This window comes from Heloderma suspectum, chromosome 2 (assembly GCF_057233095.1).
Source record: "Heloderma suspectum isolate Gila_16-S chromosome 2, 16-S_ref, whole genome shotgun sequence".
NCBI lineage: Eukaryota > Metazoa > Chordata > Lepidosauria > Squamata > Helodermatidae > Heloderma > Heloderma suspectum.
Genome location: NC_139459.1, coordinates 233,321,637 through 233,465,815, shown reverse-complemented (window position 1 = coordinate 233,465,815; position 144,179 = coordinate 233,321,637). Strand labels below are relative to the sequence as shown.

The following is a 144,179-nucleotide window of genomic DNA, read 5'->3' as shown; positions in this document are numbered from 1 at the left end:
AGAGCACAGGAGGGCAGGTTGTTGCCACACCAGTGTAGCAAGGAGAAAAGAATCTTCAGCCATGTGTAAAGAGGAGGCTGAATGGGACTCGGGCAGTGATCCTTAGTGGGAGAACAGGGATGTGACAAGAATTTTCACCTGTGAAATATTGGAGGGTATATATACTGTTAGTGAGCATAATTCGAGAGCTTTGGGGAGGGGCGTGAAGTATTAGTCCAGTTAACAGCAAACAGGGTACAATCAACCCATGAGTAGAGTGGCCATTTATGCATCACAAAAACGAAAAAGATAGAAGAGGCCATTCAGATTTGCATAAAAATCACATATGCTAATTTATATGAGTAGATGTTAATGTAGAAATTATTACCCTAATTTAAATAGAAATACAGTACATCTTACCGTAGTGAGGAAGACTGTGACCAGATGCCCTGTGTGCCTGCTCAGTTTGCTGTCCAGGTGCTAATTGGTGATGAACAACATCAAGCCCCCCCCCCCCATTTTAATGGTTCTTTACCTTAAACCAGACATGGACTGGACAGTTCTTTAAATAGAGGACACCTTCAAATAGCAGACTGTCCTCTGGCAGCCCTGAAAATAGAGGACTTGTCCATAAAGTAAAACAAATGGGGACACTGTATCATGGAGGTGGGGAATGGCAGTAGGCTTTACCTCTGACCTCCGTGTAAAGACCTGTGTGTACACAAGAAGCTGTTTTGTGCATAATGCTAAAGCATGGTTTAGCATAGTAGTGTTAGGAGGCTGAGCTGCAAACGAACTCGACAAACTGTGGTTAATCTTAACTTTGCGTGGTAGAAACAAGCCAACTTCAAACTAAGGTTTATGATGCTGGGATGTTTCCACTAACCATAGTTAAGATGAACCATGGTTTAGGGTATGGATGTAAGGCTAAACTTCAGTTAATCTAAAATGGAAGAGGAAGCTTCCAAGCTCCTCCTCATGGCTGCACTGGAGGAGGAGAGGAGAGTTTGTGAGCCTGAGGTTCACTTCAGCTTCTTCTGATATCACTAAACTGTGGTTTAGCATTACGTTCAAAGCAGTTCAAGGTACACAGACTCTGTCTACACAATCCAAAAAGGATAGGGTACAAACTGTACAAGATGTTTATATACAGCATAAAACAGCAACATCTAAAGCCATGGGGAGTAGACATTTTACATCATTTTCCCTCAGAGCCTTTATCAGGCTTCCTTGCTAGCTGGAAGAGCCGGGAATTGGAGACTGTCCAGCTGCCCTGGCAAGGAGATGCCCTACCTCCCCCTGGGTCTAAAACATCTGGTGCCACCTGGTCCTAGTTGCTAGGTAGCACACATTGCTGTAAGGGGAAGCATTCTCCTCTATGGTCACCATGGAACCTTCAAAGAGTGCATTTAAAACAGCCACTGCAGCAGCAACTTCTGTCTTAGGAGTGGGCATTTTATATTGCTGTCCCCCCAGAGTTTTCCTAATTTTAGGTTTATAAAGTATTGATTTTCACTTAGCTGCCTTGGGAGGCCTGTTGTCAGGAAGAGCAGTGGGGCATAAATATTTCAGATAATAAATATTTTTAGACCTCTTTTTAGAGGTGGCCCTATACAATGAAATATAAATACTTCCCCCTCCATGTGTTGATTATACCCAATCTGTAGTCATTTGCACAGGGCTATTGTGAAATTCAGTGGTATGAGATTATTTACCTGATGTTCTAATGACTAGAATCTGGGAGGTGTGTTTGTCAAACAACTGGAATGCCAGAAAAAATGTAGTTTAGGACACAATCCTATGGCCACTAGTCAGCAGCTAGACAGCCATAGGATAGGTCGGTTCCCAGAGAACCGACCCCCACCCTGTCCCGTGCCACCTTGCAGGCAGCGCGGATTGGCCTCATGCTCTGCGCTCGTAAGAGCAGCTCAGAGTGGTGAAAACGGGGCATTCCTGGGGGTGGGGAAATTGGAAATGCTGGTATGACACATCCTATGTGTCATCCAGCCGCTGCTTCCTGCGCTCCAAGGTCCTATAGCTAGACAGCCGAAATCGGCTTCCATTTTTACCTGTTTCTGTGTTGCTATCTTGCTGCTGTATGATGCCTTCATGTTGAGCATTTGATGGGCAACATCTCATAGAAAATAGAAGTCTAATGGAGACTACTGGACAGAGCCTAGACTTGGACCTGGAATGACTTAGGAGATAGTAACATGTTCAGAATATGCCTTAGCTATGAACTCAACTAGGTGGCAAGTTATCCTTAGCCATTCCAGTAAACTGGGAATATTAGTTGGCCCTGTCATATGGTTGTTGCAAGAATGAGGGTTTTTGCTGAATCAAAAAGTACTCTACACACTTGCTGTCAAACAGAAGAGATTACTAATACTGTGGTGGTTCCTCCTCCAGGGTGTTGGATTTAATGAATTTGGCTCCTTCCCAACTTGTTAGCAAAGGTGTTACAAACAGGAGATTTTCTTTAGCCTCAACTGGTTTCTCATCATGGTGCTATTTTTAGCTCCACAATGAGGCATACGTGGTATTACAAATACGATTTAAAAGTTGCCAAGTTAGGATCCTCAACCAAAGACCTGATAGTCCTGTGATGGTTTCCTCATGCTGACTCATTCTGATCCAGACTATTATTTCCTTATTATAGTATCATTCACACAAATGTATGATTTATTCCGACATTACTACACGCTTGTGTCTTCAAGCATAGCTCTCTGGAAAACGCCCACAAAGCAGGAGGTGGGGGCGATTTTGGAGTGGAAGAGCAGCAGGTGGGAGGGTAGTATTTGACCCCCTTCCTCTACCTGCCATTTCCCTCAGCCGCCCTTCCCTTAGATCTCTTCATCCAAGTGGAGTTGATTTCTGGCCATGGAGTCTTGCTGGGAGAAAAATGGCTGGGGGGTGGGGAGATGTGAGATGCAAAGCGGTGAGCACTGGAAGGTTCGGTGACACCCTCCCAATCTCCCTCCCCCACCTCCTGCTTGACAGGTGTTTGACAGTAAGATCTGTGGGGGTAAAGCAGAAAAAAATCCAGGGACCAGTTTCCCCCCCCAATTTTCCAAAAATCCCTGGAATAAACCACGTGAATTTGTTTTCTTTTGCCTTTTGTTCTATTCCCAACCACCCACCCATGCCTTCACATGTCTATTAAGCTCAGTCTTGGAAAATTGAACCACAAACACAATGCACCTGCAACAGTTGCAACTATTTAATATATTTGGGCATGGCCTTGAAGAGCAGAGTAAAAATACCTGAAATAAATAGATATGGGGGTATGTTGGCCTTCTAGAAGGCAGACATACAGAACATTGTTTCTTGGTTACCTATGTACAAGAAGGGAAATGAATTTACAGTAGAAAAGGTGCAAAGATAAGCAACTGTAGTGATTATAGGAATGGATCGTTTATCTTATATGAGGAGACTAAAAGAGCTTGCCCTGTTTGACTAAGAAAAAAGAAAGGCTGAGTTGATATATAATAGCAACTTTTCAGTAATTATTTGCAAGGCTGCACAGTGATTTTGTTGTTTCATTTGTGGCCCATTGCTGTTTCCTTCTCCCCGCATACAACCTTGGGGTTTCCTCTCTTCTTCTGAGCATTGTGCTTTTGCACTTAGGGCCAGTTTGTTGGGTGGTGTGACGTGCTCTCCACAGTTTTCAGGGTTTGGAAGCCTTTTGCTCAGGGACTGAGTGAATGTTATTCTTGGGGATGGGAAGAGATTTTCTCCTAGGCGAGAGTGGCCTGTGAGCTGGCCCTGGAGAAGTGGCTTCCCCTTGTGGCATGTGGCCTGGGCTCACTTGCTTGAGCCCTGTGGGCCTGTCTGTTTGCAAGCACCATTCTGCAGTGTTTCTGCTCTCTGCTTGTGATATACAATGGTCCAGTTTGTTTAGGTTGATTTGTGAGGGAGTGGTAACTGGATGGGTATGGCAAGGGGCTGGGCTAGGTGAGGCTTCTGGCTCCTTCTAAATATAGGAACACTGGAATCTGGAAACATAGGAAGCTGCCTTATTTCATGTCAGACTGTCCATCTAGTGCAGCCCTCCAGAAGTTGTGGACTATAACTCCCATCATCCCTGAGAATTGTAGCCCAAAACATTGGAGGGCACCACATTGGGGAAGGCTGATTGGCAGCAGCTCTGTAGGGTAGAGGCCTTTCTTTCCCAGCACCTGCTATCTGAGCCTTTTAACTGGAGATGGTGGGGGTTGAACCTGGGACTTTCTACACACAAAACATGTGCTCTACCACTGGGCCATGGTCCCTCCCCAGTGATTTTGTGGCCTATAATTTCATCCCACACAGAGATAATTTTGAATGATGCAGGCTCTAGGTTTGGCGAATCCTTTAGTAATTCGTATTTATACATTTTTGCCCCTTTCCTTTCAGTCTTAGAACACTTTGCCAAAGGCTTTTCTTTCCTGTCCATCACACCTGTCTTTTGGCTTCTGGGCAGAGATATCTTGTTGCAGGAGTCATCCCCCCCCCCCTTTCCAATAAACTGGATTTCAGAGAGGAATATATACATGTGGCTGTGGATTCTTTCTCTTAGCAGCCAGACACAGGAAGTACTTTTAATTCTTCACGTCTCTCAGGTCTTGGTGGACTTGGGCCTACTTGAACTTTGCAGCTTTGACAGGAATACAGTGCAGTGCTGGGGGCCTCTGACTAGATTTCAGACTCCCCTCAGAAGAAGGAATATGGTACACCAGCAGCCTAGACTTGTACTCAGAGAACAATAGGCCTTCAGATAGCATGACAATATAGAAAGTTTGGGGTTTGGGATGTAAGTAGGCCTGTAGTCAAGGCTGGGAAAACATGAGCAGAGGGGAGGTATGCAACTAGGATATTAGAAGGTGTTAAAGTAAGTACAATGTGTCTTGGATGACTCTGACGCCTCAGTAAATGTATCATGCTGCTGTTTCTTGCCTTGCCCTCACAAATGTGTGCAGTGTGTTTCTAGCAAAAAGGATACTATTCTCTCCCACCCACCCTTTCCTCCCTGCTGATGCTCCTTTCCCAAACACTGCCAGATCACTCAGTTCCAGCTTTCAGGGATCTGTAGGTCTTCCATGGATTTGCGATTCCATGCAAATGAGCTATGAGCAAAATGCCTTTTCTTGGCACAAGAACTAATCTGAGGTAGCACCATATCACAGGCAACAATGGTGCCACCAAGCTGACAAGGAAATTTGCATCTGTTGTATCCCAGCTCCATTTCATCCCATTAGTGAGAAACCCTCCTTCAGGCAGATTCCAGCAAATATAAAATCAGCCTTCGTGAGTACCACAGAAAATTGCGAGACGGCAGATCTATCATACACAGAGACATAGGCCTGGCTAAACCAGCCCTGGGCCTCTCATCTGTATCCTTTAATCCTGACCTACAGATTCTGCTCTCTTCCCGCTCGTACTACTAAACGACATTCATGAAGTGTCTCCAGTGAGCTAAGGATATAAACAGTCAGAGTTTGAGTTGAATCTTCGAGCAGAGGGTTTATAATCAACAGGAGGCAGGGCAAGATGTGAGAAAGGTAAGAGATTTGACAAACGTGGAGATGGGGTGTGGTAGAAGAGAGTCAGTGCAAGTAGGTTGATGGTGGTTCAACAAAAGGTATTGCTGGGTCTTGAGAAGCAACATGACGGAAGAGAGGAAAGGGGACTAATGAAGAGAAAGGGAGAATGCTCTTCCTGGTAAAGGAAGCAACATGGATAGGAAGTATCCCAGTGTAATTGAATGCACAGTGCTGCCACATTAGGGATAGTGTGTACAGTTCTGGTTACCCATCATAAAAAAGAACTAGAAAAGGTTTAGAAAAGGGCCATTGAGTTCATCAAGTTGTTGGAACACCCTTCTTCGACAAAAAAGGCTAAAGAATTAGAGGCTTTTTAGTTTTTAGGGTTTTTTAAAAAGAAGACTAAGGTATATGATAGGAATTTTTAAAATTATGAATGGTGTGGAGGGAGTAGTCTTCCCCTCCCTCTTGGGAAGAACTTCTTCACCCAATGAATAATTAATTTCATTTATTACATTTCTATACCATCCAGTAGCCAAAGATCTCTGGGCAGTTTACTAACCTTAAGAACCTGAAAAATACAATATTGTACATAATATAAAAACATTTATATACAAACATATAAACAGGCTACGCGCGCGCGCACACACACACACACACACACACACACACCTAAACACTTCTAGCAATCAAACATAAGAAATCCCAGGACCCAATTAATCAACTTACAACATTCACTACACAAGATGTGGTGATGGTCATTACCTTGATTTTTTAAAAAGATTAGGCAAATTTATGGAGGATAGATCTATCAAAAGCAACTAGCTATAATATTTAAATTGAATATCCAAAGCTAGGGAGAATAGCTTTGAGCACCATGTGCTGGGGATGAACAATACTACATTAAGGAGATATCCATCAGCTTTGTGGCTTGCTTAGGAACCATTGGAGGTATCTGACCGGCTGCTCTTGGGAGCAAAATGTTGAACTAGATGGACCTTGTTCTGATCCAGCACAGCAACTCATGTTCTTATAGAGATCATGAGAATGGGAGAAAGAGATAAAAAGGATGGGAACATTTGGATTTGTACAGAATGTACAAATGGGGCAGGAAGATACAGGAGACAAGATATAGAGAGGACAGTTACAGAACTTTAAGCTTAAGGTCTAGAAACTTGAGATTCCTGCAGAGAGTGACAGAGCCTATAAAAAAAAAGCTTAATGGAAAGGAGTGAAATAAGCTCACAGCAATGGGCTACACCCTCACTCTCAATCTTAACAAGCATCCTGTCCCAGCTGGCCCTGGGTTTCCCCAAGCTTTTCTGAAACCAGAACAAGATTCAATTTGATCTCCTACCTAGTAGCCACGTACTGCCTGTCCCCTAAATTCGTACCTGCAGTGCTTCTGCCATCTTAGCTCTCACCTCCCATACTGACACTCTTAAATCCTGACCTGCTAGAGCCATTTTAATTCTGAGGTTAATTGATTTGAGACCATCCTTCTCCTTTGTCCTTTATTTACTACCTAAAATCTCATTAAAAATAAACACAATGGAAGCGGAAAGGAAAAACTCAAGGGGCAAAGTAACAACACCAAGCATTATGAAGCAGTGGATTAAAAAGAACACAGAAAACAATTTTCTAATTCTTATGTAGCAGAGCTACAAAGCTTCTGCCTAGGAGGGGAGCCATCCCAGTGTGAGATGCTGTGGCAACGATACCCCAGCCTGTGTTAGCAAAGAGCCTGAAACAATGGCAACTCGAACCTTGCCCACAGACTGCAATTAAATCTCCAGATTTCCTTGCTGGATCTCAGTGTGCATGAATTTCCCAGTGCAAATGTCTGCTAGGAGGGCCCCTTCATGCATCTCCAAGGAACCATGAGTCACTCAGCTCACATGCATGGGGGGGGGGGCAGATTATTTCTGTCTCCTGGGCTTGCTTAGCGAAATCCCATTCTGCAGGCTGTAGGGAGGCAGGCTTTTATTTTAGGTATTTATTTTAAACAATTTCTATCCCACCTTTCTGCTTTAACAAATACACTTAAGGAAGCTAACAAAATTAAAAGTAAAATATCCATATAATCAAAAATCAAACCACTGACAGCAGCAGCAAGACCTTTAATACAAAAACAAACTGACAAAAACAAAAACCAGCAAGAAGGCAGGGGGAACCCCCCGCCCCCAAAACATGATACCCTAGTAGCCTCAGCTAAGAACCCCACCCCAAATGTTCACAAAGGGCTGGAAGATGAGAAGCAAGGGGATGAAATGAGCTTCCTGGGGAAATACTTCCAGACTGGGTACAGTGACTGAAATGTCTCTGTCCTGTCCCCTCATCCCTGGGCTCAGTGCATTGTGATGGTGGGCTTGAGAGAGCTAGAAATATCACTTGCCATACAAAGCTGAGGGTTAGGGCATCCCATGCAGTTTCAGCAACCCTTACCTTGCTGTATTGTGCACAGACATGGATCAAACCTGCTTTCATAGAATCATAGAATAGTAGGGTTGGAAGGGGCCTATAAGACCATCGAGTCCAACCCCCTGCTCAATGCAGGACTCCAAGTCAGAGCATCCCTGACAGATGGCTGTCCAGCTTCATCTTGAATGCCTCCAGTGTGGGAGAGCCCACCACCTCCCCAGGTAATTGGTTCCATTGTCGTATTGCTTTCTTGGGAAGCCTGCTCTTCTTCCAATTGAGAGTCATACAAAATGCCTCTTTATGTGCTTGCTGACTGCCGGCTATGCTCTGAGTTAGAATGTCCCCTGTTTTGTGTGTGCAAGCAAAGTTTCCTTTGTTCTAGGCCAGGGGTGGGCAGAAGGTAGATCTCCAGATGTTTTGAACCAACTCTCAGAAGCCCCTGCCAGCATGGCAAATAGTCAGGAATGTTGGGACTTGAAGTCCAAAACATCTGGAGGTCTACTTTTTGCCCACCCCTGCTGTAGGCCACCAAAAGACAAATCTAGGGAGCATTAAGTATTGCCTGACCATGATTCCCATGTTTTCTCCCACTGCTCCCTTGGATAATGTCACTAATGGAGTCAAGGCAGGTTATACATTGAAACAGAGGAGGCTGAGAGTCAGGATTCCTTCATTTTCTGCTGGGAAAAAATAAAGCTTGAAGGCTAGGGAAGTAGAGAGGCAGGGCTCCTAGCCTTTGGTTGAGCTGTGTGATTTATAAGTATGATCTTTCCGTCTTGGGATATGGGTTTTTATACTATCCCATGATGCTAACAAGGAATGTCACCAAGAGATGCTTTTTTCACCTGCACGGTCTTGCGAGGTGGCAGAATGCTGTTACCCTGCCTCAAAGGGCCTTTTAACATTGCTCTAAGGAGATTAGACATTCTTGAGGCAGAGAACTCAAGAATGATCTAGTTGAGTATTTTGAGCAGCATGCCTCTCATACTTGGATCCAATCCTTGGATGACTTTTAACACACCAGTAGCCTAATTGACATTTAAACTGTCACCTCAGTCAGAGTAGCTGCTACCACAGCCTTACCACATACTTAGTTTCAGGTAGCTGGTTAACACAAACAAGGTTTCTACAATGTACCCCTCTTCTTATTTAACACATGGTGGCTCTCCACTCTCAACATCCACCTTCCTAAAGTCTCTATTAAGTCTTTATTAAGACTCAAGTCATCCTAAATACTTTATTATTTAAGTAAAATATTACTTAAGTAATTTAACTCTTATGTACATTTAGGCCCAAGCTTGTGAATAACCGAAGACAAACTCAGGAATATTTTTAAAGAAGGAAAGTGTTTATTTAGGGAAGCAAGAACAGAACATAGAATCAGATAGATAAGAATGCAAAATAACAAGCTTGCTTAGCTAAAACTGTGACTTAGCTGGAGATGGAAGTTCTATTGCATCAAGGCAAGATACTTGCATGACAGTATCCAAACATTCCATTATTATGGAGTAGTAGTTTGTCTAGAGAGTAAGTCAAGCCTTTTTGTCTTGCAGCATCTGTTTCCCAAGCTGCTGCCACCAGCAAGAAAAACAACAACCCATAACCTGGATAGGAATTTGTTGTCTAGTGGGTTAATTCATTCTGTTTTATTATGGAGGAACTTTGACCCTGTGTACATCTGTGGAACAAATTTGGAGCCAGCTTTTGATGTGGTTAGGCATGATGCTCAGTTAGTTGCCAACTGGATCAACTTTGTTGATTGTCTTGTTGGCTTTTTAGCAGATAAAGTAGTGTTGTTGTTGTTCCCTGCCCACCAAGCCAGCAGATGCGGCTCCTCTTCATCTTAGTATATGGTGTAGTAAAGCAATGTATAATGCTCTACTATTCTCTCCTTTTTATCCATGCCCATTCTGGAACTCTGTTTTCCTACCTTGCAGGTGATAATTGCACATTATAGCTGAGTATGAAGCAAGGTCATAGTTAAGGCTGATGTCAGAGCATATAGTGTTCCTGAACCATAAAAAACTTGAGAAACCAAAACCTGCATTTGAATGGGAGCAATGTGGAAGGGAGTCTCGAAGTTAAGACAAATGCATAGATGAGAAAATCCTTCTAGAAGAAGGTAGTATGGCTGGAGAGCCTGTGTGCAGGATTGCAGCAGAGGCCTTGAGGAGAAAGTTGATTGGAAATACAGTTCTGATGTAGACCCATCAATTGTAAATAAATTTAGGATATTATTGTCTTCTTTGGTACTTTCCAAGTGAATGTTTGAAAGAACCATGGACATACCTAAATCGCTGGGTTAGTAGAGATGACCAACTCACAAGTGGTTAACATGGGGAAACCATACCATTTTATTTATTTATCACATTTCTATGCAGCCCAATAGCTGAAGCTCTTAATAATGGGCCCAGCCTTTCCAGCTAAGGCAGGAAAAAAAATCTTCTCATGTTTTCATCAGTATGGATTACCAAGCAAATCTGTGGTGGAAAACCTTACCACTTGACAAGTTGGTCATCTGTATGGGGTCATTATCTAATTCAGGCAATGCTGGTGTTCCCCGTGGTATTTAATCCTAGCATGTGCGTGTGTATACATACAGTCTTTTTGTGCACTGCTTGAATTTCAGTTGTTGCTGTAGTTGCTCATACTTTGCATCTTTCATTTTTTGTTATCAAATGAAATAGATATCTCATTAAATGCTCTTCCTTTATCACAATCAACTTATTTAGGCTGTATCTCATGAACAGCAAGAATTGGAGAAGCCAATATTTTCACTCTTGCTTTCTTCCTCTGGCCAGGCCTGGCTTGTAAGGATCTCCATAATATCACGTTGTGACTCACCCTTTCCAAAGTTCCCAATGTACAATGCTGCCATGTATTAAATGTGAAGTGTAAATGCTGCATTTTACACTTATTTCTGACCAGATTAATACAACCACTTATGAGTTGGCAAACCTTCTCTGAAGCTTGGCTAGATATCTGGTTTTCAGGGATTATGCATTTTGCATTCCTCTATCTTTTTATTTTTATGTACCTAGTACACATAGACTCTTCCTGGGCTATTGTAATGAAGCTGTTATTTGTTCTAGAATTAGAAATAGAGCATTTTTATAGCTATTGTTGCACAATATATGCCAAACCTGTGTTGAAGGTTTGGCATATATTGTGCAAGACAGCCATCCAGATGAGATGAGAACAAGTCCAAATAGCACAGTTGCATAGCAGTTCTTAGTTGATGCCCTCAATTGGGAATACCAGCAAGATGCTGATTTCATATCAAGGCCACCAGTCCAGTTTGTTCCTCTGGTGTCCAAGTAGTTTTTTAATCTGTACAGTTAACATCTGTTTAACAACTGTACACAATCCTCCTCCTTTCCATTTTATCCTAAGAACAATCCTTTGAGGTAGGTTAGGCTGAGAGTCAGTGGCTGGTCCAAAGTTACCCAGCAAGCTTTATGGTTAAGAACACAAGAAGAGCCATGCTGGATCAGGCCAAGGGTCCATCTAGTCCAGCATTCTGTTCACACATTGGCCAACCAGTTGTTGATCAGGAAGCCACAAGCAGGACACATAGTTGAGTGGGGACTGCAACCCAGGTCTTCCCAGTCCAACACTCTAACCACTACACCATACTGGCTCTCACCCTGTCTTACTCTTGTCACTGTCTTACTCTTGTACTGTTCATATTGAGAGATTTAAGGAGAGGAAGGAGCAGTAGCATGGGCTCTCCTTTAAAGAGGAGTAATGTACAAGCTGGGTTTAGAAAAGGCAGAGGAACTAGAGACCAAATTGCCAATATCCGCTGGATAATGGAGAAAGCCAGGGAGGTTCAGAAAAACATCTATTTCTGTTTTATTGACTATTCTAAAGCCTTTGACTGTGTGGATCATAACAAACTGTGGCAAGTTCTTGGTGGTATGGGGATACTAAGTCATCTTGTCTGCCTCCTGAGGAATCTGTATAACGACCAAGTAGCACGGTGAGAACAGACCACGGAACAATGGACTGGTTTAAGATTGGGAAAGGAGTACGTCAGGGTTGTATACTCTCACCCTACCTATTCAACCTGTACGCAGAACACATCATGCGACGTGCTGGGCTTGATGAAGCCAAGGCTGGAGTTAAAATCGCTGGAAGAAACATTAACAATCTCAGATATGCAGATGATACCACTTTGATGGCTGAAAGCGAGGAAGAGCTGGGGAACCTCATGACGAAGGTGAAAGAAGAAAGTGCAAAAGCTGGGTTGCAGTTAAACCTCAAAAAAACCAAGATTATGGCAACCAGCTTGATTGATAACTGGCAAACAGAGAGAGAAAACGTGGAGGCAGTGACAGACTTTGTATTTCTAGGCGTAAAGATTACTGCAGACGCTGACTGCAACCAGGAGATCAGAAGATGTGTACTTCTTGGGAGGAGAGCAATGACAAATCTTGATAACATAGTGAAGAGCAGAGACATCACACTGAGAACAAAGGTCCGCATAGTCAAAGCAATGGTATTCCCCGTAGTAACCTATGGCTGTGAGAGCTGGATGATAAGGAAGGCTGAGCGAAGGAAGATAGATGCTTTTGAACTGTGGTGTTGGAGGAAAATTCAGAGAGTGCCTTGGACTGCAAGAAGATCAAACCAGTCCATACTCCAGGAAATAAAGCCAGACTGCTCACTTGAGGGAATGATGTTAAAGGCAAAACTGAAGTACTTTGGCCACATAATGAGAAGACAGGATACCCTGGTGAAGATGCTGATGCTAGGGAAAGTGGAAGGCAAAAGGAAGAGGGGCCGACCAAGGGCAAGATGGATGGATGATATTCTGGAGGTGATGGACTCGACCTTGGGGGGTTGCGGGTGGTGACGGCCTGAACGAATAAACAACAACAATGCCCTAACTCAGGGGTGGCAACCTGGTGCCCTCTAATTGCTTTGGACTACAACTCCCATAAGCCCCAGCCAGCATGGCCAATGGTCAGGGGTTATGGGAGCTGTAGACCATCTGGAGGGCACCAGGTTGCCTACCCCTGCTCTAATTACTGCCCTCTTAGTTCATTTGAACATTTATCACAGGATTAGGGCCCGTTCTTCTCCGTCATAGGGCGCTTCTGGCCCTCCGCTCAGAGATATGACTAATTCCTCCATAGGAAGCAGAGCCAAGGAGAACTCTGGGATATAGTTACATTAGTTCCTTGAATGCCATCCTCCCTAGGAGAACACCCCAGTACTATGTACTTCTGTTGTTTAAAATGTATGAGCAGTACAGAAGTCAGGCATTTGTTCCCTTTTAAATAACCCCTACGTAAGTACCTGCTGTTTGCATATATTCTTGTGAGTGCATCCACAGGAGAAAAAGGCTACTACTCTATGTTTTGTCTTAAGGGAAACAAGAAATTTCAAGAGCACCTTTGGCTACTCAAAGCACAAGTCAGTGTGCACAAAGCAGCCTGATTCTGGAGCTTTTGCTTTGCTTGATCACATTCTAGCATGTCTTTCCCCAGCACCAAGAATTGTGCAAGAAGCAATCACAAATGACTGTATGGTAGTCTTCCCCAACCTTGTGCCCTCCAGAGTTTTTGGACTACCAGTCACCAGCTTGGGGGAAGGCTGCTAGTTTCTACTTTGTTCAAATGTATACAGCCAGACAGGCCCTATGAATTGTAAAACACACCAACTAAGCACATTGGCAAAAATCTGTGTATAGTTTTGGCAGATAATAGCTCTAGAAATGTTGGGATTTGGACAAATTCCCATATCATAGTTAGGTATGTAGCAAGCCCATAGTTAAGGATGGTGTCAGAGTTGATAGGGTTTCTGAAGGATAAGCAAGGTTCTACTCCCAACATATCAAGACAGATCAGTTTGAGACTATTAATATAGAAAGGCTCCAGGACAATGTCCATATCTAAACTGGTTGGATGTTACACTGGCAGCATTTTGCTTCACAGTTGTTCTGTCATCTTAGGCAAGATCCTGACCGACTGACAGGAATCTTGAGTCAGGAGCCAAATCCAGGCGCAATCTACCTAGTACTTTTTAGGAATTCCTTCTGTGTTGCTGGCATAAGCCATCATTCTGTTGGCTCTACTGTAAAATCTGTGAGCTAATAAAACACCTCTACAAGATTTTCCCACCTGTTCTAAACAAAAGATGGAATAGCAGCCACACTGGGCACAACAGGGATCCATCCTTGATGTGGCTGCCCTATCCATCTGTGCTGGCATCAACACACATGCACGCGCGCACGCGCGCGCACACACACACTCTTTTTGGTATCGGCATGTATAAAACTGGAATTACAGCAGGACGTGCCTGCTTATCAAAAAGCCCTTGAGGAGTTATATGGGTAGATTGAATGTGCCTCATACCATGTTGCAGGGGCGGGCAGACCTCAGGCTTATGGGATCTAATTGTGGTTTTTGTTTTTTACTAACCCCAAGATCCAACAAGCAGAGCCTGGTGCAAAAATTAAAGAATTTTGAGCCAGGAATTTGTTTTGAGTTCCAGAACTGACCGAAGTTTACAGTCTCTCCATGCAAAAATCCACTCCTGGCTCCCCCAAGCTTTCTTCATTTTGTATAATTTACAAAATGTATAATTTAGGGCAGCTAGGAGTAATTTTGTTGCTATTATTAAACAATTGGAAGTCAGAAATCCCTGCCAGTCTTCTGCTAATCAGCCAAAGATCTACCGATAGCCACCCCTGCCATACTGCATGCAGGGGCTAACTGTCACAACATATAGCATCATTTTTGTAGCTAAGTATTATTTATGTACTAAAGGGGATTGTTGCAGTTGCAAGGAATAGGAGGAAGAGTGATTTGAGCTTACCTCCAATGCAGCCCTTGGATGAAGAAGGGACTGTCTGGCCCCAAAGAGGAGCAGTCTGAGCCCAAGAGGAAAAGGATCTCTAACCAGAACATCACACAACCAAAGGATAGGCTCTCATGTCGCAATAACTCAGGGATTTTTTAAACCCTGCATTGTTGTGAACATAGCAGTGTGCTGGTGATTGCTGCCTGATAGCTCCTGCTACAAAAGGGAGTGGCTAAACAACCCAGGGACAGGGGTTCCAACTCTGGCTTTTTGGCAGAGAGGCAGGCCACCGGCCAGAATTCTTGTTTCTCACATCACAGCTAAGAACCCAGGGAAGGAGTGTCCCTGGATTGTTTAGCTGCTCCTGTTTGCAGCAGGAGTAATCAGGCAATGTTCAGCAGCACGCTACTGCATTCACAACAACCTAGTGTTTAAAAAAATCCTGGGTTGCTGTGATGTGCAAACTGGGCTATAGTCTGCTCTAAAAAGGAGTCTGTGTGTGAATTCCTCAATGATCTTGGGATCCACCAAAGACCAGAAAAGAAAGTATTACATGATGCACATATTGGCAAAAGATCTCATCAGGTGACCATGTCGATGACCTTCATGCCATTTAATTTCCGGAAGGAGCCTACTCCCATAGGATGTGTCCTGATTCTGGGAGGAATCGGCAGTGTGCATGTGAGCAAAAGAAGAATTCTCCAGGGATTTATGCTAACAAAACCCAGGCACAGTAATAAATCATTATGCTTCAGGGCTCGGGTGGTAATTGACGGTCAAAGGCCCTCCACCCCATGCAAAAACTCATGCTCAAACCAATTGGGGTCACTTCACACATGCCTCTCCTTTTCTTTTTTTAACACAGAGATAGCCTTACTGTGCATGTGAATGGGGTAGGGGTGAGGGGAGTAGAATCATAGAATAGTAGGGTTGGAAGGGGCCTATAAGGCCATCGGGTCCAACCCCCTGCTCAATGCAGGAATCAAAGTCAGAGCATCCCTGACAGATGGCTGTCCAGCCTTGTCTTGAATGCCTCCAGTGTGGGAGAGCCCACCGCCTCCCTAGGTAATTGGTTCCATGGTGGTATTGCTCTAACAGTCAGGAAGTTTTTCCTGACGTTCAGCCGGAATCTGGCTTCCTGTAACTTGAGCCCATTACTCCGTGTCCTGCACTCTGGCATGATGGAGAAGAAAGAGATCCTGGCCTCCCTCTCTGTGACAACCTTTCAAGTACTTGAAGAGTGCTATCATATCTCCTCTCAGTCTTCTCAAGGCTCAACATGCCCAGTTCTTTCAGTCTCTCTTCATAGGGCTTTGTTTCCAGTCCCCTGATCATCTTTGTTGCCCTCCTCTGAACCCTCTCCAGTTTGTCTGCATCCTTCTTAAAGTGTGGTGCCCAGAACTGGACACAGTACTCCAGATGAGGCCTAACCAGTGCTGAGTAGAGGGGAACTAGTACTTCCCGGGATTTGGAAGCTATGCTTCTATTAATGCAGCCCAAAATGGCATTGGCCTTTTTTGCTGCCACCTCACATTGTTGGCTCATATTCAGCTTGTGATTGACAACAATTCCAAGATCCTTCTCGCTTCTAGTGTTGTTGAGCCACGTATCCCCCGTCTTGTAACTGTGCATTTGGTTTCTTTTTCCCAGGTGCAGAACTTGGCATGTATCCCTATTAAATGTCATTCTGCTGTTTTCTGCCCAGCGCTCTAGTCTATCAAGATCACTTTGAATTTTGTTTCTGTCTTCCAAAGTATTAGCTATCCCTCCCAATTTTGTGTCATCTGCAAATTTGATCAGCATTCCCTGCACTTCCTCCTCCAAGTCATTAATCAAAATGTTGAAGAGCACTGGGCCCAGGACGGAGCCCTGCGGTACCCCACTCGTTACCTCTCCCCAATTTGAGAAGATCCCATTGATAAGCACCTTTGAGTCTGATTCTGTAGCCAACTGTGGATCCACCGGATCGTTGTTTCATCTAGCCCACTTTGAGCTAGTTTGCTCATCAGGATATCATGGGGCACTTTGTCGAAAGCCTTGCGGAAGTCGAGGTATATTATGTCTACAGCATTCCCACTGTCCACAAGGGAGGTTACCTGATCAAAAATGAGATCAGATTTGTCTGGCAGGATTTGTTCCTGACAAATCCATGTTGGCTTCATGTAATCACTGCATTGTTTTCAAGGTGCTTACAGATGGATTGCTTTATCATCTGCTCCAGAATTTTCCCAGGGATTTATGTCAGACTGACTGGTCTGTAGTTCTCAGGTTCCTCTTTTTTACCCTTTTTGAAGATAGGGACCACATTAGCGCTCCTCCAGTCATCTGGCACTTCCCCCGTCCTCCATGATTTCTCAAAGAGAATAGACAGCGGTTCTGAGAGTTCCTCTGCCAGTTCCTTTATTTCTCTAGGATGCAGTTCATCTGGCCCTGGAGATTTGAACTCATTCAAAGTAATGAGGTGTTCCTTGACCATATGCCTATCGATCTCAAGCTGCAATCCTGCCCCTTCAGCCTGCACTTCGCCTTTGCCAGGGGGGTCATAGACCCTCTTTTGGGAGAAGACTGAGCTGAAGTAGGAATTGAGCACCTTTGCCTTTTCTTTGTCATCTGTTATCATTTTGCCATCCTTATTTAATAGCTGAACCACCATTTCTTTCCTCTGCCTTTTACTATGCACATAGCTGAAGAAAGCCTTTTTGTTGCTTTTAGCATCCCTTGCTAACCTCAGCTCGTTCTCAGCTTTAGCCTTCCTGACGCCATCCCTGCAATTCTGTGCTACCTGCCTGTACTCTTCCGTTGTTACTTGGTCTTCTTTCCATTTCCTATATGTGTCCTTTTTTGTTTTCAGGTCATCTCTAAGCTTTTTGTGAAGCCACATTGGCTTCTTCTGTTGTCTTCCACCTTTTCTTCTTGTTGGAATTGTTTGTGATTGTGCCTTGAGAATTTCCTTTTTTAAAAGCTCCCACCCATCTTGGACTCCTTTTCTCGTTAGCGTCGCTTGCCATGGGACCTTACTGATCATTGTTCTGAGTTTATTAAAATCAGCTTTCCTAAAATCCAGGGTACGCGTTTGGCTACACTCTGCTTTTGCTTCCCTTCGAACCAAGAACTCAAGTACAACATGGTCGCTTTCCCCCAGAGTTCCTGTAACTGCTACTTTATCCACTAAAGTCTACCTGTGCACACCAGTCTCACAACTGTCTATTTTCTCTGATTATGTATTTTTGGAAATCACACCGGCTTCCAAATATACATAATTATAGCAAAATAGACAGGTGTCTGATTTGAAATGACTGCATACATGTTGTTCCCACCCCACCCCACCCCACCAACACATACACAAACACAAAAGTTATATCTGTGTAGGAAGAAAAGGTAATGTGCGCACTGGGTCTTAGCCTTTAAGGGTCTACAAGAATATTTGTTTTCTTTTTGCCTTGGACTAAGAGAGCAAAATTTCCCAAACCCTTTTGTTTGTATATTGAGTTCTGTGCTGGGATAATTAAAACTGGGATAGGGTCTGTCCCACCCCCACTAATCTTTCTTTCCCTGATACAAGCCAGTATCCTCAGCCCCAGAGAGAGTATGTCCTACAGCACTGGGGAAGATGTCCAAGGAAAGTCCCTTGGTGAAATAGAATCAGGTTGTGACAAGTATCTAGTTCAATGGTAGATCACATGCTTTTCATGCAAACGTTTTCAGGCGCTATCTCTGTGTTTCCAGTTGAAAGAGCTGATATAACTGAGTTGAGAAAGGCCTGCTTGAGATTTTGGAGGACAGCTGCCAGTCAGAATAGACACTAGCCACTTGGCTAGATTAGAGGTGCGAAGGCCTAGAAAAGAACCAGAAAAAATTAGGGAGGGAGGACAAACATTTTTCCCCTGAGCACTTCTCCCATCCCACCCTTGATTTTTCCAATAGAAAAAATAGAAACTGTGAGGAACGTTGAAAAAATATTTCCTATTTTGGAATGTGTGAAATGCTTTTAAAGACAAGCTTTCACTTAAAATATGTAGCATTAAGATAAGACAATCTTGCAGCATTAGAAAAAGATAATTCCTTTATAGTCTGTATACATATACAACACTCAAAATGTTTTCAGTGTTGTTATAACATTTTAGTCGATATTCAAATATGCTACTAATCCTTACTGTTGTGACAGAATGAGACAGTTTCTGTCCAAATACTACTTTCTTTTGTTTACTACAAACTTCGTGGTTTCCTTTTTCGACTTTTATTTTTTCCTGTTCTCAGATGGCAAAAACTGAGATACATGTGCTTATCAATTTGTATCTCTTTCTCCCTCTCTCTTCCCCCTATTGGATATAGTCACAATTTTTCTTGAACAAACGAAGGCATTGATACTTTGAGGCTAGGTATGTGCTTACCTAGGAGAGAGCTCCACTAAACAGAGTGAGTTGGATCCAGACTCAGTTATGCTTAGAGTAGCACCTTTGAAATCAATGGGGCAGTGGGGCTTCATCACTAATGTAAATCTCATTGATAACAATGGGTTTATTCTAAGCATGACAGGATCCAACCCAGTGGGTCTTATGAGTACACACACATGTGTAGTATTGCAGTGTAAATTTCATAAACATGCCAAATAGTTCAATTCTGTATTCTAAGTTATAAACGATGCATTTTATGTTGTTAAAGCAGTAAAATAAGTTTAAGGTTGATAAGAAAATATGTATAACATATATTTGAATTTCCCCCCAAATTTATTTTTTCTTCCCTTACTGAACCCCCCCCCGAAAAATAAACAATTTTTTCCCCAAGGATTCAAAATTTCCAGAAATTTTACAATTTTAGGCTAGATGGATCTGGTCTGACTCAGTATAAGGCAAACTTCCTATGTACATATAATATCACGGAAGTGAACCAAGATAAAAAGTTGATTCTTTTTCTCAGATTCAGACAAAAAGCAAAAATGCTTGGTGATATAGTTCCAATAAGGAATCTGCTTACCAAAAGGATGTTCTGGGGAAGAGGGTTGTCCTGGTCCTTCATTGGTAGTCTTAGTCTATCTCACAGTAGTCTTTTCATCGTGATATGCTGGTCAAGGTCTACATTCAGGATTAGGAATCTTAAATGGTAAGCTAGGAGCTAAAGTATGTGTCTGTTTATACAGCCTCTTTGCTTTCGTTTTGCTCCAACATATTCCGTCTCTCCTTTTGTAAACTTCATGCTTATTTTGCAGTAAATTGGACTCTTAAAGGCTGTGTGTGAAGTGAGCAAGCTATTCCTAAGGGCCTTGAATCCCTAGAATGGATGAATCCTAAATACTTTGGGTAGAACTCAATGAGCTCAACATTCAAGATGCATTCCTAGCTTGATCTGGTAGGAGCAAGTCTAGCCATGGCAAAAGGCCTATTGTTCAGAGTGACTGGATCAAAGTCCTGGCACCCATGTTTAATCACACTCATTTCAAAAAGCAACAGGGAACCACTTTGGATTTTCATTGCTCGCAGAAAGAGCACAAGCTAATACTGCCCGCTGATTGCTAGAAGGAACCCTCCAAAATTGTTCTTTGGGTTCATATGAGAGAAGGTGATCCTTCAGACACTCTGATCCTAAGCTGTATAGGTCAAGGTCAGGGACAGAAAAAAGGTAATTTGGGATCTACTGGAAGATCTCAGGGTTATTTGCAATACATTGGCAAGGGTTTCTGCCTCCCAGTAGTTTAACAACAGCAAGTAAAACTGAAAGCTAAAAAAAAAATCTCTGCTGCTGTCAGCCTTGTGATAGTTGTGAGAGAAGTTCTTGGTTCCGGGGTAAAGGGAAAAGGGGAGGAAAGGGGAGGAGTCAAGTCAGGGCAGAGTAGAGCAGGGCTGGGGGAAGTCGCATTGTACAGGCAGTTAATAAACAGCTATTACCTTGCCAGGTTGTGGGAGTTATTGGTTAAAGACACCCAAAGGTTTGGGTAACAACACACTAGTCACTTATCTCTTGGCCTCAGTGTTCCTCACCTGTAAAGTGGAAGCATTAATTGGTTGCCTTTGATTAGGTCTTTGTGCAGTTCTGCTGACTGCAATCCCTGATCTACAGAAAGGTTTGTATTTGTAGACATTATATATTGCTCATGAGTGCAGTAGATAATTGACTCATCCACCCTCCTACCCCATATTAATTTGCAGCTGGCTCTGATGAGTGGACTTCAGGTTTCTAGTAAAAAACAAAGTAGATCTCACAAGCCTGAAGTCTGCCTCACTCCTCCTGGTCTAGAAAAGCACCAGGATTTTGAATTTAGTTTGGAAATGGACTGTCTGCCATTGAAGCAGTTTCTTGATTTGTGAGATACGTTCCCTTCAGCTGGTCCTGGTTAGTAACCTCGCTGCTGTATTCTGGACTAATCGCAGTTTCTGAGCAGTCTTCAAAGGCAGCCCCACTTATAACACATTGCTGTAGTCTAATCAGGATGTTACCAGAGCATATATAACTATGGCCAGGCTATCTCTGTCCATCCATGTATTTACATATCCATCTGTGAAGGAACAGAACTGTCCTCCACTTTTGTATTTAGTTTGGATTTTGGATATTATGGGATTAAATCCTGTGTGCATGTGCGCACACACATGCTGGTTTAGTTGGAATATAGAAGCCAGGAAGTTTACTTAGGAAACCAGGAGATTATGAAGTTTGCAGAAGGTTCAACAGAAGGTCTGAGGAAGAACTTAGGAAATAAAATGTTAGGTTGCAGAAATGAACAAGAAACTACCCTCTCACTGGTTCGAGTTGGGAAGAAAAAACTAATTTTTAGATATAAAAGCCTAACAGAGAGGGGAAAGGAACAGGCAGAGGGGGAGAGAAAGAGAGGGAAGAAGGGAGAGTGAGAAAGTGTGGAAGGAAGACAGGCAGGCCAGCCAGCCAGGGTGTGATCCTATGGCCGCTAGACACTGTCTAGACAGCCATAGGATTTTTCGGTTTCTGGGAACTGAGCTGGGAGCCAGGGCTCCGCGTTCGGTTCCCAGAAACCTCACTCCCTGCCCCCTCCCCCACTGTTTTGTAGGAAGTGTGGTTCGTCCCCCACTCCACGCTCATAAGAGCATCGTGGAGTGGGCAAAAAAAGGGCATTCCTGAGGGCGGGGAGGGGAGGAGACGGCGGACGCATTGTTACGACACTTCCTATGGGCCATCTGGCCTCCCTGCCCCCCCCCCGCTCCAACATGCCCCAGCTAGACAGCTGAAATTGGCTGTCTAGCCGCAAATGCAGAGCAGCCATAGCACGGAGGAGAGGATCCCCTCTGTGCTCCGCCCACCCCGCATTGGATAACCAGCTGCCTCTGAATTCGGAGGCGGCCAGCTATTCCCATAGGATTGCACCCTCCGAATCCTAGAGGAAGGAGTCAGAGCTGCTGGAACTGGAGAACTGGTTGAGTGAGCTGGACCAATGACACTTAGCTATTGCTTGGATAAAGGACCTGGATAAAATAGGGACACATGTCTAGTTAGGTTAGCTAGGTGCATTTATCTTCCGTTATTGTATTACACTGTTGCTTATATTTGGGGTGTGTGTGTGTGTGTGTCCATTCACATTTTAAAACATTTCTGTTAACATTTTTCTTCATGCTGGCTGGGGATGTTGGGAGTAAGGACGTTGGAGGAATCCGGTTTGGCAGTGGAGCTCGGTGAGTTTCCACCAGCTTGGCCCCCTGGACGCCAGCTTGCGGTTCCCTAAGTGAGCTACCGTTTTGTGCAAAATTGCGGGTAGGCTATTTACAGAAATGGCTATTTTGTGCAAAATGGTGGCTGTAAATAGAGGGATTTGTGTAAAATTGCAGGTGTAAATGGTCTAACTCAATGGGGCCCAGCTGAGCACTGCAATGCAACTGAAAATGTGCATCCAGATGTGGATCTGCATCAGCTGTATGGGTTAATGCCTGCCTTCCCCCTTGTATTACCTAATGAAATCCAACCAGGATGGAAAACGCAGCTTGCGGTATTCCAGTATTCTGTGGGTAGCGACTCTTGGTGGTTGGTTCTGTGATTTGTCTTTATTTTGAAGTCTTATCTCCTTGGTAAAGGCTTGATGATCTGCATCCAATTTGAGACCTACACATCAGGTAGATAAAGGGTTACACCTTAGCTGTGGCTCTAAGCAGTGTGAGGATAATTTATCAGCCAGCAAGTGCATTGGCTTATATTGATCCATGCACAGCCCCGTGCAAATAGAGTCAGAGGGAGCGAGAATTAGTCCCAGCATGATGGTGACATTACTGTTTCTATTACAGAGCAGCCCTGCTTGTGCTTAAGGCCCTGCTGTGCTGGGCTGTGAGCAAATGTGGAACAAAAGATAGCGTCTGCCCCAACGTTCTCCCAGCCCAGGTAGTCAAGGACAGGAACACTTGCTTGGGGTCACTATGGAGAACCAGAGACTGGAGAGATGTTACGGGTTTTCCAGCAACGCAGATTCCTCTCCAAATGGGAGCACATTCTATATTTGGAAAGACAGTCCAACCTGTTCCTGATGCAGGCTGCCTGAAGTACCATTCTGCACTTGTCTGTCCCCCTGGCTTCTTTTATATAAAAGACCTCATGATCTTTTATGTGAAATTAGATGCAAACTTTTCAAATTTACCTCCTCCCACCCCCCACTCTTCTGGTTGTCAGAGGTCTCTGGATTCTTTCCTGTGCTTTGTGTTTCTTTAGTTATCACTCGTAGCTTGCAAGTTAGAGGTAGGCAACCTGCAGCTCCTGGGCTGCGTGCTGCACTCGGCTTTACGTTATGCAGCCCCTGGTGTCTCCCATCGCTTCCTGTTCCAGCTGTCACCACTGCTGCAAGAAGAACAACAGGAAGATTGGGAAGCAGGCAGGTGCATGTGCGAGCTTGGAGGCCCAGCCATCAAGTGCTGTGGCTGTTAGAGCAATGTAGCATTCTTTGGAAAGGCGCTGTAGCTTCCACACTCCATGGTCAGGCCTCCGAGCTCATGTATGCCCCTGCCTGCTTTCCAGTCTCTCTCTTGTTCTTCTTGTGGTAGCGGCAGCTGGATTGCTGTGGGCTGGAGGTAGCCGTTAAGGTGTCAAGGCTTTGGCAACAGGAGTGGAGAGGGGAGGGATGCAAAAGTGGGGTTGGAGAGAGAGGGGGAGAAGGGAGGGGGAGAAAATGGAATAGATGTATGTGTGTGAATAAGTATGTATTTTGGCAGAGGGGAAGAAAATGAGGTTGTAGTGGTGATGATGATAATCATCACCCCACACTGTTTCTCTCACTCTCTTAAGATCATCACTACCCACACTCTTCTTCTCTCTTGAGATTCTTAGGAAAGAAAAAAGACAGAGTAGTAGTGTGGGGTGGTGATTTTGAGAGAGAGCGGTGTGGGTGGTGGCTCTGAACTCACTCACTGATGGCAGCTGGCCCCTGAGAGATTACCTCTGAAGGAATACAAACCTTGATGAAAAAAGGTTGTCCCCCGCTGTTGTAAATATTGAATCTGGTGGGAGCCTGTCTCACTTTCGCTTATCTTACTGTTCTGAGGCATCAGTACACTGCAAGGATCAGGAGCAAGCCCATATTACTACTGGATCTGATTTAGTTGTATCTGCTATCATCCCCAAACCTGTTTGGGTTGTCCTTTTAGCACTGGTTTATAAGGTAGGATCTGCTTTCAGGGAATGAGTGAAGGATAAAAGTAATGGCTCCGTTGAAATTTTAAAAAGGGAGCTCTCTCAAGAAAAGAAAGGTGCCTACACCCTTCCATCAAGTGAAAAGCAGACATCCATTCAGTTGGACCCTTGGGACAACCCTGCTTCCCAATCTGGGGAGACAAAACTGTTATCAAATGAGAGGAATCCTAGAGAAGTTGCAACAAAATGATTAAAGGGTTTTAGAGGATTAAATAAGTGAGATTAAAAGAGCTCAGCATGTCTAGAGCAGCAAGACAGGAAGCACACAGAGGCAGCTGGGGATTGCTACAAACGTCACAAATGTGAACATGAGCAGGGATCCTGCTTTTTTTTAATGCATGGCTCCAGAAGTTGGAAGTTTGGTCAGCCCTGGAATACATGAGTTGGAGGTGCGATGTGGGGAAAATAAAATATTGGGACCTGCCATGAAGGCATTGCTGTAGGAATAGGAATGCCACTCCTCTTACTGGGGCCGGGGGTGGGGGGCGGGGGAGAACACCTGCAGCCTTGGTTTATTTGCACAGGTTTAAGCTATTTAAATCTAGGCAAACATATATTCTCTCCAGTCATCCATAAAAGCAGTCGCCAAGGATGTCGTGGTGACTGCCTCTCCCTGTTCTGCACGGTGCCCCTTCTCACCTCTCTCACCCAAGTGAATGAGCTCAGACAGGCATTAATAAGGCTCGGGCAGGCATTAAAGTTTGTTTGCTATTTTGTCCAAACTGGCAAACTATGGTTTGCTCTTGCCCTGCAAACCAGGATCAAGCCCTGATTTCCAGTCCTGCTTGCAGGGCAAGTGCAAATTACAATTTGCTGGTTTGGACAAAACGGCAAACTACAGTTTGCCTTAAATCAAAAACTGGGAGTTGCCGCACATGAGGGGAGCATCTGAGCCTGAGGCTCCTTGCAGGCTTGTTGTACCGCTAACTATGGCTTGGCATTATATACCAAGCCACAGAATTACCTGGAATATTTCCGTTCTACTCACTGTGTCCCAGCATTTTCTCTGTCCCCTGCCAGGTAAGGGGAGGGACAGGAAAATTTGTCTCTACCTGATCCTTTGAGCTAAGTTGCCTTGTTCATATGAATTATGTTCAAATTAAAAGTGATGGTTTCCTGTGACATGTGCCATATTTAATCATAGTCATAAGTTTAAAAAGAAGGAAAAAAGAATGCTTAGATCTCTGCCAAAAATGGTTTTAGTGCTGTAAATACACAATAGTTCTTTAGGGTCTTTTTAAAAATAGAATCAAGGTTGCCAGCTGTTGTTGTATTAAGAATGCTAGCACCTTGGGCTGAGTGCTTCTGTGCACGAGCAAAGTTCTTTTTGTGTGTTTATATGTAAATGTTATGGTGGGCATGTAAAAATAGCATTTGCTTTGTAAATGGAATGCTTGCCTGGCTGGCTAAAGACTGTTTGGGCTTACTGTTGAATCTGGTGCCTGCCTGCCTAGGGTAGCAGCAGCCTGTGAAAGCTGCACTGGCTGTGAGGCAGCCCAGGACAATGCAGCAAGCAAACCCTAAAGTTTAGGGTAACTGGCTCATCTGTGTTGTGGTGGTTGGGAGACTAGCAATCTCAGATTCAATCAGTCCATCTATCTCTATACTAGTGATAAATCTGTCAATTTCAGTTTTACCCAGTTTCTCATTTTTCCAGCCATAACTTCACTTCCTTCCATTTCCTCATCAGCTTGCAATTTTTTAAAAAAGTCCACATAATAATTTGTATGCATTTTGTACATTATTTTGTCTAAGATATGCATTTTTGCAAGCAATTTCTCCCAATATAATGATTTTTGTACATTGTTTTCAGCCATATATGCATTTTGTGTGCACCTTTCCCCAGTATACACATTTTTAAATTGAAGAACGGTATTGCAACTTTTGGAAAAGTTGCAATGGAATATTTGTTTTGGTTCACTTCCTAAATGGCATACCAAACAATGGGAGTTGGTCGCATAGAACTCCCATCATCCACAGCCAGTGCTGGCTGGGGATGACAGGAGTTGTACTCCATACATCTGGAGGCTGCCAGGATGCTGGAGTAGATATATTGTGAGGATATGTTTTCTTAGCAAGGAAAATAGTAGTATTTTGTTGCCATGAAAATTCAGTATCAGCATTATCCTGTCCTTCCTTTAAGGAGTCAAGATTGTGTACACGCCTTCCTTACAATTTTATCTTCTCAACATCCCTGTGAGGTAGGCTTCAACAACTCTGTGGACTTTCCCTAACTGCCCATATGGCCATGGGAGCATTTATGTTACTCCTGAAAAACAAGCAACAAGTTGGAAACATAATTTTTTATTAATTAATAAATAAAATAATAATTAATTGAGTTCTTGGCCGATTGTCACTCTCTTCCAGTCCAGTGCAGATGTGTGCATTTTGCAGAAAACTTAATCCATCTCCCTCCCCTACAACTATCTCACCACTCACCTTTTCCTGGACTCGATATCACAACTGCTGTTGCTACAAGAGTAGCACCTGGCAGTGGCAGCAGCCAATGAACCAGTGCATTGGAAGGTAAGAGTCAGGTAGAGGCTGCTGCTGGGAGAGACCCAATGCCCTTACTGGCAGGAGATGATGCAAGGTGGCAGCAGAGGCGGGGGGAGCTTGGAGCCAGCACTGCATAGCTGTGTGGATGCTGACTGGCTAAGGTGGTCATGGGCCTTGACAGCAGCCTGTGCTGGGCGCCGCTAACCTGTCAGCAGCTGCACATCTGTGCAGTGCTGCCTCCTTGGCTGCCTTGCATATTCCACGTGACGTTGGCAGTAGCCTCTTCCTGCCTATTTATCTCCAAGCACACTGCCTAGGGTAGTCACTTAGGCATTGCCAAAAAGCAGGACATGTGTCACCCAAAAAGCAGACAAAGCAGGACACATTTGCATAACATTTGCATGTGCTAATTTGTATGTAGAAATGTAAATTTAGAAATGATTGCAATAATTAAATAGAAATACAATGCATCTGAGCAGTGGGGAAGACTGTGACCAGGTGACCAGTGTGCCTGCGCAGTTAGTTTTTGTTGAGATGCTCACTGTTGATGAGCAACTTCAAGGTCGTTGCTGTTCCTTCATACGGTTCTTTATCTTTAAACCAGACTTGGCCCGAATGGCCCTTCAAACAGAGGATGCTTTCAAAATAGAGGACTGTTGTCTGACAGCCCTTCAAAAAGAGGACTGTCATCTGTAAAGTAGGACACATGGCCACCCCAACACTGCCTCACCAGCACTACATATACCATGTGGAGTGTTTTCCCCCCAATCATCTTGAAAGGCCAGTGGTGTCAGTTCAGAAAGCAGTCTCAGGTGCTGAATGGTGAATTCCTCTGCAAGCTGAGGAAATAGCAAAGTACAGTACCAAGAATACCTAGCGCCTTGCCTTCTACTTGATCCATAAGTCCTGCTCCTCTTCTACAGCTCAAAACAGAATGCAGAAATCCTAAGTCCCTTGCCAGCTGTCTGTCCATGAGGCCGGTGTATTTCCTCCTAATAAAAACTGTGATTCTGCTTATGCAAAGCACTTCATACAATGTGGGTGAAGGAGCTCTAGGCCAGAAGTTGCCAGGACACCTTTGTATTTAGAAATGGAATCCAGACTTCTAAATGCCAAGAAATTCACTGGTGCTGCTGTCTTTCCAAGGGCCTGTCTTTTTTACAGCTCTTCTCTTGGCTTATTGTGAGTGGCTGTTACTCAACCCATCACAGTCTATAAGGGCAGGAGGGGGGCTTGACAGAATGGAGGGGGGCGGGAGAATAGTTTTCCTCCACCAAATGACTTTAACAGGGCTTAATAAGAAATTTATCTTTGATTTTACGTGGTTGTGTCATCCCTCCCCCTCTCTGTGCAGTCGTTTCAGGGATTGAGTATGACAGTTGGTTTAACTTGATGCCTCTAACCATGGCCCTAAAACAATTAATGCTAGCCACATCACTGTAATATTATTTATCAATGGTATTATGGTAGCAGATTGATATCTTAACCATCAAGATCCCATATGGCCAGATGTTGCTTTACAAGAACAGGCATTCCACATACAAAAGAGTTTCCAGCTTGAATAAAACAGGCCCAAGGTAAAGGCCTTTCAAGACGATCAGTTTATTGCACAACAAATGTGTAGCAGTAGCAGCAACAGCAGTAGTTCGTTTGTTGTGCAGGATACAGGCATTTTCCTGCTGGGAAGCACTTTTCTTTCAACAATATTGCACTTTTTTGCAACTCAAACTGCGATATATTATTGCTGGGAAAATACAGTTCTTTACCCAGCTAGTGGGACCATTGGCTTGAATCCAACATTGTGTGAGTGGTCTTCACACCTTGCTCTCCTTCCTCCGGCAGCCCCCTCCCCCCAATCTCCTCTGGAGGGTCCCCCAACCCCCGGAACAGATTTGTGGGGTGCACAGGGAAGAGGGGAAAAGCATTCCACCAGCGGGTTCAGTTGGTGGATGGCCAGGGTTGGATACAAACCATTATGGCTTGGAGTGCTGAATGTGATTGCACAACTGTCAAAGGTACCCATTGGGAAGTGTATATGAAGCTTACTACATTTATGTCTGGTGGTGTACCAGGTAGTCCCTCATCCAAGCACTGACCAGACCCAGGCCCATGTAGCCACATCAAGAAACCCAACTCCTTCACCATGACTCAACCATGGTGTGGTCCAAGCATGGCCTGCGAAGGAGGACTTGAAGAAAGCTAAAGATGATTTGTTTCAAGGCAAAGTGTGGGGAAGCCACTTGACAGTTGCATACCACCATCCTGTCTTTAGGCTTTACTTTCCAATATTCACTGAACTGTTACAAAGGTAGTACTTTGTTTTCACTTTCACTAATCACTTTCAGCTCCCATGCAAACCTCCCTTTTACAGGTTGCGCACTTCCTTTCTGATAAACTGAGGCACACACCATCCATCGATAAAGCTAGTACACCCCCCTCATCCAGAATACTCTTTCTTTGTTGCAAGGCTATGGCCACCCTCAGTCCATTTTGTGTGGGCTTGATATTGTGCTACGTAGTGCGGTTGTCTGGGTAGTCGACCTACCAGGCGAATTGTGGTCAGCTGAACTATAGGAGGCTCACATGATCCTGTTGGCTGTGCTGTGCCACATAGATAGGATGCAGGGTTGGATAAGGGGAGCCAATCCTGTGCGGAAATGGTCTTGGGCTAGAGAGGAGTTCCAAGCCTGGCCCGTGGGCTTACGCTGCTGGTCAGGCTAGGAGGGAGAGGCCAGTGCTGTAACTGAATTCCCATTCTGAGACCCCTTTGCTACAGAGCTGCCTAAGAAGGAAGTGAAACTTGAAATCAGATCTTTGGGACAAGCTTCACATGCTATTGTGTTCAAATCATGATTTAGGAACATAGGAATCTGTCTTATTCCAGGTCACACTATTTGCCCATCTAGCCCAGTACTGTCTATTTTGAATGGCAGTGGCTCTGCAGGGTCTCGGGCAAAGGTTTTCTCCATTACCTGGTACCTACTCCCTTGCCACTTGTCTTTTTTTCACTGCAGGGACCAGGGATCAAACCTGGAACCTTCTGCATGCAAAGCAAGTGCTCTCCTACTGAGCAATGGTCCCTTCCTAAGAATTATCTTACAAGGACTAAAACATGGAAGTGGTATGGTTTGAATTTATTGTCTGGATAAGCTGTAAGACATGGAGAGGGAAGACTGGCCTAAGATTATGCAGCAATAAACAGGCATAGCACCCCACTCTTCTCCCAGAGCTGAGGATCAAAGCCATATTTTCTTTGCTCCGACTCCAGTGTTCAGTCACTGGATCACTCTGTACCAGCTAGGCACACTACAGCTGCCCTTCCACTTCCCCTGTGTAATCATCTCTTCCAGGCCTACATCTGGCTGCTGTCTCACCCTGGTGTACATTACAGAGATCTGTACATCGCTGCCCTCTTGGGGGTAATGCAATAATTTGGCAGTTTTAGATGTAATTAGGCAGTTTCTTAAGAAGTGGCGTCTTTTCCCAAGAGAGAGCAAGCAAGAGAGCAGCCTTGTGGAGAGATGATAAATCCATAATTAGGGAGGGTTTTTGAAAGTGCCTTTAATGCACACAGCCCTGCCTGGGGGAAGCGTACTCTCGGCCCTGCTTCACAAAGCCCAGAGCAAACAAGGCAATGTGCTGCTGGACAAAGACTTGGGACCCTGCTGAGGCAGGAGTTGGACAGCATTCTCTCAGCACTGGGAAGGGGCAGGCGTGAGGGCAGCATTCAGTCTGCTTGTTAAACCTCTAGCTTAAGCTGGGATGGTTTGGGTCAGTTTGCATGGGGGACGCGGGAAATTAACATGAAAGGCTCTGCAGGGGATAATCTCCCATCAGTTAGTGCTGACACAATTACTCCTGGAGCACTGTGTTACAAAGACAGAGGGAATGATGTGATGTAGGGAAGGGGGCTGACTAGAGGCATGAATCTGGATGCTGTGGGGTGGTGGCGTATTTTCCTCATTGATAGTATATTCAAACAACAACAACAAAGTTTGTAAAGTGCTGTATAAATTTTGATCATCATCATGATCGATAATATTTGCTTGTTGTTGTTGTAGTTCAGTCGTTCAGTCGTGTCCGACTCTTCGTGACCCCATGGACCATAGCACGCCAGGCCTTCCTGTCCTGCGCTCTCTCCCGGAGCGTGCTCAAGTTCATATTCATTGCATCCGTGATGCTATCTAGCCATCTCATCCTCTGCCGTCCCCTTCTCCTTTTGCCTTCAGTCTTTCCCAGCATCAGGGTCTTTTCCAGGGAGTTTTCTCTTCGCATTAGGTGGCCAAAATATTGGAGCTTCAGCTTCATTATCTGTCCTTCCAAAGAGCAGTCAGGGTTGATTTCCTTTAGGATGGACTGATTTGACCTCCTTGCAGTCCAGGGGACTCGTAAGAGTCTTCTCCAGCACCACAGTTCGAAAGCATCAATTCTTCGGCGCTCAGCCTTCCTTATAGTCCAGCTCTCACAGCCATACATTACTACTGGGAAAACCATAGCTTTGATTAGACGGACCTTTGTCGGCAAGGTGATGTCTCTGCTTCTTACTATGCTGTCTAGGTTTGCCATAGCTTTCCTCCCAAGGAGCAAGCGTCTTTTAATTTCATGGCTACAGTCACCATCTGCGGTGATCTTGGAGCCCAAGAAAGTAAAATCTGTCACTGCTTCCATTTCTTCCCCTTCTATATGCCAGGAAGTGATAGGGCCAGATGCCATGATCTTCGTTTTTTTAATGTTGAGTTTCAAACCAGCTTTTGCACTCTCCTCTTTCACCCTCAACAAGAGGCTCTTGAGATCCTCTTCGCTTTCTGCCATTAGGGTGGTATCGTCTGCATATCGGAGGTTGTTGATAATTCTCCCGGCAATCTTAATTCCGATCTCTGATTCATCCAACCCGGCATTTCTCATGATGTACTCTGCATATAAGTTAAATAAGCAGGGTGACAATATGCAGCCTTGTCGTACTCCTTTCCCAATTTTGAACCACTCGGTTGTTCCATGTCTGGTTCTTACTGTTGCTTCTTGACCCTCGTACAGGTTTCTCAGGAGACAGGTAAGGTGGTCTGGTACTCCCATCACTTTAAGAATTTGCCACAGTTTGTTGTGATCCACACAATCAAAGGCTTTAGCGTAGTCAATGAAGCAGAAATAGACGTTTTTCTGGAATTCTCTTGCTTTCTCCATGATGCAGCGAATGTTGGCGATTTGATCTCTAGTTCCTCTGCCTCTTCTAAACCCAGCTTGTACTTCCGGTAGTTCTCGGTTCGCATACTGCTGAAGCCTAGCTTGTAGGATTTTGAGCATCACCTTGCTGGCATGTGAAATGAGCGCAATTGTGCGGTAGTTTGAACACTCTTTGGCATTGCCCTTCTTTGGAATTGGAATGTAAACTGACCTTTTCCAGTCTTGTGGCCACTGTTGAGTGTTCCAGATTTGTTGGCATATTGAATGCAGCACTTTAACAGCATCATCTTTTAGGATTTTAAATAGCTCAGCTGGAATACTGTCATCTCCGCTAGCTTTGTTGTTACTAATGCTTCCTAAGGCCCACTTGACTTCACTCTCGAGGATGTCCGGCTCAAGTTCAGTGACCGCACTATCATGGCTATCAGGGACATTCAAATCTTTCCTGTATAGTTCTTCTGTGTATTCTTGCCACCTCTTCTTAATCTCATCTGCTTCTGTTAGGTCCCTGCCTTCTTTGTCCTTTATCATGCCCGTCTTTGCACAAAACGTTCCCTTGAGATCTCCAATTTTCTTGAAGAGATCTCTAGTCTTTCCCATTCTGTTGTTTTCCTCGATTTCTTTGCATTGTTCATTTAAGAAGGCCTTCTTGTCTCTCCTTGCTATTCTCTGGAACTCTGCATTCAGTTGGGTATATCTTCCCCTTTCTCCCTTGCTTTTCGCTTCCCTTCTTTCGTGAGCTACTTGTAAAGCCTCATCAGACAGCCACTTGGCTTTCTTGCATTTCTTTTTCTTTGGGACGGATTTCGTTGCTGCCTCCTGAACAATGTTACGGACCTCCGTCCATAGTTCCTCAGGCACTCTGTCTATCAGGTCTAATCCCTGAAATCTATTCCTCACCTCCACTGTATATTCATAAGGGATATGATTTAGGTCATACCTGAAAGGTTTAGTGGCTTTCCCTACGTTCTTCAATTTCAGCCGAAATTTTGCAAGAAGCAGCTCATGATCTGAGCCACAGTCAGCTCCAGGTCTTGTTTTTACTGACTGTATGGAGCTTCTCCATCTTTGGCTGCAAAGGACATAATCAATCTGATTTCGATATTGACCATCTGGTGACGTCCATGTGTAGAGTCGCCTCTTGTGCTGTTGGAAAAGAGTGTTTGCTATGATCAGCATGTTCTCTTGGCAAAACTCTATTAGCTTGTGTCCTGCTTCATTTTGTACACCAAGGCCATGCCTGCCTGTTATCCCGGTGATTTCTTGACTTCCTACTTTAGCATTCCAATCCCCTATGATGAAGAGGACATCTTTTTTTGGTGTTAGTTCTAGAAGGTGTTGTAGATCTTCATAGAACCGATCAACCTCAGCTTCTTCGGCCTCAGTGGTTGGGGCATAGACTTGAATTACTGTGATGTTGAATGGTTTGCCTTGGATTCGTACTGAGATCATTCTATCATTTTTAAGATTGTACCCCAGTACTGCTTTTCCCACCCTTTTGTTGACTATGAGTGCTCCTCCATTTCTTCTAAGGGATTCTTGCCCACAATAGAGAGCAGTAAATTGGGTGAATGCTAATTCCACCTGGTGCATGATCATAAGTATGCCAATAGTTATTAAATACTATGTGCAGAGCACTTGGTTGTGGACACTCTCGCGTAGCAGAGTCAATACCAGAAACCATGGCAAGTGGTTGTGTTTTTGGCGCTATTCTGTCAGCACTGATAGTAGGTGAATGTCTTTGGTCACAGGAACTACTGTCCACACCATATTGTGACGTTTAGCTTTGTATACGCTCCTGAAGCCACAACAGTCTATTACCAGTCTTATTATCAGAGTCCAAAATGGTTGTGCATGAGGCTTCAGGGAAGAGAGTGCTGTGCTTTAGGAAGCAGGGACACAGATGGGCACTGTCCTTCAGTGTATGGGCTCAACAGGATGTGGTGTCCTGTGAGTGTGCAGAAGAGATTTAGTAGAATGCACCATGCTGCAAAAGTTGAGCTGGAGCATCTGTAGGCTATACTGCACAGGATCAGTGTTTGTTTCTGTATGGCACAGCCTTGTTGAATCTCCATTGTGCCTCTTCATACTCATTGCAGGTGTTTTGGGGCTGTGGGGAAGACCCATTTGCAGTTTCCTAGTCCAGAATCTGAATCATTGCTGTGTTGGCATATGGAAGGTGCCACTAGGATGGGGGTTATTTCTGCACCAGCCTTGCATCCCATATTAGATTTGGGCAGAGAAGGGAATGTGAAAGGGATGGCTCCTGCTCAGAACACAGTGTTCTCTGGCTCTGATATATATGGTCCTATTTCACCCCATCTCCTGTCCTACTCTAAGCTGAGCCATACTCCTTTATTCTATGAGAAAATTTACAGCTGCTTGCTCATGTTGTGTCCTTGGCTTCCGTGGGAATCACTGTCTCAATGCCAGGGAACCAGGCACTGGAGCCAAGAGTGGGACGACCCTATCTCCCTTTCCTCTGTGCAGTAGCTATGAACATCCCCCTCCCAATTTGGGGAATCTGTGGAAGTCACAGTGCTTACTAACAAACACTTTCTCTGCAGGGACTGCTGTACCCTTCTGCAGCACCAGGGAGAACCCAATAGCAGGCGGTATGGGATGTGAGAACAAATGCAATCAGCACCTTTGTTTTTGCTGGTCCCTTGCATTGCACAGAAAATACTGAGTACGTCTGTTATGCCTTCCTCTCAAAAAGGGGATTCCTTTCTTTATATCACATATGTGGAACTCGATCATAGAGCATATATTTAAAACATTTTAATGTCAGCACTCCTGAGTTCTATCAACAGGACCCCAACAACTCCTATTCCTCTATCCCCCGTTCCCTGTTAATATTTCCCTAAAATCTGGTTCTGAAGTCTTTCCCTGACACTCTGTCTAGACCAGTCTTCCTAAACCTAGTGCTCTTCAGATGTTTTGGATGTCAGCTCCCATCAGCCCCAGCCATCATGGCCAATGGTCAGAAACCCTGGGAGCTATAGTCCAAAACATCTGGAAGACATCTGGTTGGGGAAGACTGCCCTAGACATAATTCCTCTTCCAGGTCCAGCAATGCAAATTGATTCCTGTACAAGGCCCTGGAGATCTTTCTTAGCTTGGCAATGCAGTGCACTCTCCCATTAGTGAGTGGACATTTCCTTGTTTGTAGCCTACACATGGGATTGGTATTCTGGGTCATAGCACAGGGGGTGGCCCAGTTGATGAAGAAACCACTGTGGTTTATTCAGCTAAGACCCCATTGTAGTTCAGCTGGGGGGCGAGTAGCAGCTGCCAGAGCATCTGTCTACCAGCAGGGGCTTGTTATCAGACTTGGCTATGGGATTGTGGTTGGGGAATGGGTTGTTGTTTCTTCTGTGTGAAAAATATGTAATCTCATGTTTGCACCCTTATTTTGGTAAATAGAGACTATAGGACAGCCCAATAATGGAACAAAATTCCTATATTCATCATGCAAATCCTGCCAGAATTGGAACTCATTCCAGGATGGCTATGATGGCTTAAGTATCCAGGGCTGGAATTCGTTTAGAAAAATGAAGACCAAGGGCGACGTGATAGAAGTTTATACAATTATGAATGATGTGGAGAAAGCAAATTGAAGCTTTTGCCCCTTCTCATCATAGTAAAATTTGAAAGTCACCCAATGACATGGATTGGCAGGAGGTTCAGAAGAGATGAAGGGTTGTATCCAATGTTAGTCCTACTTAGAGTAGACCCATTCAAATTAATGGGATAAGTTAATCATGAATAACCTAGGTCCCATTCAGTTCAGTGGGTCTACTCTAAGTAGGACAAACATTGGCTACAACCCAAAAGGACATTCTTCACACAACACATAACCTGTGAAGTTCACTGCCACAGGATATGATGATGGCCACTAGCTTATAGGCATTTAAGAGGAGATTAGACATAATTCCTGGAGGGTGATAGTTTAATGAAGCCTCCACGTACATAAACAGTGTGCCTCTGCATACCAGGTACTGGGGAGACCTCTAGCTAGCCTTTGTGCTTTGGCTTCTGGGCTTCCTGGAGGCATTTGGCTTGCCACTGTTGGAAACAGGATGCTGGGCTAGTTGGATATTTTGTTCTGATCCAGCAAGGCTTTTCTAATGTTCATATAGAGTGCACAGAGATCTCTGGCGTGGGGAACAACATCACTGAGTGTAAATGAGCAATGGAGATGTACAGAGAAAGAGAGAGAGAGAGAGAGAATGCTACAAGATGCAGAGGGAGAAGAGAAAGGAAGCACTATGGGATAGAAAGAAAAAAGGGGGACAACAGATATAAATAGACAGATAGAGAAAAAGGAGTTTAAAAAAGAAGTTAACAAAGAATGGGTTTAGGAAACACCATGTTAAAGATGTAAGAAACATGCTTATTCTTGGTTAACATAGTGTGGTTTTCCTGAACTATGTAAAAATGTAAAAACTGGCCCTCAAGTGATTTGAGTTGTGTATCTTTGTTTTAGATACTGTCTTGTTTGGGACAATGTGTAATCCTTGCCTATGTGCTAACAGCTATTAAGTCCTCTTCTGGCCTGGGGTGAGCACTGATTGGGTCAAGTGTTTTAGGTAGCCATGATAGGGAGTGTACAGATAGTGTCACCATATAGTTTAGTAACTAGGTGGCAATGGACTTAGTTGTATCTTAGGGAGGCGACTTGTACATTGGTAAAAACAGGAAATGCATCACCCGCACCCCCCAAAGGAGGATAAAAGAAGGGCACAGATTTGAATAAAATTTGCATATGGAAATTTCTTTGTATAGATGCAAATTTGGGAATAATTACTATAATTTAAATAGAAATATAATACCTGTAGTGGGGGAGACACCTAACCAGGCAATTTCAGTCTGCTAAGTGCTAATTGTTGATGGCAGTTTCAAAAGCCCTGCTGCCCTCCCGTCTTAACTTTATATTTACACCAGATTTGGAATAGACAGCCCTTCAAATAGAGGACATCTTCAAACAGAGGACTGTCCTCTGTAAAGTAGGATACATGACCACTGTATTGTATCCGGGTGGACTGTCCTTGTTGGGGAGAGACAGGTTCTTCTCCAGCTTTTTGACTGGTGTGTCCTCTAAGTCTTCCATGACATTGACTGGGTTCAGACAACACGCTGTGGCTTGTTCTGGGTTATTTAACTCATGGCGGGCTGCAGTGCCCATGAGCACCAAGTGACATATGCAACCCCTGCTTGGGGGTTGCTGTGTTGTGCGAACACTGCGCGCATAGGTTATGTGAGGGTTAAACTTCCTTCTACTAGAGATTTGATATAACCCTAAAATAGACCATGGGTTCGCATGACATGGCCCCTGAGCCGGGGTTGCATATTCACAATGACGGCCACATGCACAGTGATTACTCGAAGCCAACATGGATTTGTCAGGAACAAATCTTGCCAGACAAATCTGATCTCATTTTTGATCAGGTAACCTCCCTTGTGGACAGTGGGAATGCTGTAGACATAATATACCTCGACTTCCGCAAGGCTTTCGACAAAGTGCCCCATGATATCCTGATGAGCAAACTAGCTCAAAGTGGGCTAGATGAAACAACGATCCGGTGGATCCACAGTTGGCTACAGAATCAGACTCAAAGAGTGCTTATCAATGGGATCTTCTCAAATTGGGGAGAGGTAACGAGTGGGGTACCACAGGGCTCAGTCCTGGGCCCAGTGCTCTTCAACATTTGTATTAATGACTTGGAGGAGGAGGTGCAGGGAATGCTGATCAGATTTGCAGATGACACAAAATTGGGAGGGATAGCTAATACCTTGGAAGACAGAAACAAAATTCAAAGTGATCTGGATAGACTGGAGCGCTGGGCAGAAAACAACAGAATGACATTTAATAGGGATAAATGCCAAGTTCTGCACCTAGGAAAAAGAAACCAATTGCACAGTTACAAGATGGGGGATACATGGCTCAACAACACTACAAGCGAGAAGGATCTTGGAATTGTTGTCAATCACAAGCTGAATATGAGCCAACAATGTGAGGTGGCAGCAAAAAAGGCCAATGCCATTTTGGGCTGCATTAATAGAAGCATAGCTTCCAAATCACGTGAAGTACTAGTTCCCCCCTACTCAGCACTGGTTAGGCCTCATCTGGAGTACTGTGTCCAGTTCTGGGCACCACACTTTAAGAAGGATGCAGACAAACTGGAGAGGGTTCAGAGGAGGGCAACAAAGATGATCAGGGGACTGGAAACAAAGCCCTCTGGGGAGAGACTGAAAGAACTGGGCATGTTTAGCCTTGAGAAAAGAAGACTGAGGGGAGATATGATAGCGCTCTTCAAGTACCTGAAAGGTTGTCACAGAGAGGAAGGCCAAGATCTCTTCTCCATCATGCCAGAGTGCAGGACATGGAGTAATGGGCTCAAGTTACAGGAAGCCAGATTCCGGCTGAACATCAGGAAAAGCTTCCTGACTGTTAGAGCAATCCGACAATGGAACCGATTACCTAGGGATGTAGTGGGTTCTCCCACACTGGAGGCATTGAAGATGAGGCTGGACAGCCATCTGTCAGGGATGCTCTGACTTGGATTCCTGCATTGAGCAGGGGGTTGGAGTCAATGACCTTATAGGCCCCTTCCAACCCCACTATTCTATGATTCTATGTTTAGACAGAAAGAAGTCCTACAATTCCCAGCATGCTTCGGGCAGCCACGCTGGCTGGAACATGCTGAGAGTTGTAGAACTTTTTTCTGTCTAAACATGTATAGGATTGTGCCCTTAGGAGCTCAGATCTCACATCTCAGAGGAGACTTACACATGATTCCAGAACCACTCAGACCTGCATAAAGCAGAAACCATTGTACACAGTCCAGGGCTGCCTTGGATGCTTTACCACACAAACAAGCTACAAAGAAAACCAGTTTATGTTCACCATGTATGTGATGCAAGGCCATAACCAGATAATCTGTTGTGGAGTAGCTGCCAGCATGGGTTTACTGAAAACAGTGATTGGAGACACTGGTCTACTAAAAGGAGATCCTGTGAGCATTGTTTTAAAATCTGATGCCAAACCACAGAGCAGTCTTCTCCAACATGGTGTACTCTAGATGTTTTGGATTACAACTCCCAGCATTCCTGATCTTTGGCCATACTGGTTGAGAATGCTGGAAATTGTAGTCCAACACATCTGGTGGGCACCAGGTTGAGAAAGGCTGTTATAGAACATACAAACCCTATAGAATCCCCATTTCCATATGCCACAAGATGGCAATGGCACTGGAAAGGATGAAGCAATATGGCAAAATGAAGGAAACCTCTGAGCCAACTTTTGTGATGTTCACCAATAGTCCCAGTCATTAAGAAAAATGGGGACATCCTCATCTCTGTATATCTTTAAAAGCTTAATGAAGCTGTAGCTGGAGAAAAGTATGTCTTTCCAACACTAGAAGAACGACTCCCAAAAGTAACAGACACCAAAATATTTTCCAAATTGGATGCCTCAAGTGGTTTTTGGCGAATACTGCTGACAACCAGAGCGCTAAATTGGCTACATTTATTACACCTTTGGGAGATTCTGTTTTCAATGTTTGCCATTGCGATCACAAGTGCTTCTGAGATTTTTCAAAGGAAGATGAGAGAACTCCTTAGAGACATAAAAGGAGTCATTGTCTTCATGGAAAGCATCCTAATACATGGCACATCAATGGAAAAACATGACAAAACATTGGCCATTGTCTTGAATCAGAATCATGAATCCAGACTCAAGTTAAAGAAGAAGAAATACATTTTTTTTTTTTTTGCCAAGGTGAAATAGGATTCTTGGGGCAGTCAGGACAAAGCCATGTCCAGAGAGCTAAAAGCACTGACACCACAGAACTGTGATGTGTTCTGGGAATGGTGAACTATGTAATTGCAAGACACTTTTACAGATGCATGACTAAACCAAATTCCACCACCTCCTGGTTTGGGGGGCCAGATCAGGAGGCTGCCTTTACAAAGATTAAGCGTGCAATCCTAACTAGATAGGCGGCTGCATCCAACCTTGGAGGCAACCGTCTATCCAAAGCAAGGCAGGAGAGGCATGGGGGGGATCGTTCCCTCTGCACCTCTCCTGCCTTGCTCTTTTTCGCTAGACAGCCGTTTTCAGCAACCAGGAGAAGAAACTGCCATACAACACATAGGATGTGTCATATACGCAGCTCTGCTCTCCCCACCCTGGAATGCTCCCCAGCCCCACCCCTTTTCAGTTGCTCCACACTCCTCTTCTGAGTGCGGAGGACAGGGCTTCTCCACACTGCCACCGAGGCAGCAGTCAGTTTTCCGGGAAACTGACCTTGGAGCGTGGGCTCCAAGGTCGGTTCCCGGAAATGAGCATATCCTACGGCCCGCTATACAGTGTCTAGCGACCATAGGATTGCTCTCTAAATGACATGATCTTCAGTGCCCTAATCTTCCATTTTATGATGCCAGCACATCCCACAATGGTCTGCACTGATACAAGCAGCTATGAATTAGGTGTGCTTGGGCTCAAACAGAATGGCAGATGTGTTCTGTTCCAGAACTCTTACTGAAGCAGAAAAACAATACACACAAATGTTTAAAAAATGCTTTGATAACATTCAAGGATGCAAAAGTTTTATAGACTCCTGTGTGGCCTGCCTCCTTTCAGATTGGATAACTCTTGGTTACTTTCATCAAAGGAAAGGATTTGCACAAAGTCCCATTATGATGCTAACATCTTCTAATAAGAATGATGAGATTCAACCCAGTAGCTGAGCATGTTCTAGGAAAAAAGTTGGTCATAGCAGGCACCTTGTCAATACTAGTAGACCCAAGTTAGAGGAGGATGATAAAGCTTGCATTCATGTTCCACATGTTTCTCTACCAACATCCATGAAAAGACTTCATCAGATCCAGACAGCTACTTGTGGAGGTCCAGAACTTCAAGTAATTTACACTTTATCAGATCAGGATGGCCTAAACTTCCTAGCAATACTTCAGAGATAAGTAGAAATACATTGCTGATTGTGGACAACTAGCAAAAGGAAAGTGTATTTATTGTACCACAATCTGTGAGGAAAGAAATCCTCGACCTTTACCACCAAGGACATCAAGATCTAATCAAATGCTGTAAGTGTTATTTTTTAAAAAAGAGAGCCCCAGTTCATAAAGGATATCATTTTTACTGTTCAGGCGCAAAAATGTCCATGGTCCCGCAGAGACTCTAGTTGTGCCAGAAAGATGGTCTGCAGCTGCAAGGTTAACATGCTTCAAGGAAAGGAGGGAAGGACTAGAGCTCAGGTTCCCCTCTTTACATGTGCTCGCGTGGAGCCACTTCACTGAGAGTGCTGATTCCATGGGAAAGATCCACTGCCCATGTGGTCATGCATATTCCCCTTTAGAATTGGCATAGCACCATGCTGAAGTAGCTCCCAGCATGCTGCAGTGTGTGTGTGTGTGTGTGTGTGTGTGGTGAGGGGTTACCAACTCTTGAAATTATTTTTTAAAGGTAGCTGAGCAAAGGCTGGGTGTGGAGAACTCTGAGTCTTAGGGTGGAGCTCAGGGCAGGTGTAGGGATGCAGCCAAGCTGTACTGGGCAGGTCTGAGGACAGGGCCCAGTGCAAATGCTGTCTGTTCACCTCATGTGTAGAGCTTTAAAAACAAACTAAACAGGGCAGAGAAGAGAAGAGAATGGGTTAGCTCTGGGTGAAGTACTGTGAGGTTCTTTGTTGATTTCCTAGTTCAGATCTTTTGTTTACCCTCCTTTTGCTTTATGCTAAATTTCTGTGTTCCACTAAGCTCATTAACAGAAAAGTGTGCAGAACAAATACTACTATTATTAGTATTTGGCCAATCATATGATTGCCATCTCATTTTTTGACAGGGCGGTAGTGCAACAGCTGTTTGAGAGGCAGACATCATCAGGTTGAGCTTTTCCCATTACTTCATCTCTGTGACAGGAAAAGCCTTCTGTGCTAAACGTTTGCCTGTTCTTTTTGTTTGTTTGTTTGTTTATTTATTTATTTATTTCATTTCTATACCGCCCAATAGCCAAAGCTCTCTGGGCGGTTCACAAAAACTAAAACCAAACAACACACAATAAAACAATTTAAAATATATAGAACATTAAAACCACAATATAACAATACAACCACAATAAAACCTAGCAGCAGTACAGGAGTTTAAAATACAGATTTAAAACAGCAAAGATAAAAATTTAGAAAGCTAAAATGCCTGGGAAAATAAAAAGGTCTTCACCTGGCGCCGAAATGAGTACAATGTAGGCGCCAGGCGAACCTCACTAGGGAGCTCATTCCAGAGCCGGGGTGCCACAACAGAAAAAGCCCTCCTCCTAGTAGCCACCCGCCTCACTTCCTTTGGCAGGGGCTCATGGAGAAGGGCCGCTGATGATGATCTTAAGGTCTGGGCAGGCACATATGGGAGGAGGCGATCCTTCAGGTAACCTGGCCCCAAGCCATTAAGGGCTTTGAATGTTAACACCAGCACTTTGAATCGGGCCCGGAAATGGACTGGCAGCCAGTGCAGCTGGAAAAGTACTGGCGTAATATGAGCTCGCAGGCCAGTCCCTGTTAACAATCTTGCTGCCCTATTTTGGACCAGCTGAAGTTTCCGGACCGTTTTCAAAGGCAGCCCCACGTACAACGCATTCCAGTAATCCAGACGAGAAGTTATCAGAGCATGGATAACTGTAGCTAGGCTATCTCTGTCCAGATAAGGGCGTAGTTGGTATACCAGCCTAAGCTGATAAAAAGTGCTCCGTGCCACTGAGTTCACCTGTGCCTCAAGTGACAGTTCTGGATCCAAGAGCACCCCCAAACTACGAACCTGATCCTTTAGGGGGAGTGCAACCCCCTCCAGAACAGGTTGAATATCACCTAGCCGGGCAGACGAACCACCCACTAACAGTACCTCCGTCTTGTCTGGATTGAGTTTCAGTTTATTAGCCCTCATCCAGTCCATTACCGTGCCCAGGCACTGGTTCAGAACAGCCACTGCCTCACCTGGTTTTGATAAGAAAGAGAGGTAGAGCTGGGTGTCATCCGCATATTGATGGCACCTCAGCCCACACCTCCGGATAACCTCCCCCAGCGGTTTCATGTAGATGTTAAACAGCATGGGGGATAGAATAGAGCCCTGTGGAACCCCATGGCACAATTGCCATGGCACAGAGCAGTAATCCCCCAGCATTCCCTTCTGGAATCGGCCATCCAAGTAGGAGCGGAACCACTGCAGTGCAGTGCCTCCAACTCCCAACCCAGACAACCTATCCAGAAGGATACCATGGTCGATGGTATCGAAAGCCGCTGAGAGGTCCAGGAGAATCAACAGGGTCGCACTCCCCCTGTCCCTCTCCCGGCAGAGGTCATCCCACAGGGCGACCAAGGCAGTTTCCGTTCCAAAACCAGGCCTGAAGCCCGAGTGAAATGGATCTAGATAATCCGTTTCATTCAACAGTGCCTGGAGCTGTCCTACAACCACCCGCTCAAGCACCTTGCCCAGGAAGGGGATGTTGGCCACTGGCCTATAATTGTTAACATCCTCTGGGTCCAGGTTAGGCTTTTTCAGGAGTGGTCTAATTACTGCCTCTTTTAAAGCAGCAGGCACCACTCCCTCTCTCAAGGAGGAATTTACAACCTCCTGGACCCAGCCGGACAACCTCTCCTTGTTTGATTTAATAAGCCATGAAGGGCAAGGGTCAAGCACACAAGTGGTCGATCGGACTTGGCCAAGCACCTTGTCCGCATCCTCAGGCCTCAGTAACTGAAACTCGTCCAATAAAACTGGACCAGACGGTGCTCTGAACGCCTCTACCAATGGAACTGCATTAATGGTTGTGTCCAATTCATGACGAATCTGAGCGACTTTATCCTCAAAGTGCCGCGCAAACTCGTCACAGCGTGCTACCGAGGGTTCCACCGTCTCTCTCCCTGGCCCAGAATGTAACAGGCCGCGAACCACTCGGAAAAGCTCCGCCGGACGACACTGAGAAGATGCAATGCTGGTGGAAAAGAACTGCCTCTTTGCCACCCTCACCGCCACAGAGTAGGCTCGATAGTGGGCTCTTACCTGTGTTCGGTCAGACTCAGCACAAGTTTTCCTCCACCTGCGTTCTAGCCGTCTCCCCTCTTGCTTCATTGCCCTCAGCACAGGTGTATACCAAGGAGCTGGCCGGGCTCTGCTCAGAGGGAGACGGCACTTGGGTGCGATCGTGTCAACCGCCCGAGTCATCTCTGCATTCCACAGAGCGACCTGGGCTTCGACAGGAGCACCAGCCATACCAGCAGGAAAATCCCCCAGAGCCCTCTGGAATCCATCGGAATCCATTAATCTCCGGGGGCGGACCATTTTAATAGGTCCCCCACCCTTGCAGAGGGGGAAGGCCGCCAGAAGTCTAAACCTCAGCAGGAAGTGATCTGACCATGACAAAGGGACAGATGTTAATTCCTCTACTTTCAGATCACCATCCTCCTGCCCAGTCGAGAAAACCAGATCAAGCGTGTGTCCTTTTATATGTGTTGGGCCGATGACATGTTGGGACAGCCCCATGGTTGTCATGGCGGCCATGAAGTCCTGAGCCGCCCCGGATACAGCGGCCTCGGCATGGAAGTTGAGATCCCCCAGGACCATCATCCTGGGAGTCCTCAACACCAAGTCCGAGACCACCTCCGTCAGCTCAGGCAGGGAGTCTGATGGGCAGCGGGGTGGGCAGTACACCAACAGAATCCCTAATCTGTCCCGGGTACCCAACACAAGGTACAGACACTCAAGATCTGCACTCGAATGAGCAGGAAGCCTGGAGAGGGAGATTGAATTCCTATAGACCACGGCAACCCCCCCTCCCCGACCCTCAAGTCGGTGTTGGTGCTGCACTGAGTACCCAGGAGGGCACAGCTGGGAGAGAGTGACCCCTCCCAGTTCCCCCACCCAGGTCTCAGTAATACATGCCAGGTCAGCCCCCTCATCCACAATCAAATCATGGATGAGGGAGGTCTTATTTTGGGCTGACCTGGCATTCAGCAGCAGCACCACCAGACCTGAGGGCAGACTGGTAAGGCTGCCAGGAACCATCAGGTTGGGGGAAGAACCAGAAGAGGGGACAGCTGTAAGGTGTCTAGCCCCTCTTCTCCTCAGCTGGCCTGTTAATCCCCCAACGCTTCTTGTTAAAAGAAGAGGCACTCTGCTATATAAAAAAGTTGGCAACCCTGCTTAGCCATTGTCATTACTTTATCACTGGTAACTGTGAGTCTGTAACATTTGAATATAGTTATTGGAGAGACCATTCTACTTTTCAATCCTTGGATGAATTCTTTGAACCAACTCATTTCTTGGTGCAGGGGGAGGGGCTATTCAAACTGAAGTGGGATGGGGAAAGAAGATGCTAAAGCAGTGCTTTTCAAGCTGTGTTCTGGAAGACTCTGAGATTCCTCAGAAGTTAATTGGGTTCCTCAGTAAGAAGAGCATTAATGGTGGGCGACCTTTCAAATGGGGAGTGTTGGGTTTGTTCCGGAGCACATTTTCAGTTCATCCAGGGTGTCAGTCAGGTCTGATAGGGCTATCCAATGCCATGTGTGAACTGAATTTGTGCTCTAGAATGTACCCAGAATCCTCTGCAGTGCACAATGGTTTATCAACCGATAGGCTGATACAGAAACTCTGAACCAGAGCTCTCTTTTTGATATATAACAGAGGTTAAGGATGCTTTCAGAGAAGGCTTTTGTTTTGCAATCACCTTGCCTCATTCACAGAATTTTGCGGGGCGGGGCGGGGTGGGGGCAGACAACACCATCTTTCACTTGTAGCCCTCCTGTGTTTTCTCACTGCTTCTTCTATCTTTTTCTCCCACAAAAAAATAAATTGAGGTAAAAACAGAATAGCTGCACAATGTCTTTTCATTTGAAGCATTAGGAGCCGCCTGTCTGGAAACTCCTAGTGCTTAAGACAGGAATACGGTGTCCCATCTGGTAGAATATTTAAGAGCCACTGCAGTTGAGTGTACCAGAGCTGTTAAGAATTAGACAGCTCTGAAGCACATCTCTAGCTGATAGTTGCCCTTGTGGTAAATGTGTGACACTCAGACATTCACTGGGGGGTACATTTAGATAATCGTTTTAAAAGCTAAATATGTATACTGGTAGCTATGTGCCACTGTAGGGTCTTTACTGGGATGTCTAAAATTAGGGAGGGAGGTTTGATACTTGTGAAGTACATAGGAGTAGTGCAACTCTAGAAACAAATGAAAGAAACAAAGTGTCTCTCTTGGTAAACAGATAACATACATAGAATCTGCTTTTTTTTTTTTTAAGCATCCCTCATATGGGGTGGGGGCCAGGTGGATTCAGTTTTCCTTCTTCTCCCATTTTTAGTTGCTTGGCATGAGCTTGACCCAGTTTTGCTCATCCTTTTATAGAATAGTATATTCTAATGAGAATATTCTTGGCGAAATCTGGTAGAACCCAATTGACAGCAGCTGCTTCTTTAGATTTTCCCTTCCAAGTGACTTGTACTTTGGGACTGAAGTGGTAACTCCAGTATTCCTGCCCTTTCTGTTAAAAACACCTCTTGTAGAGAAAATGGGTATGGTTTCATAAAATGGACTTTGATGCTTGTACAGCAATAGATGGCGTAAGGGCATCTTAGGAAATATGCTACGTGAGAGGTTTGATTGGGATAACAGTGTTTACCTCTAGGGCAGGACAAGAACATAAGAGGTGTGATTTCTGCTGGGGGCAAAATAAGGGCAGAGGATCAAACTCACCCCAGTGCTGTTTCTGTTCCTAACCAGACTCAAGACTTCTCCTTTCTCCACGAGGCCTGCTGTTGTGTCCTCCACTCTGGGATGACCAGAGTGGCTACAGGTTGCTGACAGCTCCAGCATCACGGCAGCATGGCCCGGCTCATCCATGCCCTCTGGAGTCTCTGCATCACCACCGTCCTTGTCACCTCAGCCACACAAGGTAAGGGGATTTCGAGAGAGGCAGTCCTTGGAAAGCAAGACGGCTTCCTAAATGAGGCAAGCCTTGTGACGCATCCATTCATGAGCCTTTGTCATACTGTCACAGCAAGAACTGAAGGGGTGCGGGTCAAGAAGCAAACCCAAAACTCCTTTCTTGTAAAATAATAATGATACTAATAAATAAATAGAAGAAGCCAGCAATTCACAGTTTCTGGAATAAAACTTAATTTCTTTCAGAGTAAATAATAAAAAGAATTTTTAGAGTAGTGTTTAACTGCTTCTGTTGAGCATGTCAAAATATTTTCTAATTAAGTATTGAAAACAGAAGTACTCTATTTAGAAACATACGCTGCTTTGCAATTACAATTCCTGTCCTTGTTTCATCATTCATATATATATATATATATATATACACATACACACACACACACACACACACACACAGTGTGTGTGTGTGTGTGTGTGTGTGTGTTTTAGGAGTAGGACAGGATATGAATCTGATTCAGGGGTAGGCAGCCTACTGCACTCCAGATGTTTTGCACCACTCCTCTCATAAGCCCCAGCCAGCATTGCCATTCATCAGGGATTATGGGAGTTGTTGTCCCAAACAGCTGAAGAACCACAGGTTGCTTCCACTCCTCTTCTAAAAGAAAAAGCTAAATGCTGAAATTAGGAGCCACTTTTAAAATTCATTTTTATTGTGAAATTTCAACCACAAAAATAAAAAGAAAGAAGAGAAAAAATGTGGATATATACAAATCTATGTATGTATAAAATTAGGAGCCACATAAGGAAATAAACTGAAGCTGCTCCTGGGAGAGCCCGTTTCGCCAATAGATGACTTCACTGTTGGGTGACACTTTACTGCAAAATTTGCAGGCTACTGTGGTGGCCCCTGTTGCATCACCCCTGTCCCCATCTTTAAAGTTTTGGAAGGCTTCTCTGCTTCCACTGCATACCACTGCTACCTTTTTTTCTGACAGGCATCCTCCACCTCTAATAGGAAAGGCAACTATTCAAAAGGAAATGCTTTTCTTCATACAGAGAATCTCTGCTTCCACTGCATACCACTGCTACCTTTTTTTCTGACAGGCATCCTCCACCTCTAATAGGAAAGGCAACTATTCAAAAGGAAATGCTTTTCTTCATACAGAGAATAATAGAGGAAAACTTCACCTGTAGAACTTTGGTCTATTATGCAGATGTTAAAAGAACTGGTGCCCTGCCAGAAAAAAATGTGATCATTCTAGCAGCATTGTGAAAACATGAGGAAAACAGAAAGGGAGGAAGAATGTAATCAGAGAGGAACCCTAGATCTGTCACTTAATATAATGTAATTTTTTCCAGCTCTTCCTCAGTTTGCTTATATCTTCCATTTTTACACTTCTTGAGCCTTTCTGCTGTTCGTCTTTCTTTCCTTTGTCATTCCAAATGGATGCTCAAAGAATGCTTCAGATTAATCTCTACACACATGCAGTTTTGCTGCATGGAGGAAAGTTAGGAACAAAGGCTGAGAAAGCGGTTGATCTCTCCACTATGCAGTTAATTTGGGGCATTTACTGATTGGACCTCCATTTCTTGTCCTCTTTTGACCTCAGTTTCTGTGCCTTCAGTTTCAATCTGTAGTGATCTCTTACTTTGCACATCTAATTATCTGTTGCATACAAGGATGTTTTAGCAAATTACAGCAATTTTCTGTGTGCAGCCCGAGTAGCCATTTTTCCTCATTACTTTGCAAAACACCCACCTACACGAACCTTTTCCTAATGCACTTGGTCTGCTGGAATGAATGAATGACATTAGAAGCAGGATGTTAGGTACTGTAGAATTTTGGCCCCTTCTCACAGATCTCCCTCATTTGGCTGGAATTTGATCATGTTCAGGGTCTGACTCATCACCGTAATCGTGAATGGGAAAGGATTCTTCCTTGCCACCTTGATCAGATTGTTTAGCAGCCACAGTGCTTTTTTATATGTTTGTATATTTACTTGGAGTTTTCTTCCTTTTCTCCCCCACCCACCCATCCTCCTTTACCTCATTTTGTAGTGCGTGGCCTAGCTCACTTGCTTGAATTGTAAGGAGCTATTTGTTCGCAAGCACATGGTCTACACTGGGTTTCACTGACTTACAGTTTGTAGCGCACTGTACAGGGTACAATGATAGGGGAGAGGCAGGTGAGTGGACCTGCCTCTCCCCTACCTTTTGGGCAGGAGGTGGGACTAGAATAGCCTTTTGTCCTTTCCAGCTTTCTGATTCTATGTGTTTTGGACATTCAGCCTCAGCATCTCAAGTGGTGTAATCACTTACCCATCCGCCCTTTGTTTTGCATTTCTGGTGTGCCTTTTTCAACTTGGCCTGTTTAGTTGCTCCAGGCAGGAAATGTTGATTTCCAGGATGGACTTGAAGTGCAGCATAGAATGAGGGGTGAACTGAGGGAAGAAGGGCTTGTGAACAAGGGCTGGTGCATGGCTGAATTGGTGTTAAGAGTTGCTAGTTCAGTTTAAAAGAAAAAAGGGGGGGATATCCATCATGTTTTGAGAACGTGGTTGCTCTAGAATAATAAATGTGTCTTAAAATAAGGGACAACTTGCAGTCCTCATTGGAATTCAGCCTCTTATATTAGCTTTTGGGGACTGTTTATGGGATAACAGTACCATCTTAAATTTTATACCCTGTTAGGAACTTAAGATTCTTGGGAGCAAATGTCCCCAAAATACTCTGCCACCTCTAAGGTTTTTGGAACGGGGGTGGGGGGTAGAAGAGAATTTCTTTTTTGGATCCGTACAGCACCAACTGTTTTGCATTCTAATTTTAGACTGAGTGAATCTGACTAGGAGGAGAGTGGGGTTGATTGGAGGTCTTGAGTCTCCTGCAAGGAAGGGAAATCTGCATTCTTGGTCTAAGGGGAGAGGGCTTCTCCATTCACTCAGGTGTGCTTAGCCTTGAAGGCCTACAGTATTTCAGAAGCCTTTCATGGATGGAAAGAGATCAAAGCATGCTCTTTCCCAAAGGAAAACGCTGTGATTTCATAAGACTCTTGCCTACTAGGCTCTGTCCCAAGGGGAAACACCATCTGTCAAGCTTCCTTTGTTTTGGTCTCTCCTGAGATTTTGGTTGATTGGAGGATAGGCAAGTGATTACTGCTTATTGGATGCACTAGAGGGCAGCAGTATTTAGATACAGGTACCTGAACTCTTGTGTGTAGTTGCCCACACCCATAACTTGTCCTGACTAATATACTTACCCATCAATGCCACCTGCTCTCAGATGCGTACAGCCCCAACACATAAAAAAATGTATTCCATAGAACAGGGATGGGAAACATGTGGCCCTCCAGATATTGTTGCACTGCAGCTCCCATCATCCCTCACTATTGGTTGTGCTGGCAAGAGGTGATGGGAGTTGTAGTCCAACAGCATCTGGAGGCCACAGTTCCCCATCCCTGCCATAGAACAATGTGCCCACATTTACAGAAACAGACACTTTGAGGCCCTATTATTTTATTTAAATATCTAAACTGTTACATCCTGAAAACTAAAGGAGTCATCCTTTGAAAACAAACCCAAACTGCTACCAAACTAAAACAAAAAGTGAAGTTGGCTCCATGTTTTCCCAGCCACTGCAATCTATTTAAAGAGGTCTTCCTGAAGATGCTCAAGCTGGTACTGTGGCAAATGTTTCCGGATGAAGGAGTCCCACCAGCCTGTGGGGTGCCCAGAGTTGTGTATGCTTTTAAAAGAAAAAGCCTATAAAAATCCTGCACCAAGATAAGCTGAATCCTGTGATGATCTGTATGGATTATGCACATTTGCACATATTTGCTTACTTTGCATTGTTCTGCTTCTGCTAGTAATAAAAGTAGCTGGCCTACATACATCACCTTACTACATAGCCTTGCACTATGGTGCCTTGTTATTTAGACAAGAAACAAAGGGGATGATGGGAAATAGAAGAATCTTGTTTTATCTGACTAAAGGAAGTACCTATGGTTCTCTGGCCTGGATCATAGTTCAGACTCATCCCTTGGGTCTCTGCTCAGTCTGAATATTAAAGAATTGATCACTGGTGGGAGTTCAGCCACCTAGATCAAGGATTTGCTTCAGATTGGGTTTCCCTGTTTGTACATGTGTACATTTAATTTCTCACCACAGGGCCTGAGGAAAGTAGAGAGAAGACACTACTAGATCAGCTCTTGGTCCCTTTGACACTCTTGAGACTGTGAACATGTTAACTTTTTGGCTCTGTAGCCATTTCTGTGCCTCTGCAGTGCAGTTGTAAAATGTGGAATACAGACAGTCCATGGGCATGCTTCTTTACATGACTTTGCTGTCCAATCTGGACATTTGATGGTGGACCTAAGAAAGCATTGCTCTTGTTGATCATAGTGGAGAATGTGGCCTTTTACATACAGTAGTCACAATCTGTTAAGACCCTTCTAAGATCCTTTGTAGCCCTTAAGATCAAGTGATCAAAACATTTCAGTGTGATATTCAGGTGCTTGGATTGTGTGTTGATATTTGTTACTTACCCTTGGCCTTCCAGGCATAACTTAAGTAAGGGCACAATCCTATTGGGATAGGTGGCTGCCTCCGAAATTGGAGGTGACTGCCTATCCAGTGCAGAGCTGGAGCAGCGCAGAGGGGATCGTCCCCTCTGCACTTCAGCCACCCTGCATTCGCAGCTAGACAGCTAATTTCTGCTGTTTAGCCATGGGAAGTCAGAGCGGGGCGGGTGGACGTTGGCCAACACATAGGAAGCGTCGGAATGGCACTTCTGCCTGGCCCATCTCCAGGAATGCCCCATTTTCACTGCTCTGCACTCCTTTTACAAACGTGGAGTGCGGGGCCGATCCACACTGCCTATAAGGCAGCACAGGAGGGGGTGGAGGTTGGTTCTCAGGGAACAGACCTCAGAGCATGGTCTAGCCTCTGACTAGTGGCCATAGGATTGTGCCCTAAATATCAAAACAATGAAAAGTACTTCAAAAGCATAGTAAAAACTTTCCTGTTCTGGTACACTTTTGAATGCCAAAGTTAAATGTTTGTAAAGGGGTGAGGTAAACTGTTTTGTTCTTTTTCCAAATCTTGTACATGTTCCTTGGGTTTTCATATGACAGATTTTAGATATTGGGCTGGTTTGCATGTAGTGCTGAACCATGGTTTAGCGTTACATGGACAAGCATGGATGAACCCAAGTAAAATGTTGGACTCATATACTCATCCCTCCTCTCACCTTCTCCCACATTGTCAGGAAGAGGACTTTGGCAGAGTTTAGTTTCACTTTTTAAAATCCTGGCTTAGTGTTATGTTTGAACCTGGAATCCTGGTTACTAAACAAGTCAACTTCAAATCATGGGTTTAGAAGCGGGCTTATTAGACTAACCAGAGTTTGTTTTAAACCAAGATCCTTGGTTAGAACATAACATTAAGCCAGGGTTTTTATCAATGAAACTAAACTGCTGTAGTCCTTCACTGGCCTTATGGGAGGGGGTGGGAGGGAGGGAGCCTGATGCTTTGCTTGGGCACTTTTTGCTAAACCAGAGGTGCTGAACCTCTTACAGCCAAAGGGCAAAATTCCATTTCAGTAAACCTCCTGAGGACCACATTCCAGTGGTGGATGATGCTGAAGGCCAAAAATTCCAAAAACACCAGCATATTTTAGCTTCAAGCTCTTATTGCCAGTAACTAATCCTTAAGAGAGGCATTTTAACCTTTTAGAATAGGGAAAATGCAAAAAAGCCAGGAAACTACAAAACCAACAGTGGTCAGAGAACGGGGGTGCAGCTAGGGGAAGGGGTGTGGCCATCTGGGAACCCCGGATGGCCAGACTGAGGCCTCAGGAAGACCAGATTTTCCCGCCAGGCCCGAGATTCTGTACCCCAGTGCTAAACCATGGTTTAGTGTTATGTGCAAACGAGCACCAGATGTTTTCTAAGATAATTTTGATTCTGGTTTAGAGATGCTGAGACATAGTTTATCAAGAGGCCTTTGGCCCTTCCCTTTAGAACTTGTCCCCTACTGAAACTTAAGCCGAAGTACATGTAACTGAACCAAACACATATACCTCCCCTGTTTTTCCTTTCCTCCATCTTCCTCTCTTCACTGTTGAGTTTTAAACACAATACACTTCTTGGGGTAGGGTTGTTACTCGTAAAGTATGTTGATAGTACTGTAGAACTAGTAGCAGTAGTCTTTGAGATATGGCAGGATGAAAAAGTGACCATGAATCTGCCTAAAATCACACAGACATAAACATTCACAGATACAGTTATATACGCATACAAATTTCCAGACCTGTGACTGGATATATTCATTCATGGTGGGATGATACATTATGAAAGAGATGAGCTGCCACCACTCTGTGCCTCTTTGCCACCTCATCCTGGAAACCTCTACTACAACACAACATGTGATGTGATATCATTGCATTATGTGTTTGCCTGAGCCTCAGATTACAAATGGTATGAGGAGGACAAAAGGCAGCAGCTCCAAGTCACTTACAAGTTCTTGTTTTTCCCTCAGTCAGATACATTTGCCTGATACATGGGAGCACATGCAGCAGCACATCCACAAATGCTAATTAACAAAAAAACAGAACTTCAAAGAAGTTAATAATGCAGGTGTGTTATTGCAAGAATACAGAGGGCATGTGAACGTGGGTAAACGTGATGTCCAACCCAAAGTTGCTGTTCCCCATCCTCACCCCCACGTTTTCCAGCCATGCCCATATCACACCTGGCCAAATTGCTGGAGATTGCTGTGAGAGAGGAGTGTTTGATCTCCCTCTCCCTTTCAGGAGAAGGCTCTTGCAGTCAAAGTCACTGGTGAATCTCCCATAATGCACCTGGCCTCTCTTTAATCAGTGCTTTTCTGTCCCATGGTTCCCACTTCAAGGCGCTGCTGTGCTGGCTGCCTCTGGCGTTTTATCTCTCAGGCCCCTTTGTGTTCCTCTGCTAGGGCAACTGCACAGCACTTGGGTCCAGCTTCAAAGTATCAGCCACATGGGTTTTGATAGGCAGGGGGTGGCTTTAAACAAAGCCAGTTATCTGCACAAACCCTTAGTCCATTGTCTGCATGGCTGAGCTTGACAGCTTGGGAATGGGCAACTAATGCCCATCATTATGCCATCACTGTCTGGCACACAATGATGTTCCTGCTTGTAAGTGGATAGAGGAGCTACTGGTAGCCTACAAGGAGCAGTGGCCTGGTCATTCTGAAACGGCTGCAAAGGGAACCCACCCAAAGGAAGATGTTCCGTCCCATTCTCGTCTCCTTTTCTCCTGTTCTGCTAAATTGCCTCTGACACCCAGGGCTGGATGCCTGGCATGCCTATTTGCAAGATTCCCGTGATCCACAATTTAAGGCATACTAGCTGATCGCTGGCTTGCCCACTGTAAGAATGGCTCCATCAACTTGACTAGGAAGGTTTCAGCATTCTGTGTCAGAGAGTCAACACATGATAATTGCAACTTCTCTGCCCCCCACTCCCCCAGTTCAGTTCCATTAGGGAGGCCTGCCTGACTCTCAGTATTCTGCAAAGGAAACTTACCTCTCTGCTGCAAGAGTAGCCAGGTTGCCCAGCTCCTAAGGTTGTGTGGTGGTTGGAGGAGAAGACAAGCCCATAATTGGTGAGAGGGAGTAGAGGGGGGACCATGGCTGTCAACATTATTGTCCTCTCCAGGCCCTGTTAAGAAGCAGTGAATAAGTTGACAAAACTGATTGCTCGCCTCTGCCCCCCAGGGCTGCCTGGTCCAAATTTGCAGACTGAGCTTGATTCTTTAGCATCTCAGGCCCAGGGGCCAAATTTGGCCCTTTGGAGTTCCCCAGGTGGCCCCACTCCTTTGACCTGCCCCCTGACCACCACCAATTGTCTGGTGGTTTCTCTGCGTTTGTGCAATTTTCCCCCATTCTAAAAAGCTGAAAAGCCTCTCCGAAGGTCTAGTTACTGGCTTTAACAAGAGTTTTAAGCTAGAAAATGCCAGTATTTTGCACCCCCCTCCTTTGTCTTCAGCCCCACCCACCGCTGCAATGCGGTCCCCAAGAGTTTCTTTGAAATGGAATTCAGCCCTCGGGTGGTTCTGCAACCCTTCTTTAGGAGCTTTGTGTTCTGGGGCAGTGAGCCAGTATGGAGCAGAAATTGGACATGCCCTAGCGCTCAAATGTTGGTTTAGCTACCCTTCCTTCCTGCTGTTGTGGGGTGAAATGAAAGTCCATCTAGGAACAGCAGGCAGAAGGGGAAAATAATTGGACCACAGAAACATTAGGGCAATCTTCCCTAACCAGCCTGTCTAGCTTGGAGATGCTGGCAACTGTAGTCCAATACATCTGGAGGGCACCGGGTTTTGGATGTCTGCTCTATGGTGTGCAGTGTCACTGCTGAGCATTGTCACACTTTGCTGGAGCTCTTAAAGCTACTGGTACAATTTTTTCTGGGTCTCTAGACCTATCAACTCTCCCAGACTCTGTGATCACCTTTCGGTCGGAAATGAGAGCCATATGGCAGGGAGGGAGGCTGGTGGCAATAATGGCAGCTAATAGAACAAGTTGCTGAAGGAAAGGGTTTCCCCACCACAGTCTCAGAGCACAGCTACACGCCTGATCTGCAGCCACCTGCCTGCCCTGAACCAAAGAGGTTCCATAGCCCTAGCTCATAGCACACACATCCAGGCGCAATTGGGAGGCCCAGTGGGCTTCATTGAAGTGAGCCTGCCCCGAGGCTGTCAGTGTGAACACCCATGGCTTTGGCAGCCCAATCCCAATATTCTCATCCCTTCTTCATTTGTGTCCTCCATTCATGTCTCCACTCTTAGCTACCCTTTCTTGCTTTTTCAGCTCCTACCTCCCCTTGTCTGCGGGTTCTCCACCCCCACCCCGCACCGCCACAGCCACTAGCGCAGGCTGTACTAGTTAGTTACTCAGCTAATGGTTTAATTACAGACTGCCTCCACAGGACCCTTCCATTAACCCAGCAAGGGGGAAGGAAAAATTACACAAAGAGCAGCGATGACATGCTTGCTTCCCAGTCCCCTTTCTAGCCTCCCTTTAAAGCCCCGAGTGCCACTGATGTATGCTCCCCACTAGGGGCTCTGACTCTTGCCCTTTGCAGCTGAAGGCGCAGTCCTCTTGGCTGATCAGATGCAACAAGCTAAGAGGGTCTGAGGAGCCCAGAAGGAGGGGCGGGTGTTCTGACAGACAGGGGCCACAGTATACCACCGCACACAACAAAGCAGCTCCCCTTGCCTTTTCCCTCTGGTAGTGTGCCAGCTCCTCCCTGCCCCCTCTTTGGGAGGCAAGGAGAGACAAAATGGATGCCTTACCCAACTTAATGCATATTATAATGGCTGAGGCAACGTGGGAGCAGGGCAGGCCCAAGCAAATGGAACACTGAATAAATGGAATCGTTTTCTTGGGCATTAGTCCTGGGAGGGATGCCAGATAGCCAGGACATAGGTGTCCGTTCCCACCAGTGCTGTCCAGGTACGTGACTGCTTTTTTAATGCCATTTGGTCAGGCCCCTGCTAGTCCTCCCTGTGGGAGATTATAAATGTGAGGTGTAGTGCTGCTTTGTTCCTTGCAGGCACTCCTCCTAGCAAAATGAGAGACGCTCCTGCCAGGGAAGATGCAGTGCTTGTCTCATGCTATTTAGCATGGAAAGGGAGTGGTGGGAGCAGAGGCGGCCTGTAGGCCTCCAGTTGGCTATCTGTACATTAGGTAACCAAAGTATCCATTTTTCAACCAGCTCTCAGTGTAGCTGGGGAGCGCACTGCGAGGTTGCTAGGCAACCGTAACACACTTCCTGCCTCTTGGAGTAACAGAATGGACAGGTCTGGGGCAAACGTAGCTGTGCTTCCCCAAATAATGCTTGTAGAATGGCATGTCCATGAACAGTCACAGCAGTGCCTGGGTGCAGGAAGGATGAAGCCACGTCTTGAATGAAAGAGGGCCCAGAATGATTGGTCTGTGTGTGTGAAGGTGAGCTCCTGGCTGAGGCATCCCAGTAAACAGCCCTGCCCAGAAATCCCAGCTTTCATCTGCCACACCATAGTAACTGTGGTGGAAAGAGTTCTGGAATGAAATACTTCCCTGCCAGCTGTAGGGATAAGTCCTAAGTGTCCTTGTTCTTCTTTCTTCCTTTCTTTCGGGGATGGTGGCAGAATCCAGGAGCCTGAGCTCTCAGACCAGCATCCATCCCATAATAGAGCAAAAAATCTGTAGCATGAATCTTTCTGGAAACCTCCCTAATATTCATGTTCAGTCCTCAATTGTTTTCTCTCCCTCCCTTGTTTACTTGCCACCTCCACCTCTCCAGCCTTGCAAAACCTTGCAGGATTCAGGAGGATTGCAAAGAATTTTCTCAGCACATTTCCCAGACCCTTTCCTCAACTGCTGCCTCTAAAGTGGGTCACGGGTGGTGCGGGGAGCCAAGAGCTTTATGAAAAACATGTCTGGGTTTTTAAAGACACATCTGCCTGAATCTGTAGAGCTTAGTCTGAATATACAACTCAGCCCAGTAAATGGGCCAAATCTCTTTGCTACTTGGGTGGTGCCAGGACACGCACACCTTCATATTCAAGGCATACACAGACCTGTCACGGTGTGGGGAGAAAGGATTCCAACCCCCTACTCTTTTCCTTCAGAAAGTCAAATGGTGTAGGGTTGGGAAGACTTAGAAGTAAAGAAATGTGTTGCAGATCTCGCAGTGTCTGAGTGGGAAATATGAGGGGAAAAATGAAATCCTGGATTATCAAGTCCTTTTTTGGTAGTCTGCTAGAATCCAGAGTTAGGAAAGCAACCCTGGAGTCCTGATTTTCATGCTTTGGTCTAATGATAGATACTATGCATACCTAAGAATGGGAGGAAATTACAGCAATCAATCAGGAGATGAACTGGAATGTCAGGATCGAGTGGCAATAACAGGCCTGTAGCCCTCACTCTCTCATCTCGTATCTCAGCAGGTCTAAGCCGGGCTGGTTTACCTTTTGGTCTGGTTCGGCGGGAACTGGCATGTGAGGGCTACCCGATTGAGCTGCGCTGCCCAGGCAGTGATGTCATCATGGTGGAGAATGCCAACTATGGACGCACAGACGACAAGATCTGTGATGCTGACCCCTTCCAGATGGAGAACGTCCAGTGCTACCTTCCAGACGCCTTCAAAATCATGTCCCAAAGGTAAGAGACACTGGAGGATTTCAGTGGGGGTAAAGGAGGCATTTCTCTTCCCTGTCATCCTCCCCTTCAGATTGCTCCAGGGCTCATGATGTTCCTCCAAAATCACTCCTGTTTTGTAATATGGAATTGTGTCCCCTGAGTTTCAGTTCATTTCTTAACCCATTATGTGGTCCTTGGGGGAAATTAGAGGCAAGGCAGTTCAGAAATGAGCTGTCATTTCAGACTGAAGTAGTCATTTCAGATTGAGAGTCAGCATGGAGCCTTCCCCAAACTGGTGCCCTTCAGATGTGTTGGTCATCAACTTCCACCATCCCAAGCCAGCGTGGTCATTCAGGCTGGGATAGTGGGAGTTGTAGTCCAACATACCTGAAAGGCATCAAGTTTGTGAAGGCTGGTGTGATTAGTGTTAGACAAGGACTGGCGAGACAGGTTCAGATACCCCCTAAGCTCACTGAGTGATCTTGGGCCAATTACTCTCAGCCTAACCTACCGCACAGGGTTGTTGCGAAAATAAACAGGGGAGAACTGTGTATACTGCCCTGGGTTCCTTTGAAGAAGGATGGGAAATAACCACTTTGTTTGTGTGTTTGTTTGTTTGTTTGCACCAACCTGCATTTAACCCAGGTTTTCCAAGGGTTTTCTGCAACTAGGAGAACTCCACACACACACACACACACACACACACACATATACACACCCACACACACACACATACACACACACACACTGATGATTGCTTCAGCAATGAAAGTAAAGGGACAATAATAACAAATCTCATGAAGTCTTCTCCCAACCCCCAAGCTTAGCTGAGGAATTCTGAAAATGTGGTTAACTGTAGATACCAATTTTCACTTTGGCTAGTAGAGGTTAACAAAAAAAATTATTTCGATTAAATGGGCAGAAAAGGTGGGCTAGTGGCTGACTCTGAACAGAAAAAAAAAACAGATTACAAAGAAGAGTGTGGAATGCATGGCACTGGAAGTGACTTCTACTCAACAACTCAAACCTTCCCCACTTGGCTGGGGAAGAAAAAGTTAAGGAGTGAGTGAATCCACCCCCATTGCCTTATTTCTGTCTTCTTTCTTCAGATAGCTCAACAGTCCACCATTTAGTTCATTGTTCCTCATCAACAACTCCCTTAAGTCTTCATACCTTTTTAATGTGCTCAGGTCAGGAAGCCACACACATCCCTGTGAGCATCTAACTGCCCTGTAATGAAATGTATATAAATGAGTTTCCCAGCATAACAGACACCATTCATGTCATAGCCTGAGTTTATCTAGTGCTATAGAATTGAAAAGTTTAGACCAAGTATTCTCAAACCTTTAGGTCTCCCAAGTCTAGAAAATTTCCTTCTAAGTCTTCCCAAATGTAACTAAAAGAAACGACTCCGTTGCCGTATTTTTGTGGCAGCTATCCTGTGACTTTAACATCTGTGCTATGGGCAGAAATTCAACAGGTCAAGTTCTTTCCAAACATTGAAGAAGTAGGGATGGGATCTCCTCCCCAATATTTTGGTTAGACAATATAATATTGTGAGTTTTAATATGAAACATACTTGCACTTCAACTAACCCAACAGTATAGATATTTGCTGAATACGAGCTACCCAAGGAAGGTTAGTTGTTGTTTTAAGGCTACCTTGAAAGAAGGCACATTTGATTCCCTACTAGACTGTTCCTCACATAGGATTCATCTGTATCTTTTCCGTAGTGCGCCATGCATTCCTGTGACTGTTATTTCCCTGCTGAGCAGGTTGGGCTTACCTGAATTATTTAAAATTTTAATACCAGTACTGTCATGAACCACTTAAACAACAATTTCATTTATTGTTTGATAGTAGGTTATAAGAAATAATGTTATTCAAGCACTTTAAAGACGATTAGAGGGCATCTAGATGTAGTTTTTCCGGCAAGGCACTACTGTGACAGCCTTGTGAGGAGGTGCCCACAGTCCGCAGTGTATTCCATGACTGTTTCATGTGGTCAAAACACAGGGGTCACAACTGTCATCAGGAAAGTGAGAGATGAAAAAGCCCACTTCTGTGGGCTGCATTTGTTAATAATTTTGCCTCCACAGAAACAAATTGGGTTGCAAAATATGCAGCATGGCTTCCAGTGTAAAATTGAGCAATTGGTATGGAACGCTGAAAAGCTAAGCTTTGTTTTGTTTTGTTTTGCTTTGTTTTTAATTTATATGGTTTTACACAGTACAAATAGTTAAAAAAAACCACCCTTACATATGGAGACATTCTGCTAAATACAGAAGACTGGGTGGTGTTTTTCCCCAGAGTGTTCTCCAGCGGTAGCCCTCCACAATTCACCCCACATTGATTTCACTGGGGGAGGTAATTACCCACATCAGCTCCAGGCCGGTGTAGATAATGGGCCCTATCCTGGAGCCTCTTGGAGAAATGGAGGGGATTTGTATCTAGTGGATCCAGGGCCATCTCTGATCTGTCTCCAGAACACCCCATTTGGAGGCCTGTCATCACTGGAAACACTGCCCCATCCTAAACCCCTGTAGCCAGTGGTTCCTAAGGTTAGAATTGCTCCCCTAAAAACAAGGAAAGTTCAGGATATTGTCTTCATTAGTCAGCAGTGGGCAGGTCTTCATTCAGCACAATTCTTACCTTCTCTTTTTACATACTTGTCGACCCTAAATGCTGCAGGGATCCCAACCTCTTTTCCTCAGTCCACATCAAATAAACAGGATTTAAAGCTCCAAATGCAAAGGGGTGGGGGGTGGGGAGGTAAACCAACTGTATATCTGACATTAAATATGTAAAAATGTTACATGTGTTAATATTTCATCATCTCTATCCTGTCTCATTCTACAGGCAGGTTACATACATAATAGCTCAGTATCTTGTACACTTGTTCCAAATTGTATTCCAAAGTATTGCAAACTAACCCATTGCTTTGCTGTTATTATTATTTTATTCAACAAGTAAATTGGATGCATATTGTTATGTCCTTCATCCCATAGAAAGACAGTGGTGGTGATCCAAATGAGTGCTTGCTCTTATAATATATTAGAGTTTTCCTTTCATCAGCAGTCCCCATGAAACACCCAAGCTTTCAAACGCTTTTGAGTTTAAGAAGTCACTTGGGATCCAAGCTGCTTAAAGGGAATCTGCTGCTGGCACACTTGTGCAGTTTTTCCCTGTGCCCTTTAAACAGCAAACTGCTTTTTAAGCTCAGAAGAATTTAGCAGGCACTTGATGAGAGAAAGTCTCCAAATGATTTGGGTACATGTGTGGATGATGTGTGCTTCTCTGCCCCTCTGGATTGCAGCCCTTGGTTGGATCCAGTATTTGCCTTCTACAAGGGGAAGGGCTCCTCTCGTGGAAGGTCCCTCCACACAGTTTTTGGGGAATCCCCTCCCCCCACACCACAGTTCACTCCATTCAGCAGGATCTCCTGATTCTGCATGTAGCATTTTCAGGGGTTTAGAAGGGCTGCCATGGGAAGGAGGGGGCAGGGAATTCTATGTCTGTCAGCACAGTTGATCCAGCTTAAATCTGAATCTAACCCCTTGTGTATAAGTGGAGGCTCAGACAAGTTTCATGAGAAGCATGCATGTAAAGTAGCCTTCCCCAACCTGGTATTGGCCATGCTGGCTGAAGATGATGGGAGTTGCAGTGCAACACATCTGAAGGGTACCAAGTTGGAGAACGCTGATGTAGAGGCTTGGCAAGTATGAGAAGCAGAAAAATAACAGAAGAGAAGGTGTGATATAAACCAGGTTGTGGCCCTTGAAGGAGGTTTCAGAAGTTGCAATGAACAGACAGGGACTTCTACTAAGACATGATATTGAATGGCTACTAGTTCTGATGGCTGTATGCCACCTCCAGTATCAGAGGCAGTATCTCTATGTACACCAGTTGCTGGGGAACATGGATGGGAAGGTGCTGTTGCACTCACGTCCTGCTTAGGGGGTTTTCTGTGGGCAGCTGATTGGCCACTGTGTGAACAGAATGCTGGACTAGATGGTCCTTCATCTGATCCAACATGGCTCTTCTTAGTTCCCCCACCCCCTTCCCCCAAAGTCAACTGGCGAAATTTGCAAAGTATAACCAGAGCTCGTGAAAGCACACTACATTTCTCTGGCATTGATTCACACAATGATTTTTTTTTTAGTTTGTTTTGAAACTGGTTTGTTTTTGTTTGGGTCAACCTGCTTTGACTTAACAAGTTGTGATTGTTCATATGTGTAGGCTTGCCATTCAGTCAGATCATCAGTGGCAGTGGAACTTTGCACACAATCTCTGATGGATGATCTGGGCATGTGCTGAATTGGTCTACAAAACCAGTCAATTAGACAACAGGTTTTTCTCCAGATAGGGGTTTTGCATGGCTTAATCTAAGCCATCTTTCATTAGGGTTCAGCTCTGGAAAACATGCTTTCAGTGCCAGGGCTCAGCCGTGTAGCAAGTAAAGTAATAATAACATGGAAGAGAGTAACTCTGAGCATGTGACCGCTATGCATCTAGGCCTGTTGGATAATTATTCCAAGTCAGAAGCTCTGGTTTCCAGGCGGCTTGATTCCCTGGCACCTCTCTTTGTAGAAAGTACGTACAGGGGTTTTCCCTTGTTTTGTAATTATGTACTGTGTTGCTTCATTGTTTATCCTCACCCTAACCACCAATTCGGGTGCAGTATCTGAATTGATTTTTCTACATACATTCAACATCCCTTGATTCTTCCCAGTACAGATAAATGTCTGCCTCTCCTATTCACATATACAGTCAGGGCCAGAAATATTGGAACAAGGATAACCGTTTTGGCAATTGGCCTCTGTACACCACCACATTGAAGTTGAAAGGAAACACACCCAGATGGGAGCGAAGTCAGGACTTCCAGCTGTAATTCAAGGGGTTTGACAAAAGTGGGGCACTAACCATTCAGGAAGGACAGCCAGTGGCATACACACACACCCATCGTTGGGGGCTCATAAGTAATGGAACAAACCAACATCATTTCAAACTTAAGGATCGCCTTTAATAAATGCGTTGCAGTCAATGACTGCCTGAAGTCTGGAACCCATGGACATGACCAAATGCTGAGTTTCCTCCCTCGAGATGCTTTGCCAGGCCTTTACTGCAGCTCCCTTCAGCTGCTGCTTGTTTGTGGGTCTTTCTGCCTTCAGTCTTGTCTTCAGTAAGTGAAAAGCATGCTCTATTGGGTTGAGATCAGGTGACTGACTTGGCCATTGAAGAACATCCCACTTCCTTGTCTTCAGAAACTCTTGGGTAGCTTCTGCTGTATGTTTTGGGTCATTATCCATCTGCAATATGAAGCGGCGTCCTATCAATTTGGCAGCATTCGGCTGAATCTGAGCAGAAAGTATAGCCCTATACACTTCGGAATTCATCCTGCTGCTTTTATCAGCAGTCAGATCATCAATAAACACCAGTGACCCGGTCCCATTGGCAGCCATACATTCCCATGCCATAACACTGCCTCCACCATGTTTGACAGATGATGTGGTATGCTTTGGATCATGAGCTGTTCCTTTCCTTCTCCATACTTTTCTCTTCCCATCATTCTGGTACAAGTTAATCTTGGTTTCATTCCAGAACTGGGCAGGCCTTTTTAGGTGTTTGCTGGCAAAGGCTAATCTGGCCTTTCTGTTCTTGAGCATTACCAGTGGTTGGCACCTTGATGTGAAGCCTCTGTATTTACATTCATAAAGCTGTCTCTTGACCGTAGATGTTGACAATGACATGCCTACCTCCGCAAGAGCGTTCTTGACCTGGCTAGATGTTGTGAAAAGGTTCCTCTTCACCATGAGCAGAATTCTGCAGTCATCCCCTTTAGTTGTCTTCCATGGTCTTCCAGGCCTTTTGCTGTTGCTGAGCTTGCCAGTTAATTCCTTCTTTTTTGGGATGTTCCAAACTGTTGTATTGGCCACTCCCACTGTTCTTGCTATCTCTCTGTTGGGTTTATTTTGTTTCCTCAGCCTGACGATGTTTCCTTCACTCACATGGACACCTCTTTGGACCTCATGTTGGGAGTTCCAGTGAACAGCTACCAAATGCAAATGTAACACTCAGAACCACCTCCAGGCCTTTTCTCTGCTTGATTGGTCATGGGGTACCCAGGAAACAGGCCACACCTGGCCATGCAGCTTCTTGTCAGCCATTCATTCCATTACTTATGAGCCAGCAGTGATGGGGGTGTGTGTATGCCACTGGCTGTACTTCCTGAATGGTTAGTGCCCCACTTTTGTCAAATCCCTTGAATCACAGCTGGAAGTCCTGACTTCGCTCCCATCTGGGTGTGTTTCCTTTCAACTTCAGTGTGGTGGTGTACAGAGGCCAACTGCCAAAACAGTTATCCTTGTTCCAATATTTCTGGCCCTGACTGTACATTATTTCCCCTAAGCAGGTGTGGCCTCCCAAACATCCCATCCCAAGAATCCTATAACTCGCCTACTTGTCAGGCAGCTCCTCACCTTTCTAGATTGGCAGAGGTCTTGTGGGCTGGTGACTGGCTTTCTTCATTCCTACTCACTTTTGCTGGTGGTTGGCTGCTCACCAACATATTTCCCTTTTTTACTTCTATCAGGAGTCACTGGTGAATTTATCCAGCAGCAGCAGACAAGGGCAAGCAAGTATCCCCAAGAACTCTGAGGATTGCTGGTGGATTATTTTTAAATAATTAAAAATTCTCTTAGCAGCAAAATTCACTAATTATTAACAATATGAAATGATTAATTAGTTATCAGTATCATTATCAAGGCATTTACATGCTGTTTTGGTTTCCTTTTCGTTACCAAGTATTATCCACTAATTACACAAGTGGAGTTTCTGTTGCTAAGCAGCTATATCTGTTGCCTGAACTGCAATCCACAATCCATTTACCCCAAAGAAGAGAGCAGTGGGACTTTGCACAGTAAATGGGGGATCACAAGTTGTGCATTCCTGGGCTAGGTCTTACCTGGCCAGACCCTTTCGTCAAAGGCCCATCTCCAGATGCCCCCCACCAAATGAAGTGAGGCGAGAGGAGAGAATGAAGGAGAGAGTCTTTTCAGTGGTAGCACCACAGTTGTGGAGAGACCTCCCCAGAGAGACTCGCCTGGTGCCTACATTGTGGTCTTTTTGGTGCCAGGTGAAGACCTTTTTTTTATTTTCCCAGGCTTTTTAGCCCTTCAGTTTTAAAAACTGCATTAGCGCTTTTTTAGATCTTTGCAATGCTGCTGGCTTTTAACTTGGTACCTACTTTAGTTTTATTCTGTTCTAAATTTATGGATTTTATATTATGTTTTACTATGTTTTTTTTAATGGTTTTAAGTTTTGTTTTGTGAACTGCCCAGAGAGCTTCGGCTAGTGGGTGGTATAGAAATGTAATAAATAAATAATATTAAACCCTGACTCAGACTAAGAACATAAGAGCCCTGCTGGATCAGAGTAACTTTCCTTCTAGTTGGGCATTCTCTGTGCCACAGATGCCAGACAGATGCCTCTGGGAAATCCACAAGGCTTGTAGGCATCTGGTTGGCCACTGTAAGAAATGTGATTCTGGATTTGATTAACTGCTGTTCTGATCCAGCAGGGTGCTTCTTCTTTTTTCTTTTATTCAGTGTCACTGCTTAATTTGAGCCAGGGTTTAGTAGTCTAGGCTGGCACAGCCTGTGATTCCCCAAGCCAAATGCTACCCACCAGCCATGTGTTGTGGCCTGCATGGCACTTCTATGTCAACACTGCTGCACTTGCTCCCAGAGAAACAACAAAAGGAGGTTTATTGAGCCTCCCATCAGGTTGCTATATATGGCTGGAGAGCTGTATTTTTCTTGGTATGCTGAAAGTTGTGCAGGCCTGGCTTAGCCCCATAACCTGTTTTTAATGCCAGTGTTTAGCCCTGGAACCAGTGCAATAATAAGATAATGTATTTCAGTGTGTGCCTTTTGCTATCCTTATCATGGAGCAACCACAACCAGGAACCACACAACCAAGATTCAGAAACAAACTAGATGTTCAGAAATGCCATAGGGCAGCCTTCCCTAACCTGGTGCTCTCCAGACCTGGTCATGCTGGCTGGGGATTATGGGAGTTGTAGTCTAACACATCTGGAGGGTACCGGGTTGGGGACGGCTGCCATATGTTATGTATACCACTTCAAACTGTAGATCGGGGATTATTGCATGTTTGAACATTCCACCTGATAAAAACCATAAATCTGTATCTCTGCACATAGAAAATAAACATATCAGGCAAACACTTGGGCTGGAATACATTTACTTGATGTGGTATCTTGTGGGGCATTCTTGCGGGGGGGGGGAGAAGCCAGACATAGAGTCCCCCCCCCCCGCCCCACAGGTGTGGTATTGCACATGATACAGTCCTGATAGATTGACTTCCAGATAAGGATCTTGTAGGTCAGGGTGTGTGGCTTCTAGGCATGTTTAAGCCTTAGCACATTTTATGAACTAACAAATACATGATATATGTGAAAAAGTTGAAAGAATAGGGTATGTTTAAGCTTTGGACTAGACAGATGCCATGATCCCACATGGAGCAGAATTACTGGCATCTTGAAGTTTCCAAGTCAGTATTGAACTAAATATGTTGATTAAAAAATGAAGAAATGTCAGGAAAGGATATGATTGCTTGAAATCGCCTCAGTACAATTAGCTGAGGGAATTGTACAATTCCCAGGCCTCTAGGGAATTGGCTGTGATATGTACTGTGAAGCCAGCAAGGAGTTTGAAGAGAAAGCTATAAAACGGGGGGGTGAATCATAATACGTTGCACAAAAAAAGGACAGCTTTGTCTGGAAAACATAACCTTTGATTCAGTGCAGGTCTGGCAAGATGCTCCTCTCTACAGTCATGATTCCTCCAAACATAATAAACACACTGTCTACCATTTCTCTTGTACCTCTCTTCGAAAGCTGAGCCATAGATAGACAATTTCCCTGCCATGTCCAGTGCTTAAGAAGCCTTGGGGATCTTTCTTTAAGCTGGATCCCAATGATACGTGGTCCAATGCAGTAGAAGTGAACATTCCCACTCACCAGTTTAGCAAACTGCGTCATATTGCTTGGATATTGTCAGCTTCATTCCTCTAATCTTGTCTTGAATTGTAATGGGTTAATCGAAGAGTGATAATGGGCGCTCATATCAGACTGTTGGTTTACAAAATGTAATGCATGCATACAAAACAATAAACTTTTATTTTATGTACATTTTCCCCAAAGAACTTCAGTATTTATGGGGTTGAGCTACCTTTGGTATCTGAGCACTCAACCTTTGTTCAAGTAAACATAGTATTCATGGGTGGAGGTTTCTGTGAGCCAGAATATGAACCCAACTGCTTCCTCCCAACATATCAAATCTACATTACAGGCCAAAGGCTACTATTTTGATGAAAGGCACCAGATATGTAGCAGGTAGATGCCTGAGAAAAGTCAGGTGGTGCTATGAGTTACATTGTTGTTGTTGTTGTTGTTCAGTCGTTCAGTTGTGTCCGACTCTTCGTGACCCCATGGACCATAGCACGCCAGGCCTTCCTGTCCTGCACTCTCTCCAGGAGCGTGCTCAAGTTCATATTCATTGCATCGGTGATGCTATCTAGCCATCTCATCCTCTGCCGTCCCCTTCTCCTTTTGCCTTCAGTCTTTCCCAGCATCAGGGTCTTTTCCAGAGAGTTTTCTCTTCGCATTAGGTGGCCAAAATATTTGAGCTTCAGCTTCAGTATCTGTCCTTCCAATGAGCACTCACGGTTGATTTCCTTTAGGATGGACTGATTTGACCTCCTTGCAGTCCAGGGGACTCGTAAGAGTCTTCTCCAGCACCACAGTTCGAAAGCATCCATTCTTCGGCGTGCAGCCTTCCTTATAGTCCAGCTCTCACAGCCATACATTACTACTGGGAAAACCATAGCTTTGATTAGATGGACCTTTGTCGGCAAGGTGACGTCTCTGCTTCTTACTATGCTGTCTAGGTTGGCCATAGCTTTCCTCCCAAGGAGCAAGCGTCTTTTAATTTCATGGCTACAGTCACCGTCTGTGGTGATCTTGGAGCCCAAGAAAATAAAATCTGTCACTGCTGCCATTTCGTCCCCTTCTATATGCCAGGAAGTGATGGGGCCAGATGCCATGATCTTCGTTTTTTTAATGTTGAGTTTCAAACCAGCTTTTGCACTCTCCTCTTTCACCCTCAACAAGAGGCTCTTTAGATCCTCTTCGCTTTCTGCCATTAGGGTGGTATCGTCTGCATATCAGAGGTTGTTGATAATTGTCCCAGCAATCTTAATTCCGACCTGTGATTCATCCAACCCGGCATTTCTCATGATGTACTCTGCATATAAGTTAAATAAGCAGGGTGACAATATGCAGCCTTGTCGTACTCCTTTCCCAATTTTGAACCACTCGGTTGTTCCATGTGTGGTTCTTACTGTTGCTTCTTGACCCTCGTACAGGTTTCTCAGGGGACTGGTAAGGTGGTCTGGTACTCCCATCACTTTAAGAATTTGCCACAGTTTGTTGTGACCCACACAATCAAAGGCTTTAGCGTAGTCAACGAAGCAGAAATAGACGTTTTTCTGGAATTCTCTTGCTTTCTCCATGATGCAGCGAATGTTGGTGATTTGATCTCTAGTTCCTCTGCCTCTTCGAAACCCAGCTTGTACTTCTGGTAGTTCTCGGTTCGCATACTGCTGAAGCCTAGCTTGTAGGATTTTGAGCATCACCTTGCTGGCATGTGAAATGAGCGCAATTGTGCGGTAGTTTGAACACTCTTTGGCGTTGGCCTTCTTTGGAATTGGAATGTAAACTGACCTTTTCCAGTCTTGCGGCCATTGTTGAGTGTTCCAAATTTGTTGGCATATTGAATGCAGCACTTTAACAGCATCATCTTTTAGGATTTTAAATAGCTCAGCTGGAATACTGTCATCTCCGCTAGCTTTGTTGTTAGTAATGCTTCCTAAGGCCCACTTGACTTCACTCTCGAGGATGTCCGGCTCAAGTTTAGTGACCGCACTATCATGGCTATCAGGGACATTCAGATCTTTCCTGTATAGTTCTTCTGTGTATTCTTGCCACCTGTTCTTAATCTCATCTGCATCTGTTAGGTCCCTGCCTTCTTTGTCCTTTATCATGCCCGTCTTTGCACAAAACGTTCCCTTGAGATCTCCAATTTTCTTGAAGAGATCTCTAGTCTTTCCCATTCTGTTGTTTTCCTCGATTTCTTTGCATTGTTCATTTAAGAAGGTCTTCTTGTCTCTCCTTGCTATTCTCTGGAACTCTGCATTCAGTTGGATATATCTTCCCCTTTCTCCCTTGCTTTTCGCTTCCCTTCTTTCGTGAGCTACTTGTAAAGCCTCATCAGACAGCCACTTGGCTTTCTTGCATTTCTTTTTCTTTGGGATGGATTGAGTTGCTGCCTCCTGAATAATGTTACGGACCTCCGTCCATAGTTCCTCAGGCACTCTGTCTATCAGGTCTAATCCCTGAAATCTATTCCTCACCTCCACTGTATATTCATAAGGGATATGATTTAGGTCATACCTGAATGGTTTAGTGGTTTTCCCTACGTTCTTCAATTTAAGCCGAAATTTTGCAACAAGAAGCTCATGATCTGAGCCACAGTCAGCTCCAGGTCTTGGTTACATACTAAGCAGCTATAGCTCAGATATGGCTTGCAGCCCAAGTTTGGACTGTTTAGTTCAGATCAATAAGTGACATTCCCAACCATGGGCTTTTTGAACTTCCCTGCCTCTCATGTCCCTGTCTGAAAGTCTCCCAGCTTCCAATGCTCTCTTCCCCTTTCATCTCTTTCCTGCCAACAGCATCATTTATTTCCTTCCTTCCAGTATTTCTGTGCCACCTTTTAGGACAGAAGACTCTCCCAAGGTGGCTCACACACAAAATTAAAACATAAAGTGTAATTAAAAATCAACTAATTTAATATTACAAAACTAAAACAGCAATCTAAAACACTTTCCAGTCCAGCACAGCAAATCCACTAGAGCCATTTCAAAATGGAGGCAGCAGCAGTATAAACAACTGAAGCCATTTAACTTAAAGCAGAACAATTTGCTATGTATCTTGTGTGACACTGCATTCCAAACACTGCCAGGTGTGCAGCTTACTGCCCAACATTGCCTGTCTCTAAATCCAGTGTGGACTTTTGCCCTTGGCCCCTTTTGTTCGTCTTTGTGTCTCCTCTGCCTCCATTCGTCTCTGCTTCCCCTTCCCTCACACACTTGCTTATCTGCCCATTCAGCCACCAGACCTTATGGCTGTCTTCCCACTAAGCTTCCGAACCCTTAACCTCCCTGCCTGATCAACCACACTGCCTCTTTCCCCTTTCCAGCATGCATGGATTTATTCATTCATTTTTATGCCATTTTTTTGTCACAGATTGTGCCAAAAGTGGCTTATAACAATGATAAGTATAACAATTCAAAATATAATTAAATAATTACAAATATCAATACATAATAAACAGTATCAGTACATCCCAATAGGTTCATACATATCCTGTCCATAGGCCCTGTTTGATAGTTTTCCAGAATTCTATCACTGAACGTACGCCCCCGCCCCGAGCATTAAATTGTGCATGAACATTCCATGAGATCACAGCACCTCAACCAGTAGCCAGTTTTTTATCCTGCTATTTTATATTTTCCTTTGTTCAAAATTGCCTCTGGTTAAAGATCACATCCTCAGATTTGGCCACCTGGAAGATTCTTGCACAGCTTCTGGAGAGGAATGAGATGTGTACCTTAGTACTGAATCAGGAAAGTTGTTCATCACTTAATTCCGACTTCTATTTCTCATAAATCAATTCTTCTCTCCACTCTTCCCCTCAGACCTTCACATTCTGGCCTATAATGTAAGTCTGCAGTCATGTGTATTGCTGCAATCTTGCTCTGTATTGCAACCCTCAAATTGTGGGATTGGATCCTTTGAATGCTCTGCTCTAAAAGGGAGATGGAATGGATGGGTATTGGAATGGATGGGTATTCCTCATAGCAAGGCCTAAGACTGGGCATTTGATGGGGCTTTATGGAGGTGGAAGCGCCACCACTTTAGCCCTCATCCAACCAATTTTACTGGCAAGCCCAGCTTCAGTGAAGCAGGTGGTGGCTGTCCTGCCCCATGAGGCCTGAGCTGATACCGGCTCCAGTTGCTTTGGCAGCCGACAGCCCTTGGGAGTCCCCCTTCCAACCTCCCTTGCCTGTTGCATCAGCCTTTTAAGGGAGAGCAGGTGGCAGGAGCTAACGAAGTGGGAAATGTGGAGGGGGGGCATCGCTTCTTGGTTCTCCTTCTGGACCTGAGTGAGGGTGAAAGTCTAATGGTTTAGCAATGGGTTGTGAGAGGACTGTCTGCTTGAACTGCCAGGTGTGACTGCCAGGTCGGTGTTCTAGGGGAAAATAAAAATAAACATCATATAGGGGTTCTTAGGTTTAACACTGATTAAGTAGGGGCCAGGTAATAATGTTCCCCCCTCCATTTTCTTTTAAGAATCCATCCAGGGTTTTCTTACAAAATGGGGCAATATTGGCTCGGATGGACCCATTATCTGGTGCCAGAGGAAAGAATGGCAAAAACACATTTCACACCTACAGGACAGCATCCAGTTCTGAAGGCTGGCAGCCCCCTGTTTATACATGGGAATGATATGTCCTCTTGAATGCTTGTAGAAAATTGTGCTTGATGTTGTCTTTGGGAAAAGTAATATGGCTTGCTATCATATGAGTGTCTCCATACACCGATGGATTTATGGACAAAGACTAAAGAGCTTCAGCTATTGGGCAGTATAGAAATGTAATAAATAAATAAATCACAATGTGTGAATTTAGTTTCAACTTGTGGAGCTTTGCTTGCACGTAAATAAAGGTCGTCAGTTATACTCTGTGTTAAAAGAGCCTCATAATATAGTATCACAACAGTCAAATGTTGTTGACAATCTCTGATCCATAGTCTTCCTTTCTGGGAAGAGAAAGCCAGAGATAACAGGGAAGTGGCAATGTCTGGTATCTTGCAAGTTTTCTGCAGGCCAGTCGTGGAATGGGGTTGGCACATAGGAACATAGGAAGCTGCCTTATCAGGCCACTGGTCCATCTAGCCCAGTGTTGTTGACCCTGACTGGCAGTGGCTCTCCAGGGTTTCAGGCAGGAGTCTTTGCTAGCCCTACCTGGAGATGCCGAGGATTGAACCTGGGACCTTTTACACGCAAAGCAGGTGCTCAGCACTGAGCCATGGCCCTTTACATAAAGTGAAGCGCTTCATGTCAGTATGTTATGACAGAAGTGTTTTTTGATTATCCTGGTAGTAGTTGTACCTGCTTGCTGCCTGCAGCAGCTTCATACCTGAAATTATAATCAGTATCCCAAACAAAATAGTGGTGCAGCAGTTTTTCAAAGACCGTCTGGAAAGTATGTGCAATTCTGGGTGTCAATCAGTGCCATCTAGTGGCTTCCTTTAGAACTGCATTATGTGTTGCTAGGATAATAACCTATTCTGTTTCTCTCTCTCTCTCTCTCTCTCTCCCCCCCCCCCCTTTTTCTTTCTCTTTCAGGTGCAATAATCGGACACAGTGTGTTGTGGTGGCTGGTTCAGATGCTTTCCCAGACCCTTGCCCTGGCACCTACAAGTACCTGGAGGTCCAGTATGACTGTGTCCCCTACAGTGAGTCCATTTCTCATTGTACTCTGATGCTTCTCCTTATTCCTGTTCTTGATCCGAATAAGATCCCCATCTGACCCAGGGAGGAGAGACTTCACAGGCTGGCCCCCTAATGCACACCCAGACAGTACTGGCATACAGCATGGGAATAGGATGTACCTGCTAGGTTTGGAACATGCCCTTACCTCAGTGTCTCTTGTGCGTGAGTGTGGGTGGAGTGGAGGAGTCCAGTGGCTAGAACAGGGTTCTGAGAAAAGAATTAAATCTAATGGATTGGACTTTGGTAACTGGGCAAAAGGATTCCTGGTTTCCATCAGCAGCTTTATCACTAACTCATCATGTTTGGGTGTCCATTACCTTAGCTTCTCTACCTTTTCTTCCCATTTAATGGCTTGCATACTTGAGTGCCATGAACTTGACTAGATCACATGCCCTAGTTCTAAATTTGGGACATAATGTTGCTGGGCAAGAAAGCCCTTTTTGTCCAGGTTTAGGACAAAGGTTGAAGGCCAGCTCAATTTTTGTGCTGTTATATGAGCCTTCTAACAGAAAGATGCCAGGAGCAGGTTCATATTGCTATCTCCCTCACCCTGAACCCAAATTTGAGGAAAACACAAACTCAGAGCAGCCACAGGGCCTCAGGAGAAAGGCTTTCACTGTGTGCATGTGAGCCCACACATGACTGTGTATGCAAGGTGTAAGTGCTTGAAACAAATGCTCTTGGTGTGCACTGTGTGTTTGTAATAGCTGTGTAGTCACTTACGCGAATCTGTATGGTTCTGTAGCACTTGGCTCATCCTTAGCGTGCTTTGTGTGTGAGTGTCAGTGTGGGCAATACACCCCGTCTAGATGTATACATCTGTGCTTCACATGATCTGAGTGTATGTGCATTGCATCCATGCATATATGGTCTATATGCCCATATGGATAACACACTGTATTTGTATGCATACTCAGGTGTATGGCCATCTCTGTGTTTGTGTGCAGTGCATGTGCACAAACTCTGAGTGCGTGTACACATGCATGTTTCAGTGTCTTGGAGTATGCTAGAGGGTGGTTCTATGTGCCTTTGCATCAGGGATACAGTAACTCTCTGGGAGGTGGGAGCCTGTTTTGAGGGTAGCCATGGCAGAAGTGGGCAGGGTGCTACCTCTTCCCAGCAGAGAGATAGGCTGAGAATGACTAGGGGCATGGCTTCCCCAAGGACATGGCTGTCATCACTTACTGGGCCTAGGACAGTTGCTTACACTCATGTTTTGAATGTTTGTGGGCAGATGGAAGGCTGTTTGTGTGTATGCACACTTATGTATGGGTATCTTTATGAATGCTCATGGAGTGTGTGAAGTCATGAGCACAAATATAGCTATGGCTCTGTACGTATGTATATGTGTGCATGTTTATTGAGTGTGGGCATGTATGTGCTTGCACCATCCCTCCCATGTGTTTTTAAGCCCAAACCCATCCGCATCTAGATCAAGAGACCTGAAATGGAGCTTAACAGCTGCACTATGCCTTGGGCAGAGGGGAAATAAGGCGGGGGGAGCATTCCTAAGAAACCCACTCCTGAGAAGGCGGCCACGTGCAATAATTTTTCTCAAAGGAAAGGAGTTGTGAGCACTAACAAAACACACATCTAAGTGTGCTGATAAGCTCAGTACAGAACAGTTTGATCCCTTGGCTTGTGAGATGATCACTATGGAATATAAGGACCAATGATTATGAGGGTCTCTTGTTTCCTGGAGTCAATCTATTTCATTCGTACTGGTGGAAAAGACCTAGTCTGCTTTGTGGTAGGGCTACCACTCCCTAACCTGGCCTCTCAATTCACCTGTGAGCAGCATGCTTTTCTAGGGGTTCCAAGCTAGGGTTGCTAGGTGTCTATTATTTTAAATGTGATCCTTTATTTGAAAACAAAAAATGCTCCTAATTTCAGAACAGCCCCACAGGTCATAAACAAAAGCCCGTGATCCTTGAACCACAGGTCCTGACCACCCCTTATTGTTGACATTTTGATCTGGCAAGCCTAATAAAACTACTGAACTGCCGAGTTTGGGGTGTCCTTCCTCCCTGGGTCAGCAGCTCATACACCCTCCTCCTTTCCTATTCTGTGTTGCTTGGGGTGTGTGGAGAGGTGTGCTCCTTGTCTTTTGGTGTCTTGTACACTCTCCTCCAGGGCTAGGGTCCATGTGGGAGGGTCAGTCTTACAGGGTGTGACCCCTTCCCCTCCCCACTAATGCCCCTTTGGTTTCTCCTCACAGATGAAGTGAAGCAGAGCAGGGCAGACGTGACCTCTTAACCTCTTAACATTCATTCCTGCCCCTTTTCCTTCCAGCTACCAGGTGGCTTCGAAACAAACCAATCAACGCTCATCTCAGGGTGTAACCAGTCCTGACCCCTCACAATTAACAGCACTGGGGATCCACCAAACCAGCAAAGGGCACTAAAGCACCTGGGTAATGAAAGTGCGGCCCAAGGGGGGGGGGGGGGCAGGAAAAATAGGGATGATATTGGAGGTGTTGTGAGCAGGTATGAAACCTGCTGGGGAGGGAGAGCAACTAAACACAGCAGAGTTGCTGACACTGAGATTCCTTCCTCAGTCTGTATATACCCCTGCATACGTTTGCATATATCCTTTAAAAAGTCTGCATTTTATGCACACTTATACATTGTTAAAATTTACTTGTAGGCACATTTACAAGCTTATTCATGTATTTTCTCTCTCTCTGGACCGGTTCACACATCACGATAAGCCGCCCTGAAAATAAGATACAGTGGGTTAGTTGTTTGCTTGCTAACCCACATTACTCCCGACAGATGATCAGGCACTCTGTGGCTTGTCATGGCTTGTATCCCCCTCGGTCCTCTTGCCAGCTCCCAGTATGTATCCTATAAGCCATTATGCAATAACCTCAGCAGCCTACTCTGTTACTCTGCTAATGAGTGCAAATGCGCTCATTAGCAGAGTAGAGTTTATTTTGTAGATTTTTTTTTCACCTTTGGGGAAATTTGCACATATTTAATGTGCGTTTTTCATCTTTGGAGAGATTTGTGCAAATTTAACTTCTTTTTTAACTTTCAGGGAGATTTGTACAAATTCACTAAAGTGCAGTAACTACTAAGTTAAATTTGTGCAGATCTCCCCAAAGGTGAAAAAGAAACGTTAAATTTGCACAAATCTACCTGAAAGTGGGCAAAAAATAACATTTAATATGCACAAATCTCCTGAAGGTGAAAAAATGTTACATTTCTGCAAATCTTCCCGAAGGTGAAAAACAAAAAGTGTTGCTGTCAAGGGAGGCAACAAAGTGGAGGAGTAAATTGACTAATGTCATTTCAAGACATGACAGAGAGGGGATATTGTTGGTGAGATCACGAGGAGCGACTGTTTTTTTCTCCACTCCTTCCAGGCAGCTCTGTAGCCCTTTCCGACAAGCCATGTACAAGCCATTGTGCTGCATTCGTACGTCATCACAAACTAATCTGAAAACAAGCCACCCTGAACATTCCAGCAAGAAGCCATGAATTCTCAGGGTGGCTTGTGCACGGTTAATAAACTATGCTGCAGAAACCATGCTGGGGTTGGGCATTACAACAAGGAACCCTGCAAGAAACAAGGCTGACAACCCATCGTGGGTTGTCATGTCGTGCGTACCAGGTCTCTCTCTCTTTCCCTTTCTCTCTCTCTCACACACACAGAGGTTTCCAGGGCCATATGTAAGGATTTATGGGAAATTGATTTTAGTCTGTTTTGATTAGGATTTACCCAGTTTGCAGCTCCTGGACTGAACATGGACTCGAATGCTATTTGGGGTTAATGTCCGTACATTGCCAAGCTTGCAATGTGAGTCGTGGACCCAAGAAAAGTCATTCAACAGCATACATGCATTTGAATAATGCATACTTTTGAAAAATGGGCACAAACACACTTTAATCAGTGGGAGAAGAATGTGTACATTTCAAAGATGTACACAGTTGATGCATGCCTTTGGAAAAATATGCATGGAAACATGTATGAATTTTCATGCAAAAAGAAAAAAGCAAAGATTGCAATCTGATATATGAGACATGAGATGGAACGAGCTTCAGCGTGTAATTTGGAGAATTTTGGCGAACTCAAGTTGTGCTTATATGCACATCTCTAGTCATGTGCAGACTTGCGTAATTACAAGTTTGCATGCCTGAATATATTTGCATGCATACATACATTTCCCATATTTGCACATTCTGTCTCCCACACAGACACACACCAATTTAGTGCCATAGAAATCAGTCTGCTTACTTATATACTTTCTTCTAATATATCCAGTTATGCCTATTCACATATACAGTTATACATGTAAACCCGCTTGCCGAGTTGACCCATGTATATTTCCCTTGCAGACTTTCACTGGCTGCATTCAGACATTCATCCATGGCTTCATAAAGCACACTTTATGAAGCTGTGGATGAGCACCGTAGCCATGTGCTCCTCCTGGCGCCTCCTCTTCCCTTGTCTCCTCACACGCTTGCTTTGGCATAGGGATCCTGGCGTGCATTGTCAGAGTTCCCCATTACATCCAGACGGGGTTAATGTTAGTTAACAAGCCAGGATGGAAGAGCCCACATCCACAGTGAGGACAAAGCATGCACCCACAAACTTCATAAACCACGGTGTGTGAAGCCATAGACAAATGTCCAAATGCAGCCATTGTATCTTCACTTAAAACCCAGGGTTATTTTCACTGTTTTGCGGTAAACACAACTGAAATAAGAATGATTTTCTGTCAGTATGACAGGATAAGTATGCCTCTGTGTGCTCCTTTCCTTTTGATTCAAATCTGCTGAGGCTACATCCTCCTCCCAACTTATTTTCATTGCTACTTTCTTCCGTACAAGAGAGAGAAAGTGTCATGTTCCCTTGATTTTTACCACATACTAAGAAATGCCATCTTATTTCTTCTACAGTGGTAAATGTTTGGCCCATATGTTAGCAGCAACAAATGCTAATTTCCCTCCCTCTGGCTAAACAAAAAGCTAGCCAGTTCCCAAACTGGAAATGATTGAATTGGGCAGGCATTTTTGGAATAAGTCTACCTTGGATTCGTGTCTTACATCAGGTAGGAGAGATGCTCACACAGCATTACCCATTCTGGAAGTCCTGCTTTAATGCTGAAAACTAGGGTGGAAATCATGGGGTTGTATCCAATGTTAGTCCTACTTAGAGTGATCCATTGAATTGAACTTGTTAGATTAACATTGGATACAACTCACGGCAACCCTGGTGGGGCCTCTTTCAGGGAAAGTATCCTGTTACTATTAGGCATTTCAAATGCAGTGCTTTGTGCTGGATAGTCTGCAGACCCTGAACTCTGTGCCTGCTACTGTCCTGGCTCACCTTTCTACTGTGCCCAGCTGGCTGCCCTATCTTGCTTCTTTAAGCAGGGAATGGCTTGATCCAGTGCTGTTGTCATTGGGGTCAGGGCTGGGACAGGTGATGGGAGGGGGAAGCACAGGAAGCTGGAGACCCAGGGGGAGAAGGGTGGATATCAAAGGGATGGCAGAGATGGGAGGGACCTATGTTGTCAGACCTTTTGCTTCCTTCCTTTGCAGCTGCCTCCTCTCTAACCAGACCAGATCTTCCTTCCTCAGGGGCCAATCTGACATGTGGAAAAACAAAACAATTCATTCAATGTGTCTGATTTTTGGTTTTGAATTTTTCAAAGTGAATTGTTATTATTGTGTCAATATTTTTCAAAACACAACCTCCCTCTCCCCTACCTTCTGCCAGCTCCTTTCCCCAGCTTTCCCTTCTCTTCTTTCACTCCCAGTTTTCTGCCACTTGCTTTCTTTGCTTTTTTGTAGGCCAGGGCTGCTTGATCCCCTGCTGTTGAGGGATTTTAAAAATGATTGGCAATGGATGTTTAAGAAACTTGTTGTGGTGCCACCACTCACACAGAAAAATGTTTGCTTATATTTAGTACCTGGATACTCTCCTAAAAGTGAATGGGGTTTTCCAGGCTTCACGAAACACTTCTGAAAATTAGACAAAGAACTGGGGGTTGCAGGGATCACTGGCACTTGATAAATCTGGGACTTGGTGCCTAAATGGGAACTCAAGGATCCAAACAGAAATTTTGGAGCAAAGCTTTAGCCAGTCCCTAAGCCTAATTGCAGCCTAAATTGATCTTTCTTAATGTATCTTCATTGTGCAGATGTAGATTGCACAGATTTAGGAAAGGCTCATGGTATCAGCACATCTGTGCTACAAGACTGGACACAGGCAATATTTTTTAAGGTGAAAATATGAAGCAATTGTTAAAGGGAAGTCCTAGCAGGTTATTTATCCATGATGTGTGAGCTCAACCTCCTTCTAGTTTTGCAATTTGCATAACAGACATGCATCTCATCAAGTCAAATGCCAGGCTGGACATCAGTCTTGTCCCTTCTGCCTTGTTTCAATCAGGCTGCCTATTTTTAAAAAAAGTATAACTGAACATTTATGTTTTCCTCATTTGGTTTACTTAAAAACACCATTGAAACTTTTTTTAAAGTTGCAAAACATTCCTGAGGATTGTGGGAAGGGGGTGTCTTGGTGATTGGCACAGCCAATCGGTGCTAGCCTTGTCCATAGCTAGCCTTGGCAGCAGACTTCCTTTGTTTCCCTCCAGAATTTGACCCTGGAGAGGAAAATATATATTTCTGTTGAATAACGTGAGGACATTTACAGCACAGGCCTATGCATGTTTACTCAGAAGTAAATTCCATTGTGTCCACTGTGGCTTACTCCGTAGTAAGTGTATTTAGGATTGCAGCCTTGAAACTGATGCTACTGTTCTACAAACATTACATCTACCTTCACCATAAGAGAGGTGAAAGTGATTTGAGAGAGTTATTGTTTCCTCTAGTGTACCTGTCTTTCTTTTGTCCACTTTTGCCTCTTTAGTCTTAGTTGGTTAATCTTTGAAACAATACATAAGCCTGCAAAACCTGTTTGCCAAAGGCAAAAATTGGACTCATCTATGCACCAAGAACACTGATCCCTCTTTCAGAGTGCCTTTAGCTGTCTTGGGGGGAATGGGGGGGAGACACGCTAATGTCTGTTCTCTAGGCCAAGTTTAAACTAGTCTGAGATCAGTTCCCCACCTGATAATTAATGGTTTAATTATCATGGCTTCTCCCAAAGAACTCTGTGAAAGGTTGTAGTTTTACAGAGGTGCTGAGAATGCCTTGTTAGAGGCTCCCTGTTATTGTGGAGAATTGCAATTCTGATTAGTTCTTGGTTGGGAGCCAAAGTTGAACAGGTTTAACACTAGTTTAAACTTAAAGTGTAGAAGTGCCCATAGATACTAAGCAAGGAGGAAATGGCTAGCAGTAGTGCTGCCACAAAGCAGATTGAAGTAAGAGTGATTTTAAAGTAAAAATGAAACAGGAAAGTATATATTATTGCTGCAGAAAAAGCAAATATTTTGGTTTGCCTTGTTGGCAACTCTCAAGAAGTAATACTTGTGCTGTACTCTTGGCATTGGTTAGATGTACAGCTAGAAACTTGTGTTCCATTTTGGGCACCACTTTCAAGGCAAGATGAGGAAAAAGTGAAGATCATTCAGAGACCAAGGAGGTTAATAAAAAATGGAAAGGTATAAGGAAGTGTGAAGGAACTGTACATAGCAGCCTCAAGAGAAAATTAAATGGAGCATTGTTAACAGCCTTCAGATATTTAAATTTAAGATTCCATAAAGATGTCAAATAACAGTTACCACTGCCAGTGAGGGTAGGGCTACAAGGAATGGATTTAAAGTGCAGGGCAATAGATTTAGGCTTAAGTGCTGGGAAATATTTGTAACCACATTGGAACAAATTGCTAAGGGAAGCTATGGAATCTCTTTCCTTGGCTTTGTTAAAAAGTGGCTAGATAAACATATACAAGGAATGATTTCGCACTCTGGTATTCTGCCTCAGACTAGGTGATCTTTAAAGAGCCTTTGGCTTTACTTATACTTTATTTATCACAGCTTCATAATTCCATTCCCCGCCTCTCCGCTCCAGGTGTTGGCAGACCTGGAGACCGTGGTGGCTGTCCCTGCCCAAGTAGCTGTGACTGAGTTTCCTTGGCTTCTTCTGTGGGCTTTTGCAGGTGTGATCTCTCTTTATCCTGGCTCTTTTCACTCTCTGTCCTCTGTCCCCTCTCCCTCACTGTCTTCTGACTGCACTGGGAGCCAGAGTGGCGCATGATGTTGTGACAGTACTAGGAAGTGGCTCTCCTAGACCTGCCTCAGGGCCCAACTAGCTTGAGAATTCCCTTGCTGACAGAGCCAGCAAACAAGACAGGACTTAGTTACTGATTCTGCAACTTGCATCAGGCAGATCTCTCATCTGGGCCTCAGTTTCGCTTCCCTCTTCAGAGAAGAGATCACCTCATCTTCAGAGCAATACCCCAGCCTACAGGAAACTGCCCTCCTTGTTCATCTGTAGGAACTTACCTACTTCATGTATCCATAAACTAATTCTAGTGAGCTACTCACATCTTTTAACATGTAAGCATATTTCCAGCTTTTTAAAAAAATCATCATCATCATCATTATTTATGAAATTTTGTTAACGGCTGTAGAAATACCTTACTTCATCCACCCCCTTGGCATGGTGGTTAGGCCAGGTTCTTTATAGAATGAGGAGATCCTCTATGCAGGCTGGTTTTAGGAGGAGGATGCCAGAGCCTTCAGACCTAGCTGAACATTCAGTGAAGTGTGGTGGTTACTTCCTTTTTAAACAGGGCTTCTTTTTCTTCCCCACTTGTTTCTTTGGCCCTTGTGTTATATATAGCCTGACACAGGTAATCTGATTTTAAATTAGTCTGAATAACCATCTCTCTCTGCATCCCAGACCCTGCTTACTTCAGTATCTCCATAAATCATAGTCTTATGAAGATTCATTTTCACACATGTCTCCTAAAACAACCTAGAGCAGACTTCTCCTTTACATACATGGGGAGCTGGGATCTACATAAGTTCATAAACAATGGTTCTATGGAAACACTCTAGTAAATCATGGAATGAAGTTTCTGGTCTTCTGAGCCACAAGGATGCCTTTCTATTTACTTTGACTTTCCTTTGTTCAGTCTAAATTACATGCAAATCAGTGCTTAATCTGATGTCACTTATGTGCTTATTCTAACTTGTGGCATTAACATCAATCTGTTTTCTAACTATTCAGAATCTCTCTGATCCAAGAAGGAAAAATATCCCATCTGTATCCAGTTTAATGATAAGATTTGACCAAAGTCCCAAGGCTACCCCGCCCCCCCGTCCTCGTAAAGCTGTCTTTGTGCCTGACATGTTTTTAAAAACCTTGGGCTGTGAGTACACTGGAGCAAATCCATATTCCTAGTGTAACATTAACTACACACCAATGCAAAACTGTCCCATACAATCTCGACTTCAACAGGAGCCAGTTTTATGTTGGCAGCCACGCATAGGTTCCAGACTACCAACTGGTGTGATTGCTGTGCCAGCACCTGCATAGGTTTGGGGATGAACCTGTTGTCTCACTAACATCTCCTTTTTACACCTCTGCCTAATTTTGTCCTGCGCATTATTACCATGACATGCAAACTACCCGGAAGTCACTACCCCAAAGTGCGCTGCTTCAGACCTTGCTCCAGAATGAACTTCCTCTTCTTAAAGATACCAACATCAGCACAGCTTAACTCACATAATGCTGGTGTCTAAATTATCAACCCATCAGCCTCTGTCATTTTTTACCAGTCCTAGCAGTTCTGCCAAGCCCCACCAAAACTTGATCATCGCTCCTAGAAATTATCCTGGCCCTACCAGTTAGATATGTAACGTGATCTTTAGTCATATCTGATCCCCAAGAGGTCCCCCTAAGGATCAGGATCCTAAGTGCTGCCCTGATTGTTTCATTTTTGCCCCTCTAATTCCTCTAGACATGTCAATAAAATATAGGCTTGGAAATGCCACTTTTTTTTAGGAGAACAGGATCTGCCTTCTGTCTTGTGCCCCCTGAGACCATGGGTATCTTTCATTTGATGCTAGATAATGAAGGGAATACCCACCCCAACTTCACCCACAAGGCACGCGTTCTCACATGAACCTGCATAGAATCTAGTGAACGGTGTTGCCCACACCTTCCTATTCTCTTGAGTGAGGCAACACATCTTCTCTGCAGTCTGCAGCTGGCTAGAAACTGGAACCTGCTAGGAGTGAAAGTTCAAAGAATAATTTATTGGACATCTTCATATTTTATGACAAATTATATCTCCGTCCAAAGCAGGCAGCATTCTCTACAATTCTACTGGCCTCTATGGACCTGTAGGAGCAGGAATGCTATTGGGCTGTTTATGTATGCATGGCCCCATAGATAAAATGAGAGTACAACAGGCTGAGGATTTTCAATTAAATGTGGCAATACGTCCTGCCTTGGGGAGGCTTCCCCCCACCTCCAAAGTACTCTCTGGGTATGTACAGATGTTAGTGTTTCAAAGGCATGGAGGCAATACTGCAGAGCTGTCATTACCCATAGTGTACACTTCAGTTTTTGTGCCTTACCACGGTCTGTAGTCAAACCTGTTTTGGCATCTTTCAGAGCACTTCCAAGTTGTATCCTTAACAGTGCAATCTCATGCATATCTACTCAGAAGTAAGTCCTGTTGAGTTCAAGTGGATATAGGATTGCAGCCTAAAAGACAGACAGAAAGAAAAAACTAGTTTCTAGAAGCATGACAAGCACAATTATAATTGAAGTGTATGTATTTGGTGTGACTATTTTATAGCACCCATGATTAGTGACCCCTTTATTCCACTCAATGCCTGGAACACTGGAAGTGTTTTTTAAAATTAAAATTTAAAAGCAAATAGAAAATGGGTATGCATTCCCATATATGTTCATCTAGCCTTTTAAAAAGAAATAAAATTTACTTTAAGGCAATTTACCTTAAGTGTGACATTGATTAGAACAGTGTGGTCTAGTTAATTTCACTATGGGATTTGAATGAGACATGAGGAATAGTTGTAGTTATGAATAGGAGAGTTGACAGTGCAGGGTCCCCTCCCCCCCCCCCCGACACACACACACACACACACACACACACACACATAGCAAGGGTCTCCCTCCAGCTTTCTTCACAATGCTTCTACATGATTTTTGTACGGTTGTTAAGCTAGTGATGCTGGATCAGAGCTAGTGGCCCAATAAAGGGGAAGGTACTCCTGTTGATAATTTGGAGTCGTAATCCAACTCTGCTGTAGCTGAGAGGCAGAGGTCATTATTTGCCTTGTATTCATAAAGTCCCAGGTTCCAGTCCTTGAGAAACTCTTTCTTAAGAGGCTTTGCAGAGGTACTACCAGTCAATGTTGTCAGGATCATTTGACCGACTCAGTATAAGACAGCACTTTATATACTGGCATTATCCACAACTGCAAAGCAGACTAATCGGGGGAAAAGACTGGAGAAAGTAGCAAGATATATTTATAATACTAATATGTAAAATGTATACAAATATATATAGTTTATCATAAGAATTATGAATTAGGACAGAGGAAAAGAAGCATGAATGGATTTATGGATGGATAAATTGGCTGATTCATGAGGTGGGGAGCAGGACAGGCAATGCTTTTGTGCTCAGGATGGGTCAGCCTTTCATAGAAAATAAGATTCTAGAATGATTTTCCTTTCAAACTCTTGCTCTTTCCTTTCTCACTTTTCTGCTTGCTCTCCCTCTCCCCACTTAAGCCCTTCTTCCCCCCATCCCAGTGCTTTCCACCCAGCAACCCCCTTTTGTGTTTTGTTCCTTTGTCGTCCTTTCTGGTTGGCTTTGATTTCTGACTTTTCTTCTGAAGGGCAATGTCACCGGCACCATTAAAAACAAAAACAAAAAACCAACAGCATCCCAAACTGTAAACCTCAAACTGATCAGATGATGTAAGGGGGAAAAATGATCAAGTACAACTACCACCACCAAACCCAACACGCTCTCTGCCTTGAAATGATTCCAAAGCGGGAGGGGCTGGTGTTTGTTGGGCTGGTGGGGTGATGGGTGGGGAAATTTACAGTTTTAAGAGAGAGAAAAAATGGTTTCTTTAGGGTGGGGGGAGAAACAAAAGCAATTTAATCTCTTTTCTCTTTTTTTTCCTTCTTGCACCTTTTTTTTTCAATATATTTTTCTTCTCTCCCTTCCGATGCATAAAGTAGAAGTGGAACAGAAAGGTAAACAACAACATTACCACTGACCCCACCCCTAACCCAGCACCTTGTTTTTTCTCTGTGGCCATATTTAATGTGACCTTCCTTTACCTTTTCTCCTCGATCCTTCTCCTCCTAACCTCCCACCTACCCTTCCCTTGGTTTTCCTACCTCTTCTCTCTTTGGTCTCACTAATTCCAATTGGCATCCCCTCCCCCTCCAGAAACAAATCTTCCAATAACTAAACAACACCCAGCAAATAAAGGACATAAAACAATCATCTAACAACTGCCCCCTCCAAACCTTTCCATTTTTCCTTGCTCACATATGGAGGGGAAGCACCATTAATGTCTGGGCGATGGCTGTCCTTTCTCTGGTTTTGCTTCCTTCAGGGGAAATACACTTTTCCAAACCGTTCTCTGCGTCTTTTATCATTCAACTGATTCTCTCTGCTCCTTTCTTCATGTTTCCATGGCAACCAAGTGGGTACCTTGGCCTACCTCAACCACTATTTCTCTCTTTTCTTTGTTTAAATTCCAATTCCTGATTTTTTAAGATATGCTTAAAATTTTCCTGGGATTTACATATACAATTTTGTCACAATTCAGAAGAACAACAGGAGGGTAGGTTTTCGTTTGAATTTTTTTCCTTTTGATTGTGATTTGGGCATTTTAAAATTATTCTTCCAGGACTTCCTGCACATTTTTCGATGCCCTTACATATATACTTTCAACTATCATTTTTTTCGTTACAGAACCAATCATACTTTAAGCAGTCTACAAGATCCCAGTGGAAATTTATACCTTGGATCCTATACGCCTGCAAAAGTAGATGCCACTGCAGTCAATGTGGCTTTCTCCCACCCACCCCTAAACCCCATTTAGGATCAATGTGTAAGGCACACATTTAGTGCTCTCCTGAAACGAGTCTTTTAGGGTGCAATCCTATGCATGTTTAGACAGAAAAAAAGTCCTACAGCTCCCAGCATTCTCCATTCAGCATGGTGACTGGGGAATGCTGGGAGCTGTAGGACTTTTTTCTGTCTAAACATGCATAGGATTGCACCCTTAAAAATGAGCTATTGAGTAGCATGTTCTTTTGAGCCCCTCACTATGTTTAATGAGTTATTGTTTGTAGACTCACTTATGTGAGGAGCATTCAGTTGTACATGCTAAGGGGCATCAGTTGAAATCTGGGTGACTTTGTCATCATCCTCACTCTGAAAAGCAACGTGAATAAAATGTTTGAATAAAACTGAGCATCAGTTATTCTTTCAGTGGGAATTTTACCCTCAGTTTATACAGTTCTTTGGAGAGAATTCCCAGACTAAATTTTCAGTGGAGTCATTTCCCCATCCCCAAGTAATGATATGAATTGTCTTAAGGAGCCTTTTTCTTTTTTTTTCTAAGCTCTTTTGTGTGCTCTGCTATCAAAATAATGTGGAAATCAGATACACCCATAGAAAATAACCTTTTCTAAAAACCCTATACATTAATTATTCTGATATACTGACCACCTTGATGTGGACATTTTTAATTTTCTTGCTTACTGTTTTTCTTTCTTTCTTTCTTTCTTTCTTTCTTTCTTTCTTTCTTTCTTTCTTTCTTTTAAAATTCCTGATCAATCTTGGGTGATTTTATTTCTATTGGGTTTTTTTAAATTCTTTTCTTTTTCTGCCTTTTTTTTTTTTTTTAAAGAAAGCTGCAGTCATGATCATTGGCTCTGTCTGTTATTGGGGGAAGATGGGGGTGGTGCATGAAAGAAGGGGATCAGTCAATGTATTTTTAATTTCAACATCTTGGCTAGATCTGGACGTTATAAACCTAATGTAAGTACCAGGAGTCACAACTGCAATGAGCCTGTCTTAACAAGGGACAAGCTGTCAGGTTAGCTCTAGGAATCCAGCAAATTAATTAATTTCAAAGTAGTAAAACTCAAAAGCCAGGCTTGATTCCACCCAACCCATGTCTCTCTCTCTCTCTCTCTCTCTCTCCCCCTCTCTCTTTCTTTCTCTCTGTTTAGTTTGTTCTAAAAGCACGGTTGATTTTTTTTCCTGCATTGGTTTGGAATTTTTTCCCAAGATTGGGGATGGAGGCATATACTTATACTTTTCTTTTCCACAGGTTTCCATGGTTTTGGATGTGGCTTTTTACTGATTGTTTCCTTCTCTGTTTCTGACATCTTCTCCCCCGACCCCAGAGCACAGTTGCCCCCATCTTGACTTAGAAGGCTGAGTCGACACTGCCCCATCCATGAGGGATCGGAACCAGTTAACGCTTTGTGCTGTCCCCCCCTCGCCAGCGCTTCATTCTTTAATGGTGTGTTTCTCCTCCCCCTGCCAGGAGTCATCCATCCCACCCCTCCAACCCAGATGGGAAGCTGGGCTGAGCCGAACCTGTGAGACTCCATGAAGCTGCTTTATGGCAACATTGCCAGGCAGGTGTTCAGAGCAGGCAGGCAGGCAGGCAAGTCTAGAAATCTGAAATCTCTTGGGTCTTGCCCACATCCTCCCCCTCCCCAAGCTAAAAAGCTACACTTAAAGCTACTAGGCCTCAACTTTTCATACATAGGCAAGAGAGGGTGGCATATCTTAAAAAAAAACAATGAGGTGCATATGTGCCAGGCAAACCATAGGTACACATAAATCACACTGCAGCAGATAATGTTAGCTAGATATGTGCAGGTGGGAACTAGGAGTAACACATACACATTTGAGAACGCAAAGCGATGCATACGAAAGCATACATAAACGCAGCCACGCTTCACATCCAGGAAAAGACAGTTGTACACATACCCATATACTGTACATATGAAAGATTAAACATGTGCACTTGATAGCACAAACACAGGCACATATAAACACATGCTCAGAAGTATACAAATGCCATTTATACCAGGGATGGGCAACCTTTTTGGACTAAAGCTCCCATCGGGCCCAGCCAGCATGATTGGGATATGGGAATTGTAGTGCAGAATATCTGGAAGGCACCGAGCTGTCTGCTTCTAATCTACACACACACACGTTCTGAAGACCCGAGCTTCTTTGGGTGCTTCAGCAGACTGGTGGGCGATACATAAAGTTCATGTGCTCCTGTAGGCACCAAAGGTACGGGAGCGTATTTCCACCTCCTCCATGAGCATGTCCTATGCATACACTGCCGAAATGCCCTTTGGCAACCCTGTGTGCAGCCTCTGGATACATGCAAGATGTATGTGAATTTGGGCACACATTGCTGTTTCCAGTCTGGAGACTTCCCTCTCTTGCCAAGTCACCATTATCCTTAGCTTGTCCTGACTGTATGCTTTCAAAGAGGAGTCGAGTGGCTCCAGACAGCCTGCCCACCCTCGTGCATCTCAGTCCCAACTAAAATGATCGACAGCTTTATTTTGAGAGAAATGAGAAAAAATGTGCAATGCATGGCACAGTATTTAGGTGAGTGATATCTAGGGCAGGGGCATTGAAACTCTTCCAGGCCAAGGGTTGAATTCAGTTTCAGAGAAGCTTTCAGGGGCTGCATTCCAGTGGTGGGTGGGGCTGAAGACAAAGGAGCAGGGCTAAAATACCAAAATCCCAGCATATTTTAACTTAAAGGGTTTTCCTGCCAGTAAGTAAACCTTAGGAGAGGCAGTTCAACCTTTTAGAATGGGGGAAAATACTGCACAAAAGCCAGGAAACCACCAAAGTTGCAGTCGTTGGAAAGGGGTGAAGCCTGAAGAAGGGTGTGTGGCCATCTGAGGAACCCCAGAGAGCCAAATTGGGGCCCCAGGTGGGCTGGATGTGGCTCTCAGGCCTGAGGTTCAACACCCCTGATCTAGGGTAACTACGACAATGGCTGCCTTCCCTGCATTTGCTATGCAAGTGAAACTCTATAGATAGAGAAGCCCATGAGAACAGATATGGAGAAGTACCATAGAGGGCTTCAGGTGGCAAAGGAATAAGCAGATAAACTATGATTGTTGGAGCTCACAGGTTCAAGCTCCCTGCCCTGGCTTGATAATAACTTTTTCAGTTCCACGCTGTTTCCCTGAAGCATGACCATCAATTTCCAGGGAGAATTGTCTGGGTTTGGGCATGACATAAGATGGGTCCCTGGCCATGTGGCTGCTGTGGTCTCTGGGGGACAGGGAGGCAAGCTCTACTGACCTGGAGATTCAGACACTGCCCCATCCCAATAACTAGGAAAGGAACAAACTTCCTTTCTGAACGGGGGGGGGGGGTGTCCGTACTGCATTTATATGGATTAATCTATCAGAGGGATTATGGTGTGAGGGGGATGAAGTTAGCAAGCCATCCACTTTGACTCACTTGGTCATGGAATACTCTGTCTTTCCCCATCTTGATCTGGAGGTTCCTTCACAGCCATGGGCAGATTGTTCTACTTTTACTATTTCTCACAATTACGCTTCAGCCTTAGACCTTGCTCCAACCCAAAGCCCAAGCACTTTGCCCTGAATTAAGCTGTTCTCAGCTTGTTGTGGGATGCAGCCTTTTGAATGGTATAGAAACTGGTTGGGGAAATACAGATCTCGGTAACATTGAAGTGTTACATGCATCCAGTCACTCTGAAGTGACATTGGCACAATCTTAAGAGCTACATCTTGAGACCTTCTTCAATAAAAAGAAAACCTCTGAAATGACCGTCAGTTACACTGAGTGAGTCTTGAGTGGGTTTGATCTTAACTTAGGGAGATTCTCTATGACAAAGTTTGAAAACCATAGATGAGACAGAGATAAATAGCACAAGGGACATCATGCAGCGCTACGAAATCCAACTGCTCCACATTAAGCTGTTCTTGTCTGGTGACTCATACTAGAAAACACTACAGGGATCTTTAACAGACCTTGTCATTAACATCTAGGCTAGGCAGCTCCCCTTTCCCCTGACACTGACATTCAGTAGTGAACCCATCCATCACTCTGCATTCCTCTGCACCACAGACAATATCAGATAGCCATGCTGTTTTATGCAAGGAGACTAGATAGATGATCTCTGCACACCTGGTAGACTAGGATTGATGTGAAATAATCTCTCTCACTTCCTAATTACAACAAGACAGGCAATTTACTACAGGTCCTCTTTGGCCTGCCATATCCATGCATTCATTACAGAAAGTTAAGGTGGGGAGGCTGGGTAGTGTCTCGCACAATGTCCCGTAGCATACATGAGGCCAAAAAAGTGTGTGCTTTCCACATGTTAGGGTTTGTTCAGGTATGCCATATGGATCTACAACATGTACCATTACAATTGTAATATGTGATGTGCCCCTCAAAGGACCTCTGTCTCTCAGAGCCAGATTTCCTGAGTTCTGCCTCCATCTCTTGGAGGAGAAAGAACATTTCCTAGTTAGAAGGTGTCTGGCAGACAGCACTCCTGGGTTCTAAACCCGTCATTATCAGTCACGGTGAGTCCCCTCTTCTCCCTTCCATATGCCAGTTCTCTCCCATCTTCACAACTGAATTTAGGAGGCAGAATTTGCTAGCAGTTACTATGGCAGAAGGTTTATTAATCAGAGTTATTTATTATTACTGAGAAAGATGCAGCATGACATCTCCATGGAGACCAAAACACTGTGAATAAGAGTGAGCTCATCAGGTTGCTGACTCAGCCCCGCTTTCTCCTCCTGGGGTTACCCGGGGACTGTGACCATTTGAAACAGTGGGAGCAATCTAGCATACACTTAAGCCCACATAAATCCCACTGATTTCAATGGGACCTAAGCTTGCTTAACTGTGGAATGTGTTGTGCCCCAAATCATGAGGCCCATGTTTGCCTTGTCCTCCCCTTCTCTTACACAAAAATACATCTCTGTCCACTTGCACTGGTATGGCAGCCTACAGTTCTGCCTGGATCTGGGAGAGTGGTGCGTATGTGTGTGTGGGGGTATTAATAAATACTCTGTGGGGGCCTGGCTTTGGCAAAAATGCTGTTCTCCTCCTCCATGGCTGGTGCCAGCCTCCACCTTAGATTTGCCATTAATTTTTAGGGCCCTTGGTATACCCCATCTGCTTCCAAGTGTGTTGTGGTAGGGTTTGTTGCTACTGACTCCAGCCAAGGAAGCTGAGTCTAAGTTATGCCCAGCCCCAATAAGCTTCACTGCGAGCTGTGTCCAAAGCGATGTGGCACATCAAAGCAACTGTGCATATTTAATAAAGGCAGAGCAGAGAATTCACTTCTGCACTCACAAAATCTACTCCCAGACATTCTGGGGCCAATACAAGGTCCAGTTAAAACCCTGGTGACACTACAGTGAGAAATATATTCACAGCCACATGGAGAAACAGAGGAAGCCAGCCCCCAGCAGAAACTGGGTGGCTGGGGATCAGGTTTTCCCCTAGCCCTTCTGCTATGATATCAAACCAATTTACTGGCCTCTATAACACTAGGTCTGATTTATAAAGACACTGTGCAGCCTTTAAGGCCTACAGCCTGGATTTGGTTTGACTCATCCTGTGTCTTCTCTATGGCTTCTCAGTGACACTGTGCTGTAATAGACAGGTGAATTCTCTGCTATGATGCTGCTTTCCTCACCCCCCACCCCACCCCTCCTTCCACCACTAAATGCTTTTTTTTCTCCCAGCCTTGCTCCAGCTAACCAGAGGGAGACACTTTGCAGAATGCCTAGCCTGATTTGTCTTCCTTTCAAACTTTTTCCTTCTGGCTTTTCCCAAGATTCCAGGCTGCCAACTGGGGTGTGGGTGGAAGGGAGGGGTTTCCTTTCCCATCTGCCCAGGTCTGCCTTCCTCCCACTGTCACTTCACTCCTTCACCCCCTTGCCATGTGCACTAGTTTCATGTCCTTTGATGATCTGAATCAAACCTGGCTGATAAGTTGCTCCAGTGGCACCCAGGAAATGGGAAGCAGAAGCTTTTGGTAACTTCATCCTTCTGCCACGATACCGTTAGCACTTCTTTCCAGAAGGGAGCCAGTTCTTCAGCTAATCTACAGCTCTCTGTCCCCAGGGATTGAAAGTAGTCTGTTTCAGCAGGAAGAGGAAACACCCTATCTTTTCTATTCAGTGGGCTTTAAGTGGCCAAACATTGGGTCTTCTTAAGACTTGTTTTTCTTTCCCCATTGCCCATTCAACAATGTTTTGACACCAGTAGAAAACATGTAGCAATGCAACCCCTCGCCCTTTTTCTAGGAGAAGGCATTTCCTCCGAGCTGTTCTGAAGACAGTGATAGGATGTAAAAGAATGCAATCCAGGGTGGAGGGTGAGTTCAAGGAGTTTGGAGGAGTGGAAGTCTTGAACCAGGACTCCTACGTTCTTCTTCCAGCTGCATCATTGCTTTCAACTGCATTGCGCTAACTTGCAGCTCTCTCAGAGTTTTAGCTAATATCTTTCAACTCCAAGGAAGAGCAAAGGCCACTAATATCTGCCCCCCTCCCATTCCACAAAAGTAGGAAGGGTTGAAACACCTATTTCTAGAGCTGAATTGGAAATCCCTGAGAGAAATTGGAACAAAAAGAGTTGGATATAGAAATAGGGCTCGATTTCTGCCTGCCTCATTGCTTATTGGTGTTTATGCCAAGACACACTGGGGTTTAAGTGCTGCATGGTGGCTGGCATAAATTAGCCTTGGCCCATGGAGTTGATAAAACAGGAAGTCCCTTGGTGAATGGGAAAGCTTTTGGATCATCTTACCAGCTTTAAAGGCACTCCTTGCAGCTCCAAAGGAGCTCCATAGAACAGGCAGTCCCAGCTGCTTCAAGACCCAGTGGAACAGAAACTCTATAGGAGTGTAATGGAGCAAACAACAAACATGTCCCTCCTCTAGAGGGACCCATAGAATACCCAGTCCTATCAGCCCCACACACCAAACAAGCATACGCTTCTCAAGGAATCCTTTAGGACAAACGGACTGACTCACTATTCCAGACTGAGATCTTCATTTTTGAAAATCTGATTTGGATGCCCTAACTTCCATACCATTGTATCCCCTGGTAGCTCCAATAGAGAGGATCTGGTTTAGATCATGTGGGCTCCAGCTCATGTTAAGTGCTATCCCCAGATCTTTTAACCCTTCTTGTATTGACCTCCAGAGGGTGATGTAGAACATGTGACCAGGAAGGAGAGGCTAAAATTGTCATCTCAGCAACACTCCTGCTCAGATTTCTGGGTTTCCCAGATGTCGCCACTCAGATCTCAGCAGGGAAACAATTTGACATCCCCTGCTAAATGCCAGAGAGTGTAGCAAATGGGGTGGTGGTGGTTTGGAACCCCTAAATTCCCATTTGAATTTGACCTAGAGAAAGTATTTTTTTCGTCTGATACTCTCCTGCCCCCAATATTTATTTAACTTGTCAGTGAGCCGTCTCTGCTCAATAACAGATAAAAGTCACATGATTGCAGCTGCTCTCAAAACTCAGCGCGGATTTCACTTCTCCTGCCAACAGCCTTTTACAAATTTATCCTTTCTTCTCTCTTTCTCTCTTTCTTTCTCTTTTCTCTCGTTCTGTCACATTCTCTCTGGATTTCCCCCCTTTTACCCAATCATCCTTTCCTCCCTTACATCCCCTCCCTAGTATTCGTTTGCCCGGGGACGCTGCACAAGATCCTGGAACCTACCTCGGCTCATGAATCTGAGCACCAGTCTGGAGCCTGGTGCAAGGACCCTCTTCAGGCTGGAGACCGAATATACGTTATGCCGTGGATCCCATACCGGACAGACACGCTGACAGAGTATGCGTCCTGGGAGGACTATGTGGGCGCCCGGCACACCACCACCTATCGCCTGCCCAACCGGGTCGATGGCACGGGCTTCGTGGTATATGACGGAGCAGTCTTCTACAACAAGGAGCGGACACGCAACATTATCAAGTATGATCTGCGAACGCGTATTAAGAGTGGAGAGACTGTTATCAACACGGCCAACTATCATGACACCTCACCCTACCGTTGGGGCGGCAAGACCGACATTGACCTGGCTGTGGATGAAAACGGGCTATGGGTCATCTATGCCACTGAAAGCAACAATGGACGATTAGTGGTGAGCCAGCTCAATCCCTACACACTACGCTTTGAGGGCACGTGGGAGACTGGCTATGACAAGCGTTCAGCATCCAATGCCTTCATGGTGTGTGGCGTCCTCTACGTGGTACGGACAGTCTACGTGGATGATGACAGCGAGGCGGCTGGTAACCGCGTTGACTATGCCTTCAACACCAACATGAACCGTGAGGAGCCCATCTCGCTGACCTTCCCTAACCCCTACCAGTTCATCTCTTCCATTGACTACAACCCACGCGACAACCAACTTTATGTATGGAACAACTACTTTGTCCTCCGCTATTCACTCGAGTTTGGCCCACCTGACCCTAGCACTGGTGAGACATAATCCTAGCACCCAATATGGGGTGGGGAAAAGATGCCATGAACAACTGGAAATCAGGGCTCCTTGGTTTCTGTTCACAGTTCTCATAGGATTGTCAAATGTATCTGGGGACAAAAAAACTGTTAATTTGCACAGATGTCCACTTATTGATTTATTGTACATTTCTGCAAATACAGAATCTGCTTTTTGTAGTACCTGATATTACCTTTTAAAAATACATATTTAAAATATATGGTTTATGCTAAAGCTTGTATATCAGCAATCCCCAAATGCACATGGCTCAAGATTGCCACATTTTGACTTGAGGGATGCTATAAGTGGTTGCAAGTTATTGAGCCAATGATTTCCCCACCTGCTCCTATTCAGAGTATCTGGCATCCATCACATTTCAGGAAACATTCAACGATATAATGGCAAGATCATCTTGAAAAGCAAGGCTTCAGTCCCAGAGCTGGCTTTTGAAAATATCTTTAATTTTGCCACTTTGCCACAAGCAAAGTCTTTGAGTTCTAGTTAAACAGTAAGTATCAGAGAATCTACTCAGCTCAATTCAAACTCCCTGTGACCTCAACAGAGTCAGCATGTGCCTGAAATTCTGACAGTTAACATCACGTGGAGTTTAAATTGACAGAGATGGATTGTCTGGTGTGCGGTATTTGGCAGAAGCCTAGAGTCTACGAAAACTAATTCCTTGAAGCTGGACTGAAGGGGGAAAATCCAGTGCTTATTGTGAATAAAGCAAAATCAAGATCAGTCATGCCCAGGTGCAGTACCAGATCCAGATTTATTTAGCACAATGTGCAGCTAATTTGTTTCTCTTAGTTTGTCCATTCACCCCACATTGTACAGCTGCTGCTTGGGTGGCATTTGCAGACTGAGTAGCAAACTCAGCATTTGCACAGTTATTATCTCATGCTGTGGCTGGGTGAATGAGATTCAGCCTTAGTGTGAATGCAACTCTGGCAAATTGAAAGCGGTTGTGCTCGCATGCACAGGCTACTTGTAGGGTTGGGGTGGGGGAGAGTTAAGTCTAGGCTTGCCTCCTCTTCCACTGGACACCCTTTAAACTTGCAAAACAAGCAGAAGAAAAGGCCTCCCCAGCTAGCTCCTCACACCCATTTCCTCCTTAGTCCTGTTGTCTGTCCCCCTCCAAGCAGGTGTCCAGGTGGGTCAGTGGGGGTTGGATGGATGACTACCTTGGAAAGAACAGCAGGAGAACCTGTATCTGTCTTTTCTCCCACTTCAGCTGGAGATTTAATAGGCAACAGCCAGTGTCCAAGGTGACAACCATCGTTAGCTTAAAGGGAACAAGTGGTGGGTTACCGTCAAAATGAACAGGAGCTTGCTAAAATGTGTCAAATAGCAACAATTAAATTCAGATTGAGCATTTGGCTAATTAAAAACACATTTCATTCTGAGGAATCTTTGTTATCCAGCATTATGCCTATTACTTTGATTTTAAAATTAAAAATGGCACAAATGAGGGTATCACCATCTGTGTCTCATCCTTTCTGGAAGGAACTGACAGAGGACTTCCCAGGTAGTGTATAGGCTAAGGGATTTGTAAAGGAAACTGGTTGGGAACCTTCATTTAACTGAAAAGCAAAACCCAACACTACCCTGGAAGTTCATTGTGACAGCATCAGTTTTGCAAATTGCACAGCTTATGCAAACAGGACCTAATAGATCAATGGCATTTGGCGTAGGAGGCACCCATTTGTTGCCACATTCCAGCAGTAGTACTGAGCTAAGGGGTGGTATAGGAATGTAATAAATAATAAATACTGAGGTGGTGCCAGTCAAATATTACAAAATTTACTGTAGTTAAAAGGAGGAATGACTGTGACTCACGGGACATTCTCTGAATGGGTCAGCAAATTCGGAGTGGAGATAATAGAGAGGAAAAGAATAAGCTGATTTCTTCTCGCAACCCTTTGCAGATTCTTCCACATTTGAATCATTAGTGGCTGCTGTCTTCACTTTCCAAAGCTTATTTTTGCAACCATGGTAACTAAAAGTTACAGTATTTAAAGGATCTGGGATTCTTTGGAATCTGATGATTTGGATAGTAATCCTCTGTGGCATGTGTTACCATCCACTTGATGAAGAATATGGGGTTGGATTTTCACTCCAGAATGAGAAATTTTACCATGGGAAGGGCCATGGCCACAGCACCAGTCGAGTACGTGCTTTGCATGTGCAAAGTTTCAGGTTCCTTCCCTGGTATCTCTCGTTTAAAAGACCTGAGGTGGCCGAGCTGGGCAAGTCCTCTGCCTATGACTGTGGAGAGCCACTGCAGACAGAGTAGGTAGCCTCGGGTTAGGTGGGCCTGTGGCTCGGATCAGTGCAGGGCAGCTTCCTGTTGCCAGAGGCTAAAATGCATGAGGGTTGTCTGTGGGACTCCAGATTGGCAGCTGAAGCCTGGACCTGTGGGGACCAGAGGAGACCTGTCTCTAATTGCCTTTCTGCCCACAGGCCCAGTCACTTCGACACCACTCAGCACTACCACCACCGTTCGCCCCACCACTGTCACCAGCACAATTTCACCAGCTGCTACAACGACCACACGGCAGGCCCCCCTCACCACTCACCCCATAGGTGCCATAAACCAGAAAGGGACAGAGCTGCACCCAGTCACCGCCATCATGCCCAGCACCCGCCGTCCACCAGCAAACAATCAGCATGTCTCTCCAGAGCTCTTCTGTGAGGCCAAGGAGGTGCGGCGTGTCCAGTGGCCAGCCACACAGCAAGGCATGCTGGTCGAAAGGCCTTGCCCGAAGGGCACACGAGGTAAAAATGAGCAGCACCAAGGGAGGGAACTTGGGCTCAGGCAAAAAATCTTGTTTTTACCATAGAGGTGGCCATATTTGAGTCCTACTAGAGGCAGAAAGATGCACCCAGTTCCAAAAGGCGGATGTTGGGATTTTGGCAGAACGTATTTTCTCCATTAGACAATGGCACAGCTAGCAAATGGGGCTGCCATAGTATTGTTTGTGACCCAGCTCCTATGCCACTCAGCTCAAGGAGGGACTGTGCCAGCTTGAACTGCTGCTGTGGCTTGATTCATTCACATAGCTTCTGCGGTGTGAACTCGGAGCTGTTGTAGCACCGCAAATGGCAGGTTCAGTGGGATGAGTTGCTTCCTTCCATCCCGTCCTAACAGAACTCCCTTTGTAATTGCAGCATTATGGAGCCATGGGTCCCTGCTGTGCACCCCTTGCATTATTGGCAGGTTGAGAATGGGTCTGTTTTGGAGGCTTAGGATTGCTCTGAGACCCTTAAACTCTGGGCTGGCTTTGTGGTAGGGCATGGATGGGGACAGAAGGGTGAAATCAGGCAGCCTGAGACTGATTGGAATCTCTCTCCTCTCTCCCATGTCTTGCCTTCCTGGGCTGTGTCGCAGGTATTGCTTCCTTCCAGTGTCTTGCATCTCTTGGAATCTGGAACCCACGGGGGCCTGATCTCAGCAACTGCACAAGCCCTTGGGTCAACCAGGTGGCACAGAAGGTATTGTTTTCCTCTTTCTGCAGGTTCTTCCCATTACTGCAGTCACCAGTCAGACCGTTCATATTCAGAATGGGCATCGGGCTTTGTGCCTGTACAGCTCCTTTTAGCCAGCTCAGGCCAGTCTGTTTCTTTCTCCTTCCTTGGCAGATCAAGAGTGGAGAGAATGCAGCCAATATTGCCAGTGAGCTCGCCCGGCATACGCGTGGGGCCATCTATGCTGGAGACGTCAGCTCCTCTGTCAAGCTAATGGAGCAGCTTCTGGACATCCTGGATGCCCAGCTTCAGGCACTGCGCCCCATTGAGAGAGAGTCGGCTGGCAAGAACTACAACAAGGTCCAGGGTGACTTAATGGTGGCTTAGACAGTAGTTCTGGGGCTGGCAGACCCTGGAAGCCTGACTTCAAAGTGCTTCATGTCCCCTCCTTATAGCTCAGTTTCCCCATCAGTACCAGCAAAATAGTGGTCTTGGGCGTGCGGATAGAAGTTCAGTAGGCAAAGCATTTTGCAACTGGATGATGCCGTGCTGGGGAAAATGTCACTTGTTGAACTTCTGCTTATTGTGCTGCTGTTACAAACACAGAAGTCTTCCAGGGAAAAAATGGCAACCATGGGGTTGGTACAAGGAGTGGTAAAGGAAGACTGGGATTCTCAGGCATTGGGAACAATAGTCATGTAGGGGCAGAAGGATGTCACTGGGCGCAGGCTCATGTCTTGAATCTGCATTCAGGTTTTTCAGATAACCATGAGAGCTAGAAGTCTGATTTTTTTAAATTAATTTTTAAATGAAAGCTGAGTTCTTGGGGTTTTGTGAAAGCTTCTGCTTCTATATTAGAGGGCACATTTGTTTGCTTTGTGATGCAATCTTAGTGATGTAGTCTTCTAAATCCCTTGCTTATTAGATAGCCTGATGTGAGAATGGTTATGAAGACAGATCCTATGGAGAGCAATCCTATGGCTGCTAGACAGTGGCTGGATGGCCATAGGATATGCTGTTTTCTGGGAACCGACCTCGGAGCCCAGGCTCCAAGGTCAGTTCCTGGAGAACTGACCTCCCCCCACTTCCGCGCTGCCTCAGAGGCAACGCGGAACAGCCCCATCCTCCATGCTTGCAAGAGGAGCGCGGAGGGGCCAGAAAGAGGTGTGGCTGGGGGTGTTCCGGGGCGGGGAGATCGTAGGTGCCTGTACGACATATCCAATGTGTCGTACGGCAGCCTCCTTCCCCGTTCCATGCTCCTGCAGCTAGACAGCTGCAATTGGCTATCTAGCAGAAAAAGCAGGGCAGGAAGAGCGTGGAGGGAACAATCCCCTCTGTGCTTTTCCTGCCCTGCTTTGGATAGGCGGTCGCCTATCTAGATAGATTGCACCCTTAATGACTACTTTTGAGGTGCGGTCCACCAGCACTACTGCTATACAGCCCCCATTTGTTTCAGTGGTCTCTCCTTGGGAATCCTGCATATGAATGGAGGATGTGCAGCTTGCAGGCTTGGGCCCTAATGGTTATCTATGATTTTAAAAAAATGAACAGTAGGTACACTCACATGTGCAGTGTGATTCTATGCATAACTACTCAATAGTCCTATTGAGTACAGTGGGTTTTACTTTCAGGTAAGTGTGTATAGGACTGCAGCCTTAAAGTTCTTTTTAAAATCTGGGGTTTCAAAATTAAAATTCACCATCTATAATTGGAATTATATATGAATATACTAGTTCTGACTTGGAAACATTAATCAAAATCATAATAATTCAAATAGTCCTGCAGCATAAGAAAATAAAACAAGATAGAAAATAAATAATAATAAACTATGGAAATAAAATTAATTGTCCATTTGAATTCCAAATGTTCAATAAGGTAATTTGGGTTCACATTTCATCTAGGATATGCCTTTGATATATCTGTCCCTATTGATTAGTAACTGATGATTTCATGGCAAGAGCAACCTTGCTTAAGGACCCCATATATCAGGGTGGGCAACTTGTGGCCCTCCAAGATGTTTTGGCCTACAACTCCCACAATCCCTCACTATCAGCTGTGCTGACTAGGGCTGATGGGAGTTGTAGGCCAAAATATCAGGACGGCCACAAGTTGCCCACCCTGATGTATGGGGTCCTTAAGCAAGGTTGCTCTTGCCATGAAATCATCAGCGCCTATCACGGCGGACCCTACTTCTGGAACTCTGCTCTAATAATTTTCTGTTTCTTCCCCTCAACCACTGCTTACTCTGGGCATGTATGCTCTACCCTACAGATGCATAAGAGAGAAAGGACATGCAAGGACTATATCAAGGTGAGTGCAATTTACAGATCCTAGTTAGTTAGCTAGTTAGTTAGTTAGTTAGTTGATTTTATGTTATTTATATGGCTGAAGTCCAGGTAGGAATGGCTGTCCCAGAAGCAAAACGCCCCATAGCTTTGGATCTCAGGCAGAGTCTAAGACCTAATACCCTTGACTGCAGTGAGACCTACAGGTTTATATCACAAAGAAAATAGCCCCCATGAGATTGCCTGAAATTTACAGCAGGACAAGTGTTCACTTTTATTCAAATATTTATATCCCACCCTTCTAATACACTCACATTACTCTGAGTGGCTTACAACAGCCAAAACGGCAAACGCCATAATAAAACAATGGTATAAAAATCAGCCACTATAAAAACAGGCTCACTCATGGGGCAAAGAGCTTTTGTTTGTTCCAGTCAATCATGCTTCCACCATAGGTGGGACACAGAGAAGAGCCTCTCCATTGGATTTCCACCAATCTTAGTGAGATCGCTCTGGATTTACAGCCGAGGTGTAAGATCCAGGAATGGGCATCCCAAATGAGACAGCCCCATGGGAACAGTCTAAAATCGGGACCAATTCATACGTGCCTGTCTCACATTAGGCCTCTTACCATCTTAGTTTTGTGTAGGAAAGTGTTTGTCTGTAGTCCCCACCCCGCACACACACACCATGTAAAAATGGCCAAAGCTACCACCTCAGAAAGAATGCTTAAAAGCTAGACTTCACTCTGATGTGGCAATGTGGCCAATTGAATATGAAGACAATTTCAAACAAACTACTCCCCATGTGACACTGGAGATCAGTGAATGACTGCATCTTATCCTTTGTGCATTTGTCTCAAAGTTCCAGTTTCATAGATCAGGGATGGGGACCTCTGGCCAAATTTGGCCCACCAGGCCACCCTCCCCATCACACTAGGAAAGGCAAGGCAGGAGCAATGTTAGCTTTCCACTGAGCTGCTGCTTCAAAGAGTGTAGCCTGAGATTCAGTTGGCTTCACTTCCCCTCCCCTCCCCTGTCCTGTTCGGAAAATGGGGCAAGGGGTGAACAAAGCCAGCTCGGTCCTGGTGTCTTGAAATGCTGGCTGCCAAAGGCTCCACTCACTCCTCACCTTTCCCAATGGGCTCAGTGTGTGTGTGTGTGTGTGTGTGTGCATGCACATGAAGGGGGGGCACATGCCAGCGGTGGGCCCACCCCCTTTGGGCAGTGGCATGCTTGTTTTGGCATAAACAATAGCATAATATCCAGCCTGCACATAATAAGTGGAGTGGGGTAGCCTTGCTGCAGAATAACCATATTCACTCCCACCACCACATTTTCTTAAAAATCATGTGAAATGGTTGCTCCAGGTTTTTTTGTGGGGAGGAAGCAGCTTCAAAAAAAGAAAAACAAAAATCTTATTTTTATTTTACTATTGGAAAACTACAAAATGACAACTTACAGCATAGTAAAGAAAATCACTGTTCATTGTCATATTTGTTGTTCCATCAATGTACAAATAATATCCAGCTTTTCAACAAAACTATTTATTCTTGATTTTCTCTTATTCTGATATAATTTGATAGCTTCATTATTTCAGCTATTTCCCTAAAGAGTCACCAAGTGTACATTAAGTTCAGTTACATTTTTTAAAAGCAAAGCAAAAAGTTTACAAAATGGCAGGGCATTTCTTTGGGGAGGAGAGAGGCAGATGTGTGCTCCTGTGATGAATAATACAGGACAGTCTCTAAAACAGTAAGGAGGAAAAAAATCTAAAACTGGCACAAGCAGTATGAATATTTGGGTATGAGACATGTGCTGCTCATCACCACACACAACAAAGGCAATATCCAATAGGTGCCTGTAGCACATATACACCCACATTACTCATTGGTTGTGGGATCTGGGGGAGGAATTACATTTTTCCAGCCAGTGGTGCATTCATGGTAAGACTGGGGCAGATGTCTGCGGCCCCACTCAGCAGAATGAACAGGAGGGCCCCCAAATGCAGCAGGGCTAACTTACCACAATTTGTAGTGAGTGAAGTAATACACATTGCCATATAGAAAGGGGACACGAACCCCCCATAAGACCATTAAGTCCAGAGTCTAAAACTATCTAACTGCACCATTGTTTCCAGCTATTGAATGTTTGAAAAACACTTTGGCTTGGACCCAAACTTAGCTTTCCGAGAACGGAAGGGCTCCTTCCCATCCACAAAAGACTTTTGATCCAGTGGAGGATCCTGCCGGAGGAAGGGGGGTGGGGGAGGAGAGCAGATTATTGGAGGTTACAAAAGACTGCAGGGATTGGGAGGGATTGGTGAAAGTTGCCTCCCCCTCACTACTTCTGCTGGCAGCCACATCCCCAGGGCAGAGAACCACTCAGGGGATGTTCCCAACAGCACTAGCGCTGTTGGGATCCAAGTCTTGCAACTGAAGAGCTGCTTTGAGGAAGAACATTTAGATCCCATGCAACAGTTGAGTAAAACAATAATGCCTTTATTGCATGCGCGCACACACACACACACACACACACACACGCACAAAAATGTCCACTCACAACAGTACTTATGGATGTCTTCTCTTCGTGAAAGCTGGTGGCATGGAGGATTGATTCCTAGCAGGTTTACTTTAATACAGGGGTGTTGAACTTCTTTCAGTCCGAGAGCTGAATTCAATTTTGAAGTAGCTCTCAGGGACTGCATTCCAGATGCCAGTGGGGCCTAAGGCAAGAGGAGTGGGGCTAAAACACTAGAAATGCCAGCCTATTTGACGTTACAGCTCTTACTGCCAGAAAGTTAACCTTAGGAGAGGCATTTCACCTTTTAGAATGGGGTCGGGGGCAACTGTGCAAAAGCCAGGAAGCCAAGCAATGATTGGCGGTTGGGGGGAGGGGGGTGGGGCCTTCCAGATTGGACCCCTGGTGGGCTGGATTTGGCCTCTGAGCTTGAGGTTCGACACCCCTGCTATGGTGCGAGACAAGAGGGAGGGGGGCCTCCAGGGCATGGAGGGGATGTTTGTGCCTCCATCCCCTCATAGCCCCGTGTCCTTCCAGGCTGTGGTGGAGACGGTGGACAACCTGCTACGTCCAGAGGCGCTGGAGTCATGGAAGGACATGAATGCCACTGAGCAGGTGCACACAGCCACAATGCTGCTTGACATCCTGGAGGAGGGAGCCTTCTTACTGGCTGACAATGTCAAGGAGCCAGCCCGTTTTGTCACTGCCAAGAATAATGTGGGTAAGTTGAGGATGCCTGGCTCATGTCAAAGAACAAAAGAGGGAGCGGGAGAACAGGCAGGGGAGTTGAAGAGTTGCTGCCCCTACTCTAGCGAAAACATCCTTTCTTCAAACGGTTGCATTGGAATGTGGGCATCCCGTACACAGTGCCTGAGCTTTCTACAGGAAGGGAGGGAGCCATATCAAATGCAGCCTGAAAAGCAGGGCCCTGCTATTCACTTACTTTTTTTAGAGACCTTTGAATTATACCTACCAGGTCAGTTGTTATTTATAGTTTGTCTGCTGCTCCCATTGAAATACAAGCTTTTCATGTGTTCTGTGCTGCACTGGACAGACAGTTTTCCTACATGGAAGGTTGCTTCCATTCAAGAAACTGCACGCACTCCAGTTGTGCTCCATTCCATATAATAAGTTCATAGATGTCCAGTTTAATGCATGCCCTTACTTGCAGGAGCCTGCCAGCAGTGAGTGTGTTTATATGAGAGAGAGAGAGAGAGAGAGAGAGAGAGAGAGAGAGAGAGAGAGAGGACTGTATGCATTTCGCCATGTGTGTGAGATGACTCTTTGTCATGAAGCTCGCCTGGTTGTCAGTCTCAGCCAGCCTAACTGACTAGATTGTTGTGATGATAAGTAAGACTGAAAATTGTAAAGCACTTTTTACATTGACAAGTGCGACAGAAGCAGCATCCATAATATAAAAGCCAGCTGCCTCTTTGATTTCCATCTCTTTGTCATGTGCTACTGCAAGATGGCAGTCTGTGGGCCATATGTGGCTCTGGGAGTCATCCTGTATGGCCCATTGCAGGTGCCCATTGTCACTACTTCCCATTCCACCCCCACTCCACCCCCACCCCCCTGCCGGCTGCTGCCACAACCATCACTACTGTTGCCACAATTGTGCTGGGAATGAGAGGGCACACAGGGATGTCTCTCCTTGCATGCCTTCTTCCACAACTCGATTGGCTCCTGACAGCCCACTATAAAGCTGTTTGGAGGGATGTCAGAAGCATGATTGTGTGCAGGAAGAAGGTGGGCGAGGAGGGATGTTCACAGAGTGCAATGCAACCATGGAAGGTGGCACGGCACACCATCTTCTCCATTTAAATTGCCCTCCTCTCCCCGCCCGGCTGATTGGCAGGGTGGAAGTGCAAAGTGTTCTCAGCACTGAGACAGGGGAAGGTGTGTGTGTGTGTGTGTGTGTGTGTGTGTGAGCATGCACAGTGCAGCCCTGATCCCCTGCCTATTGCAGAGTGGGGCAAAGATGTTGCCCATCCCTGAACTACTGTGACCTAGAAACATAGCTTAGATTCGGGGGGGGGGGGTAATTGGAGATTCATGTCCCCTCCAACCCATGAACTAGCTTGGAGTGGGGAAGCACCGCTGAATACACATTGCCTTGAAACCTGTGGGGTGTGGGGAGGCAAAGTGCCTAGGGCCCCTCCCTTCTTTCCCACTCTCCAAACCATGACAACGCCACAACCTCATCGCTTTGCAGCCAAAGAAGTGTCAGGTGGCAAAGGGCGCTAAAAGCCACCAGCCAAGCGAGATGGTGTTGCCATGGAGAAATCAGACCAGATGGTCTCCACATCTGGTGCCATATTGGAGACTCTTCTCCTGGGGAGCAGAGGGAGAGGCTCAGTGTGAGCGGCTGAAGCAAGGGGAGAACAGGGAAGGCACAGGGAGGGAAAGAGGGCTGGAGTCGGAGGAGGTGAGAAGGATAGAATAGAGTGGTGAGAGAAGGACCACCCACTCCAAACATTCTTCAGCATGTGGCGTGGAAGGATCCTGTGTGGGTCCTACTGGCTTTCCAGTGAAGCTCTCCTTTAGGAACATACACACACCAGACAGGCCCTTCACTAATTAATAATACATGCCAATATCTGTTGATGTTCATGGCAAATTGTTTGGCTCTTATACAGGGAGAAGGACCTGGTTATGGCAGAAGGTGAGACTGAGGCAAAGACTCTAATACTGTCTTAGCAGAGTAGGGCACCAGGGAACCAATTAAGCCCACTGACCAGCCCTGTTGAAGGTGGAGACACCCTCCCACACCCCAGGCCTTGGCTAACCACTAACGAGACAGAATCCATTAGTAAAACTGATGCCAAACCCTTCAATAGCATCATCCGGACCATTTTACTCCATGGGAGTGACCTACCAAGTGTTACTATCTTGGCCAGAACTGTGAGAGAAGGCAGACAATTATTGTTTTGCAAGCCAATTTCCTTGTGTTTAGAAAATTCTAGTAATCATCTTCTGCAGCAGAGCTATACACTGACACCTTTTCCAAGTAACTTGTAGAAAAATACCTTTTGTTTCTGGTACCAAACTTAAACCAAAGTTCTAGAAAAATAAATATTAAAACCTAGCCCTCTGCTAGTCCTCTCCTGTATTTCACTGCTGCTTGGATTAAGTGACCCCAGAGCAGCGGAGCAAGCAGTAAAACTCCAAAATAGCTCTGGCTATTTAGACAAAGAATGAAAACAGCAATCCATAAATAAGTGGAAAGAACAAATCAAAGTAAGCAGGAGTGGTACAGATGCCAGCACAGAATTTTGCATTTAGCACACTGCTTTACCATAGTGATGTGTGTGAAACAAAACGGACTATCGCCAAATATAGTGTTAGCAGCCACCAAGTAAAGATAGATGTCAGGAAGTATAATTAGCACAATGAAAGAGAGCTTGAAACAGAATTGCCCCACTTCTTCTCTGGTATTCCAAAGATGGGATAGCATATGAAAGTCACATGCTCTGTCTATTTGGAAGCAAGCATGTTTTCAGCTGAAAAGACAATGCTTATAAACTGTTCTGGATGTTGTTGTGTCTATGCTTTCTGCTTTTACTCATCTCACTCTTCTCATTGCAGTGCTGGAGGTGTCAGTGCTGAATACAGAGGGACAGGTGCCAGATATTGTGTTCCCGCATGAGTATACTACCAAAAACTCTATCCAGCTGTCAGCCAACACAATCAAGCAAAACAGTCGAAATGGTGAGATTCCAGGATTGGGGAGGGGCAGGCCCCTAGCACCTTGATGAAGGGTTCCCTGAAATGTGCTGGGAACCATATTTACCTGTGCAGCTGTCTTGTTTGTCTTTTTCTCTATTGGTGCCTCAGTAATATGGCCCTGATCCCTTTTCTCTTCTCTCCTCAGGGGTGGTCAAGGTTGTCTTCATCCTCTACAACAATCTGGGTTTTTTTCTTTCTACTGAGAATGCCACAATCAAGCTGGGTAGCGAGGTTGGTCCACTTAGCCCCTCACTTGTTGTCAACTCACAAGTTATTGCTGCCTCCATCAACAAGGAATCTAGCCGCGTCTTCCTGATGGATCCTGTCATCTTCACTCTTTCCCACTTGGAGGTGAGACTAGCATGACACCTGGGATCACTGTGCCCATTCCCCCTTCTGTGCCACATCCCACAGAAACACACACAGAGGGATACACACCCCGGCACTTGTTGGTCTGCATTCCATCTCTGCACGCATACTCCAGCATTGGGGATTCTGCACTACTGCCACTGATACTCTGGCCACGTGTAAATTGACTGTGTACCATTTCACTCCCTTTTTTCTGTAACAAATCACCTTCCTGTATCCCATCTCCTCCAAGCCTCAGGTCCCTCTACTGCCTTGATGATTCCTACAGGCATACTTCTTTCCACATAGGACAAGAACCACTTCAATGCCAATTGCTCCTTCTGGAACTACTCAGAGCGGTCCATGATGGGTTACTGGTCCACACAGGGTTGCCGGCTGGTGGAGACCAACAAGACCCACACCACCTGTGCATGCAGCCATCTCACCAACTTTGCAGTGCTCATGGCCCACCGTGAAATTGTAAGAATATCACTCCCACTGTTGGGGGCTGGGCAGGGTGGTGATGGTGGTGGGGAATATGCCAGATTGGTAAGGAGATGGAAATGGTTTTCTGCCATCATCCCAGCCACTGTCAGGATCACCCTTCTAGCTCAGTATGCACTCTGAACCTTTATGCTTGTTCATCTGCCCCCAAATCAGGGTGGCAATTATCCTGACATGAAATGTTGGGAGTGGGTTCTTTCCTCTTGCTAATAGGGATTCACTAAATCCTTATTTAGGCAGCTTATCAGATGGAGATGGCAGCTTATCAGATGGCCGTTTGTCAGATAGGGACCATCCAGAAGCAGTTGATAGTGAACTGAATGCTCAGAGTATCAGATTCAACCTAAATCCAGCTGTACATCAGGGAGAATACACAAGAGGAGAGGGAAGCTATGTCCACCCAGCCTCATTCTCCTTCTCCTTCCAGTACCAGGGCCGCATCAATGAGCTACTGCTGTCGGTCATCACGTGGGTGGGCATTGTGATTTCCCTGGTCTGCTTAGCCATTTGCATCTCCACCTTCTGCTTTCTGCGTGGGCTGCAGACCGACCGCAACACCATCCACAAGAACCTCTGCATCAATCTCTTCATCACCGAGCTCCTCTTTCTCATCGGCATCGATAAGACACAGTATGAGGTGCGTGACAGTCTCCCCAGCAAATGAGGCACAGTTGCTGTGGAATATTCCTCGGCATGGGGGGAGTTGAGAGACTCACTAAGGGGCATGTGGTACAGTAGGACAGGATGGAGATCTGACTGGGACCCAGGACCCATTCGTCTTGCCAAGTCAGTGCAGCACTAGCAAGCCACTTTGATTCAGCAAGTGGTGCATGCGTGCGCGCGCGCGCACACACATGAGTTGGGCAGTTTTCTGGGGAACACAGTCCCACTGAGGCCTAACTCACCTTAGTGCAGTACTAGGAGAAATGTTAGGCAGCAGAAACAGTACTTTCAAATGTCGTATTTTCAGGTTTTACTTGTGCAACTCAAGGAGGTGAAGAAATCACCTATCCTGCCCTACCCTTTCATTTGGAAGCAGAGTTCTGCTTTCCCCCTGCAGCACCTCTCCCCAAAACCTCATTATGGAGGAAGGCTCCCTTCTATAAACAGCTGCATCATATCCAGTATAGCAGCAGCTCAGCCAATGGCCATGCTGGCTGGTGGATGGTGGGAATTGCAATCCACACATCAGCCAGGAGCCACAGGCTCTCCATCTGTCCAAGAAGAAGTCCTCCAGCCCCAGGGATGAATTATATGTAGAGGTGATTGGGGTGTTGAGGAGCTATTTTCCCATATAGTCATTGCAGAACGTTGAAAGAGCAGCATTTGGAGCACAGCACCTTTTCTGGCCACCACTGTCATCATTTTCTTCATCGTTGTCGTCTTCTTCTCCTTTTAGTGCTGTTCACCATGTGCCAATTTTCTTTTATTGTAAGCTGCCTTGGAGGCCAGTTCTCAGGCAGAAATGCAAGATATGAATATTTTAGGGGTCAAGCTGATGGGAACTCTCTCTCCCCCCCCTTCCATCCCAGATTGCCTGCCCCATTTTTGCAGGGCTGCTGCACTACTTCTTCCTGGCAGCATTCTCCTGGATGTGCCTGGAGGCCATCCACCTTTACCTCATGCTGGTTGAGGTCTTTGAGAGTGAATACTCCCGCAAGAAATACTACTACTTAGGCGGCTATTGCTTCCCTGCCTTGGTTGTGGGTATTGCTGCTGCCATTGACTACCGCAGCTATGGCACTGACAAAGCGTGAGTACAGAGCGGCTGGTGGAGGAGGATGGGTGGGAATAATAAAAAATGGAGGATGAAAGGCACAGCTGCAGGAGTGCAGAGGAGGGCTGGTACGTCTCACACGCACCCTGCTAATCACAGGAGGAGAGCAACACAAACGACCAAGCGAGGTTAGAGGTAGGTATATTGCACTGAAAGATACAAAATGAGGCAGGGGTAGGGGTGCTATGAGGGAAGTCATGGCAGAGCAGAAGAATCCATAAGGAATGAATACAGGTTTGGGAGTGTCATCTCATGCTAACAAGCCGTGAGGCCATCAAGCCTTGTGGTGTCTGCTGCCCTTTCTGCCTGTCGGACACCTCCCTGCTCTCTCTTGGTAGGTGCTGGCTTCGAGTCGATAACTACTTCATCTGGAGTTTCATTGGACCTGTCTCTTTTGTCATTGTGGTGAGTCAGTCACTGGGGATTGTTTGGGGATAGACACACTGGGATTTCCCTCGGCAGCCTCCAGATCAGAGACAAAGATGGGGAGAGCACCAATGTCCTTGCTGTGATCCTCTCCAACCCATCAAGTTCCTTTTCTTCTCAGAGCTCAGAAGAGTGCCGGGCAGGTTACTTTGCCCATCCCTACACTCAGAATCTCTGCCAAGCCCAGCATAGATCTGGGGAAAGATACCAGCAGGGGGAAAGGGAGCTGCTGTGGGGAAAGGACTGCCTTTTCTCTGTTCATATTTTACTGTGCACATCCCCCAGATCAACCTGGTGTTCCTCATGATCACTCTGCACAAGATGATCCGCAACACATCTGTCCTCAAGCCTGACTCCAGCCGTCTGGACAACATCAAGTGAGTTTATGTTTTGATTCCTTTTGATCCTCTGGTTTAGATCCAGACATCTCCCTATCTTGACAGCACTTAAAAACACTTCCATTGCCCTCTGATCCTTCTTCTGCATTTGGTTCTTCTAAAGCAGTTTACTGGGACAAAGCCAGTCCAGTCCAGAAGATGTAGCCAACTCTGTGTTTAATGGGGCAGGCTCTTTCCCCAGCCCATGGGAGAGAGGGCCCCCATCTACCAGTCCCAGCAGTATCTCGCTTCTGGCCCACAGGTGAGAATAAAAAAGCCTTGGTTCCCAAGAGTAGTATTCTGAGGGCTGGAATGGTCTTTCCAGCATGCTGGGACGCACTGGGAAACATCATGAAGCATTTGTCTGATCACTTCACCAAGGATTTGGGGCTGCTGGTCAGCTGCTGCTGCTGCTGATGTAGATGGGAATGTTATCTTTTTGGAACTTATAACACTGCAAAGGCTGCTGTGAAATCACCTTGCATCCCTCATACCAGAGAACATGTCCTTATCCCCATTAAAGGAATTCTTCCCCTCTTATATTAATAGAGTTAGGCTGCTTCTTTCAGTCAGGTGAGTGCAGTGACACTGTCTGAATCATGTAGGAAATGAGGTGAGAGTTGTGCCCCTTTGAGGGAATTTGGGAAGACTTGCGCTGCAAGTAGTCTGCAAATGCTAAACTGTCAAACACCATGTGCCACTCACAAGTTCACATCTTCTTACACTCATTCATACAGAATAATCCAGAAGTGTGTGAGGTAGGGGGAACACACCTTGGTTAATGCTGAGTTATGGTAAAAGTACTCTTAGCTGAAAGTCCACGAAGGTGAGAAATGCAGAGTTCAGCAAATCCTTATAGCCATATAAGCAGCATTTACTTTGCCCTACCAACCCAGAATAGTTCTTAAAAGTAGCTGGAGCAGGTGGTGGGGAGTATGGGCCAGAGAGGCTGTTCAAACTCCCATGGATCCAGAGGAACCTCGTAAAGAGAGAACTGGAAAGTTCTAACTTTATTCAAGACTGATCCAGGGAAGTTCAGTAGAGGTATGAGACTTGCAGAATCAGTGCTGGGGGCAAAGGGCGTGGACTCCACATCCCCTGCGTTGTGACCCTGAACCAAGTCATATACACATACAGCTGTTCTTTGTAAAATAAGAAGACTTGGGGGGTTCCAGTAGCAGAAATCCATGTCCCATGTAGTATAATCCTAATTTGCAGATGACCTCTTCCAAAATGTATCTCACTCCTGTTTTTATAGCCCAACCATGTAAACTTGGAATGAGCCTCATTGATTTAAATGGGATTTATTCCAAATTAACTCTGTTTAGGATTGCAGCCTTAATTGACCAAGGAGCTTTTGCTAACGCTGTTACCAGCAATATAACTATGGTTTTCATCTAGTAGCTTAGCCCTCACATGCTTGCTTGTCCTGCTTTTCTTAATTAATTTACTGGAACGTTCCAGTAAACGTCTTCATTGTTGGTGTGGTTTTGCAGCCTGCTTCCTGCCTTCTTGCTTTGTTTATTTGATCACTGCCTTGTTGTGGCGAAGGGGCTTGCGTAACTCAGTGAAGCCATAAGCTATGCCGTGTTCCTTCTGTGCAAGCACCGAGTCATTGCTGACTCCTAGAGGGACGCCGCTTGCGCTGGTGTTTTCTTGGCAGACTGTAGCGGGGTGGTTTGCCATTGCCTTCCCCAGTCGTGACTACCTTTCCCCCAGCAAGCTGGGTACTCATTTTACCGACCTCAGAAGGATGGAGGGCTGAGTTGACCTGAGCCGGCTACCCGAGACCCAACTTCTGCCGGGATCGAACTCAGGTCATGGGGAGAGTTTTGGTTGCAATACTGCCGCCTACCACTCTGCGCCACACGAGGCTGGAGTGTAGGGCCACCCAAGATGGACAGGTCATGGCGGAGAGTTCTGACAAAATGTGGTCCACTGGAGAAGGAAATGGCAACCCACTCCAATATTCTTGCCAAGAAAACCCCATGGAACGTATCACAAGGCTAAAAGATATGACGCCGGAAGATGAGCCCCTCAGGTCGGAAGGTGACCAATATACTACTGGGGAAGAGCAGAGGGTATTTCCAAGTAGCGCCAGAAAGAGTGAAGTGGCTGGGCCAAAGCCGAAAGGACACTCAGCTGTGGATGTGTCTGGTGGTGAAAACAAAGTCCGATGCAGTAAAGAACAATATTGTTTAGGAACCTGGAATGTAAGATCAATGAATCAAGGTAAGCTGGAGATGGTCAAACATGAGATGGCAAGATTCAACATCAACATCTTGGGAATCAGGGAACTAAAATGGACAAACATGGGCGAATTTAATTCAGGTGACCATTATATCTACTACTGTGGGCAAGAATCCCTTAGAAGAAATGGAGTAGCACTCATAGTCAGTAAAAGGGTGGGAAAAGCAGTACTGGGGTACAATCTCCAAAACGATAGAATGTTCTCAGTAGGAATCCAAGGCAAACCATTCAACATCACAGTAATTCAAGTCTATGCCCCAACCACTGATGCCAAAGAAGCTGAGGTTGATCGGTTCTATGAAGACCTACAACACCTTCTAGAACTAACACCAAAAAAAGATGTCCTCTTCATCATAGGGGATTGGAATGCTAAAGTAGGAAGTCAAGAAATCACCAGGATAACAGGCAAGCATGGCCTTGGTGTACAAAATGAAGCAGGACAAAGGCTAATAGAGTTTTGCCAAGATAACACGCTGATCATAATAAAACACTCTTTTCCAACAGCACAAGAGGCGACTCTACACATGGACATCACCAGATGGTCAATATCGAAATCAGATTGATTATGTCCTTTGCAGCCAAAGATGGAGAAGCTCCATACAGTCAGTCAAAACAAGACCTGGAGCTGGCTGTGGCTCAGATCATGAGCTGCTTCTTGCAAATGTTTGGCTTAAATTGAAGAACGTAGGGAAAACCACTAAACCATTCAGGTATGACCTAAATCATATCCTCTTCAGAGTGGAGGTGTGGAGGTGACAAATAGATTTCAGGGATTAGACCTGATAGACAGAGTGCCTGAGGAACTATGGACGGAGGTCCGTAACATTGTTCAGGAGGCAGCAACTCAATCCATCCCAAAGAAAAAGAAATGCCAGAAAGCAAAGTGGCTGTCTGATGAGGCTTTACAAGTAGCTGAGGAAAGAAGGGAAGTAAAAAGCAAGGGAGAAAGGGAAAGATATATCCAACTGAATGCAGTGTTCCAGAGAATAGCAAGGAGAGACAAGAAGGCCTTCTTAATGAACAATGCAAAGAAATAGAAGAAAACAATAGAATGGGAAAGACTAGAGATCTTTTCAAGAAAATCGGAGATATCAAGGGAACGTTCTGTGCAAAGACGGGCATGATCAAGGACAAAGAAGGCAGGGACCTAACAGAAGCAGATGAGATTAAGAAGAGGTGGCAAGAATACACAGAAGAACTATACAGGAAATATCTTAATGTCCCTGATAGCCATGATCGTGTGCTCACTGAACTTGAGCCGGACATCCTAGAGAGTGAAGTCAAGTGGGCCTTAGGAAGCATTATTAACAACAAAGCTAGCGGAGATTACAGTATTCCAGCTGAGCTATTTAAAATCCTAAAAGATGATGCTGTTAAAGTGCTGCACTCAATGTGCCAACAAATTTGGAACACTCAACAGTGGCCACAAGACTGGAAAAGGTCAGTTTACATTCCAATTCCAAAGAAGGGCAATGCCAAAGAGTGTTCAAACTACCGTACAATTGCGCTCGTTTCACATGCCAGCAAGGTTATGCTCCAAATCCTACAAGCTAGGCTTCAGCAGTATGCAAACCGAGAACTACCGGAAGTACAAGCTGGGTTTCGAAGAGGCAGAGGAACTAGAGATCAAATCACCAACATTCGCTGAATCATGGAGAAAGCAAGAGAATTCCAGAAAAACGTCTATTTCTGCTTCATTGACTATGCTAAAGCCATTGAATGTGTGGATCACAACAAACTCTGGCAAATTCTTAAAGAGATGGGAGTACCAGACCACCTTACCTCTCTCCTGAGAAACCTGTACGAGGGTCAAGAAGCAACAGTAAGAACCGGACATGGAACAACCGATTGGTTCAAAATTGGGAAAGGAGTACGACAAGGCTGCATATTGTCGCCCTGCTTATTTAACTTATATGCAGAGTACATCATGAGAAACGCCGGGTTGGATGAATCACAGGTCGGAATTAAGATTGCCGGGAGAATTATCAACAACCTCAGATACGCAGACGATACCACCCTAATGGCAGAAAGCGAAGAGGATCTAAAGAGCTTCTTGTTGAGGGTGAAAGTGGAGAGTGCAAAAGCTGGTTTGAAACTCAGCATTAAAAAAACTAAGATCATGGCATCTGGTCCCATCACTTCCTGGCATATAGAAGGGGAAGAAATGGAAGCAGTGACAGATTTTATTTTCTTGGGCTCCAAGATCACCGCAGACGGTGACTGTAGCCATGAAATTAAAAGACGCTTGTTCCTTGGGAGGAAAGCTATGGCAAACCTAGACTGCATAGTAAGAAGCAGAGACGTCACCTTGCCGACAAAGGTCCGCATAATCAAAGCTATGGTTTCCCCAGTAGCAACATATGGCTGTGAGAGCTGGACTATACGGAAGGCTGAGCGCCGAAGAATTGATGCTTTCGAACTGTAGTGCTGGAGAAGACTCTTACGAGTCCCCTGGACTGCAAAGAGGTCAAATCAGTCAATCCTAAAGGAAATCAACCCTGAGTGCTCATTGGAAGGACAGATACTGAAGCGGAAGCTCAAATATTTTGGCCACCTAATGCGAAGAGAGACTCCCTGGAAAAGACCCTGATGCTGGGAAAGACTGAAGGCAAAAGGAGAAGGGGGCGGCAGAGGATGAGATGGCTAGATAGTATCACTGATGCAATGAATATGAACTTGAGCACGCTCCGGGAGAGAGCGCAGGACAGGAAGGCCTGGCGTGCTATGGTCCATGGGGTCATGAAGAGTCAAACACGACTTAGCGACTGAACAACAACAAAGAGCTGTTCAGCAAATCCCCAAGTCAGAAATAAACATGTCAACATGTTACTTTGGGTTTTGGCTTTTTCATTCAAATGATAAATAAGCAGTCGATCACTTCTAACATTTGTTCCCTTCCACTCAAAGAGGCTGTGTTGGGAGATCTGACTTTAACTGTCCCAGGGCAGTGGAAGGATACTTGTAGTCCAGTCTTAACCATGCTTGCTCAGAAGAAAGTCCTGCATGAGTCTCATGGGCACCTCTTGGGGAGTGCCTCTGATCTTATTGCTGACGAATGACACATGCCATTTCATTCCATGATCTTTCTTTCGTTTTCAAAAACTCCTTTAGAGACTGAGCACCTCCTTGTTATACCAGTCAAGTGTGGAAATGTTTATGAAGCCCTTTCTTTTAAAAAAGTGCTAAATGCCACGAAGGCTCCACCACAACACCCTCCCCACCCCACCAGAAATGCAGTAATACTCAGCTATTTTGTGAGCCTTTGTCATGTTTCTCCGCCCACCCCCAATATATTTTTCTGTTTAATGCCTTGGAAGTTGTGAGCTTTTCCTCTGCACTCTGGGCAAGTATATCTTCCCCTGTATTCTTTTTTTTTTTAAAGGAGTGGAGATGTTATGAGAAGACAGGAGCACTCTTCAAAAGAATTGCTGGCACATTGGATCAACATATGCAGGGAACGGGGCTGGTCTAATTTGTCCTGCCCTGATGTTTCACACAACAGTTGCATGCACAAAGGCTTCTTGGCTGCAGGCATTCGCGCTGTGGGCACAGACGCCACAGGCGGGTCAAGTGAACACGTGTGATGTCGGGACCAGAGCTAGTCAGCATGGCCCCACTTATGCATTGATCCAGCATGTGAGCAGTTATTCTGAAGAGGGCCACGACTGGGACTAATGCTATTCTAATCCTTAGAATAAAAAACAGAGGGCACCTCCAGACCTTGGTCACTTGGTGTACTAAAAGGTATCATCCTTTGAATTAAGGACAGCCCATATTATATTCCTGTGTTATACTGTTGGCACACCAGTGTCTGTGTGTGTGCGCGCGCGTGTCCTGTAGCCAATATTTTGGCTTGTAGTATCCCTCACCAGTGGACTATGGGAGAACCTCTCTTCCCTCTCCAGCTGTTGACTATCTTGCCCATCTTTCTCTCTGCACCCCCTCACATTTTCTTACCCTTTTCTCTCTGGTTCATTCTTTTTCGGCAGCAGCCCTCACATAGGAGAGAACTTGCAGGGCTCACACATTCTTTCTTGGAAGGCAAGGCAGAGGATGGAGGACAGCTGCCTCTGCCATCAGTGAGGCTTAGTGTCGGGAGCTGGCAATGTTGGGCACTGCTGAGACCTTGGGAGGGTCCACTGCCACGCCTGCCCCTGGCCCAAAATGCTAGGCAAAGCGTCCTGGCCCAGCGGTCCTCTCAGGGCTCGTTTGCCCAGCATTGGAGCCCGGGTGGCTGTGGCTGGCACCTGCCATTTTAATTCCCCCACAATGCCTCTGGAGGCCCAGCAAAGGGTTGCTCCAGACCGACACTGCACTGGGGCCTGGGGGCATTATGGGGGAATTAAAGTGGTGGGTGGGTGCCAGCAATAGCACTTGTCATCTAGATTGGCTTTTTTCTTACTGCTGTTGCACCTGCCTGATGCTGGCAAGGTAAGGGGAGGGGGTCACCAGGCTGAGAGAGGGCTGGGGGCACTGAGGGCTCTGCCAGAGCCAGCCACCAACATATGGGCCAAGGCTTATTCTCACCCATTCACTGCTAATCATCTTTCCAAGCTCACCCATATCCCTCTCTCTCCTGTCCTCCCTGATGCATGGGCTATTGATGGCAAGGCTTTACTGCTGCAAGCACAATACTGTATAAGAAGTATTGATGCTGTTGTTACATTTCTTATTTGTGGATCTTATGGATATTGTTACTGTGTTAAGCTGCTGTCCTCTACACAGATCACTTAAATCCCACTGAAGTCACTGGGGTTTAAGCCAGGGGTGGGCAGAAAGTAGATTGGAATCTACTGATAGATCTCTGGATGACTTGCAGTAGATCCGCAAGGTTTTCTGACTCCCAGTTGTTTAACTAGAATACTACCCAATGATTCTCCCTGCCCTAACTTATACTGCTGAAATGAAGACACATGGAGTAACCAGGAGTAGATTTATGTGTGGATGGATTGTGAGCTCCTTTCAGATCTGATGCTCAAAAAAACAACCACCAAATTCTGACCTCAGAATTCATTTTGCCTTTTGCCCCAGACTTCCATTGGTGGATCTTGGCATTCTAGTTAAAAGACTCCACAAGCCTGAGATCTGACCACCTGTGGCAACGGCACAAGATCAGTCTTAACTGAGAGTTTGTTTTGAATTTTATTCATACACTGTTTTGTTTTTATTCATTTGTAAGTTGCTTTGGGTGCCAAGTAAAAAAGCAATGAATAAACTCATAAATAAAAGTAGTAGTGAGCGGGTGGGAGGGGTGACAGGCATGCAAAGTTTCATAGGAAGAGCAGCCACCTCTCGTTTGCTTTCTCTTGTTGGGGGTGGATGTGGACAAGCCAAAGCAAGATAGTGCAGCATGACAACATGGACAGAGTAGCACGAGTCCAAGCTACTTAAAAACTGCCATGAAACGAAGGCACTAGAAAACAGCACCAGCTTCGTTCTTTCTGGTCTGTGGTACGGATGAACTCCTCTGCCATGGAATTTACAGCAGAAGCCATGGTTCATCCTGCCAGTGGCACCATCTCAGTGGTGGTTGAGGGCAGGGCCGGTGTCAAGGGTAGGCATGGTTGGGCACCTGCCAAGGGCCCACATCCCAGCAGGGCCCACTGACAAGAGCCCCCTGGACTTGCTCGTCTTTGTCACCATTGCAAGCTGCTTGTTCACCTGCCTCTCACTGTGGCCGAGACAACAGTGGTGGTGAGGAGGAAGAGCAGCAGATGCCCCGGCCTACTTGCTCCCTGGCTCTCTGCCTGTCCAGCAGGCAAGTGACAGCAATGTTGAGGAAGAGTAGCAAGAGCAGCTGGTGACAATTGTAAGGACGGGAGCCCATTGAAGGTTTCTTGTTCAAGGGCTCACAAAAAGCTGGAACTTGCTGAGGGCATCCTTTCATAAACCATTCCCTTGCTCTGTAGATGATTTCCGCCATGCCAGACATTGTACAGGAATTTCTAAGAGCACAAGAGCAGGGAGACATGAGATTAGTTTAACTTAGGTGAGGAACCCATAATACCCAAGTTCACCTTGAACCCACCGGTGTCTCCCTCTACAGGTCTTGGGCGCTCGGGGCCATCACTCTCCTTTTTCTCCTGGGCCTCACCTGGGCATTTGGCCTCCTCTTCATCAACAAGGAATCTATTGTCATGGCCTATCTCTTCACTACTTTCAACGCTTTCCAGGGCATGTTCATCTTTGTATTTCATTGTGCACTGCAGAAAAAGGTGGGTAGCCATGGGTCAGAACTGAAGGACATTAAAACAGCAATGAGCTTAGGGTTATGGAGAACTGCAGGGGGTGGTATTGTATGGTGCAGGCTGAGGGACTTTACTGAAGTCAGGAAGGTTCACTGGTTCATCTTCTGAGATTCCCTTGCCCTGCTGGGCTGAAGCCAGAAGGGCGGGAGGAGTGGCAGAGGCGATCTTTGCCTCCCTGTCTTCTGGTATTTGATTTTTTCATTAGACAGGCTTTTCAGCCCATCTAGTGAGGCCCCTTCAGAGGGAAAAGGAAGGAGCCTGGAGGAGGCTCTGGATAAATCATATCCTGGCGCCCACAAGAACACCCCTTTCCCCCACTCTCCAAAGTTGGCTTTGCAACTTCAGAGAGGCAGCCAGTGTGGCTCTCTCCATGCCAGCTGCGAGAGGTCGGGGGCCGGACCTCTGACTCTCCCTTCCGAGGTCGAAGCACTATCTCCTACCCCACAGAGGGGAATCTGAGCCATCCTCTGGTCCCTGGGACCCTCACCCAGGGACCATAGGATTGCTGTCCTAGTCAATTAATCATATCAGTTTTAGTTAATGAATTGGTTGATTAATGGATTAAATTTGCATATGAATAAGAACAATAGTTCTGAAGCAAGAGTCATACTTCCCTTGTTTTCAAAGAAGGCACGTGTGTGTCATAAAAAGCATAATCTGAGAAGAGGCATTCTTTGTGTGTGAGAAAAACGCCTCTTTAAAACACAGCACTTGCCATCTGCAGTTTTTATAAGTACTCATATGTGTGCCTGATTAATCAGGGCACCTTTTCAGTGTATTAATTTTTAAAAAATCAATCTAACCAATTAATTGATTAAACATTGCAGCCCTAGTTTTGCATGAAGGTAAAGATTCTGACAGAGAGGCTGAGAGTAATAACAAAAAATGCAGAAACAACACGAACGGTCCTTGTGTCCCTGGGACAATGCATTTCTTTTTTCCCTCTTGATTCTCCTCCCTACATCTGCACCAGGTTCACCGGGAATTCAGCAAATGCCTGCGGCATGCATCCTGCTGCCTACGGAGCCCACCAGGGGCCTCGCTGGGCTCCCTCAAGACCTCAGCCATCCGCAGCAACAACCGTTACTATACTGGGACACAGGTAGAGTTGGGCAGAACGTGTGTGTGTGGGGGGGCTCAGTTATTGAACTGAGGGTCTTGGAGCAAAGACAAAGGTTTCTGGGTGGGAAACCTTTCCATTTCAAGGTGTGAGGAAGGGGGGGCTAGGAGATGTTTTTCAACCTTGGAGTCCAGCTGCCCTCTGAATCCAAAGTGGGGCTTTCTTTTCAGAGCCGAATCCGGAGAATGTGGAATGATACTGTAAGGAAACAAACTGAATCGAGCTTCATGGCAGGTGATCTCAACAGCACTCCCACCCTTAACAGAGGTAAGCAGCGCACTGTTTTCCCATCATTTCCAGCACCTCCATCCTGATCCAGGGAGTGAACATGAACCTGCACAGTCAACTGAGATGAGAAACCAGGCCTGCTGAACTCACCAAGAACCCGGACAACTGTTCCTGCCCCACCCCACACACCCACACTTAACTGAGCAGTCACAAACACACGTACACGCCAGCCTCCCCAGATGGTGGAAGAGATCCCTACCCAGCACTTCCCACTCTGTATTGATTTCTCTTAATATGTCGCCTTTCTCTTTCTTAGCTATCTTTGGTGACCTCCAATCTAGTTCTGTCCACACAGCTGTGACTTTTGCAAGAGGGCTTCTCATTCTCCTCCTCCCCGCCCCCGCTCTTCCTCCACTCAGATATGGAGGGCCAAGTTCTATTTCACCTAGGGTTGTCCATTGTGGGGAAATCTGGGCCTTTTGGGTCCCAGTGGATCCCCACCACAGATCTGGCTCAGCTTGCATTTGTGAGCCAAGCCATGCAATAGTTCCCAAAACCCAGGAACTTTACCAAGGGGTTTTTGTGCAAAACCGCAGGCCAAATTGCGCAAAATCACAGCTGTAAATGGTCTAACTTGCACAAATTAGACCGTTTGTGGCTGCATTTTCACACAAATTGTGCTATTTACAGCCACAATTTGGCACAAATCAAATTGCGCAACCCAGTCACCCCTGAAAAATCCACGAGTTGGCCCAACTCGTCGGGCCAACTCGTGGATGACTGAGCTGGAGTTTGGCAGGCCAAGCTGCGAATACCTGCCGAGCTCCACCCTCCAAACAGATTCTTCCAGCATCCCTCATTTTACCTGTGCAGTGCTAACACTCTTGCCTATACTGCCTCTTGCAGGTACAATGGGGAACCACCTGCTGACTAACCCCGTGCTGCAGACACGGGGCGGGACAAGTCCCTACAACACACTCATTGCTGAGTCTGTGGGCTTCAACCCTGCCTCACCTCCTGTCTTCAACTCTCCAGGTAAGACCACCACCATCCAGGAAAAGAGACCTCCCCTGTCTCTCTGGGTTGATGCCCCAGACTGGATAAGGGTTCTGTATGCATAGGCATGTGCACGTTCGCACACACACATGCACATGCCCCGTTCCACTTTTCTTTATTGAAAGTGCTGGATGTGGGGAGCTAGAAAGCTAAAGGAATGCCTGCGATTTCTACAAAAGACCTCTCAAGGAGTGATTTCTCAAAGCTTGGGGCACTGGGAGAAAAGAGTCAGGAAAACTGGCTGTGAGCGAGTTCCTGATTTACTCCTCCAGTAGTCAGGAAGCTGCCTTATACTGAGTCAGAACATAATTCCATCTAGGCCAGTAATGTTGACGGTGGCTGGTATTGTTTACATGGATTTTCGCAGCGGCTCTTTGGGTTTTCAGCCAGGCCTTCCCCAGCCCTACCTGGAGATGCCAGGGACTGAAGCCAGGGGCTTCCTGCATGCCAAGCAGGTGCTCAGTACTGAGCTGTGGCCATAGGGAGGACCTGGGCAGTGTCTCTCATCTTGCATTCTTGCCCCCGGCCACCTGGGTAACTCTTTCTCTTTTCTCTCTTCCTTTCCTAAACGGTGCTGCCTGCAGGGAGCTTCCGAGAGTCCAGTACGTCCCTCCTTTCCAGTTCCATTTCGCAGTAATGTTTCTTTCATTGCTAGTTTAACTGGCAGGCTGGGGGTGGGCACAGCACAGACGTGAGCAAGTAGTGGGTGTGTGTTCAGCTGCACCTGCCAGCAGCAGGGAGCACTGTAGGGAGGGCAGGAGTGCTGGCTTTGGGGGAGAGGGGTGAACTCCTAGTTACTACTGTTCCCATTTCAGTGGGTGGTGAGGCAGCATGGTTCATGCAGTTCTGGCTGTGGGCACTAGATGGCGCTAAAAGCACCCACAGAGCTCAAGAATACCTCCCTTCCCATCCCTGCATGTGGGGTTAAAACACTGGGCCCTGTAGCCTACCATATGCCCCCTGCCCTAATGGACTAACCATTCCATATCTGACAAATACATCCCATATGTCTCCGTAACTGGGCAGAGGCAGGTGGCTATGTAACCTTTCAGCGGGCTTCTTCCATTGGCGAAACAGATTACCTGCCTGTTCCATAATGCATGTGGCTGTGTGTGGCTAAACTAGGCATGCCCACGTGGCTGTACCCATCCGCCATCACACTAAAATGGATGTCTTTGTTACCTTTTTGTGCACACACACAGACACACACATGCATACCTGTATCTTGGTACCTCCTAACAAATCAGTTAACACATGTATATCCTTCTCACATTTCCCACAGATGCACCAGTTCTCACACGGGCATACCTAACTCACATGCAGTCAAATCCTGTGCCCATTTGCTCTCAAGTCAGCAAAAAGAGAAGTGCACTGCAAACTGGGGCTGGGTGGATTTTTAAAGAAAATAATAATTTATTTATTTTTAACATTTCTAAACCGCCCAATAGCTGAAGCTCACTGGGCAGTTCAAAAGAACCATAAAATACAACATGATAAAATACAATATAAAAGTTTCAAAAGTTTAAAACCACAGTATAAAATAGAAACAAAAACCGAAATAAAATCTACCAGCAGTGCAAAGTTTTAAAATACAGTAATAGATTTAAAACAGAAACTGAAAGACTAAAATGCCTGGGAAAATAAGGTGGTCTTCAGGTGGGACTAGAAAGCGCACAACTTAGGCACCAGGCAAGTCTCTCTGGGAAGCTCATTCCACAACTGGGGTGCCACAACAGAAAAGTCCCTCTTCTTAGTAGTCACCCACTTCACTTCCTTTGGCAGGGGATCCCAAAGAAGGACCCTGAAGATTATCTTAGGGTCTGGGCAGGTATATATTGGAGATGATCCTTCAGGTAACCTGGCCCCAAGCCATTTAGTGCTCTGAATGTTAACACCAGCACTTTGAATCACGAACAGACATGGACTGGCAGATGGAAAAGTGCTGGCCATTCTCCATTAACAATCTCTCTGCCCTGTTTTGGACCAGCTGAAGTTTCCAGACCGTTTTCAAAGGCAGCCCCACATATAACACATTGCAGTAATCTAGACGAGAGGTTACCAGAGCATGGATAACTGTAGCTAGGCTATCTCTGTCCAGATAAGGACATAGTTGTATATCAGCCTAAGCTGATAAAAGATGCTCCATGCCACTGAGTCCACCTGTGCCTCTAGTGACAATGCTGGATCCAATGCTGGAGCACCCTCAAACTATGAACCTGATCCTTTAGGGGGAGTGCAATCCCCTCCAGAACAGATTGAACATCACCTAGCCAGCAGACCACCCACCCACTAATAGTACCTCTGTCTTGTCTGGATTGAGCTCCAGTTGGTTAGCCCTCATCCAGTCCATTACCGTGGTCAGGCACTGATTCAGAACAGCCACTGCCTCACTTGGATTTGATGAAAAGGAGGGGAAGAGCTGGGTGTCATCTGCATGTTGATGACTCCTCAGCCCACACCTCCAGATAGCCTCCCCTAGCGGTTTCATGTAGAAATTGAATAGTATGGGGGATAGAATAGAGCTTTGTGCAACCCCATAGCATAACTGTTCAGGCAAAGAGCAATAATCCCCCAGCACCACATATTGGAATTGGCCATCCAGGTAGGAGCGGAACCACTGCAGCACAGTGCCTCCGACTCCCAGCCCAGACAACCTATCCAGAAGGATACCATGGTCGATGGTATCGAAAGCTGCTGAGAGGTCAAAGGGAATCAACAGGGTCGCACTCCCCCTGTCTCTCTCCTAACAAAGGTCATCCCACAGGGCGACCAGAAGTTTAATAGAAATCACCCAAAGTATATCAACAAATAAATGCATCTTCTTCAAGGTTTTATCCATTCTTCTTGTTTTAGAACTCTGAGACCAGTTCACATGTTACAGTTACCATGCATATCAAAGTCCTCCTCCTATGCTTGTTTTAAAATCCAGTAGAAGGGACTGGCATCTGCCTAAGCTTGGACTGAAGAGGAGAAAGAAGGGCAGCCATAACTTTGAGCTTTGGGGAAAACATCTGAGCCTTGTCTATTCTGGGAGTAAGTGCTCTTCCCGACTAGGCAAAACCCACTGCTCCCCAAATAACAAAGACTGCGATGTTTTCTTAAAAGCTCAGTGCTACGCTGCTGGGAAAGGGAAGGACGGGGCACTCTGTGCAGCAATGGCTTTGCTTTCGAGTCATGCAGTTAGGTGACTTTAGGCTCTGGATTTAATGGCCTTCTGGGGAAGGGGGCTCTTTAGATGGCCCTTGCATGCGACATCACTTCCTCCTAAATGCGGTAAGCCAGCCATGTTGCGTTCGGGGGGCCTCTTGCTCATTCTGCTGAGTGGGGCCCTGGATGTCTCCCCTGACACCACCATGGCCATCTTCTGCTCCTTGGTGAGGGGCAAGGCTGTGAAGGAGGGCTGTCCAGTCCCTTGGAGCCTCCTCTCCGTCTCTTTTCAATTTGAACTGGAGTGGGCCCTTGTAGAAGTCTCTGCCTCTCTTCCCTAGGATTCCCAAAAAGAAGTAGAAGCAGTTCCCGATGCACACGGTAATTGTAATGTATGGATCAAGTCTCACCTGAGAGCATCTTGTTGAAAGAGGAGAATGCACAGAAACTTTGGAAAAAAGCCCTGTTTGTTGAATTCAGTTTAATTTATCCTTCCGACACTGGCTTCAGCTTCACCTCTCTCCTTGCTTTTTCAGCCATTGTTGGTGCTGTGCTCCTTTCTGATGTACACAAGCCAGCTCTCTCTCTGGGTAACAATCACCATCTGTTTCCCATACACACACTTGTTAGCTCTGTTCTGTTGCTCAGGCACAAACACATGTCTGGGTTCTTGTGTACCTGCACATTATGTCTTACATGCTGCTCAGGCATGGGTTTGTCTTGCATATACTCCACTTGGACAAACCAACTGGCCATGTATGTCTCGGTTTCCAAGTGATGGCTTCCACTCCCTGATCTCCACAGTTGCTCATAGCCTCTGTCCCACCTTCCCCCACTAATCCCCATATATGTGTGTGTCCCCTTTACAGAGCACCCCTTGAACAACAGCCGAGACGCCTGCGGCATGGACACCCTCCCGCTCAATGGCAACTTCAATAACAGCTACTCCCTCCGCAGTGGTGATTTCCCAGCTGACAGTACCAAGATGGCTGACTGCCGACGCAACCTGAGTGACGCTGCGGCCTTTGAAAAAATGATCATCTCTGAGTTGGTGCATAACAACTTGAGGGGGGGAGGCAGTGGTGTGGTCAAGGGAGGTGGGGGTTCCACAGAGACCTCCAACCCCCCTGGGCCACCTCCCCCTCCCAACATAGTAGCAGGGGGAGGGGGTACCAACAATGAGGAGGATGCCATTGTGCCTGACGCCCCTTCCTTGACCCATGAGGAGAACATGGAAATTGAACTCATGTATAAGGCCTTAGAGGAGCCGCTCTTGCTTCAGAGGGCACAGTCCATCCTCTACCAGAGCGACCTGGAGGAGTCGGAGAGCTGCACAGCTGACCTGACAGAGGGGGGTGATGGCCAAGCCCCTTCACCCAACAGGGACTCTTTATACACCAGTATGACCAACTTGAGGGACTCCCCATACCCGGACAGCAGCCCCGAGGCAGTTGGGGAAGTGCTTCCTCACGCCCAAGCCATCAATGAAATCTACTATACCAACCGGCCAGCCTTGGTGCCACGCAACCAGCTCCAGGCCTACTACCAAGTCCGGAGACCCAGCAATGATGGCTATTTGGTCCCAGGAAGCTTAGAAAACCCAGCAGTGGAGGGAGATGGCCAAATGCAGCTGGTGACCAGCCTCTGAGGGGCTGAAAAGGGACTGAGGGACCATGCCCCCCGACCCCAATGCGGCATCATTGCCGTGACCTGAACATTTTCATTTTTTCCTGGAGGAAAGGGTGGGAAGAAGAGAATGAAGCAGGGCTGGGGGATGAATGGAGGAGAGAAGGTGGAAGAAAGAACTGAGGCAGAGGGCTTCTCCAAGGGGGTGGGCAGCCATTTTGTCCAGCTTTCCTTCCGTCCAATTACTTTTCCAGACAGAAAGCGACACATTGCCGATTTGGTTATGTCGGTTTCTTTTCCAGGCAAATGCAATGGAGGAAAGAGAGCAGTATCTGGGCAAAAGGATCAGACATTTTGACATGACCTCCTAGAGAATGGCGGAGGATCAATAGATTGAAAAAGTTTAAAAGCTGAAATAATTTTTTATGTGACTAAAAATCAAAGCCATGAGGGTGCCACATGCAGCGAAAGGGGCACCTGGAGAAATGCCCTGCCCCCCGGCTCAGCACCCGCTCTCCACCCTCCCCTTCCCATGACTTCATTGGCCTGTTTCCCAGAAGAGTTTGAGGGACAAGCGGGCCCTTTATGGCACTTGGGCCTCGTTTGAGTTTAGATGCAATCGTTGCCAAAAAAAATATTCAGAGCGAGCGAAAGGTGTGATGTGTGGGGAGAGAGGAAGGAGTTGTTCCGATGTTGCAAAGCCCAGAACCTGCCTTCCAGTATTTGTTGGTTGTCACAATTTATCAACAGGGTTTGCATCTCATTTCCTTATTTCTTTCAGAGGGGCAGGGCAGCAGGAAAGTTTCGTTTCTTTTTTTAAAAGCCCACATAGGAATGTTTGACATGCACCATTTTTTTCTGGGGAAGAAGGCGGAAGTAGCACCAAGGTGGCTATCTTTAGATTTTGTTTTATTTCTATGGCTGCATTTGGTGGCCATTCCCCTCATAGTTGCTTTGGTGTGGCCACCAGGCTTAAAATAAAATCGCACAAAATAGAGATGAGGAGGGATGGAGTGGGGGCACTTCTTCCTGTGTCATCTGTTTAACTCGGTTCCGTCAGCCCCCCACACAGCCTGCTGAGCTCCTTCTCCAGCGTTTCACAGTGATGCAAGAAGAATGCTCTAATCTTCCTTCTGTTTCATTCCTGCCTACGAAGAAGCAAAAGTCAGGAGTATCTGCAATGCAAATATGGCTGCCGTCCGAACACATTTGGGACCACATGGGGAGAAGTAGGAGTGTTGAACTCTTTTTTTTTCCAAACTAGATGGATTGTCCTTCAGAAAAATGACAAAAAACAAACAAAAACAGCAACAAAAAAGACTAACCCAGACTGCACTTTTTTCCCCCAAAGGAAAAAGAAATAGCAAATCTCCCTCTTCAAGCACAACTCCGACTTTTCACGCCGACTTTCATCCTGAGAAAGTTGGGGGAAGCAACCAGTCTCACCTAGAGGCATCATATCTCTGGGGCGGGCGGTGGGCGGGGTCAAAATGGGTTGGGAAGGGGGGATGTGATACCAATTGAAATGCTGTAAATATGAAATCCTAAAAACAACAACAAAAAAGAGAATTGATTTACTCACTTGAAAAAGGAAAAACAAAACCAAGGAACTTTTCTATCTGGGTTTTAAATATATCTATATCTATAGAATATATATAGATATATGGCACTCAGCTCTGCTCTTGCCCCATGTGTGGTATGGGAGCATGTAAGGGAAAACAAAATCCCTAATTTGATGAAGACAACGGGGAAACCCACCAAGAGCAGATTTTTACAATCAAAAAAGGAAAAAAAAACATTTTGGCACAATTTTTATGTAATATATAACATATACTGCGTCATTTCTGTGACCTTGAAGCATTTCCCCTTTCCTGCCGGATGAGGTACCTTTTTCATACATCTCTACATGAAGTGGTTATTTTCTCATTAACTGCCAATTTGGAATTGTGGGTGGGGAAGAAAAAAAAATCACAAAAACATTTTTACTGCAAGACCCAAAGATGCTGTAATTCTGTAATGCTGTAGGTTCCAGGATAATCCTTTGCTTATAGGTATTTTAGGGGGAACAGAGTGTTGTTTCATTTCATTTTTTTAAAGCAAACCCATCATTTGTATTTATTTGAAACTTTCAGGCTAGAGGTTTCCTGGTTACCTAGTATTGGAAAGGGAAGCGGTACGTGGTTTTGCTACTCAGAGCCTCAAGTGTTTGTTTTCTTGTTTTTATTTTGTTTGCCCCTTTTTGTTCCCACCCAGCTAGATCAGAGACTGTCACAAACAGAAAGGGAGGGTTTGGCATTTTTAGAGGAGTGCCTCCCTTGGAGTAGGCAGTGCCTTTCCTTCTCTGCACCAAACTGGGGTGGGAAAAGCCATCAGCAAATTTCTTGTCGCCTCTTTGCATCTCTTACCCCAGGGCCACTGCTGTGAACCTCGGACCCAATAATAACTTGCCCTCTACAGTGGTAGCAAAATCCATTGATGTCTTTTTCATAGGGGGATGAGCCTAATCCTGATGCTCATGAGATTTATTTTTTTAATTTTTTAGCTGCTCATGGTTCCCTGTGTTGTCGTTGGACTAGGCCTGTTCACATAGTGTCTTGCCCTAGCTGCTGCATACTTACAGCACCTAAGAATGCCCTTTAATCGTTTTTGGTACAGAGAAGTTTGTCATATTGCCCATATTGATCTCTTCTTTTCTGTCAAGAGCCCAGATAGAGGTTAGGCACAGCCAGCAACAACAGAGAGGTAGAAGAGCATGCACTATATGGCTGTAGAATAAGATAACCTAATACAGCTTTGGAGCGCGCAGCTTGAGCTGGCACCTTTTAGAATCTAGGGAGACGGCTTATGGGAGAATTGCTCAGACTTTTCCAGGTATTAGAATTTTTTTTCTATCCAACCCACAGTGTAATCCACACTTCTGCAGTAAGAGACTTCCAAAAGTCTTCAGAATTAATTTGTTTTATATCTGGGTCTTTCTTTCGAAGGGCACAGGGGATTGGGTTATGGGGGTTTTCACCCTCCTCTGTTGCTGTTTCACAGGCTTTGGTTGAATTATTAATTGCGTGAAAGTTGGGAGGGACAACTTCGGATTCCTGATGAACATCTGTTTGCCCAAACTCTTTCCATGACACTCTTTTGATCCTGGTCCAGGACTAACTCGTTCACTTTCTTAGGTGGACGCTGCACCCTTGTGAAGACAAGATCCCACCCCTATTTCTCGGCCCCCATCACCAAACTGTGGTTCTGATCAATCCTCTCCCAATACCAAATGGCCTTATTCACCCCACTTGCATTTGCTGCATTGGCCCAAGGAAGGCCCTGTGTTCAGGAACCTCCTTGGCATTACTACCAAGAGGTACCTCCATTTGGAAACCTCATATTAAAAACAAAACAAAAACCAAAGACATATCTGCCCTCATCCACCCTGTAAGAGCAAAGCTATAGAGACTGAGTATCTAGCAGCCCAACCTCAATCAAGGCTTTGCACTTTTCAGCTTAATGTTAGCTGTGAGTAGTCCACACTGCAGTGGAGATTTGGACATTAATTTGAAGGAAGGCATCAACTGACTGCAATATCAGTGTTACTCTGTGATCTGTCCTGGCATGAGAGGAATGGGGGAGAAGGGCGGCTCTTTTGAAGTAGCAGCTATGAGGAAGGGGCTTTTAGCATCTAGATTTTGGAATCAACCCAGATGCTTCCAGCTTGGGGGCGGGGGCAGGTGTTGGCCTGCATTGGTATGAATTAAAGGTGACTTCTTGCTAGTTACATCCTTTGGATTTTATCATTGCCCAGTTCCTTTTACTACCACTTACCTCAGTGCAAAGTGTTTCCATTTGAACCTGAGAGAGGTGCTTAGGCATACAGAGTGTAAATTTAGGCTGACGGTAGAGGCCGATAAGAGTCCTGTATCTGATATTGCCACTGAGGGGAGGACCATGCTATGGAATAAAGGAGAGGGAGACCGCAGGGAACACATCCCGCTCCAGTATCGATGTAAGGGGGACTGTCCCGGGCCGGCTCATGGGGGCAGTGTGCCCTTTGTTGATGGCCTATCAGCGCCCCCTCCTTACAGGCTTTACCACTGGCAGCAGTAGCAACAGCATTCCCAAGAAACCACGAGTGGCCTTGAAGGGGGAGGGTAGTATGGGAGCTGCCATTTACATTTCCCACAATGCCTCTGATGTAGCAGAGCAGTGCTATGTTAGGGGCGTTGTTGGCAATTAAAATGGTGGCTCCCAACTCAGCTGCCTAGCTCCAGATTTTATTTTATTGAACAGGCCCAAGCAGTTTCCCAAGGATAACGTATTGATGCTGGGACTCTCCTAAATGTGCCATCTCTTGCCTTTTATCAATTACTTCTTCCCTTGATTAGCAGAGCCACTTCCGACAATAGAGATTGGATTTGCCCAGCCCAGTCCTGAGGAATGAAGCTACCACTTGGACAGAGGAACACCCCACACCACCCCATTTTACAAAACAAAAAACAATACCCTGCCTGGTTTGTAATTATTTTGAGAGGCTACTTATACTCTTCATTCCACACACCATTCAAACATTTATAAACCTCTTTATCCCTGATCCTAGTCCAGTCTTTTTTTTTTTTTCTTTGTAGGGAAGATGCTCCGACTCTCTGATAATTTTAGCTGCCCCTTTTTGAACTTTCTCTTTTCTACAATCTCACTTCTGGAATGAGGGTATCCAGAACTGCATACTGTGTTCTAAATATGGATGCACCATAGGTTTATAGAATGGCATTGTGCTACTTGCTGTTTTATTTTTAGTCTCCTTTCTAACATTGAATTTGCTGGGTTTGGTTTTTTTTTTTTTAACTGCCAAAGCAAAGCTGATATTGTTGCATTTTTCACTTTGATCCCTAGGACTGTTTTCTTGTCTCATTTTCTACCCATTAATTTGGATTAGAGTTTCAGTAGCTGAATATAACTTTCCCTCATACCCAGCAATGACACTAACAGACCCTTCCAATTCACAGCTGAAGGAAATGTCCATTTTACTTGGAGTGGCCTTCCCCCAACCTGGCACCCCTCTGGATATGTTGGACTACAGATCCCATCATCCCCAGCCAGCATGGACAATGGAGGTGATCAGAGTTGTAGTCCAACATTTCTGAGGGGGCACCAGGATGGGGAAGTCTAACTCAGAGGGTAGAGATTTATTCCTTAGGGGTTTCCTTGGGTCTGCATGATGCTCCCCCCTCAATCCAACACCATGTACAGGGATATGACCTTGCCAAGCCCAGAGTTCTTGCTTCCAGTATCTGTGGCATTGTCATTCTGGGATGGAGCAGAGGTGTGTATCTAGCCTAGGGCCTGCATAGACTGATGGACTATTAATGTATTTTTGTAGAGTTCATCTTTACATCCATGCCTTTTATATCATTGAAGTCTATCGGGGTCACAGGAAGGAAGGAAAATGCTTGAAAATGAAATTAGTAGGAGAGTCAGAAAACAAGGAGACATCCCTGATTACTCCATTCACCATGAACCCTCAGGAGCCAGCAGTTCCCACTCCATTTTTATGGCCAGAGAGAGCAAGGGCTTCCCAATGAGAGATTCTCATAAGCTTCCCATGCCTGCTCTTGTTTACACTCCTAGCCATCCTGGGCATAGCCAGCGCTCCCTTTTGCTTGCAGCCCATGAGGCTGATGCCTCTGGACTGCAGCTCTCTCTCTCTCTCTGCCCTTTCATTTAAGACTTATGCAAACCCCTGAGCTCATCTCATTTTAGGAAAAATACTCCCTTTAGCTTCTCCAGAGCCATCCACCATCACTGCCTTGGTGCAATGAAAGCAAATGGGAAGGTTAGCCCAAATTGACTCCCCTCTAGCCTTCGGGGCAGATCAGCATGGAGAATATGGAGCAACATGTAGGACAAGGATATGGCCCGTGGTTCCCATTCTAAAGGTGGTTGGGAAAATCGGCCTGTATGCCTCACCACTATGCTGTACTCCGCTCATCTAGGCCATCTCTGTCTTCTCTGTCACTGGCTGTCTACAAGCCAACATGAGGGGCACTTATGCATAAGCTAGTTCAGAACAGCACTACCTCTAGGGCAATGTTAGAACTCAGAATCTGCTGCTCTAAAAGCTACTCCGAGCTTAATCATCGGAAGCAGTGGCGCACATGCCCCAATCCCCACTTGTGCAGGAGGAAAACACTCCTTTCTCTGCCAGGAACTCTCAGGCTGCCTCCAGATTCCTCACATCTGGGGAGGAAGGATGGTTCTTTTGCAAAATCTGTAAAAGGGCAGCTCTAAAACCTGAACCATCAACCAGCAGCTTTCAAAAGTGGAGAATCGCCCATCCTCCCCAAACTGCATGAGCAAGGCATGTGCTCCAAGCAATGGGGCCTCCCCATTTAAGAAGAGTCCATTTTCTCATAACTTTGTAAGGGGACTTCTCTGGTTGGCTATGGCTGCCATATAGGGCTTCCTTCTACAAGTAGGTCCTCCCCTGGTTCAGACCTTGGCAGTGTGCCCTAGGTTGTGTCTCTTATGTCTGTGTGCGGTGGTGCCATTAAAGAAGTTTTTAACAATTATCTATAGGGCCACCTGGCAATACCTGGTGGGCCCAGGCGCCAACTCCATTTCACTATAGTTCCAGTGAAAGATCCATGAGAACCATTATGCCAGGCACAGCAGAGCCAGGGAGGTGCTTGTGCTGGGACAAGAAATGGATGCAAAAGAGGAAGGGATGCCTGGTGGCGGAACAGGAAATGGCTGCAAACTCTCCAAACTGAACCTAGGCTGGCTTTCTGTTCAAGCCACACTGCCTCTTTGAAGCTGCCCTACCCCATCCCCCGCCCTGGTCTCCACTGTCATTCCCAGTTCCATTTCCCTCCAGGTTTACCAGTGAAGCTGTGCCTTTTGAACGGCAGCATGAAGGCCTGCGCCTCAGCGCCCAGGGCCTGCTGGGAAGGTTTGTGATTCATTCTCTCCCTCCTTGGTCCCACAATGTCCCCTTCTACAGGTTGGTGCTGATCCATTTCTATCTCTGCGCCATTGCTTTTGTCCACTTTGCCTTTTTTCCTTTCCATTTCTCTGTCTTTCGGTTCCCTTCCTTTCAACATGCCAAACCAATTTTGGGTCGAGTGCATTAAACAGAAAAAAATATAATAATGAAAATTTTAAAAATATTTAAAAAAATGGAAACTTGTTGAGTTACAAAAAAATTTAAAACAATAAAGAAAATATGATTTCTTGGAACTGCAGGTGGTGGCAGATTTTTTTTGTGGTTAAGGGGTGCAGAAATACAAATCAAAAGAACCGTGAAGAAGATTTAATGTAAAAGGCTTGGATGACACACTTTTCAAGCAATCAGTGGGACTCGCACCCTTCCAAGGGCGCCACCATATATGCTAGTGTGACTCTGTCCTTGGGGTCAGTTTATGGTTGCCAGTTTCTAAATAACAGCAACAAAAAGATACTTGGGTCAGAGAATGGAGTCAGGCAGAGCCCTGATGTCTTGGCAGGTCTGAGGACATAGCCCAGTGCAAAACCGCTATTCATCTATGTGCAGCTTTAAAACAAAAACAGGCAAAGCAGGGGTGGAGAGCAGCGTTCACTTCTCTCTTGCTTTTCTGGCAGCTGCCCCAAAAACAATAAAAATGCTCTGGCTGGCTTTTTGCAACCCAGTTGGTAACCCTAAGTCTGCTCTTTCCTGCTTTGACCAGATGACTATTGAAGGCTGGAAGAGAACTGGGATGGAGAAGTCAGTTCCTGTTGAAATGCCTTAGTTACTGGTGGTTGTTGTGAATGGGGGAAATGGGAGGGAGAGACACCATGCCAGTGGGGAAAGTGCTATAGTTCAGCAGTAGAGCACATAGAAATGATACCATGTTCAGTCCCTGGCATTTCCAGGTAGGGTTGGGAAAAACTGTCTTGAGATTTTGGAGAGTTGCCACAAGGCAGTGTGGAGCAGGGGTTGTCCCTGGTCAACACGGGCCACATGCAGGAACCCCATGGCTGTTTTTGCAGCCTGCATGGTGTTCCCCTGCCACCAACAAAATCCCACTGCCCAAACTGCTGCATGAAGAGAAAGCAGCTGCATCGCCTGCCCATTTGCCACCAGTTTTGCACCTGCAAAAATTGTTGTGATTTTGGAAGAAAACAAGGTGCACAAGGAGTATGTACTGTGTTTGCAAGCAGAAGTGCAGGTCTGTTTAGAAATGGGGTGCAGGCTCCTAACGTGCCTTATTTTCCTGCAAGATCACTGCAATTTTGGCCGCCACCACAGCAGTGAGTTCGGCAGGGGCGGGGTGTGGCCTCTGGTGGGTTCTAGGTAACTTCTCCCAACCCCTGGAGGTTGTGTACCATGCTGTCATCTGGCCTGAAAGAAATTGTCCAATCCTAGGCATGCTTCTGAACATCATTAGAAGCAAATCCCACTATGTTGTTTGCAGCTTACTCCCATGTGAGTGGGCCTAGGATGGCAAACTAAATGTGTAGGAAAAGGCTGGAGTTGCTCAGTAAGGAGGGATGTGCACTCCGTAGGTACCTTGGGGCATGTTTTTCGTAACTACCAAACACACTGTGAGAGGCCTCCTGTCAGGTGTTTCATTTGTATTTGTTTTAACTTGCCACTTGGGTGTCTGAACAGATTCTGTTCTCCTGTTTGAACTTGAAACAAAGCACTGCGCTTTGAATGTGTGTCCCAAATTTCTTTCCATTATGTGTTCCATTATATATTTATTTTTGTACAGTCCCACTTAGCAGATTTTGGTTAAACATTAGAAGAAACTTCTTAATAGTGAGAGCTGATCAGCAGTGGAACAGACTGCCTCAGGAAGTTGTGGGTTCTCCTTCGCTGAAGGTATTAAAGTAGAGGCTGGATGGCCATCTGTCGTAGCTGCTGAGAGCTTCAGCTAATGGGAAGTGTAGAAATGTAATAAAATAAAAAGCAGCACCCTACAGTAGGGGGTTGGGCTAGATGATCGCTAAGGTGCCTTCCAAGGACCTTATGATTCTATGTTACTTCATACCTCTTTTTTTTTTTTTAAAGGGACCTAGTCAGTGATGAGAGGGGATGGTGCTGCTAAATGGCCTTTTGTGAAAGAAGGATGTGGGAGGTGCCACCATCAAGAGTACCTGTAAGATATCCGTTTCTATTTACAGCTGGGTGGAGCATCCACTCGCTTATAAAGGGAGGTGAAATCAGTCTGCATCAGATGGATGGGGACATGAAGGAGGACTGTAAAAACAAACAAATCCAAATTAGGGACATAGGAAGCTGCTTTATACCAAGTCAGACCATTGCTAATGGCCCATCATTCTCAGTATATTGTCCATATCAGCCTTCTCCAACCTGGTGCTCTCCAGACGTTTTGGACATCAACTTCCATCAGCCCTAGTCAACATGGCCAATGGTATCAGGAATCGTGGAAGTTGTAGTCTAAAACATCTGGAGGGCACCAGGTTGGGGAAGGCTGGTCTATACCAACTGGGAGCTCTCTGGGGTTTCAGACGGGGTCTTTTCCAGACCTACCTGGAAATGCCAGCTACTGAACCTGGAACATGCAAAGCAGGGGCTCTGCCAGTGACCTATGGCCTTTCCCTCAGACCAATCGAATAGCATTTCCCTGAACCAGGGAACCATCCCCCCATGGGGCTCGGCTCCAGGTTTTTTGGAGGGGTGGGCTGCCTGTCCATGATGGCGGTGGTGGCGCTGCCCAGAACTGCAAGCCACACACCAGAATGCCCTGGCCCTGCCCTCTGAATTATGCCGGCCCTGCCCATGAAGCGTGTACATTGGGAGCAGGTAGGGATGCTGGAGAAATTTGGGATGAACTAGCATGAGCTCAGATTTCTAAGAATCCGACCTGTGGAATCCGCTGTGGAGCAGCCCCCTAGGGCTACGTGGAGTCCGTGAACTTTCAGGGTTTTTTTTTTACTTTCCCGAAATGTACACATATTTATTCATAGGAAAATATGCACGTTTCTGCTGGGGAAAAGTTGGAAGAAATGGGGGACGATACGATAAATGTTACATACTAAGTTAAATTATGTAAATAGTTACAAAACCTCTGATTTAATTATTTGCTTATTTTTCCACATGATGGGGGGTGGTGGGGGGAATCACACCGTCTGTGAGCAGATGACGGAACAAAAGGCGTCTGACAATCCGTGAAGCAGGCGGAGCGGATTTCACAGAGTCCGTATAGCCCTAGGAGCAGGGCCAGCAAAAGTCAGCTGGCAGGACCAGGGAGTTCAGGCACGGTGCTTGGAGCTGCAGTCAGTGCCCCTGTCGCTCCCCACAGGCTTTGCCTCAGGCAGGCAGCATGCCCTGGGTTATGGGCTGGTGGGGCAGCCTGGCAGCAGTGCTAACCAGAGCTCCAGGCCACCTGCCCAAATTCCTCAGCGCTGCTGGCTGCATGACGCTGGCTCTGCCCCTGACATGGGTTTATTTTACTGCAATTATTTCTATCCAGCCTTTCAGGATAAAAATCCTTCCAAGCAGCGTTCAAGCAAGACAACATATTAATTAAAGAAACACTATAAACTATATTAAAAATAACAATTAGCTGTGCGGGGGGGGGGGGAGAGTGCAACTGGAGCAGAGGCCTGAGGAGATCTTTGTCTGCCGTCCTCTCTCTCTCCGTCTCCTTCCCACAGAACAGTCTGTAGCAATGTTCCTATGGGGGGAGAGGACGGTCCAACAGGATCAGTCCAGCTCCCTCCTTCCCTCTTCCCTTCCCCTGGTGGGGCTGGCAAGTTCAAGCACTCTGTTTGCAGCTCCGACCAGCACTAGCAGCTGCCACGGAGCTGACAGAGGCAGGAGCAGTGGGCCTGGCAGACCTGGTGGGCTGGGCGCCAGCATTTGCCCCTGTGTGCTGGCACTGCTGCTGCAGTCCCTCCATGCCGCCAGGGCTGAGTGTCAGTTTAACAGCCGTCAGGCAGCCTGTGACCAGGTTCAGCCACAGGTTCAGCACTTTCAGCATTGCTTCCACTGAGTCAAAGGCAGCTGCAGGGGAAGCAGAATTCAGACTGGAGTGTGAGGAAATGGGGTTTTTGACCCTTCTCTCCCACATGCAGTTTTCCTCATCCGAATCTCCCTCTTAAGAGCAAAAAACAGCCGGGGGGGGGGGAGTGTGGGGGAGGCTGGAAAAACACTGCAAGGAAAGCAGGGGTTACAAATTCTTCCCCAGCACTGTGGCCCTGATCCAAGTCAGGATGTACACACACCCGCAGCTGGATTTATAGTCCCCCCCCCCACTGCATCACTTTAAATACTCTGTGACATAGAGAGCATCGATGCTGACATTCTCAGTCTCTGAGCTGTTGCAGTTGTGGCCACACAGTTGCTCCTGGCTGTGTGATAGGGAAACACCCACCATTTTCTATATTGCAGGGAATTTTAATGAAACCCAGTGCTGGAAGGAAGATGAGCATGCTCATCCCTTGGTGCAGTTCAAGATAGCTGAACCAAACCTGGACCCCCAGTTTGGCCATAATCCTGACACAGCATAGTAATTCATTGAGCCCTGCGACAGAGAGTCACAGTTTGAAAAAACGGGGGCGGGGGGGGGGATATTTTGCCAGCTGGCAGAACAAGATGCAGAGAGATGGAGATTTAGAGCAAATGAAGATTAGAGATAGGCTCCCATGGGTTTTTCTTAGAGCTGGGACAAAAGGGGAGGACTTGTGGATTAGAACGGAGAGCATTGGTCAAAAGTCTCTTCCTCTTGGATCCAGAATTTCAGTTTTCAGCACTGGTAGAATACAATTTGGGGCAAATCTAATTGAACAGCATATCTTTGTCATCTCATTCTTTGCCTTTCCATATCCAGTAGAGCATACAGACCTATTGACCCCTGTATAGGGATCAAGGCAACAAACAGCTTATGAAACTAGAGCCTCTGCTTACAAAGGCATATCCAGAGACTGCAGTTTGAAGGAATAAGTCCTATACTGCACAAGCCTATGCATGTCTACTTAGAAGTAAGTCACACTCTCAGTGGCACTTTACTCCCAGGTAAGTGCACATAGGGCTGAGCCATAGGACTGTTTCTGCTCTTCAGAATATCCTCATTTCATGGCTCCTTGAAGTAAGGAAATACCAAGGGACTAAAGTGACGAGGATTCAACAACTGGAATTGTTTCCCTCTAGCAAATGGAAGATTGTTAAAAACATGTAAACAGGCTGAATTCCTCTCAGCCTCTAGATTTTATGATTCAGATCAGTTACTCCCTCCAGGATGCAAAACAATGTGGAGTCATAATATGTCGAATGAAATGAAGAACGCAAACAGTTTACTGAGCACATTGTCTCTATTACTTCTGCATTGTGATGATGAACTTCTTTCTTAAATTAGCACCATAATTTTTCATGTGGTTTAAAAATAAACAGGTGGCATGTGTTACGTTGCTGCCCTTAAGCATGCGAACATCGTAATGACAGATGGGCTCAAAAAGTCCGAGACTGGTGTGAAGTTATTTTTAACTGGTAACATGTGGCTCTTTATTGGGCTGCGCACGTGGGAACTCTGCTCTGCAAAGACGCAGGGCCCCGGAACGACTGGGAAACACTGGAAAGCTTTGGGGACTTGAGAGCTCTGAGAGTCAAGGGATGGCGATCATTAAATGTTTCCTGCATCTCTGAACGGATAATTCTCTTGACCTTTAGCATACCTTATATTTCCCATTGGTCAGATATGTGTTCTTTTAATCTAGTGGACAGACGCAACTTCAGATGGGCTGCCCTTAGTTTGATGCAGCAAAGACTTCAAGCAAAGTTACAGAGCTATCAGAGTTGGACAGATTGTGCCCGCCCTGTCTAATTGAAGCCGTGCCCATTGGCGCCCCCAGGCACCACCTATGACATGGTGCACCTCTATAGCCCCCCCGGGCTGTCCATTTCATTCCCCTGCGGGAGGACTGCCCCGCAGCAGGGGGAGGGGGCAAACATATACTCTGTCCCTTGGCCTACTGATCTCCCTTGACTTTAAACTGTATGGACTTCCAACCCTATGATTCTGTGACTGCAAAGCTATGTGCTGGGTAGGGAAGTGTGCCCCTAGTGGCTGAATACGGTATTGCAGGCTTCAACCACATGGACACATTAAAAATCATTAAAATTAATGTGTTTTAAAAACAAAATAACCCCGACAGGTTATGCACCTTCGTATGCGTGCCGATTCTCTAGGTTTCACCGTCTTATGCTATGGCACTGATAGGCACACATCCTCTTTTATTATTATAGATTTAAGATGCCATAAGATGATCCAGTGTTTACTGGAGCAGTGGTGATGGAGGAAGGACTGCTTAACTCCCCCACCCACATGCTGTTGTCTAGTTCTAAATCACACACACTGAAGTTGCCACTAGCTCCACAGCAGGAAAAAAATAGAGGCGCTCTACAGGTACCTGTAGGTTTTCCACTGTGGGGCTATCGGCAACTCAGTGGTGGTGGGATTTAGTACTGGAAAATAGTGCAGGGTGTTAACTATACCCTCCCTGAGCACCTACAGGTCCTTCAAGGTAAAAAAAAATCCTGTCAGTAGACCTGATCACAGATCTCCTATTAAACATGTGGTTTGGATGCCAGCAGAAACTGGATCAAGGAATCATGAGAGACAAATCTTATAATTCTGGGGCTGGAATGGTCATAAAAATCATCCAGTCCAACTCTCTGCATCCTAGGAGGCCCAGGCCATGCTTACAAACTCCCCCATTCTAAGCCATCAACCCAACTTGCCACTCTAAAGATGTAATGTGACAAGAGCTCAGGAATTCTAAGCCTTGTTCCTCCACTCCTGTTCCATGATGCCACAAGATCCGGGGGGGGGGGGTGTATCTTCATGGCAATGCTTTGACATCATTCTCCGTTTTTCTGCACTTTTAAGGAATTTGGCATTGGTTCGTAAGGGGACACATTGTGCTGAAAGAAGCTGACAATCCGACCCCCAGCCTGGGGCTTTTACAGGTCATAGCACTCTAATTCGCATTATTTCGGGATGGCTTGGGTGGAGTCCCAGCAGTTCTGATGCACATCATCATTCTGAGAGCTTTGTCCTGCTCCCTTTCTTCACCTTGTCCTGCCCTCTCTGCTTCCTGAAGGCAATGCTGAATATGTATCCAATGGCCCTTATGCTACCAGTACCTATAATAATAATATAATACGATATAGTGCCAGCAGCATAGTTTCCCTTGCAGAAAAGCCAGCAGGACTTTGGGGCATAAATATCGCAAGATCGACCTCTCAAGATAGCACATTACAACTAATGTATGTAAGTGCTATTTCACTCTGTCGAGCGGTAGTTGCTGTGTAGTGGTTAATGTTTGCTACACATATCCAGTCTGCTGATTCTGTCTTTCTGATGCACTGGGGCTGAGTCTGGGGGTAAGTGCTCCAGAATGAGAGGGGGATAACTGAAGGGGATAACTGCTGCATCTAAAGCCATCACTCTGCAATTACGATGCAGCGTAACAGCGAAATCCCACATTTATGAATAGAAAACACAAGTGGTTAATCAGTCTGGTCTTCCATTCATAAATGAGGGATCTCACTGTAATACTTCCCCCAGAATATTTTACTGCACGAAAGCGCTACGTTGCTTTGGCAGTATCACACTGGCTGGGTCTATTAACCCCTGTACTCACTTATTAGTTTTGGGTGGGAATCAAGACTTCGCTGTGCCCAGCTGCGAAATGGCGGAAAAATTGCGGGGGGGAAGAGGGAGAGGAAAGACCCATTGACCTGGGTCACTGAGGTCACAGTCAGGTGAAAGACACACCCCTGGGCAGGACTGTCATGCTGAAGTTAATGTGGAGGATTGGGGCACACAGCATTTGAAACGAAGGTGAGCCAATTAAAGAAACAGAACGGACTAAAAGTAGTTTGCAAAAATCCGGCTTTTCCACCGTTGATATACAAGGTGGCTGTGGACTGACCACAATGTCACATGTCATGAGTGAAAATGCTCCCAGTTCGCAGCAAATCCCCTATACCAGGCCCCTGGTATGCGCTGAGAATTGGGGAGAAAAACTGGGGACAACTCCATCCATAACTAATCTTTCATGAGGTGAGCTAGAATCTGGTTTACAAGGGGATTCCAAAGTGAGGGGGAGGTTCGTACCAGCTATGTAGAGACAGACAGAGAGTGGCACAAGCTTCATGGGGGAGCAGAGATTTGAACCCACGTGCCTGCAGTTTAAATCTAATGCTCTGTCCACTCTTACACCATACCAGGTCTGCCCTGTTTGAAAAAAATAATTTAATGGAGAGCTGTGTCCATATTGGAGATGCTGAATTTGCAGAGTTGGGTAATGGACCTGTGTATAAACTGCTGCTTCTCTTCCTGTGTTTTTCTTTTGGAAGATGGTAGGAATTCCACCATAAGACCACTTCATGGCAAAGCCAGAAAGCATCACAGAGTTATGAAAGCTTGAGCTACACAGTGCATGCATTGCAGCCCATCCTGGGAGACCCAAATTACATCCAACTGAATTCTCACTATTATCATCACACCCTCTCAGGCAGAGCAAGACGACTGCTGAGAGCGCCAATTCCAGAGCTGGAGTAAACTGGGTATCAGGATGATTACTAGCCAGCAACCTAACCTGTCTGTTCAGCAGCTTGTACAGGGGATCTGTATCCTTTCCCTGTGGGTGGGAAAGCAGCTTGGGGAACAGGCCTTTCTGAGTGGGCAACCTGCTGGCAGGGAAAAGATTAAGCAACCCCCCGCCCCCACATGCTGCTGGTCCTCCCCCGCTCTGCAGGTGCTTTTCCTTAAAAAAAAAAAATTACTTTGGGAAAAAAGAGTCACTCAACTTATATTTGCAGGATTTCTATACCACGCTGTTTATGACAAGATTCCCAAGCAGTGAACAAGAATGAAAAAACCAAAATTAAAATAAAGGTGTGTGGCAATCATGCAAACATGTCTTTGAGCTTTCTGCCCTGTATAGATCAGGGGCATCTCTACACTAGCCTAAAATCCTGCATTTAAGACAGGCCTTTCTGCTTCTGTTTTAAATGCAGGATCACGACGAGTCCCTTTTTCATATGCTTTCTTTTCCCTACTCCCCTTCTCTCTCCTTCTCCCCGTATCTGAGTCTTATCTTTCACTGAGAATTATCTTTCATTGATCTCACTCCTCTTCTTGCCGCTTTAACTCTTTTGATGGAGGGAACTCAAGCAGAACACAACAGGGTAATTTGATAGCTCATTATCTGCAATCTATTTAAAAATGGAACAAAGGGCATATAGTACAGGAGACTCCCTGGAGGATCGTTGAGTCATGTAAAGAGCCCACAAACTTCTGTGAAGGAGCAATCTCAGTTGCAGGATAAAAGCTCAGTGTGAAGGAGCCCTATAAGAGACATCCTTTCTTTCAGAAAACTGCAGCTCACATATAGAAATGTCAAAGAGGCTCCTGTCTGGGGAATTTTGATCCAGCCATTTTAGTCACACGTAAAGCTCTGTAGCAAGGAAGAACTCACCCAATTCCTCCTAGGAGTGGGAACATGTTGCTGCCTGAAACTCATGCAATGCTGCAAGATAGTTTATAACGAGGAATGATTACAACAGCATCCCATACGAGGGCAGCAGAGGATAATGCCAGTCCAGGCCATGACCCACTGTGGCCACAGAAGGGATTTGCAGGAATATACTGGTGTTCCTTCAGGGCCCCAAGAAAACCCTCTGCTCAGTAAAATCAGTGGGAATGATTGCTCCCCATCCCTCCTGTCGGTCAGAATTTGACTTCACTCTATCGGTGTTCTTCAGTCATTAGTTAGTTACTTAACATTAGTTATTTGTCTGGCTGTATAGTCACTTCAGCATGGGCAGAAACTTCAGTTGCATGTTATTGATCAGTGAGCTAGTTAGGGAGACGGAACAGGGGCATTCAGTCACGTAAGTGGATGTAACATGTTGCAAATGAAATGAATGCAGCTGTAGTCCTCCAATACCATGGAGGCTGAAGTGCAGATAGTCACATTTTAATCGCCGCTCCTTCACGCACTATACTCAGCCACAACAGACTCTCCCAGTGGGTTGATAAAATTACAGACTCCGGCGGACTGAGAACCTGCCCGATCTAACACATTACTATGTGTCGCTGAAGATGGGTGTGGCACTGCAAACCACAAGCATAGGAGTGGCCATCTAAATACTCTAAAACACAATCCTGTGGATTTTTGATTTTTTTTCCTCACAGACCAGCACAGCTATCTGTGTTCTGCAGTTTGTTCCTTTTTAACCCTGTGCATTAAAAAAAAATAAATAGCATAGATGTACTATGGCTTGGATCCAGACTTAGTTGTATACTTAGAACACACTAATGTAAGTCCTATTGATTTCAGTGGGTCTTCTCTAAGACTGACTAAGTCTGGATCCAACTTTCTCAGTATACAATAATGTGGTTGTGTATTCCACCCACCCGCCCCACCCCTGAGGTGAACCACTCATTTGCAAAAACTCCTCAGCCATAAGGTCCTTTTGTCAAAGCCTGGACTCCAGTCAGGTGACACTCTAGGCAAAACCATATTGATCGCCCCATTCAGCGTCATTAAACAGCTAACACAGAACAATATTTCTCCTGGATTTCAGGTGTTAGCAGTGAGGGAGTGCCCCTAGGTGTACCCATAGTATAAGATGAGTGCGAATAAGATTTGAGGCATAGGAAAGGAGGCCCATTTGTGGGCCTCATTGTTACATTTCCTGCCTTTGTTCTGTTTCAACCCCTTGGAATGGAACAGAGACAGGGGTTGTTAAACAGGAAATGGCTTGGATTTAGTTCTGATTACCAACAGCTATTAATGGCCCAAGCTCTGCTTCTAATTATGGTGAGGCCCAGCTCAAACCACATGGACCCAAATACCATGCAGCTTCGCCTTACCATGTATGAGCATGTAGGGATGGGGCATTAATTAGGTAACCAAAAGGAATGTCCTCCTTAAAATCTTTGTTATTTATTAAGCACGGGTGGGCACCCAAATGCATTTTGCCTTACCAAAAAATAATCATGTGTTCATCACAATGATCAAAGCTACCAGCATCTGGCTTCTGTGCCATAGCTGTCATATCTTCATGAAAAGGTAGCTAATTATCCCCTGTCAGAAGGGCTGCAACAGGCATGACAGGCATGATGCTGGCCATGTGTTGTGGTTCTGTGCTGCTTCCTCAGAAACAACTGTCTTTATAAATACTTCTATTTTCTATGTTCCTCCTTTCTAGCTGGTGGCCGCCCACAGCAGGGAACAGAGTGGCGCCATACATAAGAAGAAGTGGCCTGTGGTTCCACTTCTTTACGAGATTTGTGCTTTTAGGTACAATATCTGAGTACAAAATACATGCACGTTGCATCAGCTGTGGAACATTCACATGCACAAACAGCAACCAGGAAAGGATCATACGTCCGCCATGTTTATTTTAATGGGATATGTCAAAAAATATGCATGTGTGCACTCCACATCTGATTTGGTGCCCATCTGCATATCATCCTCCAACACTAAAATATCTCCATTGGAGTGGCTCTGTGGGCACTTCCAGATGAGGTTTTCCTTGTGAATCACACTGCCTCATATTTTGGCCACCTAATGCGAAGAGAAAACTCCCTGGAAAAGACCATGATGCTGGGAAAGATTGAAGGCAAAAGGAGAAGGGGACAGCAGAGGATGAGATGGCTAGATAGCATCACTGATGCAATGAATATGAACTTGAGCACACTCCGGGGAGAGCGGAGGACAGGAAAGTGTGGCGTGCTATGGTCCATGGGGTCACGAAGAGT

At 45.5% G+C, this 144,179-nt stretch overlaps 1 protein-coding gene across 1 annotated transcript; it reads left to right on the top strand.

The window, feature by feature from the left end:
- Positions 1–46,824: 46,824 nt before the first annotated feature.
- On the top strand, positions 46,825–127,206 carry ADGRL1 (adhesion G protein-coupled receptor L1). The gene is made up of 22 exons (XM_084838479.1): positions 46,825–46,996; positions 57,947–58,163; positions 72,695–72,804; positions 93,505–94,305; positions 96,789–97,103; positions 97,717–97,820; positions 97,968–98,153; positions 100,065–100,103; positions 103,135–103,318; positions 106,186–106,308; positions 106,472–106,677; positions 106,984–107,154; positions 107,606–107,815; positions 108,711–108,931; positions 109,294–109,360; positions 109,667–109,758; positions 118,055–118,223; positions 119,230–119,358; positions 119,547–119,643; positions 120,511–120,639; positions 121,245–121,262; positions 124,677–127,206. Exons 1-22 carry the CDS (start codon positions 46,927–46,929, stop codon positions 125,453–125,455), a joined length of 4,437 nt encoding a protein of 1,478 aa, XP_084694605.1. The 5' UTR covers positions 46,825–46,926; the 3' UTR covers positions 125,456–127,206.
- Positions 127,207–144,179: the final 16,973 nt, after the last annotated feature.

What these genes read in the sequence shown, in the direction of transcription:
- ADGRL1 (XM_084838479.1), top strand. Translation starts at nt 46,927, where the DNA reads ATGGCCCGGCTCATCCATGCCCTCTGGAGTCTCTGCATCACCACCGTC. An exon ending in TTCAAAATCATGTCCCAAAG is followed by an intron (nt 58,164 to 72,694) that starts GTAAGAGACACT and finishes TTTCTCTTTCAG; the next exon opens with GTGCAATAATCGGACACAGT. An exon ending in TCATGGCCCACCGTGAAATT is followed by an intron (nt 107,155 to 107,605) that starts GTAAGAATATCA and finishes TTCTCCTTCCAG; the next exon opens with TACCAGGGCCGCATCAATGA.